Source organism: Cynocephalus volans, chromosome 5, assembly GCF_027409185.1.
Source record: "Cynocephalus volans isolate mCynVol1 chromosome 5, mCynVol1.pri, whole genome shotgun sequence".
Lineage (NCBI taxonomy): Eukaryota > Metazoa > Chordata > Mammalia > Dermoptera > Cynocephalidae > Cynocephalus > Cynocephalus volans.
This window is the reverse complement of record NC_084464.1, coordinates 117,547,537-117,669,432: the sequence shown is the minus strand read 5'-3', so window position 1 is coordinate 117,669,432 and position 121,896 is coordinate 117,547,537. Positions and strand designations below refer to the sequence as shown.

The 121,896-nt window shown below is 36.9% G+C and overlaps 1 protein-coding gene across 1 annotated transcript; it reads left to right on the top strand.

Moving 5' to 3' along the window:
• Nucleotides 1-950: 950 nt before the first annotated feature.
• FRK (fyn related Src family tyrosine kinase) lies at nucleotides 951-110,754 on the top strand. Its single transcript, XM_063098353.1, has 8 exons — nucleotides 951-1,321; nucleotides 61,561-61,682; nucleotides 95,409-95,572; nucleotides 96,428-96,596; nucleotides 101,000-101,158; nucleotides 108,737-108,918; nucleotides 109,993-110,158; nucleotides 110,549-110,754. Exons 1-8 carry the CDS (start codon nucleotides 951-953, stop codon nucleotides 110,752-110,754), a joined length of 1,539 nt encoding a protein of 512 aa, XP_062954423.1.
• Nucleotides 110,755-121,896: the final 11,142 nt, after the last annotated feature.

Genomic DNA, 121,896 nt, shown 5'->3' with positions numbered 1-121,896 from the left:
TGATGAAAAAAGGGAGGGACTCAATGGTTCTTTTCCAGTTGCACTGCATCTGTCAACAAATACCTGAACACTTTAATTTGCCTTTTTTATTTCCCCTAGTGGTGGCAAAACAATCCTACTTATGCATGTGAAGAAAAAAATCTCTGCCCTCAATTTCTGTGCTGGGAACTTAGCAAGACAAAAAGCTATCTGAGCTAGCCTGTTTCTCCAGAGTAAAATGAAAGGACTGTGGATTTTGGCAGCTGCTTTAACTGGCTCTCGGGTAAGGAGCTGGTTTATCTTGGGTGTAGGGGAAGGGAGGGGTAAAGAGGACGGGAATCCCATTTAGATCACGGACAGAAAGAAACCAGGAAGTAAGGAGAAATTATTACAGTCTGTACATAGCTCAGGATGTTAAAGGCAATAGCCTCCGCTGGTTGGTTATTCATTAGCAAAAAGGAAAGAGCAGTTGGAATCAGGACTGGTCAAACGACAGGAAACAACTTGAAGGAGGGAGAGGGCTCCAGGCAAAGGCAAGGCGTGGAGACTTTACCTGGAGTTAGTATCTTTCTCTTGCTAACTTTTTCTTGGGACAAAAGGCAAGATGGCACATTTCTGTTCTCAGAAATTTGTCTAAATAAAGCCCTCTTACTTTTATTTTATTTTTGTTGTGGGATTCTTAAGCAGACAAGAAGAAAAGGCATCTTTCCACTGAGCAGCTGCCTGGCTCCCACTCGGTTTTGCTCTGGGGCAGCAGGTATGGCCATAGAAAGCAAGCCGGTGAGTCTCTCCAGGTAGGGCTTGTTGTAACCATGTCTGCCGGACTGTTCTGAAACAGACTTTGCACACTCTCCAAGGTATGGTGAATTGGTGCTGATTTCAGAGTTGCCTGGTGGAGGAAGAGAAAGTGGATCTGCAGAGACTGAGGGGAGACGGAGAAACCCCTCTCCCCTTCTCCTCCTCAGGGCACCATGGGCAACGTCTGTCTGAGGCTCCGGGCGTACATGGAGCCCTGTCTTCCCTGCTTGTCCCAGGAGGCAGACAAGCCAGTGGTGATTGAGAATCCAGGGGCCCGTTCCTCCCCTGACACTCCCCGGTCACAGAGGCAGGAGCCAGAGACAAGCCAGGGCCGCTACTTTGTGGCTCTGTTCGATTATCAGGCTCGAACCGCAGAGGACCTGAGTTTCCGTGCAGGCGACAAACTCCAAGTCCTGGACACTTCCCATGAGGGCTGGTGGTTTGCCAGACGCTTGGAGAAAAGAGGAGATGGCTCCAGGCAGCAACTGCAGGGTTATATTCCTTCTAACTATGTGGCCGAGGACAGGAGCCTACAGGCAGAGCCGTGAGTAGTACAAACCCACACTTTATTTCTCAACTCTCTGAGGGCCAGTTAATGAGTTTTCCTTCCTACGTCTCTACAACCTCCTAATTTTCAAAGAGCTACCTAGAAAGTATGAGGAAGTACTGGCAAGAACCCACTAATTGAAACACACCTCCCCCTGCTAGTTGAGAGTGAAACTGGCAAGTAATTGTTTTTGAAATAACTTCAATTAGAGTATGTATACCCACAGAACCCGGGTGCATTTTCAAAAACAAACAAATGATGCATATTATATTTTACCTTCTCTTTGGCTGTAAAATAACTCATGCCTCACTTTAACAACAGAACTGCATCTCATTTGCAGGTAAATCATAAGAACTTCCCCAAATCATACTTTCAAATCTAAAGTTCAGCTCTTTCTCTCTCTCTCTTTAAGTACTAAAGCATTCCAGGGCAATACTTCAACTCTAGCTTTAACTCTAATCCTAATCCCTTTCATTCTGATAGGCACACAAATGGCTAACTGACAAAGAAGATAGCATTTAGAAAACATTAATTTTTTCAGTGGAATCATGACAGGTATACATTTTTTAAATTCCCAGATCTTGAGGTGTGCTACCCAAGTTATAATATCTTTTATTTTTTTATTATAGTTAGAAACTGACCAGCTACAGACATTTAGTAAGTTTTAACAAGAAAAATAATGACATTTCCCTGGAGGACAAGATAAAGATTTCATCCTGGTATTTGAATAAATCCTATGAACTATAGTGGAACAAAAGAGGAAAATTTTATGTACTTATTCGCTTCATCCGTCCATCATCCATCCATCCATCCATCCATCCATCCATCCATCCATCCATCCATCTATTCATTCATCCCAGTGCCAGGCACAGTAGTGGGCATGGTGAGCATGGGAGGGAAAGGTTATGCTAGTTATGGTTGAACATGAAGTGGATAAAGCACAGTGTTGATAATAAATGCTTGGGGTCTGGTGGGTGAGCAAGCAAATGGAGACCATTGTCGGCTCCAATCTTGTTGCTGCTTGGTTCCAATACTACCCAAGACTGGGAATGTATCTCAGGAAATGGACTCATTTTATAGAATGGTTCCTTAATAGAACCACTGGGGATTCATTCACATTCTCATGTAAGTGCTGCTTCTTTTTATGTGAGCCATAGCATCCCTTACTGGTCCAGGGAATAAAATGGTAAGGAACAGCCATGGAACATTGTTGCTGTTTTCCAAACACATACATCCAAATATGAAGGAAGATTGGTGATCTTTGAGATTCTTTCCAATACCAAGAGCCTATAAATGTTAAGAAGGGTCTTAATCTATGCCTAAATAGAAATGAATTAAAATTTAGACTTTTGATGAATGGAATCGATTAGTTGTCAAATGAGAAAATCACCTGTGTGAGCATTTGTTTTCTGTGATAATCTACAGGAATTATCTTTACTTATTCATTGAATGCTTACTTATGTGCATTTATGTGCATCACTACTATGTAATGTATGTCATTATGCACATTTTATATTTAGCGTAACATGTATATTATTAGAATAAGCACTACAATGTTAATATTTAGTGCCTCACATTCATAACCACCTAGTTTTAAATACTGTATATTCATTTAACTGCTAGGGCCTTTGTTTCCTTATCTGTAGGGTCTCTGGTATTGCCTAGACCTCTGGATTTCCTGATTATCTGGCAACACAAGCTCTTATGTTTCATATGTAGTAGTTCAGCTACATTCACACTTGACAGAATTATAAATGATGAAGAAAGCAGTGCACTAAAATAAGACAAGCAATCCAAACATGATCACATTTTGGGTAAAAGGCTTGAGCACAGTGTCCATACTAACTTAGATTCTCTTTGCTACAAACGCAGAATACGGCAACTAAAGTTGTAGCTGTACTTTGATTCTCAGGGGCTGTCTGTGGCTGAAAATACTTTTTTTCTCTGCACATAACTCCTGACCTTTCCTCCTGGAGTTGTTTCTCAGCAGTGTTCATACTTGTCACTACCATCTTAGATGTCTGTAGTAGTGAGCTTCCCTAGGGATCCTCACATCCACTGGAAAAAAATGTGATGCTCAGAAGATGCTGCCACACTGACTCCTGGTCAGGACAGGCTACTTGTTTCCTTTTACATGTACACCATGGGCTTCACCTGTGAACCCAGGTTACTTCCAAAGGTTCTTGCTGCCATATGACTAAATTGCTTCAATACTTGTAGTGCAAATAGCTGTAGCCTCTGAAATTCCACTCCATTTCAAACAGAAGTGATTTCAACCCAGCAGTCTTCTGAGTGGGAGTGTCCAAGCAGATCATACAGTGCTTTAATGAATGAATTAAATAAAACAACTTCTTTTAATATCTTTCCTTTAGTGAGTTTTTCAAACTTATACTTTATTTTTCTTTATGAATATTGTACATTTTATTTTATAGTAAGCTCAGTAAATAAAATTAAGTGAAGATTATTGTTTATATTCATGTGTGTGAGATGAGTAGGCAGTGCAAAAACAATGAAAGTTGTCATCGAATTCCTGATTAGACCAGTTTAATGCAATGTATATTAGTATTCATCTATTTATGTTTTTATTCTTGATTTTCATTAATAGGAAAACTGCGCAGATAATTCTGGAGTTATAAGTACCAGGGCAAGTCAGTTGAAGATTTTAGTTTTTGTCAGCATCACGCTCTCTCAAGTGAGCAAACCGGCCATCTCTATATAGGGATCTGAACCCGTGGCCATGGTGTCATCAGCACCACCCTCTCCCAAGTGAGCCACGGGCTGGCCCCAAGATTTTAGTTTTTGGTTGGTTTTTTTTTTCGTGACCGGCACTCAGCCAGTGAGTGCACCGGTCAGTCCTATATAGGATCCGAACCCGCGGCGGGAGCGTTGCCGCGCTCCCAGCGCAACTCTACCAAGTGCGCCACTGGCTCGGCCCTGGTTTGTTTTTTAATACTTGGAAATAGAGATGTTGAAGAAAGAACTAGAATATTGTTAAAAGAAACCAATTTGCTAATGAATGATTATTCCACTTAGAAATGCTTTACCTTTTCTGAATATCTTACATTAGGTTATGTAATAATCCAATTCTTAAAGATTTATTTTGTCTCTATGAAGTATCGTTATATTTATTTTATCTTTGATTTAAATTTATTCCTAGATCTTTTTATAGATGAGTGTTTTTCTTCAACATCATCAATATGAAATGCTTCAAAAACCTCACTCTTGGGGTCTTATTACTCAGACCTTCTTTAAAATATTTTATTCACAGTGTCTTTAAAGATATAGTTAAAGTTCATCCAGAAAATAATGGCATGGAAATTACATCCAAATATTGGAGCCAAGAATAATGGATTTAAATTCCATTGCTTTTATTGTAAAAAATTCAAGCATTACAATATATTGATGAAAATCAAATTATCAGCAATAGTATAATTTACATGTAGTACCATTTATCTACAAAGAGTTTAAAAAGTTGTTTGCCTAATTGTTTAAGTGTACGTTAGATATTGTCCACGTACTTTTATGTTAAATTGAACTAGGATCAGAGATGAGCTCGGTTCAGCCTCCTGGAGAGAGGACTGGTAGAAGGAGAGTAGGGTGGGTGTAACCACACAAGCCAGCAGCTGATGATTTCTGCTTCACCAATTTGACAACACAGGCTGAGGGTAGTAGTGGGAAAACTGATTTGTTTCCTCTTTGCATGTAGAAGATTCATAAGTTATGGTAACAACAATGAAATACACTTCTGAAATTCTGACTCCATAAGCTACTCAAAGGCATAAATTGAGGCTCCATTAAGAATAATCAGACCACTAAAATGATCTCTGAACTTTATTTTTTATTAAGCCCTGCAACTTTCTGTGTCATATTCTAGTGTATTTTTACTTGAGAACTGATAATTTTGTTCAGAGTCCATTCCATGAGTCTGGTATGGTGTTAGGTGAATGACTCAGCGAAGTCAGAGGAATTAGTATTTGCTTTGTTGCATGCATCATTTGCCCAGAAGGTGGGCGCTGTTGCTGCTGCTACCTCTCAGATGAGGAAAAACTGACTCGAAAGCCAAATAACCCCTCATGGAATTCAGATCAAAGTTTGAAGACTTCCTAGCTTTTCCTATGGACCTCAACACCAGGAAACACAAACTGCAAATTTAACAGGTCATTTTGTATCAAAAGGTCAATTATGAAGAGCCTAGAATTTTTCAATAATGCAAATATATCCTCCGGGTTGTGCTATGGCCCAGACAGTGTTAACTTTTTTTTCTATTGTGGGTTTGGTTTTTCCTCTCAGAAATTGGTTTTATTCGATGTATACAAGTCTTAACTTTCTAAATAAAGAGAAAAATCTCCATAAAAAATTATATATATATTATTTTAAGAAGCATCTCCACACTTATGTGTGAAACAATAAAGGCTATGAAGTTTCTCTGCCTCAGAAACTTGAGGATGGAATAGCTTTATGTACCGAGAGCTAGAGGAGCCACAGTGCTGACCTTACAATGGTGCCTTTGTATCTCTTGTTAGTGCCTTAGCAAGGGAAGAAGCAAAGTACTGTATTTTGTGGAAAGTTTTTCTTCTTCTCGTATTACCATGGAAAGGTAGATTATTTCCAATTCCTCACCTAATTCTTCATTTTAGAGGCTGCTTTGAAAAATATTTGTAAATATTTGTAACTTGTAATAAATATTCGTAACTTGTAATTTTGTTGGTAGTTTATGGTAATGGGATAAAAATGTTAAAATATTATTAAGTTTGAAGGTAATGGAATTTATCTCCATCTGTTTAGGGCATATTTTCATATTCATGCTCCTTTTTAATGCGTCAGACTAAAATCTTTCAAGATTTTATCTAATTTCAGATCACTGCCATTGTCTGGCTTGAAGAAAGTAGTGTGGTGAAATAAAGTGGTATATTCTTGGAGAGATTCTTCCATCACCATTCTAGAACAGAGTGAAGCTTCACTATTTAGTGATGTGACTACTGCTGAATTTAACGATTATTGAATACAAGTTGTACACAGTGTTTCTAGTCATTTTTAACCTAGATGTCAGTAAATTTCTTTCTCAGCTGGGATGTGAAGCCAGCTTTTAAATCTTAATTTCATTAAAGGTAGAGAAACAATGTGGTTTAAAAATTAAAATTACTATTAATAAATAAATAAAAGTCGTCAAACTATTCATAAACTAATCTGATGTAATAGATGTTATCTACTTTGAGAAGTTTAAATCACCAGGGAATCACCTATGGGCTATCAATCCCACAGTTGTTCTTTTTCCAGATTATTTATTTTTTCTCTTTGTGCACACCAAGTTTTCTTTCTTTTTTTTATTTTTTGGCAAAGCAAGTTTTCGAGGGAGACTAAATTCATGTGTTGAAATGAAAATAATGTGTTTTCAGTTTTTCTCCTTTAACACAAAGTATACTTAAATACTATAGTTTCAGAAACAAAGAAGAGGTTTACATGTATAAGTAAAATACAGTGTAAGTACACATATGGTTGTCAATCAAATCAAATGTTTTGCATAAGAATTTTAGGACAAATGATTCAAAGCAACCAAAACAATGTTTAGATGCCATGGGATTAGTTAGGAAAGTCTATTATTAAATGACTGCATTATCTTTAGAGCTATGATGTATTCTATTTTCCCCATTTTTTGAATTATTTGTCATTATATGTTATTTATCATGATGTAAAATAACAATATGAGAAATATGTTGTTAAAATAATTTATCGAAAACTTTCATCCCAAGTTAATATTATATAATTTTTCATGTTAGTATAACTGTAGTATATTTATGCTAATATAACTGTAGTTATCTCAGTTTGTTATATAATAAATTTTTACATACATTGTCACCACTTAAAAAAAAAACTTAAAGTAAATTTTTTAAGAATAATGGCAAAGTCACAGAAGTGAAGTAAAGAGGAACCAACTGAACTACATTAAAATCACAGCCAAAGTTTAATAGCAATTAAAAGTAGTTAATTAATAGCAGTAAAACTTGATTATGTGCATCTCAAATACCTTTGAGAAACAATGTAGTGACATAGTATACTATCATTAAAATAAGTCAGCAGTCATCTTTTCTAAGAAAAGTAATAAACTGGATAACAATGTGCAAGTTTCAATTGCAATGTGTCATTCAGAGACACTCTCTGTTTAGTAAAAACAATTTTTTCTTTTGAGGTTTTCAACAAATTATTAACAATGGAAAAAATTTAGGTGAGTGAAATAAGTCATAAACTATTGAGCTTCAATCTTAAAGATTAGAACCTAAGTTCCAACTTGATTGAATTAATTCATTTTTTAAAAAAAACAAGGTTCTATTGGGTTCAAATTGGTTTGTTTTTGTTCAGGCAAATTCATTTAAATTCTTGGTTTGTCTCTGTAGATATATCATAGTGTTCCTTTTTTATGAATGAAAGTCAAGCATCTCACCAAACTGATGTTGCCAAAGTAGACACAAGCTTTTAAACAATAAAGTAGGACTAACTTTTGTTAGTGACTACTATGTAAAAGTAGTACTACTGTGCACTTTAATTGATCTTGGGGCTTCCAAGAGGAAAAACAAATAAACGAACAATACTTTGCCTCAATTAACTCTGGTTGTCAGCTCAGAAAATTCCCTTCAGATTTCCAACTACTAATACCACAGTGAGAATCTATATAGTAAATATAAATCAGAGAAATCTTCGAGTTCATCTTCTGGATATTTCAACTAGGTCCAAACATGCTAAACAGTGGTACAGAGTTGCTATTGAAATATAACGCTGGTCACCCTTTTTGATCTAGCCTGTGGTATACATAAGGACACAGGGTATGGGCTCAGGTGATCTGGTTTTAATTTGGCTGTAGCATTACTTAGCTGTGTAACTTTAAGCAAACTACTTCACCCCCCTGCCTCAGTTTCTCATCTATAAAATAGGAATAATAATGGCACCTATCTCATAGGATTGTTATGTGATATAAATGAGACACTTTGTGTGGAAAGGGTGCACTGTAGAGAACCTGACATGTAGTAAGGGTTTAGTAAATATTATGTATTATTTAGTTGGCAGCTTCTCCTTAACTTCTGTGTAAATGGATCATACTTTGTCACAGCCTCACTCTTGTCTGAGCTCACAATATTCTTTCCCTATAACAGGACCCCTGCACGCTGAGCATCTTTCAGTCTTTGACAGTTCTGTACTGTTGCTCACCTGCAGGCTTGGTCTTCAGATGGGCTGTTCTCTGCCTGCAACCTTCTCTTTCCTCTTCTTTTCCTGACCAACTCTAACTTATCCTCAAGTCTCACCTTGTTTGTTCCTCCCAAAACCTTTCTGGACATTTTGGAATACCCTGGGTTTTCCTGCTTAGAGCATTCTGTCATTATTGCTAATTTATTTTCTGCAAGACTATAAGCTCTGAATGGGGTGGTGGAAAGTGAAGCTTAGTGTGACGCCTTTGTGTAATAACTGGTTGGGTAAATGAATTATCAAATGAAAAATCGCTTATGTACAAATTTTAGGTCTTTAAAAGAGCAACTGACAGAGCCCCCTCTTTTCTTCAACTGTTCCTCTCTGAGTTGCCTTTTTACCTACCAGGAAAGTCTTCTTTAAAGGTATAAATCATTTTGCATTCTTTTCTCAGTGACTTGTTCATGCCTTAATTTTTGGTTAGACTCATAGTCATAAAAGCGTAATTTCCAGGCTTCCAGAAATTAGTTGCTCTAATCCATCCCAGGAGAGAAATTCTTAGGGGGTCACAGACTGATTTGAATTATTTTTTGTAATGTAGAGTAAATATCAAGCCAGGAACAGATTGTAAATCTCATTGAAATGGCATCTAAAATCAAATATACACATATTAAACTGTACTATGGTTATATATAAAGTAGAGGAATTACTGGCCAGAGCTTTTAAATGGACAGCAAACTAAAACCCAGTATACAAAATTAATGTTGTGAGGCTAGACTTGTAATTTCAGTTTTTATGCTCAACATACATAATTTCTAATTATTATATATATGAAGTGTTTTCAGCTTACTATGCTAAAAGTTTGATTCTTTACTGAATATTAATAGATTTTCACTGTTACATTTAAAAAATTACCAAACAAAATAATTATGTCTTTTTCCTAGTTTTCTTACTAATTAACTGCTAATTTCTCTGCAGCATTCTCTGACTCCCATTTTTAATGGGGTTCCTTGGCACTTCTTAGCACTGAAAGGATTGGAACAGTTTCTCAAGGGAGGGTAGTTATGCAGATTAATAGCAGCTTTAATGGTATTTCAGGGCTCCTTACAGCTATTTTCCTGAAGCCTGAAACTTCAGTATTAGTTTATGTGGCTGTTTCTTTGAAGATTAATGTAACAGAAGAATTTTGTTATAATTCATAGATGCAAATGTAGATCACGTGATCTGTATTACTTCCCTTATTGCTTATTTGAATAAATTCAGGTACTTTAATGCACCATCCCTTGTGTAAGATCTTTTCTTGTTATGTCATCTTTTTCTATGAAGTTTTTTAGTTAGATGTTTTTCTATTTAAATATTGAGTTAATTTGCATGTCAAATTCTTTAATGTTTTCATTTATGTCTTTTTTTTTTAATTCATATGGCATACTTTAATGTGCCTTTAAGTTCAGGCTAAATTTCTTAAGAAATTTTTTTCAGAATTTCTGTTCCTTTTTGAGGGTAAAATAAAAAAGCAATTGAAGAAATGTGACTACTAGGAACTTTTGAACTTTATACTAGGTATCTAATTTGAAAGGCATTTAGAATCTTATATCAAAACAAATTATTTCCATTAACACGAATGTTGCATACCACATTAGAACATGATTTGGGTGATTCAGAAGAATCCCATGTGATTTTTCTGAAAGGTCAGAAATTAGGCCAGAAATTAGCCAGTATTCTTAATAGATTTAAAGTCACTCTAATGCTATTCTGATCTCTTATATATCTTTTTGCCATTTCTAAATATTAATCAATTATGACATACCAAGATACTGTCCTGCAAGCCCCAGCATTGTGCTGCCTGCAAAGTCACTGCCTGAGAATCATTTCTCAAGGGTGTCTGTTGCACTCCTATGAAGCAGGATTCAGGACACTTTGTCTGAAGTCTTTTATATATTTCTTGTTATTGAAGAAAATAGTTTCTACAGCATTCATGTATCTATTCAACAAATTTTGTGTGTGTGTTTACTCTATTAAAGGCACTGATTTTGTATTGTGGGAAATACAAAAATTAATGACAGTGCTGCTTCTCCAGAGAATTTTATAATCTCAGGAGGTGAGACTAATCAACCAAGAATGTTGTGTCAATGCTTTTCAGTAGGAACACATCTGTAGTGGTTTATAACCCATTGTAGGGAAGGAAAATACGTACCATAGAGAAGAGTGGAATCATTTCAGTAAGTGGGTGTCAGAAAGGACTCATTAGAAGATTGGAGGGCATGATTTTTTTTAATGCAATTTTTTTAAAAAAAATTATTGATTATATATATTCATGGGGCACAGAGCTGACCATCAACACCTGTGCCCAAAATGTGGTGATCAGATCAGTACTATCAGCATGTCCACCACCTCAAATTGCAATTATTCCCCGTGTTGGGGGGTATGATTTTGGAGAGCATGTAAGGCAGTAGGGCTGTAAGGCCCATTTTCTTATCACTATTGTTAGGGTTAGAAAATTGAAACTGAAATAAATTCAAGACCATTCTTATCTGGCAAATAGTAGAGGCAAAACTACAAATTATATGTAGGAGAAGAGAAAGAGACTGGAATAAATGATTTGGAACCAAGGGAAACATTAAGAGAAACATACATTTTATACAGTAATTTTTATTGGGGAGGGGGGATGGTTGAAGCAAAGAAGAAGATAATACATTCAGTTTTAGGTATGTCAATGAAAATGTCAAGGAAAAATTTAGAAACACAAAACTCAAATCAAAGATACAAGTCTTTTCTGTAAAGATGGATTATGAAGTAATTCACCCTGAGGTGTTATAGATGTCACAGTAATATAGGAATCGTAGAGTATTGCAGATGTCACAAGGATTATAAGAACCATATGGTGAGAATCTAAGAAACAGGAGAAAGGAAGCACAGATCAAATCTTTAGAAATGCTCCTAGTTTAGGTGACTAAGTGTGGTGTGTAGATTGCAGAAATTGTCCAATTTTTTCATGACTCCTTGCATCCATACTTTTTGGTACTCTCCTCCCACACTGACTCTCAGCTTGGACAGGTGATTTACTTTAACCAGTGGGACAGTAGCAAATGTGACAAAAGCAGAGACTTGAAAAGTACTTACACTTGGGGCTTGCTTTCTCACTGCTTTTGGAGATCTGCAAGTACCATGAAAAAATACAAGCAAACCTCCAGAGGGATGAGAGACCATGTGAAGAGAGACCCTACTAATCCCAGTGGACTCACTAGCCAACTGGAGACTGAAGGTCAGGCTCAGCGAAGTTCAGTGGAGCCCATTCTAAATTATCAACCTTTATTCCTGAGCTAACTAAATAGTTGTTATGAAGCAATACTTCATTAATACACAGAAAGAGAAGAGCCGCTGAAAGAAACAATGAAAAAGAATTTAGGAAAGAAGAAGAAAAACAAAGAGCATCTTTTTCAAAGCAAGAAGATAAAATGTTAAGAAGAAGTGTGGGGTCAAATGCTAAAGAAAGGTCAAGGTAATGAGAAAGAGATAAAGACCATTCGGTTTGCTGGAGGATTATTGGTGACGCTAAAATGCAGTTTTGTAAAGTAGTGATGTGTGATGGCATGCGGTAAAGAGGCAGAGTTATAAAGGGGAACTGCCTGTTCTGTCTGGGACTCTGCACTGGGAGGTTTAGCCATAGAAAAAGTATTGTATGGTAGGGCTCCACATATCGGACTTAGGTCTATCCTGAGAATCAGAGCAGAGGGCTTTAAGCAAAAGCAGAAAAGACAATGGAACCCAGCTGCCTCTGTCTCTGAGCAGAGTCTTAAGGGTCCTAAAGGTGCTATGTCTGTCTGGTTAGGATTTATAGATTTCACCCTTTCTAGGGCCGAAAACTTGGTGGACATTCAGTATTCTCTGGTAGGTTGGATATTTGGCAGTAGGAAGTTGGGGTAGAGTGAGAATGAGTTGAGGGTTCATCTTTAGCTCCATTGATTTGGTCTTCCCAAAATTGATAGAAAAATTCCCCCGATTTTTTTTTTTTTTTAACAAAAATTGTTAAAAATATTTCTCTTGTGTGCTATACTTTCAGATTTGGGAGTCATGTTGTTGGAAGTGAGCTCAGTCCTAGGTCCTAATATAGAGACAGCAAATACATGTAACCTTTAAGGAAGTTTGTAAAGGAAACTTCACAGTACAGATAGAGGACAGTAGATTAAAGAGGCATCTGGATCAGAACTTACTTGGAAATACTGTGTCAGGTTAACAGCTTCTTAAAAATACTTCAGTATTTAGTTGTATACCTTATATTTACACTTTTAATACTTTTTTTCTATAATATACTAGTAGCACTATTTTATGAAACAAAAAGAATGTACGAGACTCACCTATTCTGGTAATTTTTTATATACAAGAGCAATACATGGTCCTCTTTGCACTTCCTGGAAGACAGATGAATAATAGGTTAGGTAAGCCCTCGTTTTCTTCTCTGGTATACTGTAGTTATAGAGTACTTCTCTGTTCAGCGACAGGCTGTTATAATACAGTGAGGTTTCAGATAAAAACAATACAAAAGTGACTCAGTAACTTGTAGCTGTGTTACGCAATAGTTTATAGCAAAACAGGAAGATACTGGTTTTGATGCTTAATCACTTTGAACTTTGTGCTGTGTTTTATCAAAATTCTAAATTAGAGAAGCAGTAGTTTAGGAAAATGGAAAGTCATGCTGTTGATTTAGTTGGTCCTCATAAAATGATAGGAAGCAAAACAGTTACATGATAATTAGTAGAGACCGAATAACTCCAATAGATGATTTTTCACTCATGAAAATTTTGGTGCTTAACCAATTTCTACTATCTTTTAAAGCATGAATATCCGCTTACATTTTTAGTATTGCATACAAAGTATTCTAGTTTATCAATGATTTTTTAAACTTTTTATCTTCTAAAAATATATTTGATAAATACAAAAGAATATGTGTGATTTTCAGGTAAGTTTTAAAGCATAATAAGCATAGTAATGATTAATGAACATTCAGCTAGTCCAAGACTTAAACTGTTACTAATAATGAGTCTTTGAGTTCCTTTGATCCCTTCCTCACAATAAAACATTTTTTTTCCAGAAAATGTTGACAGCAATTCAATTTCTAATAGCAAAAGACTGGAATCAGGTCAAATGTCCACTAATGGGAGAGGGATGATTTATGGTTTATTTATTCAATGAAATGTTATGCAATAGTGAAAATAATGAATTGAGTGGCATGCAACAACATGGATGACATTTGGAAACATAATTTTCAGTGAAAAAAAAGTTTCAAGAGATTACATATAATATGATTCTATTTTTATAAAGTACAAGCATATAGGTTAGTAAGCTACAAAATAAAGTAGGGGAATGACAAGCAGATTGTTATTTGATTTACTCATCTGAGTATTGTATATTCTACTGCTGTAGACCATTTAAAGAAATTATTAAAAGTCACTTATGCCATGAAACATAAAGTGTAGTAAGTATGCTGCCATAAGGTCAAATATAGATATTATGATTGAGCATGTGTGGTTCACGACTCTACCTTCCTCACAAAATTTTCACTGAATTATCCTTTAATATTATGCTCCTAACATAAATAAGAAAGATATAAAAAGAGATGGCTTTTGCAGTTTTTGTTGTTATTATTCACTATGAATTTTAAGACCTCCCCTGCCTCCATTCTAATGAAAAGAATTCTTAACCTGTAGAACATGGATTCTTAGGGGTTCCAAAGATAGGCTTGAGACAGTCCATGAACCCTCGGTAAATGTATATACAATCTGTGTAATGTTTTTAGTATAAGAGGTTTTAGGTTTTATGATATTTTAAAAGGAATTATGTTAAAAAGTATAAGAAGGTGTGTTCTAAAATTAGTATGGGCAAAAGTTTAAGGTTTGTTTCTCTTAAAAAATTGATTTGCTTCCTTATAGCAGATAGTAAGAACTTATTACACATCACAGTGTTCTTTCTTCTTACCTAATAGGAAGTTCAGAGTCCACTTAAATGCTTATCAATAATAACCGTAGTTGACCTTAAGTCTGTCTTATTTTCTTCCTTCTCTTACTCTATTTCTTTTTTTGAATCCTTTTTTTAATTCCTGTTCTGTACAATGTACATCAAGCTTTTTAGGTGTCTGTTATTGTAACCTACTTTAATACATAAATAATAATCAGTCTAATTGTAAAACATTTCACATTTTAGAACTTTATGTATAAAAAGGGTATTATATCTTAATATAAATACTAATTAAAAAATACATTTTAAAAAAATTGTCTGTCAGCCTGGCTGGTTAGCTCAGTTGGTTAGAGCACAATGTTAGAACACCAAGGTCAAGGGTTTGGATTCCCGTACAAGTCATCCACCAAGGGAAAAAAAAATTGTCTTTATGAGTTTGGTTGGGAGACTGATTCTAAACCAAGCATGAAAGGCTGATAAAATTGCAGTTAATGACTTGGTCAAAAACCTACTCTAGACACCCCCCTCACCTGGCTCCCACTTTAATTTCCTGACTGTCATGACGGTTGGTGCTATCTTCCCTGCCTCTCAGCTTATTTCATTCCTTTCCAGTTTAAACTGGGTATATCTTTGTCTGCTGGAGAGTCTGACACAGGCGCCCTGTTCTTTCTTCTCATTTGTGTTTGTGCACATGTGTAGGACTCCATTCTGGTCATCTCTTGATCTGCAGAGCAAGGCAGGAAAGTGCCCTCTGTAGGGACTTCAACCCTGAGTGAGACTCACTTGCTTTGGAAGAGATATACAAGGTGTGGAGAAAACAATAGACACAAAGGGAAGGAAGGGACACAATGATTTAAAATGTGTGTGAAGAGGCAGATGAATTTTTAATATGCATCAGAAAAGGAGATGTAAGGAATAAACAGATGACTCCATAAGCAAAAACAAAAAGATAAGCTAACGTTTAAGGAAAATAAAGTGAGAGTATGTGAGAAACTAGAGAGAATAAGAAGGGGGACTGATGAGCAGAGATAATAGCATGCCCTGGTTGAGGAAAGACTAGACAAGGATAGTGGGCTAAGTATGGAAATAGGTCAGACAGGTATGGGTGTGCAGGAGAGTTCATGATTCTATGTCTATACTAACTGTATTTAAAACAAATTCTGGAACTTTTGCATTTGTGTTATGTAAGCATTTATATTATGAAGATTGTCACCAGATGCAATTTTTCAACTCATACTTTAATGTTGGGTATATTGTGAAGAAAATAAAATGTTAATCATTGTTAATGAAAGTGAATTAAGCCCATTTCTTCCCTCAATCTGCCTTCTTTATCATCCAAATCATCTATTACACTTTGATATTGGTTGTCTTTCACAATGTAAAACAAAACAGCATCCCACAAAAATACGGATGCCTGTAGTATAAACGGTGGAACCGAGTAAGAGACTTCAGGGACCTGAAAATGAATTGACCTCATATGCCATGGGCAAATTGGATTAAAGCAACTTAGTAGTGATATAAGAAATCTTTTACATGTGCTAATGGAAAATTGGCTATATAGGCAAGATGGTAAAACAAAAGACTTCTGTAGGGAATTAGAGTAAGTTAATAGTTTTGCTTGACTCCAAGTGATTCAGAAAGTCTCACAAATATGATATGTTTGGATGTGCCTGACATTCTCCATTAGGGCAAATCTGAAATATATGTTATTTGCTGATTTAATAGTTAAAGGAATACTATGTTAATGATAATAAAAAGCAACTTGTATTCTGCTGGCATATTCACATGTAGAGTATGAAACTGCTTTTTGAGGAGTTAAAGGAATAAATAGTTGAACATGGACCGGGGAAGGTTTACTTAAGCTTCTGCATAGTTCTAATGTTGACTTCTAGGACAGAGCTCACTAATTTCATTCAACCTATCTGTACATTTACATTTACAGTTAAGTATACTGATATTTATCTTGTAAATATATCTCACTTATTTAATACACAAAACACTTTTTTCTTTTAAAAAGGAATATTGTCAGTTTATTTGATTTTGAAAATAACTAAAGAAACTAATCTTCCTCAAATGCAAGGGAAAAACATCTCGCAGGAATCTTTGCTGAACAGTTCAAGGAAGATGGGATATTGCAAAAATCGTTTTGTTTTAACATATCTTACTGCATCATTGCATACTGATAGATTGATGAGAACACTTAGTGATTTAGTTTTGTGTAGGAGGTATTATGAGAAAAATGACCCTAACTTATTTTTCAAACCTAAGTTTTTAGTTACCCATTTGACATATTTTAGCAACTTTTGATTGCTATAATTTTGTGCCACAGTAGAGAAATAGGAGTATAAATAATGAATAGCTTAGTTTGATCCACCAGAAAGTACGTATATTTATGGAGGGCAACCCAAGTAATTGGTTTACTGCATTCGGGAAGCTTACCTTACCTAATGGATCTCAGCCACTGCTGAAAGAGCGGAGAGAACTGTCCCTGTTACTTGAGGATTTGTCATAAAAAGAGGCTTTGAGCAAAGAAGGAAACTTTTTTGAGCAAAGAAGGAAACTTTTTTGTTTCTTCTTAAATTGCTGATCTATTTTCAGAAACAAAGTATTTGCTCAAACTTATTAAACAAGAGAGCAGACAGCTTTCCCCCTATCCTTTCCTTTCCTGTCCAGACACTTTTCCTAGAATGGACAACTGAAATCAAATCATGTTAAATGGAACTGAGAGGTAATGGTGATTGAGAAAGAGAGCCAGATAAAAGAAAGAAAATAGAATGTCATTAACACATTTTTTTTCTTAACATGATGTAGATTAGGTTTCTTCATTTGCAACTGAAATAGCTCTAGTCAGTAAAGACTTCATGTTTCTTAAAAAAAATAGATGGAATGAGTGATGGAGGAGAATTATGACACGAATAAGGGAGGGGAAGGCAATACTTAAATTTCTATTGCAAGGGCAAGCTGCAAGTGCCGAACAATCGCTGTGAATGCTTTTCTCTACTGTAAATAGAAAACATAGAAACAGACATTCACCTGCTCACTATTTATTCGTGCATAGTTGTTGCAACACAAAAAACTCAGTACCTGTTAGTTTAACCACCAATATTGAAAAAAAAAAATCACTACAGTGAGAATTAAGGAAAACATTTAAGAGTAACTCTATTAAGAGGCTAATGAGTTGAAAGTTTGACTTTAAGGAGTAGCTGCATGACTTATATGACAATTTTTCTTGCTTCTTCCTTTTATTGATTCAAGCATTTGTTACATTTAATTTAAATTTACTAGCTATCATGCACTAATACTTTGCTAGTCAAATATATTAGCATATTATAACTTTGAAACAGAATTTTCAATCTATATTAAGGGGTAGGGTTTCTGAAAGTATGCTTTTGATGGATGGCTAGAAGTGAATAATGGTTGTGGCTATATTGGAAAAGAATAAAAATGTAAACAAGTTTAGAATGTGCATGATTCTTAAGCATTCTGTGGGCTCAACTGAAATTGGATATATGGGTATTGATGTCTTATAAAAATTCTTGACCTCTCTTTAGTTCACGACTGTAATTTAAATTCTGGTTAGTAAAGAATTAAATTATTTTTTAGAACCAATTTCCTCTTGGGAGGCTAACCAGCAGCAAACAAAATCAATATTCTTAATTATTAAAGACAAGTCTTGACTCCACTACCCCTCTGGCCATTGCACATGAATCTCCTCCGCCATATAGCAAAACTCTTTGAACAAGTTGCCTATACCAGGGGACCTATTTCTTTCTTCTGTCTATCTCTTTCTCATTTTAAATATTTTTATTATGGAAATTCTCAAACATTTACAAAAGTACAGAAGACAGTACCCCCATGTACCATCACTAAACTTCAACAATTAGCAACACATGGTAATCTTATCTCATCTTTATATTTTGTCTTCCCATCTTCACCCCCATCCTACTATTGTATTATTTTGAAGCAAATCCTGGACATCATATAATTCTACCTGTAAATTCTCTTGTAGGTATCTCTAAAAGACATGAAACACCCTTAATAAACAAATAAACATAATTACAATATAATGATTACTCCTGAAAAATAAAATAACCCTAATATCATCAAATATCCAGTCAGTGTGAAACATCTTGTTAAAAAAAAAAGTCTTATGGTTTGTTTTTTATGATTTGTTTATTTGAATCCAAATTTTTGTGGATTTATTTTGTGATTTGTTTGTAAATCCAAATAATGTCCATTCATTACAATTGATTTTTCTCTTTTAATTTCTTTTAATATGGATCCCCTGCTCTATGTCTTTTTCCTTGCAGTTTATTTTCTTTGCCTATAGAGTTTCCCACAATCTGAATTTTGCTAATTTATTCTCTCTTGAACTTTCTGCAATTAGACTTTTACTCTTACACTACTCCGGGAAGCTGCTTGCATCAAAGGTAACTCCATTGCAAAACCTGTTGGTCAGTTATTACTCCTCATTTTAGTTATCTTATCAATATTATTCAACACACTTGATAACTCCATCATCTTTATTATACTTCCTTTAATTGATCTCCAGGACAGTCACACACCTTGTTTCCTCCTATATCACTGGCTGAGACTTTTTTTTGCTGGTTCCTTTTTCTCTTTCTGACTGCTAAATGTGGGAGTTTCCCAGAGCTCTAACCTTGGTCCTCTCCTCTATCTGCCCTCACTTTCTTGGTCATCTCATTCAATTTCAGACATTTATATGGAACAATAAAAGACCACGAATAGCCAAAGCAATGCTCAGCAAAAAAAATAAAGCTGGAGGCATAACACTACCTGACTTTAAGCTATACTACAAAGCTATAATAACCAAAACAGTATGGTACTGGCATAAAAACAGACACACTGACCAATGGAATAGAATAGAGAATCCACAAATCAACCCACACACTTACTGCCATCTGATCTTTGACAAAGGCACCAAGCCTATTCACTGGGGAAGGGACTGCCTCTTCAGCAAGTGGTGCTGGGATAACTGGATATCGATATGCAGGAGAATGAATCTAGATCCATACCTCTCACCATATACTAAAATCAACTCAAAATGGATTAAGGATTTAAATATACACCCTGAAACAATAAAACTTCTTAAAGAAAACATAGGAGAAACACTTCAGGAAATAGGACTGGGCACAGACTTCATGAATACGACCCCAAAAGCACGGGCAACCAAAGGAAAAATAAACAAATGGGATTATATCAAACTAAAAAGCTTCTGCACAGCAAAAGAGACAATTAAAAGAGTTAAAAGACAACCAACAGAGTGGGAGAAAATATTTGCAAAATATACATCTGACAAAGGATTAATATCCAGAATATATAAGGAACTCAAACAACTTTACAAGAAGAAAAGAAGCAACCCAATTAAAAAATGGGCAAAAGAGCTAAGTAGGCATTTCTCTAAGGAAGATATCCAAATGGCCAACAGACATATGAAAAAATGCTCAACATCACTCAGCATCCGGGAAATGCAAATCAAAACCACGTTGAGATACCATCTAACCCCAGTTAGGATGGCTAAAATCCAAAAGACTCTGAACGATAAATGCTGGCGAGGCTGCGGAGAAAAAGGAACTCTCATACATTGTTGGTGGGACTGCAAAATGGTGCAGCCTCTATGGAAAATGGTATGGAGGTTCCTTAAACAATTGCAAATAGATCTACCATACGACCCAGCCATCCCACTGTTGGGAATATACCCAGAGGAATGGAAATCATCAAGTCGAAGGTATACCTGTTCCCCAATGTTCATCGCAGCACTCTTTACAATAGCCAAGAGTTGGAACCAGCCCAAATGCCCATCATCAGAGGAGTGGATACAGAAAATGTGGTACATCTACACAATGGAATACTACTCAGCTATAAAAACGAATGAAATACTGCCATTTGCAACAACATGGATGGACCTTGAGAGAATTATATTAAGTGAAACAAGTCAGGCACAGAAAGAGAAATACCACATGTTCTCACTTATTGGAGGGAGCTAAAAATTAATATATAAATTCACACACACACACACACACACACACACACAAACCGGGGGGGGGGAAGAAGATATAACAACCACAATTATTTGAAGTTGATACAACAAGCAAACAGAAAGGACATTGTTGGGGGGGAGGGGGGGAGGGAGAAGGGAGGGAGGTTTTGGTGATGGGGAGCAATAATCAGCTACAATGTATATCGACAAAATAAAATTTAAAAAAAAAAAAAAGACACACACAAAAAATAAAAAAAGTTGGAAAAAAAAAAAAAAAACAATTTGAGTCAAGTATACTCAGTGATCTACTTGACATTGTCATATCCAAATGGAGGCTTCCAAATTCCAGACCTTTCCAATGCTTCCAAAACTGAGCTCCTCCGTTGCTCCCACAAGCCTGTCTCACAAAGTCTTCCCCAGCTCTGTCAATAGCAAGTAGCTTTCCTATTCAGGACAAATATCTTGGAATCATTCTGACTCCTGTTTTCCTTTCATACTTCACTTCAGTCAATCAGCACATCGTTTTGCCTCTACTTAGTGAGAGAGAGAGTCTCCTGACTGGCTTCTCTGATTCAGTCTATGCTCAGTCCAGCAGGCAGAGTGATTGCATTAAAATGCTAATAAATTAAAATTACTTCTCTGTTCACAGTTCTCCAGCAGCTTCCTGTCTCACTCAGAGTTAATTCCTGAGTCTCCTTGCAGTGACGTACAAGGCTCTAATGATCCCCCATTTCCACCACTGCCTTTCTGACTTCATTCCTCATTTCTCTCCCCTTGGCTTCTTCCACTTCTGCCACAAGACTTTTTTTCAGGGACAAAGTGGAGGCCTAGTTGAAAAATCATTCTGTAAAATTTTGTTTAGAGCCTAGAATTTGAATTTTATTGCATTTGTAAGAAAAAGGGAGAAAAATATCAGTATTTTAGAAATTGTGTGTTTGTATATATGATGTAGAATTACATATATTTTTGTATGAATTATATATATATTGTGTGGGAATTGTGTATGTACTTGTATATATATGTATGTTTGTATAGTATTTTTTTTAAAGGAAGATGAAATCTATTACATGTACTATATGAACCTTTACCACATACTTGCACCAGAACTTAGTGTTATTTTTCTTTTCCACCTTTGCATTTCTATTAGGTGAAAAGTAGTATCATCAAATTAATTTGCATTTTTTAAAATTAGTAGAATCGAACATATTTAGTACATTAATTGATCATTTCAAATTTTCCTTTTGTGAATTGACATTCAAGTGCTCTGCCCTTTTTTCTCTTGAATGTCTATCTTTTCTTATTCATATGGAAAGAGAACATTATAAGGAAAGTAACCATTTTCCTTTCATATATCTTGCAAATAATGTTCTTTGGTTTTGGCTTGCCTTTTAAGTTTGATTATGATGGTTTTTGCTGCACAAAGTTTTAATTTTTTATATAACACAGTCTGTCAGTCTTTTACTTCATGATTTTTTACCTGTGTTGATTTACTCAGAAAAGAATTCATTATTGTCTGCCATGCCCTCAACATTGTGGGTGAGTGTGAGAAGTGACACATGGTTCCTGACCCCAACACTTAGAATTCAGTGAGGGATTCTTTTTACCAGGAAGGAACCTTATTTGGGGATTTCTCTATTACTTTCTCTTGTGCATATTTTGTTTATCAATTTAGTTATAATTTCAGAATTATGGTGAAGCTTTATTAGAATGGAGTAATCATGAATGATTGTCTGTAAATCTGGAAAGAATGGAAAGATTGGTAAGTTGGGGGGAGTTCAAGTTACTACTTTGTTTGACTGACATCTTTTTTTTTTTTTTTCAGTCTTTAATTTATTTATTTATTTTTTTAATTTTTTTTTTAAATTTTATTTTGTCGATATACATTGTAGCTGATTATTGCTCCCCATCACCAAAACCTCCCTCCCTTCTCCCTCCCCCCCTCCCCTCCAACAATGTCCTTTCTGTTTGCTTGTTGTATCAACTTCAAATAATTGTGGTTGTTATATCTTCTTCCTCCCCCCCCCCCGGTTTGTGTGTGTGTGTGTGTGTATGTGTGTGTGTGAATTTATATATTAATTTTTAGCTCCCTCCAATAAGTGAGAACATGTGGTATTTCTCTTTCTGTGCCTGACTTGTTTCACTTAATATAATTCTCTCAAGGTCCATCCATGTTGTTGCAAATGGCAGTATTTCATTCGTTTTTATAGCTGAGTAGTATTCCATTGTGTAGATGTACCACATTTTCTGTATCCACTCCTCTGATGATGGGCATTTGGGCTGGTTCCAACTCTTGGCTATTGTAAAGAGTGCTGCGATGAACATTGGGGAACAGGTATACCTTCGACTTGATGATTTCCATTCCTCTGGGTATATTCCCAACAGTGGGATGGCTGGGTCGTATGGTAGATCTATTTGCAATTGTTTAAGGAACCTCCATACCATTTTGAGACAATAAAACTTCTTAAAGAAAACATAGGAGAAACACTTCAGGAAATAGGACTGGGCACAGACTTCATGAATACGACCCCAAAAGCACGGGCAACCAAAGGAAAAATAAACAAATGGGATTATATCAAACTAAAAAGCTTCTGCACAGCAAAAGAAACAATTAAAAGAGTTAAAAGACAAACAACAGAGTGGGAGAAAATATTTGCAAAATATACCTCTGACAAAGGATTAATATCCAGAATATATAAGGAACTCAAACAACTTTACAAGAAGAAAACAAGCAACCCAATTAAAAAATGGGCAAAAGAGCTAAGTAGGCATTTCTCTAAGGAAGATATCCAAATGGCCAACAGACATATGAAAAAATGCTCAACATCACTCAGCATCCGGGAAATGCAAATCAAAACCACATTGAGATACCATCTAACCCCAGTTAGGATGGCTAAAATCCAAAAGACTATGAATGATAAATGCTGGCGAGGCTGCGGAGAAAAAGGAACTCTCATACAGTGCTGGTGGGACTGCAAAATGGTGCAGCCTCTATGACTGACATCTTTTATTAGTCTGTCAGAAGCCACAGTGATCATCTTTCAGGAACTTAAAATATCTTAGAGTTAGGGACATTTTTCATGTGACGATCATGTCATTTCTTAAAATGAATTTTATTCTCAATCTGTTGTATCATATTTTGTGCATAAATTGGTTAAAGATAATCATGGTGTATTTTTATGACAGTTTCATTCTTCAAGGAACAAACGGAAAGAAACCTAAACTGAATCTACTGCTCACTGATCTTAATGTTATTTTGATGATGGAGATAGAGGTGACTTTGTGGAAGTCCATGGACTCCAATTCTGATTGGCTTGGATGTACACAGATCCACTGAGTTGATTCCTTACTTCCCCAAATTGTGGTGCTGGGAGGTTGGAACAGAATTAAAAGTATTGTACTCAGTGTGATTTCCTTATTTCTCTGCCCTCCAAATTGTTAAAGTCCAGTTTAAATCCAACTTGCTACATTACATCTCCCCTCAACCACTACAGCTAGATGTGATTTTCCTCTTCTCTGAAATTCACTTAAGTATTTTTGGCACTTAATCATACGTTGTCTTATGATGACGTTTTTTAATATTACTGAAAACATTTTCCGTGTTATATATATAGCAAATTTAAAAATATCTCCTTAGTTTCCATGTGCATCTCTCCTATGTGAAACTGTACGTATTCTGCTTTTCTATTTTGCATTTTAAGGTACTACCCAGATTTCATATTAATTTTTCTAATTTCTATAATACTACTGTCAGTGAATGCATCATTATTTATTTAACTTTCTCTTAATAATTAACACTTAGGCTTTCTTCCACTTTTTAATTTTCTAATGTTTTGAATAGCATAGCAGCAAATTTCTTCCTACATAAAAATTTTTCCATATTTTGTATGATTTCTTTAGGATAGATTCCCAGAATATGAATTACTGAGCCAAAGGGATGAACAGTTTCAAGACTCTAATGCTTATTGCCAAATTTCTTTTAACAGGATTCCACCAATACAATATAGAGCAGTTATATTTTCACAAAACCCTGTCACTACTCAGCATCGTTATTATTTTTTCTAATAACAGGAAATCACAATTATTTTCTTAAAAATTTTTCTATACTAACAAATTTGATTGTTCCCCATATGTTTTTTTACTAAGTGCATTTTCTCTAAATTTTCAGTCTTTTGACCATTTGAAAATTGGATATTATTTTTTTCCTCTTAATATTGTGTATAGACTCTGTCAAAAGAAAACATTAATTCAGTGTATTAGTTTGCTAGGGCTAGTGGGATGAAGTACTGCAAATGGGGTGACTTACCAGAAATTTGTCATCTTACAATTCTGAAGTCACGTCGGCAAATTGGTTCCTTCTGAGGTCTGTGAGGGAGAATCTGTTCCATGCCTCTCTCCTAGGTTCTGATGGTTCGTCGATTACCTTTGGCATACCTTGGCTTGTAGACGCATCCCTCTGATCTCTGCATTTGCGTGCACATGGCATTCTCCCTGTGTGCATCTCCGAGTCTCCAAATTTCTTATAAAGTACACCAGTCACATTGGATTAGGGGCCCATCCCACTCCAGTGTGACCTCATCTTAACCAATTACATCTGCAATGATCCTGTTTCCAAATTAGGTCACAAATGGTTAGGACTTCCACATGTGAATTTTTAGGGGAATTTTGAATTTTGGATGAATTCAACTCAAACATTCAGTAATTCACTTTTCAATATATTTAGGCAGAGAACATTTACGTAGTGATTCCTACAGTTTTAAGCCTTATGCTAATCACAGGAAGTAGGGATGAAAGAGCCAGCTCCTGCCCTCTCAGAGCAGAAAGCTTAGATGTGTAACCTACACTCTCCCTTTTGCTCACTCTGCTGCAGCCGTGCCAGTCTCCTCCACGTTCCTGGGTGCGGGAGGCACACTCCTTCCTCAAGAACTTTGCACTTTCTCTTTCCTCTGCCTGGAATGCTCTTCCACTAGATTCTGTGGAGCTTGTTCCCTCCCGTCCTTTAGTTCTCTGCACAAATGTCACCACCTCTACGAGGCCTTCCCTGACTATCCCATGTGAAATGGTGACACCACTCATCTCACACTGCCTGTTTTTCTTTCCTGCTTTAATTTTCTCAAAATTACTTCTCACCTTCTCACCTTCAAATGTAGCTTATTGTGTGCCTCTCCACTAGAATACAAATTACTTGAGGACAGCAATTTTTTTGTCTGTTTTGTTCAATGCTGTATCCCCAGGACCTAAAACTATGCTCAATAAATATGTAATGAATGAATATATAGAGAATTATGATGCAATTGATTAAGTGCTGTGAAATTCTACAGTGTTAAGGTTTAAGTTCAATATTCCCTTATTTATTTTACAAATATTTGTTGGGCACCTATTTAGGTACTATGTATGTAATAGTGACTCATATGGAGTTCACTTTTATTTTTTTATTCTCTCTTTTGTTTTAAAGAATAAAAGCCTTCCATATCATGAATTTACCTCTGAATATTGTTTTTAGGGGTCTGGAAAGGGACATAATGTTTTATTGCATAAAGGTAAGAGCCAAGCCCTGTGTAAGTTATTTACATTAATTATTCATCTATTCTGCAGAATGACCCTATCTTATCTCCATTTTCCAGACAAGGAAACTGAGACATTAAAAGCCATTTCTGAGGTCACACAAATAGCAAGCCACAGGGCTAGAATGCAAATCCAGATGTTAGTCACCCCTCTACCTCTTCCATTTGGCATCATCTACCTAGAAATCAAAATACTCTGATATTATATTCTTAATTTCCTTTTTAAGCTGATTTTTCTTAAGAAAACCTTTATTTTCCAAACATCTTATAATTCTGTTGTTTGTTTTAGTTTAACTTTATTAATTCCAGGTCTTATTTTCTGGCCCTCTCAAAAAGTACTGTGTAAATTCTTACTCTTTTAAATTGATTGAGTTACTTAGTGGCCTATGATGAGCAGTTTTTATTTATGAACCACTAACCCTTCATAAGAAGGTATAATTCAGATTTGTGTGGTATAGAGTTGGCATATAGTGTTTTCCTGCCCTCATAGTAGTATAGAGTGTGTGAGATGATAATGAGCCAGCCACCCTACAGCTCAGCCCCTCTCAAAGAATTTCTCTTTGGTTTTAGGGTGGAGAAGGGGTAAGGGAGAGAGGATTGATCCTTCAGGTGTCCCACAAAATGCTATTTCTGTTGGCTTGATATGACTTGCCACTCTAAGTTAGTGACATCTTACTTCCAATTAATTCAAGAACTCAGCCAAAATCATTCCCCAGGAACTACTATTGGTGGATTCTGCTCATTCACAATATTTGTACCATTAATTTTTTTTCAAGCAACTTGTGGCTAGAATGGCTTTGTGCCCTAGAAGACGATCTTCTCATATTATGTTGCATAGTCCCTATCTTGGACACCATGATATTACGATATAATAAGAAATATATATTTGGTCTCTGCCCCCAGTCCCTGGCACAAAACTCTTAAAACCCCTATAATTTCCTGAGTGATAGTGGTGCTAAGTGCATCTTTTTTCTGATGTGTGGTCTTTGACCCTGGTTCTTAACACAGAACTCATAACCCCTTGGAATTTCTTGGGTGATAGGGACATCTTTTGTTCCAGTGAGGTATCTTTTGGTGGGCCCCTAGATGAGGGCTGGTCACCAGAAAAACCAAGCCATGATTAGATGTTTGAAACTGTCAGCCCCAAACCCTATTCTCTGGGAGGAGAGAGGAGCTGGAGACTGAGTTAATAAGTGATCGTGCCTACGTGTTGAAGTCTCCATAAAAATCCCCGAATGTGTATGGCGGGTAGTGCATTAGGAGAGGGCATGGAAGCTCTGTGTCCCTCACCCCACACTTTGCCCTATGCATCACTCCCATCTGGCTTTTCATCTATATCCTTGTCTAATAAACTGGTAAACATAAGTGTTTCCCTGAGTGTTAACTTGTGGAGTCTTCACTAACTCAGGTTAGCATCAGAGTTAAGTGAAATTGTAGGACACCCATTTGATGTCCACTGGAGAATTGCTTGGTGTGCGGGAAAAAGCCCCCACACATCTGGTGTCAGAAGTGAAGTAGTGTATTGTGATGAGTGTTGATTGTTTAGTAGAGAAAACAGTCAGTTTTTACCTACTACACAGATACTTATTGTAAATATGTTCATGAATTTCAGTTTTCTGTTCCTGTAGACACTGGCCGTCTTCCCCCTTGAGCCCTGACCCTGTCTGTAACAGTTCCTCACTTCCCTTTTGACCAACATCCCTACTTGTTCTGCCCACTCCTGTGCTTCAGCTTTTCTAAACTCACGGCTCCTGTTTCATTTTAAAGTTTTCTCCCAGTATCTTTTATCTTAACATTTTTAGTCAGATTCTTTTATTTAATTTAAGCCATTTAAAATTTTTGTTTATTGAGTCTGTTCTAGACCTTAGTACTGGGTTAAAAATCTGTCTTCCCTTTTAATTTCAAATAGTTCTTGCTTTATGTTGTTTTTAATTATCCTATTTTATATATATTAACATATATTAATTATTAATTTTGACTGATATCAATTATGACATCTTTATTTGATTTTTTAATAAAAACTCCAACTTCAATTTTTCTAATTTTATTTTATTTTTTAGTGTTTTTTTTCTTTAGTTAAATTGTAAGTATTTATCTAGCATTTACTTTGATCATATCTGTATCTTTTGATCTTTGGTGCCCTGATAAGAAATATATGCTTAGAACTGACTTTTTAAAACCAATCTTAAATTCTGTAAACTGATGGGGGAATTTAGGCCACTTATATTCATTAGTACTTGTATAAGTACTATCATCTTTCATCCTTTTATACACTTTAAAAAAATTATGCTCCTTGTCTCTTTTCTGTTGGGGCTCTTTATTGGGAACTGTGTTTTTGTTTTGCTCTATTAGTATGAGGAGAAGAAGTTATTTCATCTTAAAGAATAGCAGTGTTTGAACACTGCTAGATGATTTATGTATGTTCTCTCATTAGACCTTGCAATCACCATGTGAAGTAATTAATACTTATTATCTTCAACCCATCTAACAGTTTTCCAACACAGGTAACACATCTTTTTTTTTTTTAAGTTTATTAATATATATATTTTTTATATTCTATGATGTTGTTGTGGAGCAGTTGGGGGAGAGGGGGTGAAGAGAACAGGGAAGGAAATAGGGTGAGAGAAGGAGGAAGGAGGGGGATGGGGCTGAGGCCTGTGGCACCCCCCTCATTCCTGCAGGGGAGACCAGGGGGCTTCCAGCAGTGGCTTGGTCATTGCTGGGCTGGGTGCAGATGTCAGGGGTGTGGCTGAAGCCCTTGTCCCCCACCCTCGGGACTGGTTGTGGGTGTTGGGCAGCATGGCTGAGGGCCCCAGCCCTTTCCTCTCCCTGGCTCAGAGGACTTCCAGTCCTTCTAATTTTTATAGGTGTTCTTTGGTGATGTGAGACCTTTACTAGTTAATATAAAACTTTGTCTCTGGTCTGTGGGTATTTTGATTTTTCTTTCACTTCTGTGTTGGATTGTTTGCTGTTCCTACCACTTAAACTCTGCACTGGAACTAATCTGTTGTCCTTTGGTTACTTCTAAAATGGGGGAACTTCCTGTAGGGATGAGCATTTGAGCCCTGTGGTTGAGCTAAATTGCTGCTTTGCTGTTGATTCCCTGGAGAAGGCTTTTTGTGCAGTTCAGATTTTAATGGTTTACTTTATAGGTACTTCTGGGTCTTGTGAGATCTGGTACACCTGGGTTGTGTAGAAACTCTGGTCTGGGCCTGAGTCTTTTCAGCAAACTGCACCCCCTGCAGTTCTAGATTACTGATCAGTCTCCACTGAGTGGGCCTGCACTGATTGGGGGGCAGATCAGCTGTCCTTGCTGTGCCCCAGTGTTCCCCCGGTGGGCCCATCTCCCCCACTGCCTATGCTCCAAACACTTCCCATAGGATGGGCCATGCACTCGTCTCTTGGGGTGACTCGGTGGCCTCTGACCAGCTCCTTTTTTACATTTGTTGTGGCTCCTCGCTCCTATGTTGGTCCCTGTTAGTGGTCTTGCTGGCCTGAGGGCCACCAAGGCCCTCTTCTCCCCTGCTGCCTCCAAGCAACTCCATCTGAAGGGCACAGCTGCAGCTTTTGCTGGCTTCTGCTCCTAGTGCTCAGCAGCTCCAGCTTGGAAGTAGCCAGGGCTCGAAACAGTCAGAGTGTTTTTTTCTTTCTCTCATGTCAGCTTCTCCTGCCTTCATGCACTCCGTAGGTCTCTCCTCCTCTTCCCCTGAGCTCTAGCAGCCCCAGCTTGACTGTCATTGCTTTTTAATAGTTGTAAATTGGTTGAGTTGTGGGAGAGAGTGACAGTGGGGACCTTCTACTCCACCATCTTAACCACCTAACACATCATTCCCAACACATCTAACAGTTTAGGATGGTCCATAGTCAACTCTTTGTGGCCTGATCCTGTCCCTTGAGGAGCACACCAAGTTAGGCATAAAGCAAACATGGTGGCCAGTATCCAATATTTTGATATCTATTATGAACTTTTCATCATCTCTTCCCTACTTTATACCCTCATTTCTTTATACCCTCATTTTTTGCCCCACTTTGGCACATCTTTCTTTGCTATTCAGTCTGCCCAGTTTTGATATTCAGTTAATCGTTTCTCCAGGTCCCATGACCTGGCATCATTCACTTCCATCTGCATTTCCTCCCTTCTGGTAAATAATTGGTAGGACTATGCCTCTAATAAGTCATCTTTTGGCTTTCAGTATTCTTTTTTTCCTGATTGCTCTTGTGGACAGAGCAGCCAGCTCTCTCTAAGTTGGATCCCAAAGAACTTGGCTCCTCGAAGGACATTTTATCCACATTCCTGACACTTTTTCATCTGTAAAAACAAACCTAATAGTCTCTGTGTGTACGTATGTGTGTGTGTGTAGGAATGTGTGTGTGTATGTATGTATGTGTGTATGTATATTTCTTATATACATACATGTAGCTGATATTTGATCTACTTTGGTCCCTCTAATTGTCCCTATTATGCTCTGGTCATGGAAGTGGGGTCTAAAAAAAAAAAATCAGATTTCTGGACACCGTAACTCAATAATCACTCTAGGGTCATCTCTGCTTCAGTCACTTAGAATATCCTTAGTAATCAACATGTCTTGTTCACCATCTCACTGACTCCAAACATTTTACTGGAAAACTGGGGGCACAGAGATTGGTGCTCTGGGGCTTTTTCTTTGCCATCATCCTGGAGGTAAATGTTTATCTCTTCTTCATTCTTTTTTCCTTTTTTCACTTTATTAATATATGTTACTTTTGCTTGCTCATCAGATTCTGTTCCCTCAGGATAGTAGGAACTCAGTTACAACCAATGATTTGAATGCTTTTGAATACATGACGTGACACAATCAACATTTTGGAATCTTACACTACAGTAATCTGTAATTACTACAACCATTAATGTCTGCAGTGTAGATAAGATAAGCAATTTCTTCTTTCTCTTTTATTTCTCAGACAAAAAAGTGCATTAAAACATAAACAAGTGGGATAACTTTGGTTCCACTCTGATTTTTAAGAGAGGGGGTAATTTGTAGACATCAGTGTTCTTTTTTTTTAAATTAAACATTTTATTTTGAGATAATTGTAGATTCACATGCGGATGATAGAAATAATACAGGGAGATCTGGTGTACCCTTTATCTTGTTTTTCCTAATGGTAGCATCTTTCAAAATTATACTACAATATCACAGCCAGGATTTTGATATTGATACAGTCAAGATACAGACAGTTCCATCAGCACAAGGATCCTTCCTGTTGCTCATTTACAGCTAATGCTGCCCAGTTTCTGCTCCTTACCTCCATGTGCTCCCTACCCTCCTCCCCCGACACCTGCCTGCAGCCCCCAGCCCTGACCTCTGGCAATGACTAATGTTTGTTTCTTTAATTTTATTTCAAGAATATTAAATAAATGAAATTCTACAATTTGTGATTGGCTTTTTTTTTTTACTCAGTATAATTTCCTGGAAATTCATCCAGGTTGCATGCACCAATAGTTTGTTTCTTTTTGTTGCTGAGTAGTATTCCATGATATGGATGTACACAGTTCATTTAACACTGACCCATTAAAGGGCCTCTGTGTTGTTTCCAACTTTTGGCTATTATAAGTCAAAATCCTATGAACATTCTTTTACAGGTTTTTGAATATACATTTTTATTTCCCTGGGATGAAAGCCCAAGAGTGCAGTTGCTGGGCCATATGGTAGTTGTATGCTTAGTTTTATGAAAATCTTCAGAGCGGCTGTGCCATGTTATATTCCTACCAACAATGTATAAGTGGTCCAGTTCTTTCACATCTTCATCAGCATTTAGTATTGTCATTTAAAAAATTTTAGCCATTTTGGTAAGTGGTAATGAGGTCTTGTGATTTTAATTTGCCTTTTCTTAATAGCTAATAAATAATGTCAAACATTTTTTCATGTGCTTATTTACCCTCTGTATAGCATCTTCTGTGGATTTGTCATGAAAAGAAGAGAGCATGAAATGATAGGACCCCCCATTCTCTGTGCTTTATAGAGGTACTGGTAGATTACTAGAACGAAAGGTATCTAATACAAATGTCAAGGAGAGATGAAGGTATTGATATTTTCTCATTTAATTCTACTTTATTCTTTGCAATAAGCCTCTGCGGAATGTACTATTATTACCACTTTTTCTACAGATGAGGAAACTGAGGCCAGAGGTTATGCAATATGTGAAACATGCCCATTTACAGTGAGTAAATGGCAAATTTTGGATTTAAGCATAAACAGAGAACTGTAGCTTGTTCTTCTAATGCTATTTATTATCCTATGTTCTGAAACCAATGTAGATGACTCATATTATTAAGAGGATTATAACACACAAAGATGAGTAATAGGTCAGGACAATGTTGAGAAATAGACTGTAATGAAGAAAGAGATAACCATGTATGTTGAGTGTTTGGGTCTTCTAATAAATCTAGTCTTTTAAAAGGTCAAAATTATAGGGGTGTGGCTTCAAGTTTATTATTTCTACAAAGGACTCACTTTGAAAATATGTTTATGGTTAGGCATAGGTTCATGATGACTTCACCATTAGTGGTAGAAGTTTCCTGTTAGATCTGAAAGTCAATAGAATATTTTACAGTTAAATCCAAAGTAGATTCCATGTATATGTTTTAAGATACAGTTTTAGTCATTTCTCAAATAAAAGTGAAGGCAACCCATACATTTTTGTTTACTTCCCACTGTTAATATTTACTTTATGAAACCCCCAGCTAATCAGAAGTGTAAATTTTAATAACAAATATTGCAGATTATGTGTTTACTTTCTTGACTCCAGACTTTGAGCCCAGCTGGTCCTCTGGAAATTGTGAATATATCAATACCTTTATAAACAAAGAAGCAGTGGTGATTTGTGTGGTGTCATTTAACAAATGTTCTGTCATCTCACAATTTCTAGCTTTCATGGAGCCAGAAATCCTTGCTGTGCTTTCATTTAAAGCCCTTTCTCCAGAAGTCCTTTTTTAAAACAGATAAATATCATGCCAGGAAAACAGATATTATCCTCAAGCAACTCACATTTCCATACCCACCACTAAGCTGAGAACAGGACCTTAAGGAAGCATAAGCCAGGACATGGGTTAGTATTCACAGCATCCATATGGGTCAGTCTAATGGTGGCGGCGGGGCGGGGGGGTGTTTCAGGAGCCCATGGCAGCAGAAACACAAACTTTATGAAAAGGAGATTTCTAAAGTCAAACTTTCCAATTGAATATTTTTGTGAAAGCCAGCCTAGCTATTTTCAAGTCTAACTAGGAAAATATTACAATAACCACATAGTATAGATTTTAAAAATTAATTTTTCTGAAGTACAGTTTACATGCAGTAAAGTGCATAGATCTTAAGCTTACTTTTCCTTGAAGTTTGATAAATGTATGCACCCATATAAACAACAGAACAATTAAGATATTGGACATATTTCATCACCTCAGAAAATTTCCCCATGTCTTTTCCCAGATATGCCTTCTTACCCCTGCCCCTGGTCAAACACTGTTATGATTTCTATCACCATAGCTTTGTTTTGCCTACTCTGATACTTCATATAAATGCAATCATATTTTTACTTTTTTGTGTCTTGCTTCTTTGGCTCGACATAATGGTTTAGAGACTCAACCATATAGTTATATTTGTCATTAGTTTGTAGATTTTTAGTGCTCAGAACTAGTTTATTGTATGATTAACTATACCACAATGTATTTTTTTGTTCTCCAGTTGATGGACATTTAGTGTGCTTCCTATTTTTGCCCATTACAAGTAAAGCTCCTATCAACATTTTTGTGCAAGTATATTTGTGCAAAGGTTTTAATTTTTCTTAAGTAAATACCCAAAAATGGAATTGCTGTGTCATAGGGTAAATGTTTGTTTAACTTTATAAGATATTTCCTAATAGTTCTCCAGAGTATTTGTACTATTTTACATGTTACAACAACATACAAAAGATGCTCCACATCCTTGCCAATATTTGGTATTGTTAGTCTTATATGTTTTAGCCATTCCATTGGGTATTAAATGTTATCTCACTGCAGTTTTAATTTCCATTTTGTTAATGACTACTGATGTTGAGCACCTTTTCCTCTGCGTATTGGCCATTCTTGTTTCCTTTTGTGAAACGTCTGCTCAAATCTTTTGCCCATTTTAAAATTCAACAGTTAGTTTCGATTGACTGCTTTTATCCCCCTGAGTATGGGTTACACTTTTCTGTGTCTTTAATACAGAATGCTGCTGTAACTACTCTAGGTTCTGTCGCGCTCTTCTGGAAATTATTGGCTTCTTGTTTTAGTATATAGTTGAATTGCCTTGAATCAAACTGCAAACTTGGTCTCCATCAAGGTACAAAACTGCTTGTATCTCTGTTCTGTTCTTAGTTCACCTCTGAGCATGATAGCTGAAAGGTTTTTATTCCTGTTCTTTTTCAGATTGAGGAAGTTTTCGTCTACTCTAACTTCGTTGAGTGTTTTTGTTTCTAATCATGAATAGATGTTGAATCTCTCAAAAATATTTTTCTGCATCTGTTAAGATGATTATATAGTTTTTTTTCTCTCTAGTTCATTAACATCGCTAATTGCATCGATGATTTTCAAATATAAATCAACCTCTTCCTGGCAAAAACCCCACTTGGTTGTGATGTACTTTTTACATGTTCTTGGATTTGAATTACTAATATATTTTAAGAATTTTTGCATCAGTGCTCATGAGAGATATTTATCTGTAGTTTTTGTTTCTTATAATGTCTTTGGTTTTGGTATCAGGGTAATTCTGGCCTTATTAAATGAATTGGAAAATATTCTTTCATTCTGTATTTTCTGAAAGAGTTTCTGTGTAAGACTAATATTATTTCTTCCTTAAATTTTGGTAGAATTTACCTGTGAAGCTCTGAGGGCATTGAGTTCTCTTTATGGGAAGATTTAAAATTAGGAATACAATTTCTTTAACAAATGCTGGGTTGTTAAGATTTTCTATTTCTCCTTGCATTAGTTTTGGTAAAGTCTTCTCAGTTGTCAGACTTATTGGCATATAGATGTTAACAGTATTTCTTTATTATTTTTTTTAATGTCTGTGGGAATATGTAATGGTTCCCTCTTTAATTGCGGATATTGATAATTTGTTTTGATCACTGTCTTGAGCAATCTTGCTAGAGGCTTATGCTTTTTATTAATCTTTCCAAAAAACCAATTTTTGTCCTTGTGCATTCTTCCTATTGCTTGTTTTTTATTTGATCATTTTCCAATGTTGTCTTTATTATTTAATTCCTTCTATATCTCTAAGGTTTACTTTGTTCTTTTTTTCTATCCTTTTAAAGGGAATACCTGGTATGGTTTTGAGAATCCAATAGAAAGATTTGCATTAGGGAACGCTTAGAAAATTTATATTAAACAGATTTTGCAATCTTCTTAGCTTTGTCATCATGAAATTCTTTTTTTTTAGAGTATCATGACCATTGCTGTAAATTTAATTTTAAACAATTATATACAATGGGCATGAAGACTGCAGACAGCATAAAAAAATCATAAAGCAGAAAATCCTTGTTCCCTACTTGTCAAACCAAACTCTTAAAAATAGCTGTGTTAGTCCGTTTTGTGTTGCTGTGACAGAAATACCTGAGACTGGGTAATTTATAAAGAACAGAGGTTTATTTGGCTTACAATTCTGGGACAGTTGCATCTGGCACGGGCCTCAGGCTGCTTCTACCCATGGCAGAAAGCAGCAGGCAGCCGGCAGGTACAAGCAGATCACATGGTGAGAGAGAAGCAAGAGAGAGAAATGGAGGTGCCAGGGTCTTTTAAACAATCAGGTCTTGCAGGAACTAATAGAGCAAGAACTCACTCAATCCCCGCATCTAGGGAGAGCATTAATCCATTCATGAGAGATCTGCCCCCATGACCCAAACTGCCACACTGGGGATCAAATTTCCACATGAGTTTTGGTGGGGACAACACATCCAAACTCTATCAATAGCAGTTCAATTTGAAGGTGGAAGTATGGTAATATATTTCAGGTAATTGTGCTGCATAGGTCCTTTTTTTCATAGCCTCTGCCTTATTAGCCATTACACGTAAAGTTTTGTCTGCACCATTGACATATTGATCATACATGTCAATTATAAAGCATTTCTTCATAATATATTTCTCTTAAAATATATTTTTCCATTTGACATCAAAATGATGTATTGCATGGTTAGGTAGCTTATATTTTGTGACTTTTTTCTTTTTATATTGGTCTACATGAGTTTTTTCCAGCAATTATGTATATTTATAAGTGAGCATGGTCTTGTCTGTCTTTTTTTTTTCATTCTTTCACCTCATAGTAGGCCTCAATAAATATTTATTTATTTCAATATTTTTCTTTTACATGTTTTTCAACATTTAAAACATTTATAGGGCCGGCCCCATGGCTCCCTCGGGAGAGTGTGGTGCTGATAATACCAAGGCCACGGGTTCGGATCCTGTATAGGGATGGCCGGTTAGCTCACTGGGTGAGCTTGGTGCTGACAACACCAAGTCAAGGGTTAAGATCCCCTTACCGGTCATCTTTAAAAAAAAAAAGAAAAAAAAAAACATTTATAATGCATCTTTTAGTTTCTAAAGAATACAAAGAACCCCATTTTAAAAGTAAATTGATCATGAAAATATCAAACTTAAAAACTAAACTGAAATTTTATTGGTCATTTTTTTTTTCACTCCAATTTTCCAACCAAGTTTTAGAAACTTCAGGTCAATTAAAAAGTAAATCACAGAAATAAGATTAGAAAAATTATCATTGTTGAAGCTGGTGTAGAGTAAAAGTGGAAGGTATGCTATTCTCTCTGTTTTGGAATATGTTTGAAGTTTCCTCTAAAGCAAAGTTTAAAAATGTCTATTATTATAAACACATGTGTGGAAACTCATGGAGATGGAAAAATTGTCTTGTCATTAAGATTTTCTGTCTGCAAAAATATTTCTAAAATGGGCAAATCTAGTGGGCCTATAGCATTTACAATTTGTAGAGGGAGTTCTCTTTAAGAAAAAAAATACAAACTATGTTGTGTACAAAATTTGAGAAGAAAGAGAATATTTATCTATAATAAAAGAAGAGATCATCCCAAATTTTTAGATGCTGACAAGTGACAAACATTACAGCAATAATAAAATATTAATGAACCCTCTTCTAAAAATTTTTTCCTTATATTCTTTGACTTCATTCTCTTCAATTGGCTCTTTATTGGACAATGATTTTGTAGTACCATTTTCTAAAGAAAGAATAAATAATCATTTGGTTTTATTTTTGAAATATTTCATCAATTTTTTTGTTGTTGATAGTTTAGAAAAGTTTCTTTAAGCTTCATAATTCATTATGTGTAATATCACTCACAATTTTAGGATTGCTTATTTAAGTATTTATTTGAATCTCATTTTGTCTTTTATTTTCAAATTTTGATCCTTATGCAACCAAACAAACCTATAAACAACAAATAAAAGTTAAGTGTTAAAACTTCATAAAAGTGTATTCTGTTATTCTTCAGGAACATTTTTTGAATCTGAAGTTTTGCTCTTAATAGGTTATTAACTAATTATTGTTTCTGATCCACTCTGTACAGTGGTATTATGATTTGAGGACATGTCCATGTTTCTCACTCTATATTCTACACAATTTTAGGGAGGTCACATGTAACTGCTTTGCACATCTGCCAACACACTGGCCCTGCTTATTGTCTGCATGACAAATCATGCAATTTCTCTTGTCCCTAGCTCCCCTCTCTGCAAAATAAGGATATTGAAGCACCTGCTCTGGCCACCCCAAGATTTCCATGAGAATAAGTGCTATAATGTAGGTAATGACATGGTAAATTATAAAGTGGAATCTAAATGTTATTCTTTTTGTGATTATTATTATTATCACCTTCCTCATAGAATTGTGATGATCAGATTGGCTATGTGGTTACTCATGACTGGTAAAACCTGACTTGTGGTTTTGCTGGCTGTACTAAACCTTCAGATGGTTTTCTCTATATTCTTGTCTTATTTTTTGAAATTATTTGGGCTGCTTTAACTTTTATTTGTAAGACTCACATTCCTAAATACTCATATGCTCATTCACTCCTGTATTTATTCTATGTTATTGAGGGTGTATTTAATACCAGGTGTTGTGTGAGGCGCTAGGAATTGCAGTGATAAGCTAAAAGATAGGATTTATGTTGTCTTGGAGCTTACGAGTATAGTGGGAAAGTAGAAATCAATCAAATAATACCAAAAACAAATTAAATCAAGGAAAGGAGTGTGAAGGAAAGGAACCCAGTGCTCAGACTTACCTGGTTTGGAGAGAAAGGATTTCCTACCACCAGCCCTTTGAGTTGAAATCCAAGCTTTTACAACAAAATTCCCCCATGCTGTTGTATGCAAAGCAGAGAAGTTCTTCCCCAGCCTTGAGGATGAGCAGGAGTTAAGTGGGAGGGTAGCTCTCTTGTGTAATGAATCTGCCATCACTCACCTTTGCAGAAATCCGCTTCACAGGCCTTCTTGGGGTCCCAGGTCTAAGGCTTTAGGGTGTTCCTGTCCTGTGCCCTCATTCCAACAGCAGGTCTTTTCAAATCTATGATTTTAAAATCTCTCCTGGTTCACAACTGGAAGGTCAGAGTTTACTATACTCTGTGTATTTCACTGAGTTTTTTTTTTTTCTTTCAATGAATCCCAGACAAAGAGTTTAGCATGGTATTTTAGTACCTGGAAGAGTCTTTGTATAACCAAAATTATGGAATAATTTTTTATTTAATTACAATTTGCTAATTAGTAAGGCAGTCATTGAGGTGAGGCATATTTCAGTTTCTCAAAACATGTATTTGTATATAGATAATATTCTACTTACAAATAATATTTGCATTGTGTATCATTGGAGTGTATCTTCTCACAAAGACACTGTGAGAGAACAAACATGTTAACCTAGTTCAAGAAATGCATACTGTTAATAAACTGCATTATTTAAAACATAAATATAACTGGAAGGATCTCTTTTTTTCACCCTTATCCCAGGACATGAATTTGGTGTAGACTGTGAGAATATACATAATTCTGTTGCCATCTTCTGCTATGGACAATGGTGTGAGAGTTGCTGTACCAAATAAGGATTTGATGTGTTAAAGAAAATTCTGTTCTCAAAGTTCTGGCTGTTTGTGCTGCTGAGAATCCAGACCTGGAATAGATGGGCCTTTATTGAGCAGAACAATTTAATGAGTGTTATACACGGAAGGAGACCCAGAATCTGGTTTGAAGGGAAGGTTGGTGGAGAACTTCACTGCTTTGCATACAAAAGCATGGGGGAATTTTGTTGTGAATGCCTGGCAGAAAGGAAGAGGAAGAAGAGAAGGGACTTAGGAACCTGGCAGGGGGCCCTGGACCGAAGGGAAAATGTTTTGGGAAATTCCCTCTTCAGAGGAAAGGACATTAAATTCCTATGAACAGAGAGGTCTAGTATGTTTTTGAATTTATTTTCTAATTTGGATTGTATTTAAAGTTTTGCTCTTGGCAAACTTTGCACAACATTTGGATTAAATTTATAATGTTTTGGACGGGTTGAAAATAAAGGAATGGGGTCCAGTGTGAGGCATATGGGACAGACTGGACCAGAGAGAACAAAGGTTCAGGTGGGTTATACCAGGACGACTCAGGACTCAGGAGCAGACGTGAGAGAAAGTTCCTGCCTTCCAAAAACAGGGCTGTGCTTTACAAAATGGGGTTCCTGGGCTACCTGCCTCAGAATTCCCTGCTGTACTCGGGAACTTACAGCATCCTGAGCTCTACTTCTTATATTCTTGTAGTATTTGCCTTGCACATGCTCCTCCTGGGACATTCTTCAGAAACTGGAGTTTGAAAACAGAGGCCCTAGAGGAAGTTAATCCTTAGGTAGTGTTGGAGTGTGTTGTGGGTGAGCCACTTCTCTCAGGTTCCAGAGGAATTAAGTTGTAATGTATTTGTGCAACTGCCTTTTCCTCTGGATTCTATATAAAAACAAGCAGGAAACTAATTTTCAGATTTCAGAAAAATCGACCAGTACTGGCAGAGCCTTCCTTTTGTTTCCTGACAAATAACTTGTTGACACCAAAAACAAAAGGTGTATTTTCTGGCACAGCTTTTGGCTTTCCTTTTGTCAAGAACACGCTGCTTTGTGGACGTGTTCAACTTTTACCTTTTCAAAGTCCAATGGATAGCATTTACATGGGTTATCAACAACCATCAGTTATGAATGTTGATGTTATTATTGGTAATTATTAATGATAACAATGTTTAGTGAGTATCTGGGTGCACAGGGCCATATTATTAAAAAAAGAAAAAAAAGAGAATGTGTGTGCTCCTTCTAACCTTTAGTGGACTCTGTATCTCACACCTTGGCTGCCTGGGGGCACTTGCTTCATTTTTACCTCCAAAGAGCAGTGAAGCTAGTACACACATGTACATCTGTGATGGTAGCTGCAGCCACACACATACACACACACACACCCCTACATATATGTATGTGTGTCTCTGCGCCATGTATAAACTAAGATTAGACAGTTTTGCATTGCATGTTTGCCAATTCTGAAAGACAATTTTGTTGACACATTTTTATTTCTATATGGACTTGAGATTTCTATGAAAAAAATCCTACCTTAACTAGTCCATTATATTTGAAAACAGTATTTCTATTCTATGTAAAATTATTTTTCATAAAACATTCCTCTTCTCATTAAACAGATTCCTCCTTTTTCCTTGGCTAAAGAACCAAAGCCCCCAAGGAGATCCCTGCAAGGTACTTGTAGCGACTGTTGTTCTCCATTTCCATAAACATAAATGATAGATGCGAGTGAAGCTGATGGGCATTGTTTATTTCTTACTTAGAAACAAATTCTAATAGATCTTGGCCAAGTTGCAGCTGAGAAATCTGGGTATTGGCTTTAATTCTAGAGCAGATTATGATCCTCACTCATCTACTCCTCTCAAAAGATTTTATCCAATTTTTCTCCACAGCTCCATTTATCCTCCCGATTACGTTGACTTTAGGAACACACAAGAAAACCCTCTGGAATTTCACCACAAATACACAAATACGTTACCACAAATATATAATGCATCACCACTTAATTGCACAAATACACAAATTTTTTTGCACAAATATGTTACCACTTAATTCCTCTGGAACCTGAGAGAAGCAGCCCCAACCCCAACACACACCAGCACTACCTAAGGATTAACTTCCTCTAGGGTTCATTTTTCAAACTCCAGTTTCTGAAGAATGTCCCAGGAGGCACAGGTACAAGGCAAATACTACAATTTACTCATTTATTTTATTATCTGTCTTTCTCCATTGGTATGTGAACTAAACAAAGGCAGGAACTTTTTGTTTGTTTCATGTACCGCACTGCTTTATTTCTAACTAGAACTGTGCCTGGCGCATAGTATAAGTAATTGTTGAATGAAAAATAAGTGCTGGGTGAATTGTATGATGGTAAGGTTGTGGTTATGGCCTTGTCAGCAGCTCTTGTGTGAATCTGTAGAAAACACTTAGCCTTATTGAAGGAGATGATTAGTTTCTTTCACAGGCATCCATGAGAATTTAATAAAGCAATGGATTCTCTTTCCAGAAAAACGCATGTGTTCATTAAAACACATTTTCCCATGGATCCTCATAAAAATTTCTAGCTCTAAAGTTCTGATCAATTCGTCTTTTTGCTCCACCCCCCTGAAGAATTATTTCTTACTTCCACCCTCTACACTTCCACCTTTTGAATTTGTTCATTAAACAATTTTAAAAGAACGTCACATTATCCTGTCATTTTGCTGGTGAGCTCAGAAGTTAAAATTCTCTACTGTGTTAAATATTAAACAGAAGATCTTAACAGCCTCTTAATATACTTTTCAAATATTTCTGAAGATCTACTTCTTCCATGGAGTTAGTAGTTTGCACATGGAATTGCCTGTAAACATCAAAGACCTGTATTTCTTGCTTCTTCCTGCCCACCACTGCCCACCAAAGCAATCTGCCCACAGACACCTTGTTGGTTTCTTCACCTGTGCACATGCCCTTGTCCTTCATTTATTTGGATTTCCCATCACTTTGAAATCCTTTTCAAAGTGTATTATCTTTAAGAAGACTTCCTTCCTTGGTATAGCTAATATTTAATTTCTCTGACTACACACCCTTGACAATTAAATGCTCTTTTTGTTTTTGTTTTATCACTTTCTTTTTGATATGTTACTTAGTTAAAGTTGTCTTTTATCTCCCCCTTGATACTTTAAGATTCTCAAAAGAAAAGTAATATGCCCTTCTTGTGTTTTTCTATCTTTTCTCTATATAGTTAGGATGAAATTAATGTTACTGTTGTATTTCAGCATATAAAGTACCTAAAAAACTGTATAACTATTACCCTTAGGTCAATAAGAGGTTAAGATACCTTTAAGATGTTCACAATATTTTATTTGGAATAAAATATTTAATGAAGCTAAGTGGTGACATAGTGCATGACTTAATGTTAGATGTTACTATTATTTTAGATAGTACTGTGACTGAAACTTCAGCATAAGCCCTTAATTTTGCTGATATCTATTCTGATGGTGGGTGCATGTGCCGTATCAGTCATAAAATATTTTGAATATCACCTTAGTATAGGAAACAAGCAGACAGATGCCCCCCTTTTTTCTTTTTGTAAGAGAAACCTAGATCTAGGAAATGCAGAGTGGGCTGCTAAGTCCTAAGAGTGACATTATTAATCCATCTCAAATGCGTACACTCAGCAACGACTAGCTGGCTAAACCCAATATTTGGTCTTGTTTATTCCATGAAGGTAGTTCCTAAAGAACAAGTTATTTTGCACATCTTTAAAAAACACTCAGTGCCTTAAATAAGTGGGATGAGATAATTTTGTTCATGAAGCTGGGAATTAAAATTCATTAAAATTAAATGAATTATTTTTTTTTTCCTTCTTGGGGTGAGAAAGGAAATGGTTCATGAGAGGAGATAGCTATTTTTTTGGTTGGAGTAGGTAGAAAACTAAGTGGGGCTATCATTTCAGAAATTAGTGCTCCATACAGCCATTAAAAAGTATACTACTGTCCAAAAGCTTATTCGTGTAAAGGATAGGAATGAACGTTTGTGATGTTTTCTGAAATAAGGCATTTTCCCAGGCATTAGAAGATAAATTGCATTTACCTTCTTTGGAGGTGACAAAGATAGAAACTATTTAATGATTAATGCTTTCAGCTCTAAACCACATTCTTCTAGTTTCTGGGACAAACATTATCACAAAATATTGTACAAAAACAAAGCAGATGGATTAGAATTTACATTTTAATACCAAGCTTAATGGTTGCGAATGTCATTATATATGTACACATTTTGTTTTTTATTTCAAAAGCGAAATCAATGTTAGCTTCTGTTTCCTTTTACACAAATAGATGATGATTGTGAAACAGAAACAGTGCCTTGAGATTGAAAGCTTATCTGAACTTTGTTGTATTCTTTGTGAACTTTTTTCAAGGAATTGGAAATTTTTGATTGCTAGATTTAGGGAAGTGGGTTCAGGTATAACCAGATTCTTTTACAAACAGGCACCTCCCCCAGTGAGGAAAACACAAATTAGTTCACCTTACTTCCTCTTTAAAGAAGTTCCTTCAAAATTCCCCTTTTATGATGATTAACAACCGCAACAAAAAAGCTTTATCCTGGTTTCTATGTGACTGCAAGTCCTACCTCTGATACTGAATTGTCACTTTGTCACACATGTTTTACATGTGTGCAGCCCTGATGTACTTGTATTTTGAAGGACAGAAAAGTCAGTTTTATTTTTGATCTTTACATTCATATGTAAGTGTTTTCTTTGGGAGAAGAGAGAGAAGTGAGATTGGAATCTATGGCCTAAGGCCAATTAACATTAGAAGCTGGGCTGCAACTGGCCCATAGTAGATAAGACTTCTCTCTTTAGCACTTTACACTGCAAGCTATGTGGCAAGCACAAATAAAAGATTACATGAAAACACAGGCAGTCTATAAAAGTTCAATGTTCAGTATAAACCAAAAGACTATATAAAACACCCACACTGAAGTACATTGTGTTAATTGTTTCATCAACAAGTATTTATTTGAAGCTCCAAAGGGCATATGGCTGGTGCTTTGTGCCAGAAATATGTGGTGTTATCAGACTCTGTCCTTGTGCTGGGGAGTTTTGCAGCCTCAAGTGAACAAAGGAATAATCTAAAATATATAAATAAAAAGTGCAGCAGCAGCTTTTATATCTACATGCCAAACCAGAAGTGTAGGCACTGAATACTGAAGGAATCTGAGCAGACAAGTTTAAGTAATGCAGTTACAAGTAATGGTAGGAGTGGGAGTTTGCCTGGAGTAGAGTTTGATGTAGGTAAGATAAAACTGAAGAAATGGCCAGTGTCCAGACAGTGGAGGGCCTGAAATTCCACATTATTGGGGTTTTATTCCATAAGCAAAAAACCCTGAAAAACAAAAAACCCAAAACATCTTATTTATATGTATGTATTGGTAAGATGTATTGGGTCATATTTTCAGATGACAAATGTAGTGGTGGTGGTGTGAGCACGGGGAAGAGACTGAGATAATGTGTGTAAAACTTGCAGTTTAACAGTGCCTGGCTCCTTGCATGTGGTCGGTAAGTATAAGCTATTAGTATTAATGAGAACAGATAGTAAAATATTGCCATAATCCAAGTGGCAATGATGAATTGGGCATGGATTATGGTGGGGGAAATGGAAAGGAAGAAATGAATAACAAAATACATTTGAGCATCATTTTTTCCTTTGTCCTTTTCATGCCGTGTGAGAGAAAGAGTGGCAGGGCTAACTTATTGTGAGCCAAGGGGGATTTTGTAAAAGGGGGGGAACCTGATTGATTACGTGGACAGGAAGGAACTTTACAGAGGCTTTCCTGGAAAGGTTGCTGAAACAGGTAGATGAAAGTGAGTCACATAGAACCGCAATAGCTCAAGGGGACCATAAATCCAAGCCTTTCATTTAGATCTGATAAATGATTAACTGTGATCATGAGTGTGCGCTGTAAACTGCAGGTGTTTTGAAAATGTTAGTGCCATTGATACCTCTTAGCCATATTGCTGAGACAGCAGGTGGTTTTATCCATTATAGCATGTGTAACTGTAATGACAACAATAAAGACAGCCATAACCCTGAGTTCCCACAGGAGAGTTATCCCAGGTTGCCTTCTCCATGGGTGGTTATGCCAAGTTGATCCACCCACTTCCCTTTCTGCATTTTCTGGGAGGATACAAATTTTTTTCTGGGACTGGTTTTAGGTGCTTAGTTTTTCAGGATCTCAATACTGTAGTTGAAGGCCAACTGCCTTGGTTTTTAGGGAGACACAAGGAAAAGAAATGATATGTTAAATTTTGTAAACCTCAGCCAGCAGTTACGGGGGATGGGTTTTCTCCTAAAAAAAAAAAAAAGGAAAGTGAGGGAGCTGGGGGGCTGTAGCCCCCTCCACCCAGAAGCAGGCAAGAGAGAATGCTCAGGATCCTAGATAAGAAGCGAAGGGCTGCAGCCTTTTCAACCCAGAAGTAGGCAAGAGAGCACAGCCATGGTCCTAGGCAAGGAGCCGAGAGCCACAGCCCCTTCCGTCCAAAAGCAGGCAACACTTCCATGTGGGTGGCTCACCACAGCCATTGCCATAGCTATGGCTGCTGAAAAAGCAACTCAGTGCCATGACAGCAGTCACAACCACTGTGCAGTTGGCCCACTGGAGACTCAACTGTACTGACAAGGGGAGTCACCAGCAGAGACTGGTAACTGGAAAAAGAAGAGTACATCTCTCTCCTCAAAGCCCATTCCAGAGTAATAGAAGAAACATCTGCTCTACCAGATGGCCAGACATCAATGTAGAGATACTAGAAATATATAAACCAAAGAAAATATGACATCATTGAAAGAATACAGTAATTCTCAAATACCAGACCATATAGAGCAGGAAACACTTGAAATGACAGAGAAGGAATTCCAAGCAACAATCTTACAAAAACTTACCAAGATAAGAGAAGACTCAGACTACATAATTAAATGAGAAAAAAAATCCAGGATATGAAGGAGGAAATTTACAAAGAGATCAATACCTTAAAAAAGAATGTAGCAGAACTCATGGAACTGAAAGATTCATGCAGTAAAATAAAAAGTACAACCAAGAGCTTAAGCAGTAAGCTAGAATAAGTAGAAGAAAGAATATCTAATCTTGAAGATAGTCTTTTCAAAATAACCTAGGAGGAAAAAAAAAAAGTAAAAAATAATTTTTTAAAATTAAGGAAGTCTAAGAGAGATTGCAGACAAGCTTAAGCACACAAACATTTGGATCATGGGTGTTCTAAAAGAGGAGGAGAAAGGAAAAACCATGGAAACCTATTCAATGAAATAATACCATAAAACCACCCAGGTATAGGGAGAGACACACACCTTCAGATCTAGGAGGCTTAAAGATCCCCAAACAGATTCAACCCAACGAGATCCTTTCCAAGACACATTATAGTCAAACTGGCACAGCTTAAAGACAAAGAATCTTAAAAGAAGCAAGAGAAAAGCATCAAGTCAACTAAAAGGGAGCCCCTATCAGACTAATAGCAGACTTCTCAATAGAAACTCTACAGGCCAGAAGAAAATTGGATGATGTATTCAAAATACTAAAAGAAAAAAAACTGCCAGCCAAGAATACTATACCCAGCAAGGCTATCCTTCAGAAATGAGGGGAAAATAGTATATTTTCCAGACAAAAACTGCAGGAGTTCACCACACAACCAGCCCTGCAAGAACTCCTCAAGGCAGCCCTGTACCTGGAATCCAAAAAGTGATAATCAGGGGTTTTTTCAAGATGGCGGTGGCTGCGGTGGTTGGCGCGGAGTAGCTGAGGTGGAAAAGGCAGCCACTGGGCCTCAGGCAGCCAGGAAACTTGTGGACCTTCCTCTCGCCATCTCTTAAGGGAGGACCGCTGCTGCCGGCCGGTCGTGGGGGGTGACCGCCACTTTGCCCCCGGCAGGAGAGGCTGCCTCACTTACAGGCAACAGCTTTGAAGTGTGGAGCAGGAAAAGAACTATTTCTTAGCTGCAAAAGTGAGTCCTGAAACAGGGAACACGGCGCCAGGGCTGCTGTGGATGCAGACAGGATCCCGGAGGCCAGGGCCGCGCTGAAGGCGGCCAGCTGCCCTATTCAGGATTCGAGGTTTCATGCCGGCATTAAAGAAGACTCCTGGGAGTGCCCGAGCTGCGACTGAACAGCCCGAGGCAGCAGCGGCCGAGAGGGAAGGCAACAAACCCGAGACAGAGAGTGAACACCCGACCTGGCACAACCCTGTGAGTGACCCTTGGCCCAGTTCTGTTCGGGGGGTGGATGCCCACCCGGCTCCCGCCTGCACCACCAGGCCACTCACCGCCCCGGTGCTGCCTCCATTTTCCCAGGTGCGGGCAGCTCCGCCCGGCTCGGCCATCACTGAGCCTTCCCACTTGCTTGGCCCGGCGCGGGGCTTTCCGGAGCCTGCGGGCCGGCCTCCCCTCCCACTCCCTCCACGGTTCTCTGGCAGATTGGTGGCGTGGGGCGTCCCCGGCCAGTGTCGGGAGGGCAAGGAAGTACGGGAGGGCTGACTGTCACTCCACCGCACCCTGGACTCTGGCCCCCGGTAAACTTCCTGTTACTGGGAGGCAGATACCATCTCTGCGGCCACCAGTTCGGAAAAAAGCCTAACGAATTTCTGGTTGGGAATAGTGTGGTAGGAGAGTTCCCAGGTCCACTTGAACCTGCTGGAGAGCAGGCTGCAGGTGGGCGCTAGATTCGGTCTATGCCAGGGGGATACAAAGGTGAACAAGCCCCGAGAAAGATCTACACAGTGCTACAAAGGCACCCAGAGAGACCAGTCATCTGGCCTAGCAGAAACCTCGTAGACTTCCTGGGCGAGGAGGTGCCGAGCAGGGTCTTGAAGGCCCAGCTGATAGAAGAGGGACGCAGAAGACACGCCCCAGCCCAGCACAGTGTGCACAGAGTGGGGAGACGTGCGGCCAGGGAGGCGGAGACTCGACAGAAACCACACACCAGGTGGGGTCGCCACTGCACGATCTAACAGCCTGGGCCAGAGCACACGGAACGGGGAGAAGTCCTGCACAGAAAGTGAAAGCTCAACAGAGATCACACACCCTGTGGTACGTGATCCACCAGCCCAGCACAGTCCAAGCTGACCAGAAAGGTGGCTCCCTGGAGAAGCCCAAGACCCGAGGCATCCACACACACAAGGCACTAGAGGCCAACTGAGCAGTCACGGAGGGAGCCATACGAAATTGGCAACCATAGCAACATCCTAGTTAGTCATTAGTCTCAAACCGGTGGACTGTGAAACCCCCTGCCACAATGAATGAACACCAAAAAAAAGATACCAGAAATACAAAAAATCAAGAAAGTACACCACCAAAAGTTAATAAATCTCAAACTCTAGATCCTATAGAACAAGAAGCCCTTGAAATAACTGACCAGGAATTTCGAGTGATAATTCTAAGGAAACTGAATGAGATACAAGAAAACTCAGCTAGACATCATGATGAAATGAGGAAAAGTATACAGGATCTGAAAGAGGAAATGTACAAGGAAATCAATGTCCTGAAAAAAAATGTAGCAGAACTTGCTGAACTGAAGAAGTTATTCAGCGAAATAAAAAACACAACGGAGAGTTTAACCCGCAGGCTTGTTGAAGTTGAAGAGAGAACCTCTGAACTTGAAGATGGGCTGTTTGAAATAACACAAGCAGACAAAAAGAAAGAAGAAAGAATCAAGGACATGGAAGAAAATCTGAGAGAGATATCAGACAACCATAAGCGCTCAAATATCCGAGTCATGGGTATTCCAGAAGGGGAGGAAAATGGAGATTCCATTGAAAACATATTCAACAAAATAGTGGCAGAAAACTTCCCAGGTATAGGAAAAATCACAGATCTTCAGATCCAGGAAGCTCAACGATCTCCAAATGTATTCAACCCAAAAAGACCTTCTCCAAGACACGTCATAGTCAAATTGGCAAAACTCAGAGACAAAGAGAGAATCTTAAAAGCTGCAAGAGAGAAGCGTCAAATCACCTATAAGGGAGCCCCAATCAGGTTAACATCAGACTTTTCATCACAAACCCTAAAAGCTAGAAAGGAATGGGATGATATTTTCAAAATACTAAAAGACAAAGATTGCCAGCCAAGAATACTCTACCCTGCAAGGCTATCCTTCTGAAATGAGGGGCAAATAGTATATTTCTCAGACAAACAAAAACTGCGGGAGTTCACTACCACACGACCACCCTTACAAGAAATCCTCAAGGGAGTACGGGGTTTGGTTCCTGAAAAATAACTACCACTGCCATAAAAACCCAAGAAAAATTTAAACCCGCTAGTATAATAAAAATGGCATTCATGAAGAGAAAACAAGCTAACAAAAACACTATCTACAACCTAAGGAACCAACAAACAAAGAAAACAAACAGTAAATCAGAAAGCAAGGAACAAAAGACACCTAAGACAACCAAACAACCAATAAAATGCTAGGAATAAATCAACACCTTTCAATAACAACTCTTAATGTAAAAGGCTTAAATTCCCCAATTAAAAGACACAGACTGGCTGACTGGATCAAAAAGCAGGACCCAACTATATGCTGCCTACAAGAGACCCACCTCACCCATAAAGATTCACACAGACTAAGAGTGAAAGGATGGAAAAAGATTTACCATGCAAACAGAAAAGAAAAACAAGCTGGAGTAGCTATTCTTATATCTGACAAAATAGACTTTAAACTAAAAACCATAAAAAGAGACAATGAGGGACACTACTTAATGATAAAAGGACTGATCCATCAAGAAGACATAACAATCATAAATATGTACGCACCCAATGTTGGAGCAGCCAGATTTATAAAACAAATTCTATTAGACCTAAAGAAGGAAATAGACACTAATACCATAATAGCAGGGGACTTGAACACCCCACTATCAATATTAGACAGATCATCTAGGCAAAGAATCAGTAGAGAAACACAAGATCTAAACAAGACTCTAGACCAATTGTAATTGGCAGATATCTACAGAACATTCCACCCAACAACCTCAGAATATTTATTCTTCTCATCAGCACATGGATCATTCTCCAGGATAGATCACATATTAGGTCACAAATCAAGTCTCAATAAATTCAAAAAAATTGGAATTATCCCATGTATCTTCTCAGACCACAATGGATGAAAACTAGAAATTAATAACAAACGAAACTCTGGAAACTATACAAACACATGGAAATTAAACAGCATTCTACTTAATGACATATGGGTCCAAGAAGAAATCAAGCAGGAAATCAAAAAGTTTATTGAAACTAATGAAAACAATGATACATCATACCAAAACCTGTGGGATACTGCAAAAGCAGTATTGAGGGGGAAATTTATTGCATTAAGCGCTCACTTCAGAAGAATGGACAGATGGCAAGTGAACGACCTAACACTTCACCTTAAAGAACTAGAAAAACAAGAACAATCCAAACCTAAAGTTAGCAGACGGAAAGAAATCATTAAGATCAGAGCAGAACTGAATGAAATTGAAAACCAAAAAACAATTCAAAAGATCAACGAATCAAAAAGTTGGTTTTTTGAAAAGATAAATAAAATTGACAAACCATTAGCATGGCTAACAAAAAAAAGAAGAGAGAAGACTCAAATCACAAAAATTAGAAATGAAGAAGGTGATATTACAACGGATTCATCTGAAATACAAGGAATCATTCGAGACTACTATAAACAACTATACGCCAACAAATTTGAAAATCTGGAGGAAATGGATAAATTTCTGGACACACACAAGCTCCCAAAACTGAACCGTGAAGACATAGAAAATTTGAACAGACCAATAACAATGAAGGAGATTGAAGCTGTTATCAGAAGGCTCCCAAGAAAGAAAAGCCCAGGACCAGATGGATTCACAGCAGAATTTTACCAAACATTCAAAGAGGAATTGACACCAATTCTTCACAAACTATTCCAAAAGATTGAAACGGACGCAAATCTCCCAAACTCATTCTATGAAGCAAACATCATCCTGATACCAAAACCAGGTAAAGATATAACTAAAAAAGAAAACTACGGGCCAATATCCTTGATGAATATAGATGCAAAAATCCTCACTAAAATACTAGCAAACAGAATACAGCAACACATACGTAAAATTATTCATCACGATCAAGTGGGATTCATCCCAGGGATGCAAGGTTGGTTCAACATATGCAAATCAATAAATGTGATACACCATATTAATAAACTCAAACACAAGGACCATATGATCATCTCTATAGATGCTGAAAAAGCATTTGATAAAGTTCAGCACTCATTCATGACAAAGACCCTCTATAAGTTAGGTATAGAGGGAAAGTATCTCAGCATAATTAAAGCCATATATGCCAAACCCACTGCCAATATCATCCTGAATGGGGAACAGCTGAAAGCTTTTCCTTTAAGAACAGGAACTAGACAAGGATGCCCACTCTCACCACTCCTATTCAACATAGTGTTGGAAGTACTAGCCAGAGCAATCAGAGAAGAGAAGGAAATAAAGGGCATCCAGATTGGAAAAGATGAAGTCAAACTGTCCCTGTTTGCAGATGACATGATCCTATATATCCAACAGCCTAAAACCTCTACAAAAAAACTGTTGGAATTGATACATGATTTCAGCACAGTAGCAGGATACAAAATCAACACACAAAAATCAGTAGCATTTCTTTTCTCCAATAGTGAACATGCAGAACGAGAAATCAAGAAAGGCTGCCCATTTACAATAGCCACCAAAAAAATAAAATACTTAGGAATTGAGTTAACCAAGGAGTTGAAAAATCTCTATAATGAGAACTACAAACCACTGCTGAGAGAAGTTAGAGAGGATACAAGAAGATGGAAAGATATCCCATGCTCTTGGATTGGAAGAATCAACATAGTGAAAATGTCCATACTACCCAAAGTGATATACAAATTCAATGCAATCCCCATCAAAATTCCAAAGACATTTTTCTCAGAAATGGAAAAAACTATTCAGACATTTATATGGAACAATAAAAGACCACGCATAGCCAAAGCAATGCTGAGCAAAAAAAAATAAAGCTGGAGGCATAACACTACCTGACTTTAAGCTATACTATAAAGCTATAATAACCAAAACTGTATGGTACTGGCATAAAAACAGACACACTGACCAATGGACTAGAATAGAGAATCAGGAAATCAACCCACACACTTACTGCCATCTGATCTTTGACAAAGGCACCAAGCCTATTCACTGGGGAAGGGACTGCCTCTTCAGTAAATGGTGCTGGGATAACTGGATATCCACATGCAGGAGAATGAAACTAGATCCATACCTCTCACCGTATACTAAAATCAACTCAAAATGGATTATGGATTTAAATATACACCCTGAAACAGTAAAACTTCTTAAAGAAAACATAGGAGAAACACTTCAGGAAATAGGACTGGACACAGACTTCATGAATACGACCCCAAAAGCACGGGCAACCAAAGGAAAAATAAACAAATGGGATTATATCAAACTAAAAAGCTTCTGCACAGCAAAAGAAACAATTAACAGAGTTAAAAGACAACCAACAGAGTGGGAGAAAATATTTGCAAAATATACATCTGACAAAGGATTAATATCCAGAATATATAAGGAACTCAAACAACTTTACAAGAAGAAAAGAAGCAACCCAATTAAAAAATGGGCAAAAGAGCTAAGTAGGCATTTCTCTAAGGAAGATATCCAAATGGCCAACAGACATATGAAAAAATGCTCAACATCACTCAGCATCCGGGAAATGCAAATCAAAACCACATTGAGATACCATCTAACCCCTGTTAGGATGGCTAAAATCCAAAAAACTATGAACGATAAATGCTGGCGAGGCTGCGGAGAAAATGGAACTCTCATACATTGTTGGTGGGACTGCAAAATGGTGCAGCCTCTATGGAAAATGGTATGGAGGTTCCTCAAACAATTGCAGATAGATCTACCATACGACCCAGCTATCCCACTGTTGGGAATATACCCAGAGGAAATGAAATCATCAAGTCGAAGGTATACCTGTTCCCCAATGTTCATCGCAGCACTCTTTACAATAGCCAAGAGTTGGAACCAGCCCAAATGTCCATCATCAGATGAGTGGATATGGAAAATGTGGTACATCTACACAATGGAATACTACTCAGCTATAAAAACGAATGAAATACTGCCATTTGCAACAACATGGATGGACCTTGAGAGAATTATATTAAGTGAAACAAGTCAGGCACAGAAAGAGAAATACCACATGTTCTCACTTATTGGTGGGAGCTAAAAATTAATATATAAATTCATACACACACACACACACACACACACACACACACACACACACACACACACACACACACACACACACACACAAACCGGGAGGGGGTGAAGAAGATATAACAACCACAATTACTTGAAGTTGATACAACAAGCAAACAGAAAGGACATTATTGGGGGGGAGAGGGGGAGGGAGAAGGGAGGGAGGTTTTGGTGATGGGGAGCAATAATCAGCCACAATGTATATCAACAAAAAAAAAAAAAAAAAAAAACTGAAAAAAAACCCCCCAAAAAACCAAAAAGTGATAATCACTACAACGAATACACAAGAAAGAACAAAACCCACTCATAGAGCAAAAATGCAAACAAGCAAGAGAAAGAAACTAAATCTTACCACTTTAAAAAGCGATTGTGACAATGTAATAATGCCCTTACTTTATTTCTGATTTTAGTAATTTTGGTCTTCTCTCTTTTTTCATGGTCAATCTAGATAATAGTTTGTAAATTTTATTGATCCTTTTAAAGAATCAACTTTTGGTTTTGTTGATTTGTTTTTTTAAGTCCTTATTTCATATATTTCTGTTGTAATCTTTGTTAGTTCCTACTTATATTTGTTTTTGGTTTAGTTTGCTCTACTTTTTCTATTTTCTTAGGGCAGAAGTTTTAATTACTGATTTGAGATTTTTCTTATTTTTAATATAGGTGTTTACAAGTATAAATTTTCCTCTAAGCACTGTTTGTGCACTGATATGTTATGCTTTGATCTTTATCTCAAAATATTCTCTAATTTCCCTGTAATTTTTCTTTTTATTCATTGTTTATTTAGGAGAGTGATGTTTAATTTCCACACATTTGTGAGTTTTCTAAATTTCCGTCTCTTGTGTGGTCAGTGGATATATTTTCTACTGTCTTAGTCTTTTAAAAAAGAAAAGAAAAAGGAAAAATTTAAATAAACAAACAAAAAAAGTTCATGGAAAGATTTCCATTATCTTTCAATTCTATTTTGCCATGAACTTTTTGAAGTGCCCTTGTGTTTATATTCTGTTTTATTGATTTTTTTAGTGCCATTTATGTTGTTAAACTTAGCTATTTAATTTCTGTTCTTGATTTCTTTTTATAAAGTGGACTTGATTTGCTTAGAAATTAATTTGCCTTCAAAAAGTCTATTCATCTTCCTCTGTTGAAATTAATTTGATATTTGCATGCTTTTGGAAGTCTTTTGAGAGCTATTTCAAATAATTGTAGAGATTATAAAATGAAATATGTAAATATAAATAAATTTTACATAACCAATTTTTGTGAAAATTTGAAGCCCTACTTTCTACAGAGTATTTTGTTATTCATCTATTATTCAGTTTATGTATTTGTTATTTGAACAAATAAATGTGCATATCCTTAAAAAATATGTTGTTCAAAACTCTAAATATTATATAAATATGGATGGTAATAAAAAGCCCATTTAAATATAAAGAAGAAAATGTAGGAGGAAATTACCTCCATTTGATTGGAATTATGAGTGTCCTAGGTACCTACTTTATGCCAGTCACTGAGGTAGCAGATTGGACAGAATAAGACTCCGTGGATGAAATGACAAAACGTTAATGAGGATACCACATTTATTTTTATGTTGATTTCTCCTAATTTTTATTGATACCTATGTTATTTAAATGTTGATATTCATTAACACTGTATAAATTCTCTTGCAGTTTTTTAAAGTCTCACTTTGTCTTTTTGTAAAATAAGGAACCTCCAGTTTTATTCACACTACAGCTTTAGTAGTAGCTTTTTGGATTAGTAAAATGGCCTACTGCCACCTGGTGGCAGCGTGCCTAGTCAACGATGGCACGCAGGACAGAGAGTCCTTTGGGAGGAAACTTTTAACAAACACAGTTAGAGAAGTAGGATCATGTTCACATATGCACTCATATTCCATCATGATCTTAAATTCAGCGTTTAAGACCAAATTTATTATTTCTCCCTTAAATTAGTTCTCTTAAAATAGGTACTATTTATTGAGCATGAATATGCCCAGATGTCAAGCACTTTACTTATATTATTTTTCAAAATTTCAAAACAAGGCTACTAGGTAATTATTATTATTCCAACTTACAAAGGAAAAAATTGAGGCATAGAGAGGTTAAATAACTTTCTTAATGAGATGTTGTAGCTCTTAACCGTTATACTCTGCCTTCTAAGATGTTGCAGGGCATATTGTCCTTCAGTCATTCAGATTTGAAACCCTGGTGTCACATGGGATCTTCCATCTGTATACATCACTGCTCATCCATAATCACTCATCACATATTCCTTTGGGATTTTTCTTGTGTCTATCAGTTCTAGTCCAGACCTTTAAAACATGTAGGTTTTTGTAGCATATTCCTGATTGACTTCTTCTAATTTTTTATATTTAAATAAATTCTAAATTGATCTACAACTACATCTTATTGAAAACAGCCAAACTATATAGAAGAATGCAGAGTAAAAAGTGAAAGTTCTCTGTCATCACTCACCATCTCTCATTAATTTCCAGAGAAGAGAGCACATATTAATTTTTGGTTTGTTTGTTTTTAAAATATAAATAGATCTATAATATTCCTATTATTCTGCAATTTACCTTTTTAAATCAAACAATGTCTTACAGATCTTTCTATGTCAGTGCTATAGAATTTACACATAGTACACTTTTGATAAATGTTTGCAAAATAAATTTTAGACTTCAGTTACCTACTCCTTTCATCTAAAACAGGCATTGTATTTTTTGTTCTGTTATGGGTTGCCTGTCCTTTTTGGTTATTGTTAATCAAGATTTCTTCATGGCATGGTATGGTATAGCAATAAAGATTATTTTCACTAAATATCAATAAAATGTGTGTGTGTGTTTGTGTGGTGTCATTTTACTGAATAATTTTTCACATGTAAGTGCCAAACTCTAACTTATTCTCAGCTCTCTTATGTAAATTATTTTATTTTATTTTAACATTTACTTGTACATTTTTGTGGGGTACAGTGTGTTTTTACAAATAGATGCATACATTGCACATTGATTCACTTAGGGTAGATAGTATAGTTTTGTACCTGTTAGTCCACACACTTCTCCTCCCCCCCATTCCTCCCCTCTCTGCCTCTGAAAATCATTATCCCACTCTCTAATTCTATGAGAACCATTTTCTTTCTTTCTTTCTTTCTTTTTTTTTAGATTCCATGTGTGAGTGAGATCATGTGGTATTTGTCTTTCAGTGCCTGACTTACTTTACTTAATGTGACGGATTCCAGTTCCATCCATGTTGCTGCAAATAATAGGATATCATTTCTTTTTATAGCTGAATAGTACTCCGTTGGGTATATATACTACAGGTTTTTTCAATCCATTCATTCATTAATGGGCACTTAGGTTGATTCCATCCTTGGCTATTGTGAATAGCATTGCGATTAACATGGGAGTGCAGGTGTATTTTTGATATATTGATTTCATTTCCTTTGGGTATATACCTCGTAGTGGGATAGTTGAGTCATAAAGTAGATCTATTTTTAGTTCTCTGAGGAACCTCCATACTGTTTTCCATAATGGCTGTATCAAGTTGCATTCCCGCCAATAACGTAGGAGGAGGGTTCCCTTTTCTCCACATCCCTGTCAGCATTTGTTATTTTCTGTCTTTTTGATTATAGCCAGTCTAACCAGAGTGAGGTGGTATCTCAGTGTGGCTTTAATTTGCATTTCTCTGATGATGAGCATTTTTTCATGTACCTGTTGGCCATTTGTATGTCTTCTTTGAGAAATGTCTATTCAAGTCCTTTATCCATTTTTTAATTATGTTATTTGTTTTTTGCTCTTGAGTTGTTTGAGTTGCTTGTATATTCTGTGATATTAGCCCCTTGTCTGATGTGTAGTTCACAAACACCTTCTCCCATTCTGTAGGTTGTCTCTTCACTTTGTTGCTAGTGTTCCTTGCTGTGCAGAAGCTTTTCAGTTTGATGTAGTCCCATTAGATTATTTTTGCTTTAGTTGCCTGTGCCTTTGTAGTCTCCTTCAAAAAATCGCTGCCTACTCCCCTTTCGTGTACTATTTTCTGTTTTCTTCTAGTAGTTTCATAGTTTCAGGTCTTAAATTTAGGTCTTTAATTGATTTTGTGATGCTTAGTATATCTTAATCCCTTCTTCATGTACTGTTTACTTCACATGAGAACTGTAGCTCAGAGAGAAGGTTGAAAATGGGGCTGGCCCATGCTCACTTGGGAGAGCGTGGTGCTGATAACACCAAGGCCATGGGTTCGGATCCCCTATATAGAGATGGCCGGTTAGCTCACTTGGGAGAGTGTAGTGCTTGCTGATAATACCAAGTCAAGGGTTAAGATCCCCTTACTGGTCATCTTTTAAAAATAAAAAAAGTAAATAAAAAAAAAGAAAATGACTGTAGTCGACAACCCGACCTGAAGTGTGCGTGCCTTCCAGAATGGAGCCAACAGGGGCCCTAAAAGGCAGAAGTGAAGACTGCAACAATCCCGTGTATGGCTCAGACCTCAAATTAAGGAAGACTTTTCACCTGTGCAAAGGGTGGACAGAGCGCTTGTTTTCCCATTACTCCGTACAGCAGCACATGCTTTAGAGGTTGCATTCTGTAGCGGTTACCTCATCTTTGAGCATGAAGGGTGACATTATAATGCCACTTCATCCAGAAAACAATTTTTTATTTATATACTTCACTTCCTGATGGGAGTTCAGCCAAGCAAAATTTCAGGTATTAAGTGAGCTGATGCATCTAGTTAAATATTTATATCCATTTCATTGTTACTATGGATTTAATACTGTTGTGATTTGCCTTTTAAAGTGACTGTACCAATCTATTGTATAAAAATCCAAAATTGTTGAGACAGAAAAGGATTTTTAAAAATTTACTATAGGGTTCCTCTACTAATGTAGTAAAATTTTTTATCTTTATTTTTAATGATTCGATTTATGAAAACTGCTTGCTTCTTATCCATATATTGGGCAGAGAAAATAAATCATTTATAGACTTGATTATCCAAAATACAAATATAATGTATGCACATAAAACTTATATAATAGAGTATTTATTTTTAAGAATAATGAGATATAGAAGATATCATAACTCTAAGAATTTTTTTTCTAGATAAATTGTAATTCTTGTAAAAGTTTACATATTTATGTTTTGATCAAACATTTTAATGTTGATACATAATCAACGTATGTTGAATCAGGAAAACACATTGAGTTGATCAGTATATTTGATCCATCTTGCTTCTTTGCTTGAAGCAAATTTGATGTGTGAAGAAATTTGCCACTTCTGGAAATGAGGTTAAAAGAATGCCCAAGTATTTTAACCATCAACTTTCACTAAGCATACTTGTATCTATAAAAATATGTAGTTTTCTAAAAATGTGTTTGCTCAAACTTTATCTAAATGATATTACAGTGGTATATATCATTCCTCAACTTCCTTTTATCCTGGAACAATTAGTTTTACTTCTGTACAGTATTCCATTTTATATCCATATTGTTTATTCTCCTATAATGGACATTTAGGTTGTTTCCAATTTTTCAATGCTAGAGTTCTTCAGTGAATGTTCTTGTAGCATATCTTGAGCACATATAGCATATAGCCTAGAAGTGAAATTGAGTAGTATACAAATATTTAGCTTTACCACATAGTGGCAAATTGCTCTCTAAACTAGTTGTACCAAGTTACATTGCCACTAGTATTCTATAACAGTTCTTGTTTCACATTTTTCCAAGTGCCTGATAATGTGAGAGCTTTTAATTTTGACCAGCCAGAAAAGTGTGAATTGTATTCCATTGTGATTTTATATGTAATATTTCTAATATTCCTCATTATCAGCACAAATAGCTACTGTACTTCTTTTCTTATTTTTATTAATTACTTGGGTTTTTCTTTTCTGTGAACTCCCAATTATATTCTATGCCAATTTTTCTACTGTGTTGTCTTTTTCTTATTGATTATAGGTTTCAATGTAATCTGAATGCTAATTTTCTTCAGGTTTGTGGCTTGTATTTTAATTTTATTTCATGGTAATCTTGTTAGTGCAGAAGTTTTTAATGACAATGTAGTAAATATCATCAATATTTTCCCTTAAGGTTTGTATGTCTTCTTCTTTTTTGTCTTGTCTAAGAAAACTTCCCTAGTCCAATGTCCTCAGGAAGTTTTAAAGTTTGCCTTTTACATTATGTCTTTAATCTTTGTGGAATTATCATGTATGCTATAGGTAGCATTCATTTTTTTTCCCATATGGATTATTAATGGTACCAGCATGATTTATTGAATAATCCATCCTTTCATCACTCATTCATATGTTTGGGTTTCTTTTATTACTTTTTTTTTTTTTTTGGCAGCTGGCTGGTGCAGGGATTGAATCATGGACCTCGGTGTTATCAGCACCATGCTCTAACTAACAGCTAACTGGCCAGTGTGTTTGAGTTTTTTATTATGTTCTTATATTCTATTGACTTATTTCTGCAACAGTAGAAAACATCTATTTCTATTTTTCTATGAATTCATTACATGACCACTTCAGAATGTTTTGATGTCTTCTATGGTTTCAGTTGGACAAACAATAGTTTATGGACATGAGTTTGTCCCCTGATATTGAATCAGTGTGGTAGTCATTAGTGTAGTCTACCAAATGTTTCTGGAAAATGATGGGATTACACTTTCTGCTCTCTTTGCATTTAGGCATGACCATGTGACTTATTTGCCAATGGGTTAATTCCTGAGTAGAAGCTTTAAACAGAAGCTCAAGGCACAAGCCTTGATTTGCCACATTTTCCAATCCTGGCTCAGCAATCATGGAAGCATAGAGACAGAAACTATCCAAATAAGCTAGACATAGACCAGATCTCCAGAAGACTTTTTTTTTTTTTTTTTTTTAATTTTATTTTGTCAATATACATTGTGGCTGATTATTGCTCCCCATCTCCAGAAGACTTTTAATAGACATGCAACTGAGTGAAAAAATAACTCTTTGTTGTCTTAAACCACTGAGATTTTTAGAGTTGTTCATTACTCCAAGATGACTTGGCATTAACTGATATACTTAATGTGATATAATTTACAATTTGATAATTGGGAAAGTGGTAAGCAAATGCAAATACCTTGCATTTGTTAGGGGGTAATATTTATATTTTAATGTCTCTCTTTTCAATATCTTCCCCCCAACCTCCTTCCAATTGTGTCCCTCTTTGTGCACTCATATTCTGCAATACCCATGACCTGTCAATCAAGTTTGAGCTAATGTGATAGCCTTAATTTCCTCTCCCAGCCTGTCTTTCTTCCCTGAAGCCTGCATTTCCTCTCTTAGGGTGTTTAATTTTTAAAGCTGGTATCTGAAAATATCAATGTTTTACCTAAAATCTTTAATGATAATAATCTTTATGGCCTACCGTGAGGAGTCATTTGTGAAAAGCAGGCATTCTCAGCTTCCTATTATTAGATCACATGGGTTCTTACTGACTTGACACACATTTTAGACTGGCCCTGATATTAAAGATCCATAATTCTTTGTTGGGGTTGATCACATTCACAAACTTTTGTGTTCAGCATCTTACTCATATTTCTGGAATGGTAAAGATAAAAGGGTAAAGACAAGAACTGGAGATGGTACTAAGATACTTCCCAGGCTGAAGTATGTTTTTCACATTATCTCTATACCGATAAAAGTTTCCTTTGTATTAATAAATTCCTCCTAAACATGCAAAACTACCTCATATTATGGTGGAGTTGGATATTGATGGAGTTGGGAAAGAAAGGAATTAATGGCTGAAGAACTATATTTTTAATCATTTGCACATTAATGTGAAAAAAATGAATCCTTTGATTGGAATATTTGATTCCTAACACCTAGGTGTTAGGTGAGGCAGTGGACAGTTTGATGGTGATTATGAGTAATTTTAAAGCCTGGAATGCAGCTGGTGTGCGAAGGGATGTGGTAGGGGGTATCAGCCAGATTCCTGCTTTGTCATTGTTTTTGTGAATCCTGGTGTGGGTTGCAGATATCCTGAAATATCATCTCAAGTGTCAAAAGCTACCATTTTTATCCATTAACAGTTTCACTAAAGAATATCAAGTGTCTTTGATGTTAGAATACTTTTTTATCGAGCTTCTTAATCCTTAAAAAATGAATGTTGATTGGCTAATTAAAGTTTATATATCCCTCTTTTTAGGTGGTTCTTTGGAGCAATAAAAAGAGCAGATGCAGAAAGACAGCTCCTATATTCAGAAAATCAGACGGGTGCCTTCCTAATCAGAGAAAGTGAAAGCCAGAAAGGAGCTTTCTCCCTTTCAGGTACGGGCATTGTTTAGTGTGATTCAAGTATGGATTTGAGAATCTGCAGTCATGAACCTGTTGTGTGAACGTGGACATGTTAATTTAAAATTTGCCAGATTTCTTATCTTCGCAATAGCACTAAATTAAATTTACTTACCTACCTCAAGAGTAATATAAAAATTAGCAAAAAAATTATTATCTGTGGCTAGAAGTGTCTATAAACACTTACAAATATATGCACTCTAGATGTAAAATTTTTTTATCTAGCTGCATTTTCTTACTTTCGCATTATAGGATCCTTTTAGGAAAATGATAAGCAAAAAAGTAAAAACTATACTGTTGTCAAAATTGATCTTGCCACAAAACATTTTTTTTCTTTTGTATTTCACTTGTGTTTTGTTAATAGAAAGTGAATTGAAATGCTGAATGCAAATACATTTAATGAATTCAATGACATGTAAAATTTGGCCAAATGTAGTTTTTCAGCAGAGTCAAGTGCATGTGTACACTGTTCCATGAAAAAAGAAGCACAGGGGATCTGAGAAATATCTTTAGGTGTTACAGGTGCTTACATGTATGTCTTTGCTTTCAAATCTGTGTTTTTAGGTGTATGTTGCAATGCTGCAGAATGTTCTTTATTAAAGACTCTATGCTAGTCCACCTCTAAATGTGAGATCCTCTCCTTGCCCTATTCTGATTTCCATACTATTGAGGCCCATCATTTGTATCACCTGCTTTAAGCATGTATTCATGATGTGCCACTGACCTTTTAAATGTTGCTTATACCCAGGGTGATAATCAAAATATTCAATGACTGATATGGGATGGTTATTAGCCACTCAGATTAGATGCCCCACCAGGCTGGGACTTCACATTAGTGCACATCTGTATATACCCAGGTGATACAGTGAATATTTTATATAAGAACATTTTTCTGGTTATGAAAGAAATATAAAAATGTTTATAGAAACAGAATAGCTTAAAGAAGAATAATCTAGAATATCACTCTCTGAAGTGATATTTTTAATATTCAAATAACTTTTCTATCAGGCTTTTTCCTATACTTGAGTTTATTTAAGTGTGTTCCTAACTTAAGTTTATTTTAAGTGTGTTTATTACACATACATACATGCACATTCACACTCCATGCCCATAAAAAAAAATTGAGATCATCTTGTAAATAATAACATACATATATATATTTATGTGTGTATATATGAATGTATTCACACACATATTTGTGTGTGTATGAGTGTGTGTAATATGGATACAGGTTCCATTTTTCTGTCTTGCAGTATCCTGTGAACATTTTTCCATGTCCTTTAATATTCTTCTACACTGTTATCTTTAGAAGGCACATAAATAATGAATTCCCATACAATGGAAAGTTATTTGACCTATTTTGTATTTTGTACAATTTTATTATTTTCAGTTATTTTGCTGCTATAAAATATGATCTAGTGGACATCCTTGTAGATAAACACTTTAATATTTTAAGATTTCCATGAGAATATTATATTCAGAGGAAGAAATTGAATCTTTTTGAAATCTCTGTGCTTAATAAAATGAGCTATAAGAGAGTTCTTTGTTTAAATGCATCCATACTTGTTTATTTGCCTTTGCCAGTATTTATATTTCAAATTAGTAGGCAATTATTTAGTCCAAAGCTATATTAAATGTTTTAGATTAATGTTTTGAAAATATAGAAGAGAGATATTTCCATGAAGAAAACAAACTAAAGTAGAATTGCCTGAGTCATATCCTTGAATAATGCCCAGGCTACAGTGACTGTTCAGAATACTCTCTAAGTAGAATATTATGGAACAAAACAGCTTTATAGGCTTAGAACAAAATTACAAGGATATTAGCTGTTATGTGCTGTGAATACTCTAGAGCTTGCTTATGGATTTAGGAAGCTTTGTAGCCTTGCTTGGAGACTAGCATATCATTATAGATGCGTTTTCAACGAAGTCAAACAATTTAGAGTATTTCAAACAAATTATCTGATTGCTGTGTATTCACTGGGGGACAAAGTAAATGCATACCATTATATTCTACTGAAAGGAAAATTTTCTTATTAGTCAGAGGGAAGCCTATACAGGAGGAAAATGGAAACTTTTGGTTTTCAATGTATCTACATTAAAACAAACAAACAACTCAATTGCTGACTGTTGATTATCATTAAGGCTCTTCAGACATGCCACTCATGGATGTATTTCTTGGTATAGTTGTCTTCTCAATCAGTCAGAATTGATGGTCTTCAATTTTGCTGACTGTTGTGCTGCTCAAGGAAGAGAAATAATATCCCTTTTCTATCTCTGTCTTTCCTACATGAGCTTTCCTTAGAAGTATTGTCTTTATTCCTTGGGCAGCAGTGGTTCGCAGCTGTCAGAGGAGAGCTTCACGAGGAAGTAGGATTTATTGATGCTGGGGCAGGCTCTGAGAAGCAGCAGCCCAAGTTTGGGGTGGGTGCTAATTGGGCTGTTGTGATCCTTGCATGGCTGTTGGCTCTTGTGAGGTCTGAGTAGATCAGAAAAGAGATTTAGGGCCATGACACCTCTCATAATGGCAAGACACTAATTAGCTGTGAATTATAGCCGTGCTTTTGGATATTACATATTATATGTGGTAGCCAGAGAATCTGTCTTCATTAGATGCATGACAGGTAGTTTTATTGGCCCTACTATTATTTGTCATTGGTAGCGAATTGTTTTTCTGATGAAAAATATAAAATTCTGACTGCATGTCAATTGGTTTGTCTGTTTCTTGACTTCAATCTGTTACTTTGAAGGAAATTATTATTGTTATTACCACTAATATTAGTTTGATGTTTGATGTCCTATAAGCATTTATATTATTGTTTAAAGTACACTTTAAGGAAAATGCACTTTGGGGGCTAACACTGAGCTGCAGGTGAGTTTTTCAGAAGAGAATCTTCATCACACATTGTAATTTTACTTTAGGCGACTCTGCATATAAAAGCCTACAGAGTAGTAGAGGAACTTCCAGATTCATCCTCAGTGAAACCCTTTTAAGAGCAAATAATGATAGATTAATGATAGTCGAATAATGACTACATTGAGGACATAAGGCAAAAAGTGTTATTAACAGTATTCAGATTGATGCATCAAGGAGATGACATTATTTTATACATTTGTTTATTTCTTCAACAAATATGCAGAGTGCATACTATGTTCCAGGCCCTCAGCTAGGTGAAGAGCAACTAAGACCAGCAAGGCATACCTAGTCACAGTCCCTGAACTCAGCTGAGAGGAGGATTGTAATACAGTTGTCTTGCTGTGAGACAAGACTGGGCAGGGGCCAAGTCTCCGAAGGGGAGTCAGGGAAGGTTTTACCGAGGAGGGAGTATTTGTATTCTGTATCAATTTGTGTTATAGGTGGCAGTGTGGCAATGATTTTTTCTGGCAAAGACAAGTGCACAGAGTTGAGAGTATATCTGGTGTTTAGGGGAGTGGTGGGAAGGGTGGAGGATAGTGCAGGGGTGTGTGTGTGTGTGTGTGTGTGTGTGTATGACAGTGAGAAGTGGGGGATGGAGGGGGAAAGGGATGGCAGACAGTGAGTGTGGAAAGGAAAGTTGGAGCTACAGTGTTCAGGGCCTTGTATATCACGCTGAGGAATTTGGACCTTATTCTACAGAAGAAAATTTTAGGCAGGAAGTGATTGGTCTGATGTGTGTGTTACATAGTTACCGTTGATGCAGAGGAGAAATGAATAGACAATAGTTTGGAGAGAAGGAGAGGAGCAAACACAGTGGTGGCACTTCATGCTGTCTGAAGTTACAGGTGCAAGAGGAGCTGAGTCTGGCAGCATTCTGCAAAGGGGTGCAATGGGACCCCAACTCAGCTGGCTGCACTGTCTCTGCTCCAGCGCAGGGCATCCCCCAAAGTGACAGGGCCCCTTTGTTGCTCTCCTTTTTTATGGGGCAAGTGTGGGAGTGGCTGTAGGAGTAGGAATAAAAAGACTGCTTTGGGGCTGGCTTGTTAGCTCAGTTGGTCAGAGCATGGTGTTATAATACTAGGGTCGAGTTTGGATCCCCATACCAACCAGCTGCCAGAAAGAAAAAAAGAAAGAAAGACTGCTTTGGTGCTAAGCAGCCTGAGTTTAGATATCAACTGTGTGCAGGGCTCTTTGGAAAGCCCAGCACCTATGGGCTTCAGGTGTCATGGGAAACTGCAGCTCCTCTTGCTCAGAAGAGGAAACCATGGGGCCTGTGGGAAGTTGAGTTCAGGTGCAGCCCTCTTGTTAGGGGTGGTGGTGGTGGTGATACAGGCCTACTGGGTCCTTTGCTGTGTAAGCCAGAAAGAGCTCCCAGGGTTCTTTCCCACTCTGTCCCCTTAGTCTTCACACACATGACATCTCTGAACCAGGAAAGAATTATGAGAAATGAAGAGAAGGGAATGGAGGTGACATACTTCTACAAGATAGAACCAACAGAACTGGTGGCCAATCAGAAATGGGGTAAAATAAGGGTGACCGAAGAGTCTAGGATGGCTGTCAGATCTCTGACTTGAGTGGCTGAAAGACAGTAGTAGTTTAGCCAAATGAGGAATATAGGAGGAGGTGATCTGCAAGGAGAAAGGAGAGGAACCAAGGGAAATAATCTCAGAGATGTTTGAGGCACTTGCAGGTAGATGTACAAGTAGCCATTATCTCTTTCTTTGACCTGTTTTTACTGATTTTGAGCAAAGTACTTTCTATGATAAAATTTCCTGACAGTGAACATGTAGGTCCCACTGAATATGCAGGACATTTTTGGTTTTTATTTTATTTTTTTAGTATGCAGGACTTATAATAATAGTTTGTGATTTCCGTGAAGTCCCTTTTTGAGAATGTAAAATGTGTCTTTCTAGTGACATAACTTAATTTTAAAATAAATATTCTTGAACTTTTAGAACCAAATAAATCTTTTACCCTTCAAAGTAATTTATTACCATTCTCAAAGTATTGCACAAATGGTAGAACTGTCTTTATAGAAAGAATATCACCTTATGTGGTATTCATGTGACATCCGTTAGCTGGGGCAGTTATGTGTTCATCAAGGGCAGCTCTGATATTTGGAAGTGGACAGAGTTATCTGAAGAAACTTCATGAATAATATGGATGACTAACCTGAGTGATACCACAGACTTATAACTCTGTGAGTATTTCTACATGCTTTTAAAATTAATTCTGAAGGCAATTCAAAGAGTACTGAGCATAGCAGTGGCTTCCTTAGGAAAGATACTTATCCTCTCATGTTAACCTTTAACATGCTTCATGTTGAACTTACATATTGAAAGACTCATTTATATTTATGAATGACTCTTCCACTGTGCGCAAAAATGTGCTTCTGAAACTAGATTATAAACTCCTTGAGCAGAAGAAGCATTTTTATTGCTTCTGTTTCATGCTTCCTCTCTAGCTCCATAGTTTCTAGTACAGTTTTGTGAAGAGAATAGACACTCAAACACTCACCTTTATATATTGTAGTCTACAAGGGGCAAAGATAAGCAAGGCCATTGACACTTTCTTAAACCTCTGAAGTCTGGGCCATATAAGATCCCAAATAACCCTCCTGTGTTTCAGACTTATTTTCGAAAGATAACATCACACTTTGACAGGTCAGTTTTTTTCCAGGTAATAAGACTTTTGGAGAGAAGACAGAATTAGAAAAGGATATCACTTGTTAGTGTGACCCTTTATCTCTCTGCCAGGCACAGACTTCAGACTCAAATTCACTTAACACAGACCACTCAGCTACCATCATTTTAAGCTCCTAAACTTCCAAGATCTGCTGACTCATTCTAATCTCACTCTGGCCTGATGGCAAAAGCCTCTACGTTTCATTATCAGTCCCCTGAGCCATCCATTCATTCTTCATTTAAAATTAATGTAGACACCGTGGCCACTAGAGTTTGTAAAAGTCTAATATTATTAAACATGAATGGAAATACAATTGTATATCCTAAGCAAGGGTCAGTATTAAATGACTGAAAAAAAAAATTCTTCCCTGAATTTATTATGCAATGAAATTTCTAGGAATTCTGGGAGCATTTTGATATTGGTTAAAGATGTTTTGCTTTTTAAAAAGTGCACATGCTGCAGAAAGAAAATTTTATGTTAATAACTCCAGTATCTCATATAAAATGTATTAAATTTTAAACATGTTGGTGCCATCTTAGAAAATGCCTTTTAATTAAAGTCATAATTTAGTTGTGTTCAGCTTAATTGCAAATATCATTGACTATAATAGCAAGTGACTTTTTTTTTGTGAGTTATGGTATATGCCGCTTTTTCTTAACATTACTACTGGTAAGTTATATTTCAAGTGTTTTAAATACTCTATAAAATTAAATTAACACTTTACTATTCAGCACATATCTCTGTTTGTGTCACACATGCACACAGATGCACAGGCAAAGAACCTTTTTCTCTAGGGCACTGACTCAGGGAGAAATCTGATGTCTTATTGAAAATCCATGACTAGCATTCTAGAAGTATTCCTTATGAGCCTTGTATTCTGTTTTTTTTCTTTTACTTGTCTGTGAACCCCTCATATTGACTCACCTAATTCTTTCTTCTTGTTTTCCTACCTTGTTTTGCTTATTTAACAACTTTTAACACTTTGTGAAATTTACTTTCTCTCTCTGTCATTCATATATCTATATCTATATATGCCTATGTATAAATTGCAAATATCATGTCATTTTAACTCTAAAGAACTTTAGTATTACCATAGTATGTATGTCCTTGAATAAGGACACTTTCTTACATTACCACAATACCATTATTAAGCCCAGGAAATTTCACACTGATACAATAATATGATCTATAGAGTACATACTCAAATCTCTCCAAATGTCCTTTCTAACTCTTTGTTTATTTATTTGCTTTTTGATACACTAAAGGATTATGTATTGCATTTGGTTATCGTATCTCATTCTTCTCTTTTATCTAGAAGAGTTAAAAGTCTTGAGCAGTCCTGCTTTACAAACCACATAAATTTCTATTTACCTTGACATTTCAGCCTTTCATACGCTTGCTGAAACCAATTTCCAGTCTAATCTTTCATATTACCCTAAGTCAAACTGCTTTCTACAAGATGAACACCAGCTATTGCATGGTTAAGCCTTGCACTTCCTAACCTTTATTTTTACTTTCTTTGAGCAAGGTATTCAGGACTTAGCACAGTGTCTTACGTGTAGAAGCTTTTATTTTTTTTGCTTTTTGTTTTTGATAAATGTTTATGAAGGTTAAATTGTTTTAATAGCATGCTATTTATTTTTTTCCTTGTCTCACCTTGTCTTTGTATAGAAAAGAAATTTTCAAAAATATTAGAAAGAACATTTTGAACTATTTTTTAACCATTCATTTATTCATTGACTCATCCACTCACTCATTCATCATAGAACTTTCATTTGTGTTTATTATGTGGCATAATTATGTAAGCAACTAAATAACTCATGCTATGACAAGCAGAATAATCAAGTTATATGCAAAGTGCTTTAAGAACCCAGAAGAGAGAACGATTAATTTTCTGGAAGAGATTAATAAGGGAGGTGATTACAGGGGAGATGAGACAACAATCAACACTATTCCTAGTAATGAATGACAGTAAATAGAAAATAATGTGCACATAATTTATTTTTCTGTTCAGATAATATCCATTCTTAGGATCCTTTCTTACTTTGAAAAAAATCAGATGATGCCTCTTATATGGGGAATGGAAAATGATTTCTGTGATGCAATTTTGAACCCTTTAACAAATAAAATGGAGATCTGTAAGTTGTTCATCCACTTACCACCAATATTCTTGAATAACTAACAGATGTATTAGATTGTGTATATTATAATTGTGGTCATGATAAATTCAATATGGGTTATATTTTTGGATAGCAAGACAGTGCCAGAACTGAGATTGAGAAATGTCTCTGGTTCTTAAGCCCAGATAACGTATAAATTTAATAATCTCAAACTGGAAAAAAGGGGAAGGATTAAAGGAGTTGAGTAGTGAAAGGCAGAAGGAGGCAAAAAGAAGGAAGAGCATTTGAGAAGGCCTGGTGCTGAGTTTTGGACTGAACAGGAAAGTGACCTCTTGGCTGTGGAGATGAAAGCCGGTGGTCCAGAGAACTCCCAGTTCCTCCCTCTTTCCACTGGCCTTGAGCAATTTAGTCCAGTTTATATCTCAGGTAAATAAAAACTAAATAAATGTTTGCATCTCAAGGCTGCCTGATTCTTTATATTAAATAACGTATTTAAGAAATTTCTTTTTGTAACTCTAAAGTGGCAAAAATGTATTATTAAAAAAATACTGTGAAATTAAGCCTAACTAGTGTATTTCGTATGGTGTTGGTACAAACAGGGACATTTTCTACAATGCTGAATGCTACATGTGTACACTTTATTTTAAAACTAAAACACCATACCAGCTTCTACTTTTCTGCTCCTCGTCTTACAACTGTGGGCCATTGGAAGGCTTTCAGTCAAACATGTGCTCCCTCTTGTGGCACATCAGGAAATAACATGCCATTATGCAACAAAATACGGGAGGTTTTTGTTTTGTTTTGTTTTTAGTTTTCATGACCCATTAATTTATAGGAAGGGGAAAAAGATCTGATGTTAGTTGAAAACAAGTTTATACTTTAAAAAATTTCTAGCAACTTGGGCTATAAATGAAAACACGCCCAACTGGCAGCAGTTTTATATTAATGTCAAAAAATTGACTAAGGGTTAAATTTTCCTAATGATTCAGACATCTAGTTTCTATGTGGTGATAGCTACAAAAAATGTACTCATGATATAAAAAGTAAATGATATAAATATAGCCCAATAATAAATTAGTAGCTCTAATTTTAAACTATATATTTATGATCTATGCATATTAGCTACTTTATAACTATTTATAAGCATTCCATCAATTGTGAAGTCATTTATAATGCATTTTAGAAACATGCTTTGCATGAAGTTCTTAAAAACGTAGGCACAAGAGCTACAAACTGAGAAAGTATTCTGTTGTCTTAAAAGTCTATGCATGTTAGGGACTAAATTTATTTTCCTATTTGTTTCAACAGAGCAGGAACTTTCTTTCAATCCCCACACTCTGCAGAGCTATCTCCTTACCACCTGCAGTTGTTTGTAAAAATGTTTATAAAAAGTAAAATATGGAGAAAGCAAAAGCATAAAAGAAGGAGAAAAGAAAAATTATATTTCTATTTTTATGTATCGTGAGCATCATTTTCTGTATATCTATTACATGTATAAAAGAACTTGTGATTCATTTGCTCATTCATCAAATATTTATTTAGTGCATACTACGTGCTGGTAAGTATTCAGAGGGCTGGGCTACAGTGGCAAACAGGACAGTTTCTGCCTCACAAAGCACACATTCTCGTTGGCAGTAGAGGGGAGATGCCAACTAAATAGAAAAGACATACTCATATAGGAAAGATATCTATGAGGGTACTTCAAAAAGTTCATGGAAAAAAATTCAAGCCAGGCACAGAAAGACAAATACTGCATGTTCTCACTCATAGGTGGAATCTAAAAAAAATAAAATAAGAATGTGGTTCTCATAGAAGTAGAGAGTAGAATAATGGTTACCAGAGGCCAGGAGAGGAAGGGGTGTCGGGGGGGGGAGGGGAGTGGTGGATTAATGGGTACAAAACTATGCTATCTCTCCTAACTGAATCATTGTGCAGTATATGCATGTATTGAAGCAAAACACTGTGCCCCACAGATATGTACAAGTAAATGTTAAAATTAAAAAAAAAAAAAAGATAATGCAAATCTTTCCATGAACTTTTTGAAATACCCTCATATTTATTTGTTGTGATACTCTGGTTTTTACAGGAGTAAACAAATGGTCAAAATCAAGGAAAACACTTTTTTTCTGTACATAATAATAATGCGTTCAAATAGAAAGAGGATTGCTTATCTACATTGGGAATTTCAAAGAAATCTGAAAGCAGAATTTTATGCTAAGATTCTCTTGGTTGGAGACATAATTTCATGAGAGCTTCAACTGGATTCTCTTGTTATTGGAATTGCAGTTTGTGATAATGAACTCTGCAGCTTGCTTGGGTTTGGGTTCTTCCTCTTACTAGCAGTGTGGCTTTGGGCAAGTCACTTAAAACTGAGACTCTCCATGTATCAGTTTCCTTTTCAGTAAAATAGAGATTAAAAATAGTATCAACCTCTTACTAGGGGTGTTTGAATTAAATAATTTAATACATGAAAAGTGCTTAAAACATAGTCTAGCACAAAGTGAGCAATATAACTGTATGCTGTTGTCATTAGCACTCAAACCTGAGCAATAACGAGCCTTTACAGAGCTTGCCCCATGACTAGCTTAGTGTTTAGGGTGTAAGGAACTGTGAAGCTATGATAATTGTTACGTGGGATGCAAGGAAGATGACACTGGGTTTGTTCTTTTCTCTATGAAATCTGTGGTGTAGCTTTAGCCTTTGTTTGTTTGTTTGTTTTGGTAACTTAGATTGCAAAAAATGAGGAAAAGGCAAATTAATGGAGCTGCTGTCAGGGGTCGAAGGAATGCCCAGTGAACAGAGCAGAATCCCAGTGTCAACACATATTACACTATGTATAACCTAACACATTTCCTTGGATGTGCCTTTTTCACAATGATGAGTCTCCAGAATTTTCAGGTTTTGCTATGGGTTGAGTGTGTCTCACAAAGTTTCATGTATTAGAAACTTAATTCCCACTGTGTAAAGGGGGGGGTCATCTTATTATTGTAAATGAAATAGGGAGGCCTTAAAGAGGTGATTAGATTGTGAGTACTCTCATGAATGGATTGATGGCTTTAAAAGGAAAGCAGGTGAGGAGGTTAGCTCTCTCTTGCTCAGCCATTTGCCATGTCCTGATTGCCAGGAGACTGTGCAGGGAGTCCCACCTAGAAGAAAGCCCTTACTGGATGTGTTCCCTGGATTTTGGACTTCTCAGCCTCTGAACTATAACAAATATTGTTTTCTTATGAATTACCCAGTTTCAAGTATTCTGTTAGAAGCAAGACAAATATACTAATACAGGTTTCACCTAAATGTTTACATTTGTGTCTCAGTTTCCTCTTTCAAAAAAGACCACAGAGATCATAATTTCTTTTTATCACATCTGAATGTTACAATAACTATATTTCTGTAAAGCCACTTGCTAGAATATTAGAATTAGAGAACTTGAACTGGAGAGATCACTCAGTAAAAACATTCTTCTCATAACAGAAGGAATTGGAAGCCAGTTTGGGTAAATTACTTGTCTAAGGCAACACAACTAGGTGTGAGCATATGCTAGCTCTAAAATTGGATCTTTGACATCTTTTAAATATTATTCAGAAGCCACACTGCTTTCTTTAAAATGTCCTGTATTAATCGCTTTTTGCCTCTAAATTTCTGGTTTACTCAATTTACAGGAATGCCACTGGTTGGCTTGGTTGGGCTTTGTCTGGGGTAGGCAGGCCTAGGCTCATATCCATGTGTCTTTTATTCTGTGAGTTGTACCAAAGGAGCTGCCACTATCTAGGGCATGGCACCCTCATGGTAGAGAGCAGATTAGTGGCGAGAGCCAAACCATTCAAACCATTAACGCTTCTGCTAGGATGTACCACATGTCGTGGTTGCCCCACTCCATTAACCAAAGCAAGTCACGGGACCACTTCCTAAGTCAGCGAGATGGGGAAGGATATTCTATCTATGAGAAGTCATGTCAAAAGCCAAGAGAGAATGAGTTATTGACTGCATGTTTCATATAAATAATTCCAGACATAAATACCTACTCACAAAAAAGTAGCCTCAAATAATTTTTACCCCTACAAAAGTGAAACTTTACTATATTGAAAATTTGGCTATATAAAATACATGTTTGGTATAAGCATTTAACATTCTAGTAATAATGATTTTGTTGCTTCTTAGAAGATAGTATTGATACTTTCTTCTTTATCTTTATTTTTCTCTTTATCTCAATAATTTCACTCTATATTGGAAATCACAAACCCTGGGCATCTGCTGTGTGAACCTCAGTTTCATCACCTGTAAAACAGTTATGTCATCAGCCCTGTATACCTTATTGGCTGGTTAGAATAAGGGTACTATTCACTGGGTGCTTACTGTGTGCTAGGCATTGCCATGAACTTCTTTACATGTGTCAACATATTTAATTTTCACAGCACTGTCGAGTAGGTTCTATTATCACTACCAATTTACAGATGGAGAAATTGAGGCATGGAGAAGTTAAAGGAACTTGTCCAAGGTCACACAGCTAAAAGGAAAGAATCTGAGACTTACAGCCAGGCAATCCGATTCAGAGCTTGTGTGGACAGCCAGTCTACCATACAATAAAAAAGAGTATATGAAAATGCGTTATAACTCTAATAAAGAAATATAAGATAGAGGTATCATTTATTATTCTTTTAAAATATAAACATTGCAGCATCTGAATACTTAAAAGCATTACTAAAAACCTTAGTTGCAGTGTTTCATCTCTGCCCCTGTCTCTATCACTCTTATTAGAAAAGAGTGATATTATCTCTTCTATTCACTGAAAGGGAAGAGAAGCCACCCAAGGAGAGACCATGAAAGGGACAGGCTTAGTGGGGTCATCTGTGTGGGGTTTTGGAAGTAAGTAACAGTAGTTACCATGCCTGGAATATTGGCCCTGATTTAGGCATATTTATTATAATCTTTGCAATGACTCCACAGGGAATGTTTGTTCTGCTTTACAGATGAGGAAGAAGGCTTACAGACGATGAGTAAGTTGCTGTGCCAGTAAGTAGCTGAGCTTATTTCCAACCCAGCTCTCCCTGAGACCAAATACAGGCTCTTTCCCACCACACTGCCTCTCAAGGAAAAGGCTCAGGATGAACTCATTATAACCAAGTGGTGTTCCATCCATAGATCCTTAAGGGTTCGTTTATCAAAGCTTTCTTAAACTGTGATAGAAAAATATTCTGTGAGTTTCCAGGGAAGACCTCTAAAGTATGACCAGATTGGTACGTCAAAACAAATTTGTTTCAAAACGTAGGTAAAATATATTTATTGGGCTTAGCAAATTCATAGTAGGATTAGATGCTGGTCATGTGATTTAAAGTTTAATTTAGCAGCTGTTAGAGAGTTTTTATCTTGGACTTTGAGGGGGAACAGAGACACAGATATAGGGTCTTTCAATTGGAAATATAGGAAAAAACAAGAGGAGTAAACATCAGAACTCACAAGACAGACCATGTTCTGCTTGGGTCTTAATTCTGTAGATTTGTTATTCAGGCATTCATTTGTGCATCTACCTATTGATCAAACATGTGCCCAAAACCCTGTTTTCTCTTGTTGGGCCAATAGGTTGCAGAGTTTAAGACCTCAAGCCATCCAGATTTCAGTCTCAGGTCTGTCAATATCTGAGTGACCATGAACAAATTAGTTAAACCTTCTTAATTTCATTTTTCCACATCAGAGCTGCTGTGAGAACTCAGAGAGAATGTGCGTAAAGCTGTTGGCACCATGTTTGACCTAGAATGAAAGCTCAATAAATATAGAGTCACAAAGATGATGATGATGATGATAATGTGACAGTTTTGTATTAGGTACTAGGATAATAAAGAAATGTAGATATGGTCACCATAATCGAAGGGCTCAGAGTTCAGTAGGAGAGGTACAGTGTAAATATATAGGAGCAATACTGAGGAATGAATTCAATGACAGAGATAGACATACAGTGGGATACTAAGGACTGAGTGAGCTGCTCTGCTTGCTTAGAGGCTTAAGAAAGGAGATGCCTGAGCTGGGCCCTGAAAAATGAATTATTCTGTAATATATAAATAGTATGGCATTCTAGTTAGTGTTAACAGTTTGTGCAAATGTATAGAGACAGAAAACAGAATAGTACATTCAGGAAGCTACAAATAAGGGTTTAAACCTTGAGGATAGTGTGCAGCAGAGAACTCTGTAAAAGGACCTCAACTTTAGGCAGTGGGGAAGCACCTGAGGAGCTTTAAGGAAGAGCTTTAAGTAACAAGTTCCGATTTAGGTTTTAGAAAGACTACTCTGGTGACTGTGCAAGATGGATGGTGACGCTGGAGACAGGGAAAGCAGCATATGAGCGTACTGAGACACTCCAGGAAAGAGAAACCGAGGGGCCACTCAACAAGGTGGGGAGGTGCCGTTCACTGAGATAGAGAATTCAAGCTGGGGAGGAAACTTGGAGAATAAGACAATGCGGATTAAATTTTTGACTTGTTTCATTTGAGGTGCCTGCAGGGATCTGTAAGATACGAGTGAGGGTGGCATTGCAGAGGGACTGGAGAGTCATCACAAATTCCTTATAGCATTGGAAGGTGAACATCCACAACAATTCCAAGAATGGGTTGTGAGAGATTATATGAAGTCCCCAGTCAGAACCAATATTGAAGCAGATGGAGGGGGAGGAGCCTGAGAGGTCATAAGATGAAGAAAAGTGGAATCAAGATTAGCTGGAGTAAAATAATAAAAGGAAGGGAATGCTCAACCTACTATTTCCCTTTAGGAGGGTCAGTTGCAGAAATAGACTTTACCCACAGCATTATCATTATCTCATTATTAAGTTTACTTGCTCTTAGAGCCATGAGCAGCACTTTGTGATAGCTGCCTAAAAATACTGCTGGTCGACAACAGACGGAGATCATGTAGGGATTAAGAGTGTGGGCTTCAGAGTCTCACTGCCTGGTTTTGAACCATAGCACTGATATTTACCTTCTGTGTATCCTGTGACAAATTACTTAATTTTTCCATACATATTAATTTCCACCTCTGTAAAATGGTAAAAATAATGTTCACATCCCATAGGGTTGTTATAAGGATTAAATAAAATATTACATAGAAAAGCATTTAGGACAGGGCTTGCTTAAGATGACTGCTCAATAAAAATCCAATAGCTTTTATTATTATGCATAAAGAATGCTACCTTTTGTACAGAAAGATGGAGCTGTTGGCCCACCTTGCATTGGAATGTGGACTTTGAACTGTTTTTCTGGGCATAATGATGGATTGTACTGAGTAATTCACAGTTGTTCACCTGGTTCACCCCGGAATGGCTAAAAGTCATTATGAAGATTGTTGGCCAGCCTTTGAAGTGCAGGCTGTGACTGGGAGGTGGTTTGTCTTTATGTGAAGTGTTTACCTGAGTATGACCTGAACTGCATTTGCACCAAGCTATGACAAACAAAACTAAATCTAAACAGAGCTTGCCCTGTGAAACTGAATTAGTCACGTTTCTCCAGAGAAACAGAACTAATAAGTTTTACACACACACATAGACACACACACACAGGCACACAAGGTCACTTCATAAAATTCATGGTAAAATGAAATTAGAAGATAATACAAATCTTTCCATGAACTTTTTGAAGACCCCTTGTATGTGTGTGTGTACATGTATGAGATTTATTTTATTATGGGAATTGGCTCACATGATTATGGATGCTGAGTAGTCCCATGATATGACTTCTGCCAGGTGGAGACCCAGAAAAGCCGGTGGTGGTGTAATTATTCAGGCTGAGTCCAAAGGCCTTCAATCTAGGGGAGATGACAGTGTGAGTCCTGGAATCCAAAGGACTGAGAACCAAGATTTCTGGTGTTCAAGGGCAGGAGATGATGGATATCACAGCTCAAGGAAAAAGAGAGCAAATTCACCCACATAGATGAGGGCAGATCTTCTTTACTGTTTCTAATGCTAATTTCTTCTGGAAACACCCTCACAGACAGATCCAGAAGTAATGTTTTACCAGCTATATGATCATCTCTTAGCCTGGTCAAGTTGGTACATAAAATTAACTATTGTAGTAACTTTTGTCTAATACTTGCCCAAAATAAACAGCAGGAACGTCTGATATCACGTGTCCTCATTCAATAGGATGAAATTTCCAAGAGTAAGAGCTCTCTGCTTTTGGAAACAGTAATGAACAATTAGCAAATTACCAGTAGTTGTCTTGCATATATAAAAACAAGGTGAAAAAAATGGAAGGAGACAATATTCTGCTATGAAAATAAATTAGCTAATAGACAGAAACACTATTTTGTGCTTTCAAAGGAGATGAAAATTGACTTCAGGTATTTTAATTACCATACATTACATTTCTTCATGACTCTCTTGTTCACTCTGTTTTATGTGTCCACTAGTTACTGAGACTGGGTGGGGGAAAAAAAAGGAAAGGAGAAATTCAGGCCCAAGTGTTCCTTCATTATAAAGAAGGCTTTCTGAGAGTTTTGGGAGAGTTTTGAGAGGGAAGGGAAGGATGGCATTCAGAAAGCTTTGAAACATACAGCATCCTACACTGAAATTAAATTGTACCTTTTTGCTTTCAATCAGGAAACAGAAAATAAGTGGTTAATGGTTTCTGCTCTTCCTACTGTCATTCATGACACCCTAGATGGCTAGACTTGGATTCCAGCCCTGAAAAAACTGTTTATTTTAGTTGTAGGCTTTGTTTTTCCTCATCAGTAAAAGTAAAAGATGAGAAGCATTCTGATTTTAAGCATAAAGTTCAAAGACAAATGAGTTTATGGGGTCTTCAGATAAGAATACCACGTATCATACTAAACAGTGTCTTGAGCAAAATGTATTTAGGTGATTAATTTTTATATTCTCTAAAAAAGCTGGAAGCATTACATGTATATTCTTATTTTAAAGGCAGTATACCTTTATTACAGTTGGTTTGGAAAGCAGAGAGAGTAAAACATCCACAAATCTGTCAATCTGACACAATTATTTTCATGTTGGCAAATTTAATCATCTTTACCCATATGCAATTATGATTTCCACAAGGAAGCTCAGCTGGATTCCTTTAGCAGTAAAAGGCTCCAGGACACATGAGCTGCCAGAGGTATCCTCATGTTTGCAATTATGATATTCCCCTAATTTTGTGTCCCACTTATTTTACTTAATTCATTATATATATTTTTTCTTATTGCTAGAGAATTTTTACAGTCATACAGTTTTTACAATTAACTCAATTTTCAGCTTCACTACAATTTAATAGTCATTTAATCCTATGAAAATGCTGCAGTGAACATCCTTATGCATATTGCTTTTTCTCTTTTAGTTGATGAATTGTGTTGCTTTAGTTTCCCATACAAAAGCTTTTATTGAATTTCATGTTGGAAATTGGCCCACACTAATAGATATTTTAAGAACCAGTCTTTTGCAATATATTGATGTAAATAATAAGTAGATTATAGCTGCTTTTGTCACACAAAAAAGTGACTATGTAAGATAATAGTTAATGTTAATCTGCTTCACTATAGTAACCATTTTACTATCTTTATGTATCCCATAACATCATGTGGTAGACCTCAAATATACCCAATAACATTTATTTAAGAAAAGAGAGTGTTAATGATGATATCAATTATTACATTTTCTGTGTTTTCTTTAGGAGGACTTATGTGAGAAATGTCTCTCTTATTTTAATACCAGAAATAGTTGTGTGTGTGTGTGTATGTGTGCGCGTGTGTGTGCACGCAATGTGGGTCGGGGGGAGAAAGAGAGAAATGCTTTATAATATTTTCTTCAGGGAATCAGGTAACTGAATGTTGCCCTCTTTACTGTGAGCTGCTGGCTGCTGGACAGGCATGGAGCCAAAGCTTTGGCTCAAATTTCACGAACATGGATGGGCACCTGATGGTTCCTGCGTGAAGCATACTAGCCTTGTTCCTAGGCATTGTCCTTTCCTTTACCTTTTGCCCCAATTACTTCATCCACTTATTCTAAGTTTTATTTTATTTTGAGGTATTTTGTAATTTATGCAAGCTTTTGAACCTTTCTGGAATGAGTCAGGGATATAACTAAATAAATGTATGTAAATGTTTGGATTATTTCCTGAGGGTAAGTTTTGGAAAGTAGAAGCACTGGCTCTCATGTCACATTATATGTTAGCCCAGTGAAAGGTTTTTTTTTGCAGGAAACTGAGATAATATAATACAAGTATGTTAATTCCTGGTGATTTATTGCAGTTATAATGCCAAATGAGGAGTTAGAGTCCTGAGAGGAATAAAGAGCCAAGTTGTTTCTTGGAGCTTTTTTCTGCAATGTCAGATGCTGAAAGTGCTATTTTCATGTGAAATTGTGGTAGACAGTTTTCAATTAAATAAGGTGACAAAATATTGAATGTTACAATTATGTATTGTTAAAGAGGTACTCACTCATCTATTTGACATACCAGATATATAAATTATAAATTTGACATGCTGTTCTGAAGATTTAGAAGCCAGCTTGGATGGGGGAGGTTGACCTATTTCTGTAAGGGTTAGACTATAGGGGTCTTGAGAGTAAGAAAAACATTTTTCTAAAAACTGTGATAAGCATTTGAACAGATATATGGCTCAGGCTTGTGGTTTCTGTGTTATAGACTATGGAAAAGATGGTTGATTTTTGCTTGCAAGGGTTACTGATTGTTGCCTCTGACTATAAAGTAACATCAGTTGGATTGCTAGACAAGAGATGATCCTGAAAGACCCCAGGATGTACCCTCAAACAGCTTTTTTAGTAAGCTTTTTTTCGAGTCAACTAGCATAGATATTTTCCTAGAGGATCTTCACCTAACTTGGTCTACCAGTTTGATAGTAAACTGGCCAATGTCTACAGCACACTGAGTATTCTTGGCTGGGAGCCAGGTGCTGTTCAGGACCCACAAGCTGAGTTACGTGCATAAACAGAGTCAGTTCTGTTTGTTTCCTTTGGTCTTAGTGGATTTCTTTTTCCCAGAAAAGGAGAGAACAACTCTTCTACATGATGCCATTTCAATATTTTAAGACTGATATACATTCTCCTGTCAGAACTACTAATACTGGAATCCTACTCTATTAGTTATAGAACAGAAATGAGAGTAAAATGAGCATGTGTCTTGAATTCTGTTTTAATGGGGGATACAACATAATTTGATTAAATGTTACTCACTTATTGGTGTAGAACTACCTTCGTGTGATTTCTGAGGCAGTGGTAGAGGGTGAATCATCATGGTTGTCTTTGTAATAGTTGTGAAAAGTACAAACAGACCCTCCAAAGACAACCCATCAACAGGAGTTTACAAGGGCAGAAGTTCTGTCGTGCAGAATTAATAGCAATTTCTTCACTTAATATGTTTGGTAGCTACTCTGTTACATAGCCATTATTGCACAAAGAGTGGAAAATGTTACTCTGAAAGTGCCTCTCTTTTGTTGGCAATGCTATTTGATAATACTGATATTGTAATAAGGTACTCACACACCACACATTTTTATCATCCTTTGTGAACAATGACACTCGAGCTATCCCTGTGGGGGTATATAGATAAGATCATTATTCTCATTTTCTAGATAAGGAAACTGAAATGAAATTCCTTGCCTAAGGTCAAAGAACAAATCACTGGCAGAATAAGATTAGGGCAGTGAGTTCTTGATTTTCAATCCTTTGCTCAATCAACGAAGTCATATTGTTTTACTCAGTATGGGAACAGATTATTATCAGTCAGTAGGAATAAGGCTATGCCCAGATGACACCAGAAGACCAGCTGAAAAATGAAAATCTGCTCAATCAACCATTCGTTTGTCTATAAAATACTAAACTATTTGTTATACTGATATTCACTAAGCCGACTAGGTGTCTTTGTGTCTTGCAGACACAGCCTCTAAATTTATGTTTATGTTGTATTCAAAAGTTAGTTTCTGGAGGTTCTGTCTTTTCTAATTTTGAAATATCTTTGATTTCATAATTATTTATCATGTCTTAAATAATATGGTACCGGAATGATAGAGCTGGGACAGAGTTCTTTGAAAGTGCTTTATGATAAAACCACACCTTTACGTACCGGCAGACAAAGCCTTTCCTACCAGCTGAGATAACGTAAAGACTTGCTATTAGGAGAAAGCCGGGCTTCTATATCTGGCACCAACCATGTATAAATGCATTAGGACCTGACAAATAGCTTAAATCATCAAACCCCATTTGACCACATGGCTCTCCCCAGAATCAGATTCTTTGTGTCTGAAGGTGGCCAGATAGCCAGGTGACCTGTGGTATAGTCCAGATAGAAGTTAATGTGCAGAAACAGCTGAATTCTTTCAACTTTCAACAGACCTTTATTGTATTTCTCATACATTCTTACCTACATCTCTGCAATATATCCTAATTCTTGGACATGTTCTGGTAGATTAATCAGTTGACAGGTGAAACATTTCCCCCTAGGTCAAATAGCACAAATGAGAGTAAAGGTGTAAACTCTGGATCCCTAGTTTTTCAGCTCAATTCAATCATGATGCTACTGACTTTGTTGATGGATGATCCTATTATGTTTTATACTTAACCTTATATTTTTTGCAGCTGAACTACTAAAATGCTTAACTAATCTGCACTCATAGCAATTCACAGTAAGAATGGCACAAGCATTATCATTTGCTTATAGTCTGTAGGATTTGGAATAGGTTTGGTTCAATAATAAAGTTCACAAAAAAACAGAAAAGGAATAGAAAAGTCATTTCTCTCTAGTTCTAAGATCCTTGTATTCAATCTTCATTATGAATGGCAATTTGCAAGTGTGTGGACTCACTACTAACAAAATCAGTTTTAATAAACAGTTATGTATTTTGTGTTTGATTACTCATGAGTATATGTAATATTAAAAGTGCCTTCATCCTGACTACAGTGTGTTGAATTTCCCTGATGCAGATTCTGTGGTCTAGTTTCTAAATAACATATAACTTTCAGTCTTGTTCAGATTGAAAACTTGAATGAACCACATGTAAATGCCCCTGATCAGTTAGAGATGGAATAATTATTTCTGCTTTATGTTTCAAAAATTAAACAGCTAGATATTGACTTGAATGACTGTACTCCAATAGTACTTATATCCTGAGGCTAAGTTTGTTTTCTTCCCTTTTGAAATAAGATTCCAGGAAAGCCTTGTTACTCTTGAAAGTATTTGCATAATTACCTATTTAATTTTGCAGCAGACATTTCAGAAATTTATATCTCACTTCAAATCCAAGAGTTAATGGCACCATTTATTCATCCAGTAGATGTTTATGTTAGATGTGTTTCTGTGCCAAGTTCTGACTAGGTATTGGATCAATACAGCAGAGCCCCTGCCCTCACGGAAATGCCTCTACTGTTATAAATATCTACACAATTAAATAGGGTTACGTGACAGAAAGGAGGAATTGGTGTCGGTAGGGAAGGCTGGTCTGAGCATTTAAACTGAGACCTGGAGGAAGGGGTCAGCTTCTAGAAGATTCAGAGGAAAATCATTCAAGTGGGGTTCAAAGGCTCCAGGGTAAGAATTACTTAAGTTTTGTGAAAAGACTACAAAAGAGATCAGAATTCAGAGAGAGAAAGCAACACTCATCAGAAATGTTTGAACACTAACGTGGAATCAGTTTGAAATTTGGAGATTTTTTTAAAAGCCTACTCTTTTATTTTAATGATGAGGAAATTAAGGCTAGCAAGATTAACATGCTTTTGGTCATATACTAGTTAAACTGTAAACTAGGTCTCCCTTCTCCCAGTCTATTGCTTTTTCTATTAAGCAAAATTATTCCTATTGTGATTGAAAACTCCAGATATATTGGCAAGGATTGGTTTTTATAGTTGTGAGTTTAAACCTGTATGTACAAAGTTCTGGCAAACATTTATTTAGGCTTTCTTTATAATCAATAGCAATTGCCAAAGCCATATCAATCATTGTGATTGGCATCTCTTATTAAGAAAATCACAAGGAGTACTTTAACCATTCAGTCATCTATTGACTTTAGTCTCTGGCTTAGAAACCATTAGATCTTTTGTGACGCATTAAAAAGGAATTCACAAATTTGTCCTTAATTTGCACATTGTCTGCTTCAATTTGGAACCAGAAGATCACCCATCTTATTTTATTTAAAAGGGGGGATTTTTTTTATTGCTTCTCATCATTTCTAGTTACAGACTTATTGGCTTGCTAGACATCTCAGCTATAACTTATGCATTTTTCTTTTTGATAAATGGGAAGGCTTAAATTTTCAGGCCAATTATTTATATAAATTGTAGGTATATTTTATATTTAGCTACCCTTCTACTTCTAATATATTTATTATTTTGCAGAGAAAAGAATTGGGGCTAATGTGATATTGTTTACAGCTGTCTTCAATTTTTTGTTAGCCTTTTAATCCATATACAAGAATCTATTAAGAAGGTAAGCTCTAGATCTTAACAACAGCCCACTATTTGCTGATGATTATACAGGGCAATTAACATTGCTCCAAGATTCAGTCAGTGGGAATGGTAACTAGACATATCAGAGTACAAGGATGTATTCTAGATATTTAAAAAATTGTAATTTAGGAAACATATCGTTTTTGGAGGAGCTTAATGTACTCTCGCCCTCTGTATTTTAATGCAAAAAACTGAATGCAGATAAAATAATTTTATTGTCATGAACTGGAGGTATCTTATTAGAAAACTGTATCTATTATCTTAAACCTGCTGAGTTAGAGAGAATCTTAGAATCACAAGGCCCCAAGTTTGTATCCTGGTTGTACCACTTTCTCACTTTTATGTGTAACAAAATGGGCCTAATAACAATATGACTGTTGTGAGGATAAAATGAGATAATGTAAAACAGTTATTAGCATAAATAAATGTGGATATAAAATGTTAAAATGGAATTTTCAACTGAGTCCATCAAGATACAATAGGAGTAAAATTTCAAATCAAGATCCCCATACGCGGATTTTTCAAAGGAATTGGTCAAAGACAGGTATTGCTGCTCTTGGATCCCTCAGCTTGTTGATGATCAAAAAGGGTACAAGGAAGGGAAGGCAGGGAGAATTTGGTGAGGGTATTTTGCTTTTGGATGAAGCTGTTGAAACACTATGAGTCCCCCTTTCTTACTGGGGTGATGAGTACAGCCCCAAACCTAGTGAGAGGGAGCTTTAGGAAAGCCACTGGGAGGGTAGAGCACAGGGGCCTGACTCGGTCTGAGAGCGCTACCTGTGGCAGGAGGATGGAGCTGCCTCATGGCACTAGCCTCTCCCCCTAGTAATTGTCAGGGTGAGGAATGTGTGAATATTATTTCAGAACGATTAATGGACTTCCTACGTGTGTAAAAGTTCCAAGTGACTGTAGATAGATGTCGCTTGGCCCCTCATGGATTTGTCACCCCACTTCCCCTGGGTGACAGAGCCGCAAAGGATTACTCAAAGCCCATCTCTTCTGAGCAGTGAGAGACCCTGAAGTGCTTAATCTCCCACTGGACCCCTCAAGCGAGAGGCATCCCTTCCTTGGGAAATTAACCCCGAATTGGGGTTCTCTTCCTGCATTTATTTTCCAGACCAGGAAGTTACAGGAATAGAACATAGGTGGAGTTATAGTTTAAGAATATAGGCTGGTAACGTTCAGTGAAACAAGCCAGATGACATTCCAGTAAGGCAATTAAGTGGTCCTATCAACAAAAGCTTGATCTTAGCAAACACTCCTTCTCCCTCCAGCAATTTTCCAGTATCTTTACGTTTCAATCAGTAACTAGTCTGTCCTTGAGCCAGCAACCTTGCTGTGTTACAAATCTTTATCTTACACCAGAGACTTTATAGCCTAAGGAAAATTTCCAGTTCTCAGCAAGGTCAATATTTGAAACTGCAAGGCTTTGGAAACCCAGGCCCTGTGAAGTACATTTGCTTTAAGAATCCTCTACAGATAGATGGTGTGGAGGATTTTTGGGTTCTGCCCAAGAGGGCTTCTGTGAGAGGATAATGGGAGATCTATAGTGTGGTGGGTAAACTGCCAGAGAAACAAGCTGAGAGGTGATGGGGTGCAGGCAGCCTAGAAAGCACATGCGTCTTAGGAACTGCAAAGAGAGCCTGCAGAGATGGCAAAGCTCCAAAGGGCCTGTATGTCCCTGAAAGAAAGGTCGGCTTGAGCATCTGCCAGCAGAGCATGGGCTCAGAGCTGAAGCCCTCTGACATCAGGCAGATCTGAGTAGGACATTCCCGTCTTTTACCCTTCTCCTCTCTCTGCTCTTACCCAGGGTACTCAGAACCCAGCTGGCAAGGGAAGGGGAGAGATCTGCTCTAGACAGAGGCAGAGAGGAAGCTACCCATAGTACCTTTTCCACTTCTGCCTTTCAGCCTGGAGCAGGCCCGGGTGTGGAAGGGGAGAAGATTGGACCTTTAATCAAGTAATACAGTGTTTTGGCTAATTTCTTGGTCTGGGCATTCTAAGTTTGAGTTGATTTTAAATGAAACTAGGGCTGTCTGATACCTAAAAGCGAGCAGAAAACCTTTACTGGAGCTTTCATCTAGGGGTAGGGGAGTGTTATCCTCACTGAATACAAATCAAAAAGCATTGGGAAAAAAAAGAAAAGGTTATTATTAAATTATTAGTTGTGCTTGTCTGCTGTATTAGTTACATTATTGTTGTTGATGCTGTTATAGAAAAGCTACCTTCAAATTCAGTATTGTATACCTAAAATCTTCATTTTTCTTTGATATTCCCTATATTTTTCTGGCTTACCACAAATACCCCTATACCACCAGTCAACTCACTATTTAGGAGTATGTTTTTAACCAGGTTTCTCACACTGCTTACTAGAATGTTAATTTGCTTAAAGTTTATAGTTAATGTTCTCTAAGTACATTACTGAGAACTTTTATATCCAGGGTAAAAATTAGGTAGCATTTACCTTAATAAGTTTTAAATAATTCAGCATGCACCACCAGGAAATAGCAGTTTGGGGACTTGATCTTCCGTTTGTCTATGAACAGAAGCAGATAACTCTTTTTTAAAAAAAATTTTATTTGGTATCCTTTTTTGGCAGCTGACCAATATAGGGAACTGAACCCTTGACTTTGGTGTTATAACACTGACCTCTAACTGCACTAACTGGCCAACCCTTTTGTATTCTTTTAAATTGGTGTATGATACACTAATAAAAGAGTACAATCCACAGGCTTTAGTTTGATGCATACTCACAATACACCCTTGTAGCCAGCACCCAGTCCAGAGGTAGAATAGTGCTAATACCCCAGTCACTGTCTGACTCTGCATATCAATAGTTTTGTTTGCTTTAAAGCTTTTTAATAATAGTACCATCTTTTCGTGTTGGTGAGAGTCATGCATGTTGTGTATAGTTTTAGTTTGTTTACTTATGAATCTGTATAGTATTTCACGGGACAAATATACTGTTTATTAGCTGATGGACATTTGGATAGTTCTGTTGATTAGTTGATGGATATTTGGATTATTTACACGTTTAGACTCTTACAAATAATGCCACTAAAAGCCTTCTTATACATGTGTTTTGGTGAATATATTGTGCATTTTTGTTGATTTTATACTTGGGAGAGGGATCATAATATTATAGGTATGACTATATTCAAATTTAGTAGATAATGACAGTTTTCCAAAGTGGTAGTAAATATCACTCTTCCACTAACTGTGTATGAGATGTTACATCTTACTTGCCAATACTTGATATTGTTTGTCTTATTTTAGCTATTCCAGATTGTGCCAATTGTTTGCCGAGGAAAATCTTGTACTAGCCATTGGCATGGCCTCAGTAAACGTTCATGTGGGAATTGGGATGTCTTCTACACAGTCTTCCTTTCTTTCATGAGGGCATTGCTCCAACCTGACTGCTTATCAAAGCATAAAGTTCTGTATTTAGCAAGGAACTCAGAATAGCTGTACGCATGGTAAATGCTGCTCAATACTTACCAATAACTTTGCTAAGTGAAAAAATAGGTATGATGTGCATTTGTCAATATTTTGAATGCCAGTACAGGAAACCCAATTCAAACTAATGTAAGTAAAAAGCTAATTAATTGACTCTTGTAGTTGAAAAGCCAGGCTTGGCAGGCCCCAGGGGCTAAGCTTCACTTTCCATACCAAGACTGTTTTCCACTGGGCTCCCTCTCTTCTCAGGTAAGCTTGCTTCCTGCCTGGGGGAAAGGATTCTGCCAATAGCTACAAACTCCCAGCAGTAAAAACATAAACAAAAACAAACAACAACAAATCTCTTTTTGTCTTCCTGGAGCTCCCTAACACAAGTCCTGGAATTGAGGCTCTCTGGCTCTGACTGCTCTGATTGTATCTTCCTCAGCTCAGGGTGGCACAGGGTCCCTCTGGACCACACGCTCTTAGAGGAGCAAACATTCTCTGGGGAATATTGGCGTGCTGTTAACAGAGGAAGGGACAATGCTTGGTGGCAGGCAAAAGTAACAAAACATCCACTGCAAGTCAGACTATCCAAAAATGATGAAGTCTGTTTATTGCTACAGATCTGCATGACTTACCCTTGGATTAAGCAATACCTCTGCAAAGTTGCATATGTGGACTGCATCATTTTAGGCCCCGTGGAACTGCTTTTATTGGACTGTGCTGGGACATTCTGTTATCAGCCTGCATTGAGGGACAGTACAATGGACAGCATTGTGGGATTCTTTATAGTGTTGTAAGATAGTAGTGAAGACACTATGGATTTCCACATTATAGGATTTCATAGGAGAAATTTCTCCCTGGTCTCCATACCAGGAAGAGTTGAACTGTTTCTAAACACTTTTTGTGATTTTATCTTATGGTCACTGTGGTTCTTGAAACTGATGAGATTTTCTTCCTTGCATTGCTAGAATGATAGAGTCAATTTTATGGCTTGTTTTAATCAAGCATGCTAGGCCTCAAAGCATGGATTTTTGGGGGGCAGTTAACCTTGCTCCTTCATTGTTATTTTTATTTCCTTCAGTATGATTGCTCAATTCTTTTTCCTTTTTTTTTTTTATTATTTATTTATTTTTTTTAAATTTTATTTTGTCGATATACATTGTAGCTGATTATTGCTCCCCATCACCAAAACCTCCCTCCCTTCTCCCTCCCCCCCTCCCCCCAACAATGTCCTTTCTGTTTGCTTGTTGTATCAACTTCAAGTAATTGTGGTTGTTATATCTTCTCCCCCCCCCCCCGGTTTGTGTGTGTGTGTGTGTATGTGTGTGTGTGAATTTATATATTAATTTTTAGCTCCCACCAATAAGTGAGAACATGTGGTATTTTTCTTTCTGTGCCTGACTTGTTTCACTTAATATAATTCTCTCAAGGTCCATCCATGTTGTTGCAAATGGCAGTATTTCATTCGTTTTTATAGCTGAGTAGTATTCCATTGTGTAGATGTACCACATTTTCCGTATCCACTCATCTGATGATGGGCATTTGGGCTGGTTCCAACTCTTGGCTATTGTAAAGAGTGCTGCGATGAACATTGGGGAACAGGTATACCTTCGACTTGATGATTTCCATTCCTCTGGGTATATTCCCAACAGTGGGATGGCTGGGTCGTATGGTAGATCTATTTGCAATTGTTTAAGGAACCTCCATACCATTTTCCACAGAGGCTGCACCATTTTGCAGTCCCACCAACAATGTATGAGAGTTCCTTTTTCTCCGCAGCCTCGCCAGCATTTATCGTTCATAGTCTTTTGGATTTTAGCCATCCTAACTGGGGTTAGATGGTATCTCAATGTGGTTTTGATTTGCATTACCCGGATGCTGAGTGATGTTGAGTATTTTTTCATATGTCTGTTGGCCATTTGGATATCTTCCTTAGAGAAATGCCTACTTAGCTCTTTTGCCCATTTTTTAATTGGGTTGCTTGTTTTCTTCTTGTAAAGTTGTTTGAGTTCCTTATATATTCTGGATATTAATCCTTTGTCAGATGTATATTTTGCAAATATTTTCTCCCACTCTGTTGGTTGTCTTTTAACTCTTTTAATTGTTTCTTTTGCTGTGCAGAAGCTTTTTAGTTTGATATAATGCCATTTGTGTATTTTTCCTTTGGTTGCCCGTGCTTTTGGTGTCGTATTCATGAAGTCTGTGTCCAGTCCTATTTCCTGAAGTGTTTCTCCTATGTTTTCTTTAAGAAGTTTTATTGTCTCAGGGTGTATATTTAAATCCTTAATCGATTTTGAGTTGATTTTAGTATACGGTGAGAGGTATGGATCTAGTTTCATTCTCCTGCATATCGATATCCAGTTATCCCAGCACCACTTGCTGAAGAGGCAGTCCCTTCCCCAGTGAATAGGCTTGGTGCCTTTGTCAAAGATCAGATGGCAGTAAGTGTGTGGGTTGATTTCTGGATTCTCTATTCTATTCCATTGGTCAGTGTGTCTGTTTTTATGCCAGTACCATACTGTTTTGGTTATTATAGCTTTGTAGTATAGCTTAAAGTCAGGTAGTGTTATGCCTCCAGCTTTATTTTTTTTGCTCAGCATTGCTTTGAGTATTCGTGGTCTTTTATTGTTCCATATAAATGTCTGAATAGTTTTTTCCATTTCTGAGAAAAATGTCTTTGGAATTTTGATGGGGATTGCATTGAATTTGTATATCACTTTGGGTAGTATGGACATTTTCACTATGTTGATTCTTCCAATCCAAGAGCATGGAATATCTTTCCATCTTCTTGTATCCTCTCTAATTTCTCTCAGCAGTGGTTTGTAGTTCTCATTATAGAGATTTTTCACCTCCTTGGTTAACTCAATTCCTAAGTATTTTATTTTTTTGGTGGCTATTGTAAATGGGCAGGCTTTCTTGATTTCTCGTTCTGCATGTTCACTATTGGAGAAAAGAAATGCTCCTGATTTTTGTGTGTTGATTTTGTATCCTGCTACTGTGCTGAAATCATTTATCAATTCCAAGAGTTTTTTGGTAGAGGTTTTAGGCTGTTGGATATATAGGATCATGTCATCTGCAAACAGGGACAGTTTGACTTCATCTTTTCCAATCTGGATGCCCTTTATTTCCTTCTCTTCTCTGATTGCTCTGGCTAGTACTTCCAACACTATGTTGAATAGGAGTGGTGAGAGTGGGCATCCTTGTCTAGTGCCTGTTCTTAAAGGAAAAGCTTTCAGCTTTTCCCCATTCAGGATGATATTGGCTGTGGGTTTGGCATATATGGCTTTAATTATGTTGAGATACTTTCCCTCTATACCTAACTTACAGAGGGTCTTTGTCATGAATGAGTGCTGAACTTTATCAAATGCTTTTTCAGCATCTATAGAGATGATCATATGGTCCTTGTGTTTGAGTTTATTAATATGGTGTATCACATTTATTGATTTGCGTATGTTGAACCAACCTTGCATCCCTGGGATGAATCCCACTTGAACGTGATGAATAATTTTTCGTATGTGTTGCTGTATTCTGTTTGCTAGTATTTTAGTGAGGATTTTTGCATCTATATTCATCAAGGATATCGGCCTGTAGTTTTCTTTTTTGGTTATATCTTTACCTGGTTTTGGTATCAGGATGATGTTTGCTTCATAGAATGAGTTTGGGAGATTTGCGTCCGTTTCAATCTTTTGGAATAGTTTGTAAAGAATCGGTGTCAATTCCTCTTTGAATGTTTGGTAAAATTCTGCTGTGAATCCATCTGGTCCTGGGCTTTTCTTTCTTGGGAGCCTTCTGATAACAGCTTCAATCTCCTTTATTGTTATTGGTCTGTTCAAATTTTCTACGTCTTCACGGTTCAGTTTTGGGAGCTTGTGTGTGTCCAGAAATTTATCCATTTCCTCCAGATTTTCAAATTTGTTGGCGTATAGTTGTTTATAGTAGTCTCGAATGATTCCTTGTATTTCAGATGAATCAGTTGTAATATCGCCTTTTTCATTTCTAATTTTTGTTATTTGAGTCTTCTCTCTTCTTTTTTTTTGTTAGCCATGCTAATGGTTTGTCAATTTTATTTATCTTTTCAAAAAACCAACTTTTTGATTCGTTGATCTTTTGAATTGTTTTTTGGTTTTCAATTTCATTCAGTTCTGCTCTGATCTTAATGATTTCTTTCTGTCTGCTAACTTTAGGATTGGATTGTTCTTGTTTTTCTAGTTCTTTAAGGTGAAGTGTTAGTTTGTTCACTTGCCATCTTTCTATTCTTCTGAAGTGAGCATTTAATGCAATAAATTTTCCCCTCAATACTGCTTTTGCAGTATCCCACAGGTTTTGGTATGATGTATCATTGTTTTCATTAGTTTCAATAAACTTTTTGATTTCCTGCTTGATTTCTTCTTGGACCCATATGTCATTAAGTAGAATGCTGTTTAATTTCCATGTGTTTGTATAGTTTCCAGAGTTTTGTTTGTTATTAATTTCTAGTTTTAATCCATTGTGGTCTGAGAAGATACATGGGATAATTCCAATTTTTTTGAATTTATTGAGACTTGATTTGTGACCTAATATGTGATCTATCCTGGAGAATGATCCATGTGCTGATGAGAAGAATGAATATTCTGAGGTTGTTGGGTGGAATGTTCTGTAGATATCTGCCAATTCCAATTGGTCTAGAGTCTTGTTTAGATCTTGTGTTTCTCTACTGATTCTTTGCCTAGATGATCTGTCTAATATTGACAGTGGAGTGTTCAGGTCCCCTGCTATTATGGTATTAGTGTCTATTTCCTTCTTTAGGTCTAATAGAGTTTGTTTTATAAATCTGGCTGCTCCAACATTGGGTGCGTACATATTTATGATTGTTATGTCTTCTTGATGGATCAGTCCTTTTATCATTAAGTAGTGTCCCTCATTGTCTCTTTTTATGGTTTTTAGTTTAAAGTCTATTTTGTCAGATATAAGAATAGCCACTCCAGCTCGTTTTTCTTTTCTGTTTGCATGGTAAATCTTTTTCCATCCTTTCACTCTTAGTCTGTGTGAATCTTTATGGGTGAGGTGGGTCTCTTGTAGGCAGCATATAGTTGGGTTCTGCTTTTTGATCCAGTCAGCCAGTCTGTGTCTTTTAATTGGGGAATTTAAGCCTTTAACATTAAGAGTTGTTATTGAAAGGTGTTGATTTATTCCTAGCATTTTATTGGTTGTTTGGTTGTGTTAGGTGTCTTTTGTTCCTTGCTTTCTGATTTACTGTTTGTTTTCTTTGTTTGTTGGTTCCTTAGGTTGTAGATAGTGTTTTTGTTAGCTTGTTTTCTCTTCATGAATGCCATTTTTATTGTACTAGCGGGTTTAGATGTTTCTTAGGTTTTTATGGCAGTGGTAGTTATTTTTCAGGAACCAAACCCAGTACTCCCTTGAGGATTTCTTGTAAGGGTGGTCTTGTGGTAGTGAACTCCCGCAGTTTTTGTTTGTCTGAGAAATATACTATTTGCCCCTCATTTCGGAAGGATAGCCTTGCAGGGTAGAGTATTCTTGGCTGGCAATCTTTGTCTTTTAGTATTTTGAAAATATCATCCCATTCCTTTCTAGCTTTTAGGGTTTGTGATGAAAAGTCTGATGTTAACCTGATTGGGGCTCCCTTATAGGTGATTTGACGCTTCTCTCTTGCAGCTTTTAAGATTCTCTCTTTGTCTCTGAGTTTTGCCAATTTGACTATGACATGTCTTGGAGAAGGCCTTTTTGGGTTGAATACGTTTGGAGATCGTTGAGCTTCCTGGATCTGAAGATCTGTGATTTTTCCTATACCTGGGAAGTTTTCTGCCACTATTTTGTTGAATATGTTTTCAATGGAATCTCCATTTTCCTCCCCTTCTGGAATACCCATGACTCGGATATTTGAGCGCTTGAGGTTGTCTGATATCTCTCTCAGATTTTCTTCCATGTCCTTGATTCTTTCTTCTTTCTTTTTGTCTGCTTGTGTTATTTCAAACAGCCCATTTTCAAGTTCAGAGGTTCTCTCTTCAACTTCGACAAGCCTGCTGGTTAAACTCTCCGTTGTGTTTTTTATTTCGCTGAATAACTTCTTCAGTTCAGCAAGTTCTGCTACATTTTTTTTCAGGACATTGATTTCCTTGTATATTTCCTCTTTCAGATCCTGTATACTTTTCCTCATTCATCATGATGTCTAGCTGAGTTTTCTTGTATCTCATTCAGTTTCCTTAGAATTATCACTCGAAATTCCTTGTCAGTTATTTCAAGGGCTTCTTGTTCTATAGGATCTAGAGTATGAGATTTATTAACTTTTGGTGGTGTACTTTCTTGATTTTTTGTATTTCTGGTGTCTTTTTTTTGGTGTTTATTCATTGTGACAGGGGGTTTCACAGTCCACCGGTTTGAGACTAATGACTAACTAGGATGTTGCTGTGGTTGCCAATTTGGTATGGCTCCCGCCGTGACTGCTCAGTTGGCCTCTAGTGTCTTGTGTGTGTGGTTGCCTCGGGTCTTGGGCTTCTCTGGGGATCCACCTTTCTGGTCACCTTGTACTCTGCTGGGCTGGTGGATCACGTACCACAGGGTGTGTGATCTCTGTTGAGCTTTCACTTTCTGTACAGGACTTCTCCCCGTTCGGTGTGCTCTGGCCCAGGCTGTTAGATCGTGCAGTGGCGACCCCACCGGGTGTGTGGTTTCTGTCGAGTCTCCGCCTCCCTGGCCGCACGTCTCCCCCTTCTGTGCACACTGTGCTGGGCTGGGGTGTGTCTTCTGCACCCCTTGTCTATCAGCTGGGCCTTCAAGACCCTGCTCAGCACTGCCTCGCCCAGGAAGTCTACCAGGTTTCTGCTAGGCACAGACGACCGGTCTCTCTGGGTGCCTTTGTAGCACTGTGTAGATCTTTCTCGGGTCTTGTTCACCTTTGTATCCCCCTGGTATAAACCGAGTCTAGTGCCCGCCTGCAGCCTGCTCTCCGGCAGGTTCAAGCGACCTGGGAACTCTCCTACCAGACTATTCCCAACCAGAAATTCGTTAGGCTTTTTTCCAAACTGGTGGTCGCAGAGATGGTATCTGCCTCCCAGTAACAGGAAGTTTACCGGGGCCGGAGTCCAGGGTGTGGTGGAGTGACAGTCGGCCCTCCCGTACTTCCTAGCCCTCCCAACACTGGTCGGGACGCCCCACACCCCCAACCCCGCCAGAGAACCGCGGAGGGAGTGGGAGAGGAGGCCGGCCCGCAGGGTCCGGAAAGCCCCGCGCCAGGCCAAGCAAATGGGCTCAGTGATGGCCGAGCAGGGCGGAGCTGCCCGCACCTGGGAAAATGGAGGCAGCACCGGGGCAGTGAGTGGCCTGGTGGTGCAGGCGGGAGCCGCGTGGGCATCCACCCCCCGAACAGAGCTGTGCCAGGGATCACTCACAGTGCTGTGCCAGTTCGGGCGCTCGCTCTGTCTCTGGTTTGTTGCCTTCTGTGTTCTCGGCGCTGCCGCCTCGGGGCTGTTCAGTCGCGGCGCCGCTCGGGCGCTCCCAGGAATCTTCTTTAATGCCGGCCTGAAACCTCGAATCCTGAATAGGGCAGCTGGCCGCCTTCAGCGTGGCCCCGGCCTCCGGGATCCTGGCTGCATCCACCGCAGCCCTGGCGCCGTGTTCCCTGTTTCAAGACTCGCTTTTGCAGCTAAGAATCAGTTCTTTTTCTGCTCCACACTTCAAAGCTGTTGCCTGTAAATGAGGCAGCCTCTCCTGCCGGGGGCAAAGTGGCGTTGAGCCCCCACGACCGGCCAGCAGCAGCAGTCCTCCCTTAAGAGATGGCCAGAGGAAGGTCCACAAGTTTCCCGGCTGCCTGAGGCCCAGTGGCCACCTTTTCCACCTCAGCTACTCCGCGCCAGCCGCCGCAGCCGCCGCCATTTTTTCTCCTTTTTTTTTTTTTTTTTTGTATATATTGTTTGTAAACTTCCTTAAGTCTTTTCTGAGGCAAAGTTGAGAAATACACAGAATTTAATTAATTAATTAATTTTTTATTTTTATTTTTTGAAATACACAGAATTTTATGAAAATTTTGTTCTATGCATTGAAAATATCACCACAAACTAAATAAATCTGCTTGGCTTTGGCAAGAAATTTATTAACAGAACTTATTTTGGGCTCCAGTTTTAGATGAAGGAGTTGTGAAACACTACAGAATCAGACAACTGGATGAGGGGGGCTTTTTCCTTAGCCGGAGAAGAGCCTTTTCAACACTGAGTGAGTTTGTGAGCTACTACACCAGGACAAGTGATGGCCTATGTGTCAAGCTGGGAAAACCATGCTTAAAGGTGAAATATTTTCACACTGTGTTCATTCATTTTTGAAGTCAACTTTTTTTTTTCAGGTATTTGAGTATTTGCCATGTGATGTCAGCTCAGAAAAAAAATTGTAATTTGATTACCTAAGTCAGGGACAGGCAAACTGTGGTCCATGAAACAATACTGTCTCATGCTTGTTTTTGTAATTGTGTTTTATTACAACAGACATGCTGATTCATTTACTAATTGTCTCTGGCTGATTTTGTGCCACAAGAGAAGAGTTTAGTAGTTGCAACAGAGACAGTATGGCAGATGGTAAACCTGACTATGAGCTCTAGGAGGGCAGGGGCCTTGCCTGTTTTGTTTACAGAATGGCACCTAATTAATGCTTAAAAATATTTATTTACTAAATGAATGAACAAATTAAAAAATGGAGAAAAATGAGTTTGAAAAATGATTAAAAATTTAATTATTCAAAAATACATGATACCTGGAATAAATACTATAGCCAAAGCGTTTGGGGAGGATTTGTGGATAAGGTGGAACTTGGACTGGGCCTTGAAATTGGGAGGATTTTAACTAGGCAAAAAAGGTGGGGAGAAGTCATTCTAGACCTGTGGGAAGATGCTGTTGGGTGCAGGATGGGACAGATGAACAATGAGGTGCCTGACTCAGCAGGATTTGGGGAAAATCAACTTTATGAGTTAATGCAGATTCTCCACATTTTTTGTGTGTCTTAAAATAATTAGAATACCCTTAATAATATTTTGTTTTAAATAATGTTTCCTTTAAAAAGTACCTAGACTATTATTTTTAATTAAAAAAAAAAATACATCTACCGTTTTTTTTTTTTCTTACAAGTATTCTTATTATTCTGTGAAACAGGTACAGGTCCCAGCTCCTTTTGATTTGTCATATAAAACTGTGGACCAGTGGGAGATAGACCGCAACTCTGTACAGCTTCTGAAGCGATTGGGATCTGGTCAGTTTGGCGAAGTATGGGAAGGCCTGTGGAACAACACAACTCCAGTGGCGGTCAAAACATTAAAACCAGGTGTGAGAACATCAAAGATTAAATGGCATGTGTTGACGTTTGTGAGCTTAATTGTAAATGTCCAAGTGGTTACTGGATGGCCAATGTGGGAAGCAAGCAAGTGTTGGAATAATTCTCTCTAGCCCAGGTGACCATAACCTATAGACAAGGCTTTAAATATAAAGGCAAGAATGTGTGCCCTGGATCGGCTAGGTCTTAAAATATCCCCAATTCAAGATTCCAACAATGTTTTTCTTCTCTAGAGTTAGGATTCTGTCTTCCAATGTCCGTCTCTCCCCTTTTTCCCACTAGCCTTAGTTAAGAAATACTGATATAACTGAAAATACTCTTAAAAAATCTGATGGAAACTTGGTGCTACTCAGGGAACAACAATTTTATTAAATACTAATGTGTATGGTTAAAAGGTAAAATGGTCCATCTAAAAGACCACATATTTGAAAGCATAGGAACCATTTTTTTCTTTCATCTTCCTTTTCCCTGTGGTGGCAAGTAAAAGTATACCAAAATCAATAATTATTCAGCCAGGCTTTATTCCCTCCATTTTAAAGGTGGGGTAAGGTATTTTAGAGAGATTAAGTAACTTTCATAAGACTTACTAATCATATGATCTTGAGCAAATTTTTGAATTACTCTATGCCTCAGTCTTATCATTTGTAAAATAGAAATAATAATAAGGCCAACCTAGCAGGGTCACTATGAAGATCAAATTGGGTCATTAGTGGAAATGCTTTGCATGGTATCTGGTTCATAAGTGACCAATAAAATATTATTGTTACAAAGTCAGTAAATGGCAGAGCTGGGATTCGAACCCACATCTATCACTATTGCATCACACCCATGGAAGTGACTACAGAAGTGCAACATTTCTGTGGGAGCCTCATATCCCCCTCTAAAAAGACAGGTAAGAAGAGTAACCGTAGTCCAGACTATAGTTCTCTGGGGACCTCCATTATTTATTTAGGCCACAATTCTTAGAGGTTTGGAAAGCTTCCAGGTGGCAGAACTTGAGCACTTGGTTTTTGCAGACTAGTAGTGTAGTGTAACACCATGGTTCCCAAACTGAGTGCCAGGGCACATGGGGCACTACAGTGAGTTCACAGAAGCTCTGTGGATATTTAATTTTTTTGAGATAAACATCTTGAATCCTACACAAACTACTACCTTGAAGTATTTCGCAGTTTCAGCTTTATATTATGTAACATTCCTTTTGCTGACATCATATCTTTGTGAAGTTAGGTTTCTGATGGTCGCTGTGATCAAATGAAAGATTCACAAAAAAATCTGTGTGGACCAGGACATGAGGGTAGCAGTGTTCAATCTGATTTTAAAACTTGAGAAGTTATGTAGTGCCCAAGAGGTGCATATACTTCAAAATGTTTTTGGAAAAATAGAATTGAAAGATGATACTAATCTTTCTATGAACTTTTTGAAGACCCCTCAAACCACTTTAATTAGTAACTGTGATTAAGAATGAAATAAAAAAAAATATTTTTTTCCTTTCAATTTACCTGTATTACTTTTTCAAATGGCTACTGTTAGGACAAGTACTTCTAAAGTTCTTTGCGTCTAAGTAAGTAATTGAAAGAACTGTTAGGTATTCATTTTGGCTTAGGGGCATTTTTGCGAAAAAAGTTACTGGGACACTAAGGATGCCATGAACTGAAAATGTTGGAACCCTCTGGAATACCCATTAAGAGCATAAAGTTTGGGGTAAGATAAACCTGAATTCAAATTTGACTCTGCCCTCTGTAACTTTGGACCATCTATTAACCTTTCTGAATCTCTTCAGCTGGGAGTGGGAATTATAATTGTTCTGACTTTATAAGGTTTTACAAGGACAAATTGAGTCAATGTACATAAAGTGCATGCAGTTGAGTTCTTAATAGATGTTAGTTTCCATGGCGCTGCTGACAGATGCATCCACTGAGGTGCAAATTCACTAGGGCAGGAGTTCAGTTCAGGCATTTACAAGTGCCAGATGAAACAACACAGAGGCACTTTTAAGTACTTAAGGTGAGGGCATTCTATTCCAGCACTTGAGATTTTCACAATCACTGTGTGTATATGCTTTTAAATTCTAATTTTGTTGATAATTGAAACTAAACCTTATTGTCCAATCTAATCATTCTTTTCCAAAAAGAGGCAGCTAGCTGGTCTTTCTAACATTGCTCTTTAAGGACGGCCTTCTGGAGGTCAAAAGAGAACAAAGAATCAAACTTCTTATATTAAAAAAAAAAAAAAAAAAAAAAAAGCTGTGGTAGTTTTCTCTCCAACAGGAATAATTATTATTGATTTAGAGTGTAATAGCAGCAAACAGCTTTGGTGATTGGTTAAATGTCTTCACTTTGCTGGGGCCATTAATCAATCTTAGCAGCTCTTTATTGCTTTGCAGACTACCACGCAATAAAGATGAGCCTGAAATCAACTCTCACAGTAGCTTTGACAGGCAAAAATTAATATTTAATATTGCATTACTAGCTGAGTTGAGATTGGGTCTCCTTGCTTTGCAGCTGGTCGGCTGTAACCAGCATAGCCATGAAGGAGTGCTCTGAACAGCCTTCACTTGCAGTACAAGATTTCAGCTCTTGTGGAGTCGGAGTGGGGAAGGATTTGAGTGTCATGCATTCCATGAATCTGATGGCCACTCAGAGTATTAACGTCATAATATGTTGTATATATAAATTGTCTGAATGATGATCATAACTGCTGCTATCACTGGAAACTTCAAGAATTGGATTCTTTCTGGGCGGGATTGGGGGAGCTTACACTATATCCGTAGTTGACCATCAGCCAAACTAGTTATAACAACCAAGAACAAAGTCCTTTATTACGGTCTTTTATTCTCAGCTCCATTTTGCTACTATGATTCCAAGTTTTAATCCTGTTTAATTATGTGGAGTAAGTCAATGGTAGAGATGGAATTGAAGGAGCTCAGAAAAATGTGAGGGAAAAGAGATTAGGCCATATTTCCCTATTCTGCCTCTTTACATCCTTGTCCCTTCCCCTCCTCAACCTATGAAAAAATACTTACAGTTGGTCTGTTTGGTTACAAATAATGGTCAAGAGTCACTGAATGCATATGTGCCAGACATTGCTATTATCCTAATAATGATCTTTTGATGTCAGTAGGATTATTAGCCACGTTTTACAGATCAAGAAACTGACATTCAGAGAGGTTTGGTAATTTGCTCAAGATCACACTGGAAGCTAGTGGCAGAGCTGGGAATTGTCTAGAGTCTGGGTGTGGGTTCTAAACTTCTAGACTCTCAAAGGGTAGACAGCCTAAATGCTTTGTGTGACATGATCTGTAGGTCACACATAACTGTTCTTAACTTCACATTAATAGACAAGTCACAGTGTTACTGTAGAATGTCAAAGCTTATTCATTCCTTGGTTCAAATATCAGTTGTGAAGTCTGCAACAGGGAGAGTTTGATGAATGAAGTGGTCTATTTGGGCATCAGTGGAAATGATATTTACACTATCCATGGTGAATACTAAGATGTGAAATGACAGTATTCCTTCAATTATAGTAAAGTCTCTGAAACATCATATCTTAAAAGAAAAAAAAAATTACTGATGAAATGTAAACTCCAGGTATCCTTCCTCCTCTCAGGTTTTATTTGATGGTAACTACTTGGCACCTTGCATGGTGAGTCAGAATGAGCCATTTAAACACAATTTAATTGTAGATGAGTCTTCAAAATAGGCCCCCAAACTGTCTCTCTTATCATTTTCTCAAGCTATTAAGGCTCTGACAGAGGAAGCAGATAATACAGGAGAAAATGTTGAATATCAGTTTCAAGTTAAACATATAAAACTGGTGAAAACCCCCCCCCCCACTAACTTTTGGGGGTGGCCCTTGAATGTTTCCTGTTTAGCCTATACCCTGTGTTCCTACAGAATTAAGGACATAAATATGGGAGAATGTCATTGTCTCAGGCTTGTTATTCAGGTATTCCCACAGTGAATACCAAGGATAGGGCAGCTGTCAGTCTTCCCTGGATCCCGAAAGAAAAAGCTCTGGCTGCAGTAATTAAACACTCAGTGTCCTCCAGTGTTCATGTTAATAAAATGTTTTCTTTGTGTTCTTAAGATGCCTGCTTCATTTTATCAATTAAACTGTCAGTGTCTCCTTTTTCCTTCATTTTTCATAAGGCCTGAACAACCTCTGTTTACTTACAGATCGTAGCACGTAAACTGTGCACCCCTGATGCACCAACACACCCAGTTATTAGGTTTCCCGGGTTGAACTGATTGTGTTCTTTGATAACTCTGAGATTTGTGACACTGATGCTCTTACTTTACTGAGAGGCAGGCGGCAATCTTGGTGATTCCCACCAGGCTGCTGTGGGGATAGCATGCCTCAATAACATAAAGTGATTTCCCCTCTTCTTGTTTCAGGTTCAATGGATCCAAATGACTTCCTGAGGGAGGCACAGATAATGAAGAGCCTCAGACATCCAAAGCTTATCCAGCTTTATGCTGTTTGTACTTTAGAAGATCCAATTTATATTATTACGGAGTTGATGAGACATGGAAGTCTGCAAGAATATCTCCAAAGTAAGCTAAAGACTTAATAAAAAGGAAAAAAAAAAAAGAGGAATTTAGTTTAGCTAGTCCTATAAATGTCAATTTAGCAAGCCTTCTATAACCCAAAGGATATTTACTATTTGTAGATCAGTGAGAATAAGTGTCTTAACATTGAATGGCTCAACTACTATTTAATAGGATATATACTGTGTACTCAAAGGGAGAAAAAATATGTGGTGGAAGAGTAAATTGCTCACAATAGAACATATCAGAGTACTTAAATGTAATGTGGGAAATTGAAGAATGGATGTTTTGCATGATGCTTTATTTCCTATGCTAACTAATTGAACATTATCAGTCATGAACCAATATTTTCTATGGTACAGAATTTAGGGGCATGGAATACTTTTGGAAAAAAAGTGAGAGGGGTATCCTATTTTTTTTTCTTTGCCAATATTTGACAACATTGAACTTGGTGTTTAAAATACTTCCACTGCTAGGCAGCATTAGAATTTTCAGACTGAAAAGCAGAAATGTACTATTTTTTGTACATATATTTTGTGTAGTCAGAGAAGGCTTAAGGGCATTGTGAAATTTTGGTCTTTATTACAAATGAATAATTTAATAAACAACAATACAGTAAGCATTAAATTGAGATGTTCAAAGAAGTTACGACCAAGAACTGAGAGAATAATTAATGTTTGAAAAAGAGACTTTCTCTGTAATTTCTTGAAATGTCAGGATGGGATTGATAGAATGTGTAGAGGTAAAAGGAGGTGAGGATAATGGAACAAAGATTTTAGAAAGCTAAGAGTATTCTCTGATTTCTGGATGACTTATGAAGCTGGTAATATTAAATTGCAAAAAAGATAAGAAGAACAAAAAACATAATAAGTCCTGTTAAATGCTGTTAAAGACAAAAACATACCTAACTCCCTTGCATAAAGATATCAAATTTCGGGCCGACCCCGTGGCACACTCGGGAGAGTGCGGCACTGGGAGTGCAGCAGTGCTCCCACTGCGGGTTCGGATCCTATATAAGGATGGCCGGTGCGCTCACTGGCTGAGCGCAGTATGGCCGGTCACAAAAAGACAAAAAAAAAAAAAAAAAAAAAAGATATCAAATTTAACAGCATCAGAATATGTTACCCACTATAGAAAGATTAACCTGAGCCATTGACCCCTTTTGCCTTATCCCCAGGACAAAGTACAGATGTGATCCTGGGTCATATCCAACAAAAATGATTTATAAAGGTCATATAATATACATGTTATTAAATCTAATAGACAGTTCTCAGTCCTCAGACCTATAAGCAGCATTTAATTCAAAGGACATTCTCCTCCTGGAAAACTTTCTTCATTTGGCTTCCAGGACACGTCAGTTAGTGGCATTTCCTCCTTCCTTTCTTGCTTGCTCTTCTCAATCTATGTGATTTCCTACATCTCCTAGACCTCGATATCTTGGTGTTCTCCAGGACTCTTACAAAATCACCAGTTCCCTTGTTAATCTCATCTAATCCCATTGTTTATATATTGACAATTCCCTAAATTTTATTTCTCCCTTACTTCAGAATCATATAGCCAACTGCTTTCTTAACTTCTCCACTTGAATGTTGTATCAGTTTGGATATGTAGGTATGCTGCAGTAACAAACAGTCCCCAAATCCCAGAGGTGTAACACAAGCTTTTATTTCTTGTTCGTGCTATATGTGCAAAATAGATTGGCTGATGGCTCAGCTGTTTTGATCATGCTGGCAGGGGAAGGGGATGAGACTAATCTCACCCTGGCTCTTAAAGCTTCTGGCAGAGTTAACTTCTGTTCTCTTTTCATTTAGCCAAATCAAGCCAAAGAAGGTTAGGAAGTACGATCCTCTAAAGTGTTTTGAAAAGCCCTAGTTTCTACTACATATGTTCATTAGATGTCTCAAAATGACATGTCCCAAACTGATCTCTTTGTATTTTCCCCACTAATGTGCTATTCTTGTGGTCTTTCTTTCTTTGACAGTGTCTACACTCAGCCCTAATACCTTGGAGTCATCTCTACTTCTCATATCCCACATCTAACCAACCAGCAAATCTGATTGGCTTGCCATTAAAATATATCCAGGATTTTACTTCTCAGTGCTCCAACCCTGAACCAATCCTCTCCTGAATCTGCTCTCTCCTGGATTCTGCATTAGCCTCCTAATTTTGGTCTCCCTCCTTTGGTTTTTGCCCCCTTCAGTCTCTTCTATTTAATACAATAGCTGGAGAGACCCAGCTAAAATGTAAATCATAGCACGTCCTTCCTCAACTCAGAACTTTCAATGACTCCAATTGGTTCTTATCTGTATAATGACAAAGTCCTGCGTGATCTGGATGTCCATTACGTGTCTGACTTCATCTCTTACAACTTTCCCCTTATTCACTCTGTGTTGGCTACACTTTTTTGCTATTCCTGCTGCCCTTCAGGCATGCTTTTGTCCTGACTGTTTCCTCTGCCTGAACTCTATTATTTAGTCACATGCTCACTTATCATTTCCTGAAAGTCTTTACTCAGATGTTTCCATTTTGGTGGGTCCTTCACCAGTCATCCTCTAAATTCTAAAATTTAATTGCTTTCCACTCACTCTTTGTATTCCTCTCCCTGCTTTTTGTTTTCTCTCCTTAGCTATTAATCATTTCATATTTGCATGACTTGTTTATTTAGCTTATTTTTAGTATTTTCTAAATACAAACTCCATGAGGGCGGAGGTTTTTCTTCATTTTAGTGCTAGAACAATAGAAGGTTTGTGCTAATTGTGTGCTGACTGACTGTATGAATAGATTAAGTTGGGACCATCCTGAACCTAATAAGATTGGCACTTGGGGTCAAGTTTGTTTTGAGACTCTTGATGTTAGCTTGAAAAGATCCACTTACTGCAAGGCAAACTCCTTTGGCATTGAGAATTTCTGCAGCTTGTTGATGTGGTTTACTCAGGGTTGAGTGCAAACCTTGTCATCTTCTGGGTTAGCCATCAGAGTCAAGTTTACCAAAGCCTTCAGTTGTGAGGATACTTAGCAGCCAGGAAGAGTAATGAAGATATGCTCACCGCAGACAATCCCTTCCCAATCAAGAGGGTATAAATTTAATAGAGTGATGTTAAAACGAATCCACCACTCTTAAGCAGCCCAATATGTTAAATATTATTAAGCTGAAAGACTGTTGAGTAATGGAACATAATTGAAAATATTTTCTTGCTGCAGACGTAAATTGTCACAAATTTGTGAATCTTTACATCAGTTTTGATGAACGAATGGTGCTTGTATTAGAAGTGTGCTCTGAGATTTACTTAGGCAGTTCCTAGGCCACTGCACTCTTCAGGACAGAAAATGTGTATTACTCAATTTCCTCCAGTATTGTGCCTGCCAGTGGAAACCCTTTCATATCCACTGTAATAGGATTAGATGTTGTATTTGATAGCTGAAATAGCATACATATTTTTCTATATAACCATCTTTGTAATCTCTAAGCTTAGCTGAATATTTTCTTGTAATAGATTTCTCCAAAATGGTAGAGGCCTGTCAAAAAATGCTAGCACTGAGGGTAGTTGATGACAGGTATTTCTTAATTATATTAAAGAGGATAAATATCGGCATTATTTTTCTTTTTAGTTTAGTTGGACTTTTTTTCCAATAAATACTTATACACCACCTAATATATGTCAGGCATTTAAATACTTTTTAAAGAACAGCAAACATTTTCTATTTTTATAAGTCCTCTCATATTGTTCATCATTTTCATGGATAGTTCACTTAAGTGGACTGAAGTAGACAGGAATATTTTCACTGAGGATACCCTTTAACTGAATAGAACTACACAACTCTTTGCTGTTTGTATAGATGGAAGTCTCTCCATTATTCCTTGACTTTTGGGTGCTTAGGAGTCATGTGTAAGGCAAATTTTAGGGAGACAGTATAGAACAGTTCTTGAGAGAATGAGCACTTGGATTTGAATCTCTAAAGCTTGTTACCTATATCTCTGAGTAGCAGGAACTCCTGTGAAATGGGGAGAATAATAACATATTTACTTCATATAGTTGTTCTGAGTATTAAATTAGGTTCTTTACTGGAAATCAACCATATGGGATAGTGGTAGGAGAAAAACATATATACTTAATTTTTTTCTTTAAGAAAACATTGAATAGCACTTATTGTGTGACAGGCATTTTTTCTAAGTTCTTTACAAATATTAACTTAGTTCATTTCTCTAACTGCCTTGTGAGGTTAGTATTATTATTATCCCCATATTACAGTTTTTTAAAGAAATTGAGGTATGGAAAGGCTAAGTAACTTATCCAACATGGAAGTCTGGCTCCATAGTTCATGCTTTTAACCATATGCATAGCACTGATGTTATTTTCCTAACATCAACTTGTACAAGTATTCATTGTCTATTGCTGCTCAGTGTAATACCCCAAAACTTAGTGGCTTAAAAACAAAAAACATTTATTATCTCACAGTTTTTCTGTGACTGGGAATCCAGGTGCAGTTTAACTGGGTCTTCTAGTTAGGGTCTCTCATAAGGCTGCCATCAAGGTGTCAGCAGGTGCCCCAATCATCTGAAAGCTCTGGTGGAGGTGGAAACACATCTGAATTCATTTACATGACTGCTGGCAGAAGTTGGTTCCTCCTGTGCTGTTGGATTGAGGAAGTCAGTTCCTTGCTGGTTGTTGGCAGCAGGATGCCTGTGTTCCTTGCTACATGGACCTGTCCATAGAGTGGTTTTCAGCATGGCAGCTTGCTTCATTAAAATGAGCAAGCAAGAGAACAATGGGGTGGAGAGTGTCAGTAAGACGAAGTTAATCTTGGAAGGGGTGCCCCATCACTTTTGCCATATTCTATTTGTTAAACGTATTGCTAAGTCCAGACCACACTCAATGGAAGGGGGATTTACAGAGCATGAACGCCAGGAGGAAGGGATCACTGGGAACCATTTTAGGGTCCGTCTACCACATAGCTTGTGGTTAATCACCAGCTTGGCTTAATTTTCATATGTTTCTTTTCTTATTGAGTGAGTTTCATAGCAAAAGGCATAGCTATTTTGGCCATCACAACAGCAGTGCTTTGCCATTATGCTGCAGACTAAATTATATTTTATTTTCATGCTTACATCTTGTTTTAGACTGAATAATTAATGTTGGCTGCTATAACATACAATTCAAAACTCTCTATGACTTAAAACAAAAGAATAGATATTTTTTATATGGATCAGACTGCTCTTCCAGATGGCTTTCTCTAAGGAGTGACAGAGGGCTTTAAACTCTTTCCATCACGTGGCTCTACCATTTTGCAGTTCATCCTTTAGCAGCAAAGATGTGGGAGATTTTAAGGGCCAGGCCTATAAATAATGTGCATTGTTTCTACACAAATGGCATTGCCCAGAACTAGTTAACTGCAAAGCAAGATGGGAAATGTAGTCTTCTGTGTGTGCCAGGAAGAACAGAAAGGACAAAAGGGTAGGTGAACAGTTAGTTTTGCCTCACATTTTATTTAATATACTGCTTGCCAAAACCCCCCCGTATATATACATATACATATATGTATATATACACATACATACATATGATGTGCTTGTGTATTTCCCATTTGAAAATTACTTTGACTCCATTATTTCATTTTTTATTGAAAAAAAATAGCATATATGTAGAAAGTACATAAATCACATAGTTTAACATGTAATTGTAAAGCAAAAAAGTAGACAACTGTGCAGCCACTGCCCAAATCAAGAATTAGAACATGGCCATTACCCTGGAAAGCCTCTGAATACTTTATCAATAATAACCCCTGACAGTTCTGAATTTTACAATAATTGCTTCCCTTGACTTTACATTTACCTTGATTAGATCCTTCTTGACTAGGGTTTTGGAATTTGCCATCTCCTCTTGCTGTCTCCACGTCCTCAACTCCTTACTCTCTGTCCAGTGAAAGTGCTCATCCATCAGCAAATGACTCTCTAATTATTATATTTAACAAATATCTTTTGGTCCTTATCTTACTAGACTTACTTGTAGAATTTGACTATGATGGTGACTTTCTCTTTCTCAAAACTTTTTACTTTTTACAATGTTCTCTACTAGTTTTCTTCTCTTATTCTCCTGGCTGATTTTTCTCAGTTTTCTTGAGGGTTTATCTTTCTCTACCTAAATGTTTGTGTTTCTCATGTTTCTGTAACTTCCTAGCAATCTCACCCACTTCTAATGTTTTCACTCCCACTCATAAACTATGACTGTGAAATCTGTCTCTCCAGCTGTGTAGTCTCCCCTGAGCTCCAGACTCATGTGCTTATCTTCTTTCAGGTATTTCCACATGGGTAATCTACATGCATCTCTAGCTTAACAAGTCCCAAACTGTTTCATTTTGATTAGGTAGAAGCAATGATAATAATAACAGATAGGATCTGCTGAGTGCTTCCTGGGTGCCAAACACTGTTTAAAGTGCTTTGCATGTACCAACTCCTTTTAATTCTCATTTCAACAACTCATACATAAGGTGGTTACTATTATCACTATACAGATGAGGAAACTGAGGAGTGTTAAGCTGCTTGCCCAAGGTCACAAAGAAATATGGGGTATAGCCTTGATGTAAAGTCTGGCACTCTAGCTTCAAACCAGTTTTTCTAACCCCTGTACTATAGCTGTCTCTCAAGTCAGGGCCATTTCTAAGACTCTTACCATGGGTCCAATAGACTTTATGTAATGTATTCAGCTTATTCAGATAGGGATGATAATAGTTTGAATTTATGTGAGATGATCTTAATTCTCGAGAAACCTGACGACATCTGCCAATAGTATGACAGTTAAACACTACCCAGGGATGACTTATTCCATTTCAAAAAGTCACCACAAAATAGTCACCACTCTGATAATAATTGAACTGATCCTACTACATAAATTTCCTATACTTAGTTATACAGAATGTACAGTAGAAGAAACTGCCTATTAAAGGTTTGTCCACACCTGGATAGATGAGCAACCTGTTCTAAGAATAACAGATTAAGAAAGGGAAATAGAAATATATATCAATCATGATGGTACAAATGTAATAAGCACGTTTTGTAACTACTGATAGACCCTTCATTTTTGTTAGTAAGCTACTTTTACAAACAATATGATGAAACAATGAGAACTTGTTATTGGCTCAGCCATGCAATTAGGATTGTTTTATAGGCTCAATGGCAAAAACAAATTATGCAATATTTGAAAGAAATCCAGAAGCAACTATGTAACAATTTTCATGGAGAGATGAGTCAGTGATATATGGTATTGAAAAATGGCAATAACCAGACTTTTTCAGATAACTGAAGCATAGTTCGGGTCTTGTGATACTTTTGTTCCTTTCTCTGTGTAAAGATCAATCACAGAACAGAGGACCACAGTTTAGGAATATGTCTGGACTCTGAAAATTGTTGTCTTATTAATTTTTCACAGCAAATGAAATTGTATTGATTATATATTTTTTTGCTCAACAGATCAGTACTATTGCACTTAATCCCACTGATAGCTTATTCATGAAAATTTTCAGAATTTATGTCAATAGTTCAAATGTCCTCCAAAGTAAATCTCATATTTTCTCTTATTTAATGCTTAGATGATGCTGGGTCAAAAATCCATCTGACTCAACAGGTAGACATGGCGGCACAGGTTGCCTCTGGAATGGCCTATCTGGAGTCCCAGAACTACATCCACAGAGATCTGGCTGCCAGAAATGTCCTCGTTGGTGAACATAATATCTACAAAGTAGCAGATTTTGGACTTGCAAGAGTTTTTAAGGTGAATTTAGTTTTGTTTTAATAAGTATATGTAGTAGGTCAAAAGCCTAACAGACTAGTAGACTGATAGATTTACTGTTTTTCTTTAAAACAATGTTTCTCCAAGTTCTGTGGTCCTAAGACCACAGGTCTTAATAGCCTAAGACCTTACAGACAAACTACCTGTCCATTCCTATTTCCTCACCAAGGAGAAAAAAATAGAGAAAACAATGACCAACGAGATTGCAAAGTATATAATTAAGTTCGTAGTTAATGATCTATTTTTCATTTAGCACCAGTAACCTCTGTTTGTCTGCCTTTATCTCCTTTACAAAAAGCAGTACACTTGGTAGTCAGTTACCCTGTCCACCTTTGCTCACCTTATGCCAGACTAACTTGCACGCTGCCAGAATTCTTCAGCAATCATTGGCTTTTAGTTTTTTCCCCCATTTTGTGACATCAGTCCAAAATACACTGACATAGGAGATATAATATTAGATGTTTTTCTCTGATTTTAATTTCAGATTTCCATATTGTACACTGAAAATATGGATGTGGGTCATGAAACACAACAAATAAATGACTCCCTTTTAATCCCCACGGATTCATCATCTTTTCTTTTTGTAAATTAATTGGAACCCCAGTGAGCTGATATATTAATTTAAATCATTTGGATCCGACTTTTCAGTATTAGCAAATGGTTACATGGTAATTATCAAAGTCAGTGGCTCTTCAATACCAGCAGTAAATCAAAAAACAGACAGGCTTTGCTTCAATTTTTTTTTTTATTAAATTTGCTAAAGACCAGATGTGAAACCAGAATCACCATGTATTAATTCTCCCATATCTAGAAAAATGCCACTTCAAGTGCTATTCTTAGCATATGGTAGGCTCTCAAATAACATTTTATTAGTGGCTTCCTGCAGGTTTTTTCAGTCTTGTATGTCAGATTAAGAGTTTGCTACTGTAATTTGTCAATTGAACTCAGCTCATTTTGAATCTGTTCCCTGTAAATTTTAATGTGAAGTGGTTATAGATGAAAGAGTGTGGCAAAAAAATTACTTTAACTTGGTTTAATTCCTTCATGCATTAACAGGTAGATAATGAAGATATCTATGAATCTACACACGAAATAAGGCTACCAGTGAAGTGGACTGCACCTGAAGCCATTCGTACTAATAAATTCAGCATTAAGTCTGATGTATGGTCATTCGGAATCCTTCTTTACGAAATCATTACTTATGGCGAAATGCCTTATAGTGGTGAGTAATTAATTCTGAAGTGGGCCTTTCTGCTGCAGGTCACTTACTTAGGTGTGACAGTAACTGCTTTGCCCAGACTTAGAGGGCAGAGTTATGAGGCTGACCATACCGTGTGCTTGGGAGAGCTTGATAGATAAAATTTGATGATGATAATTTGCATTAATGAGCTGGTTTATTGCTTCCTTCTCTTTTACTCTTGAATTGCAGTCTTATAGACATTACTTGCCATGAGATTTAGTTTAATCTTTGCAACATGGGAAGGGGGGGTGGTAGACCTCATATCTTCACCAAGGAGTTGATTTGTTTTGTAACGTGGAGTATAAGTGTCTATGAATTTAAGACTCGGATCTTTAACTTGTTTTTTTGTTGGTTCTCTTTTATATATTTTAGGTAAGACAGGTGCTGAGGTAATCCAGTTGTTGGGTCAAAACTATAGACTCCCACAACCATCTAACTGTCCACAGAAATTCTACAGCATCATGTTGGAGTGCTGGAATGCAGAGCCTAAGGAACGACCAACATTTGAGACACTGCACTGGAAACTTGAGGACTATTTTGAAGCAGACTCTTTATATTCAGATACAAATAATTCATAAGATGAACACTAAATGAGCACACCAAATAATGAAGTAGCCAAAATACTGAATCATCGAGTCCAGAAGTACAACCTTATCAACCAACTGCAAAATCAATTTATTTTGACCTATTCAAGTGATAGGGTAAATTTGACCATGTCTTATAAAATAGATTATATGTGCATTTTATTGACTGGGCAATACTGCAGGACAGTCTAAGATGATATATCATTTTCTCACTGCCTGGTAAATCAAACACACAGAACAAAGTTATTTTTCTTTTTAAGAGATACTTAAATTTTTACTTATTGTTTGAAATGCCGATCAAGAGAATCAACAGATGATAGTCAATTTTTACTCAGTGACTGTGATAACATTTTCCTGTTTACTGATTAGGGTGGTTATTCATTATTCCCCGAATCGCTGAATTCCATCAGGCTCTTATTATGAAGGAATCTGATTGCTTTGCTGCACAGCAGGACCTGTGCTTTGAGATTTTTCTTTTTCTCTTTTAAAATATACTGTAACTACAATGATGGTAAAGCCATGTTAAATGACTTGATTGTACTTGGAGTAATTGCACATATTTTTTTCTTTGTATAAAAAAATGAAGCAGCTGCTGAGTAAAAGAATTAAAATCTCTCTCATTTTGTAGAAGGAAATGATGGAATTTTTCTATACCTCAGTATGTGTCATCAGAGAATCATCTACATTAGTTTTAATCTCTTAATGTGAAGAATCAGGTTTCAAAGCTGATGAGTTATTATCTACAAAAATATGTGAGAAACATCTAATAGCTCAAGTCAGAGAAATAGTTATCAAAATAGTTTAGGAAAATGAGAAGAGAGCAGTAAGACTGCTATGGCCTGGGACTTCTGAGTAATTAAAAAAAAATAAAAAGAAAGAAAGAAAGAAAAGAAATATCTTTTGGCATACAGACCACAGTTTTAAATTGACAACAAAACAGGTCAAGCTCTATTTCAGATCTAAAGGCTAGGAATAATGTCTGAACTTGGTTATGAAACTTTTTTTTTTTGTCTGGTAGAACAAGAGGGTTTTTACTCATCTTAAATTTAAATTAACGATTATAACAGTGTTACTGTCTTCTTAAGCAATGAGTGTTACCCAATTCCCTGCCTCGTTAGATGACTAAGGAGACTTCACAGTGGTTTCAAAATCAAATATATTCAAAGATCTTCTGGTGTAAAGCGATATGAATGAAACAACTAGGAGAAAGCAGGATATGTTGAGTATGTTCTCTTATCTTTCTTTAAAGGAGAAGAGCATATCTGAACAGTTACAAAAACACTAATTCTAAGTGAATTAAACAAAAAAAATCTGTAAACTCTTTCAGCTGGAAGATAGGACATAGGGAGGTCTCCAGGCACAATGTCAGTAGCAGTTCAATGATGTCAGCAATGACCCAACCCTTTCCAGCCCTCCCCTGTGCAGTCGGCATTGTCCTCTTTCTCATGGTCACAGATGGCTGCCAGTGGCAACTGGGGTTCCATGTTCTCTTATCTGCATCCAGCAGGAAAAAATGGGAAACCTCTCCCAAGCCTGAATAAATAACATTCTCATTTTACTGTTCTGTTAAACTTGAGTCATGCCCAGCACTGGACCAATAGGAGACTTAATGTGAATGCTATGTGCTGATTGGCCTAGAATATGCTCTAACACTGAAGCTGCGAGTGTGGTCACTTTCCCTGGAGACAAGTTGGGAGGCTGGCTTATCTGAACAAAATGAGAGAATATAAGATACCGAATAGGTGTCCATTAAGTAGAACAGCCCCTGAGATGAATTAACTGTTAGAATTTATCTGTCTGTGTGTTTGTCTGTCTATGTATCTGCCTGTCTGTCTACCATCATCATCTCATCGCCCCTCTTTTCTCTCTCTCTCAATCTCTCTCTCTGTCTCTATCTCTCTATGTATACCAGATAGGTGTGTGCATGCATATATACTCAAACTTTTCTGAAGACCTTAGACTAAAATGGGTCATATGGAGCTAAAGATTATAGAACCATTTGATTCCTTTATGAAGAGAAAATGTAAGATAAGGTCAACACTAATCTTTTTAATCAGTTGACTATGTATAGGACAACTTTACTTACTCAAAGTCATCAAGTCTAGTGTAATCAAGAACAAATTATAAATAATCAGTTAGCAGAAATTAAAAGAAAATAGCCCCTTTTCTTCAAATTCATTTCTTCAGGTTCAGTTCTGCTTGGGCATATATAGGAATGATTGGAAATATTCCCATCTCATCATGCAAATTCAACTACTTTATAATTTGTCTCTTTGTAGTAGCTAATAATAATGTTTTTTAGTAAGATCTGGTTTTGAAGTACAAAAAGAAGGTTATCTTTTCCAGTTCTAATACTACCTGAAATCTGTTTAACTTACTGCATTTGATTCTTGTGGACATTTATGTTCAAGGTTCTGTCAAAGCAATCTATTATTCTTGTTTTTACCTGATGGATCATAGAGAAAAATAATGGATTCAGTTATGAGAAGCAGTAATAGATTTTTTTTTAACTGACATAAATTTCTCTCCCTGTATAGAATAAAAGGATCTGGAAAAGATAAGTTGAATTTTCCTGCAATGAGCCAGCTCTTGTTAAATTTACCTTCCATAAATTGTAGCAAAGCACGATTTATTTAATGTTTTATTTATGTAATTCTGTTATTTGTAGGTGGTGGTGAGGTAGGTGAGTACATCATTTCATGTGATATTTCAAATCTCTTTTGGCAAAAATCCTAAGAACTTCTTCAGTAGGAAAAGTCCAAAAATTCCATTAAGCCTCCTTTAAGAAGGTAAGAAAGGAAATAGGTTTAACTTACCTGAGGTCAAAAGAGGCACAAGGTGGACACCTAATAATTGTGGAACCTGAATACTTTGTCATTAGAAACAAAGGTCAAGTCAAAGAGACCAGCAATGTGCAAACTGGGATCTGGGAATGGGGCCTTAAAAGGATACCAAAGAACAAGACTGTGGGGAAATATCAGGCTGGGCCCACTGTCAACTTCTACTCACAGTATGTGTCTGCATGGTGATCACATGGATCCAGTCTAAATTCTTTAGACTGTCTGGTGTCCTAAAGGATACCATTGCCCTTGGAAAGATGCCATACCATCACCCAGCTGGAGCTTCCTGGAGGAAGCAGGGCCCAGCTGGTTCTGCATGGCTTGTCAAGCATATGCCACACCTGCAATCACAGTTTTCATGGTCTCATTGAGCATATGGTTTCTCAACCAAACAGCCTCCTGATCATGTGTCAATGGTGACTTTTTAGACCCTTTAAAAAGAAATATTGTGTAAACTAGAATGTTGATCATTTGGGTACCTTATTCAAACTGCATCAATGCAATTGAGAAAGCCCACTCTTAAAAAAAAGTAAATGAGGTTTGTACACCTAGGTGTTGGAATTGCCAGTGGCTGATCTGGTAATGTTTGATTCTTGTATTCTCTGGCATCATTATAGAGAAGATTTGGTCTGTTATATACAACATCATGTAAAAATTCACTGTTATGAGATAAAAAAAACAAGCTGGTAAATTTGGTGGAGAATACCTACAAATTTTTAAGATTCATGACCCCAGCAATATCTTAACTTTCACAGCATCATCCTTTCACTGCCTACATCGGCCCATTAAATTCTTTCAGGTTTTTCTATTTGTATATTAAGGAAATGATGTTGGTAGATCTCTCAAGTTATTTATTGATTTTAGAAATAAACTGGAGAATAAAAATAGTATGTACACCCTGAATTTCAGAGCCTTTAACAAATTCCGTTCCAGTCTGCATTCAGATGACACTATCTACATAGAGGTTTTAAAATTGGGTCATAAACAAAGAGATGCCCAATTATTTCCTTTTATTTCTTCTTGCCTGGATAATTAAGTTATCCATTAACCATCTAAAGCAATAGACTTCAATGTGACATTGTTTTCACTCTCATGGAAAATTATCATCTCTTCCAGAAAAGTGTAACCAGTCTCAAACATGTCTTATGTATGCAGTTGAGTATCTTACTATGCAGTCATGTAACATAATAACCATGAAATCATATGTTAGGGGGAAATGCTTAAAAGCAACTAAAACTGCTCTGTTGGAAGAAGCTAAATATTGTCTTGCAATAATTTCTTGAGATTTTAGAATAGAAGCTTTAATTGTACTATTTGTGAATGATAAAAGTACTTGGTATTAACCAAGTTATATTTAGTTTTTATTGTCTACAAAATTTCAGAGTAAAAAGATATAGCTTTTAATTAATTTTCAAAATTTACATTTAATTATAGGTGTAGAAAGTGAGAAATAAAACTGATTAGCCAGATTAGTATACTTTAAAGGTACCACGGTGAGATTTTTGTCTCTTAAAGACATACCTATTTCTATACTGTTTTATATTATACAATTACATGTCAATGTATATTCACATGATTAATTTATATGTGTAACCAAAGAGATTTAACAAAACCTCTTTTAATTGTACCATTTGTTATGAAGATATTATTTACCTTGGTTCAAATGCAACTATTTAAATTTTTAAAAACTTTCTATTTCTGGATTCTTTAAAATATTAAGGCACAAACTTTTCTAAAAATGTATTTTACCCTAAGTGTTCTATTTTTATTCACAGTGTGTATTACGGTAATTACATCAAACTGATTATTTTTAACTGATGTTTAAAAATTTTGTTTCAGAAGTCAAATTGACTGTGAATCCACAACATAAATTTATTGTATTTTACAGCAAGTGAAATGTCTCCTCAGTTGACTATATTAAAAGGGTTTGCATTTGTATGATGGGGAAAGTAAGTCCGTGAATCTAGGGAATGTGATCTTGCCTATGCCACATCTCACTGCAGTTCATGACATGAAGCTGCTTCATGTCACCTTTCTCAGAAACCCAGGCAGATGGAAAAACCTGCAGCGTTATGTTGTTGGGTGCTCTGGCAATGGGCATGAGAGCTCCAGTGGATCTCGCGTTGGCAGTTATATCCTTGAGCCCAGAATATAGATAGGTTACTTTGGCTCATCATGTGGCCACAATCACGTGGCTTCACCCAGACACAAAGAGTGCTGTATATGCAATCCTACCACGTATCCAGACATAAAGCTCCAGAAATACTCAGTAAACAGCACTAAAGACTATCACATGACATTAAGACATTGAGTGATGCTGAGTGGTGAAAGGCCATGTATACTCATTTATCCATTACTTCTTCATAAATTATGTTATTCATTCACTCAACAAATATTATTCATTGCCTACTGAGTAGCAGACATTGGGCTATATGTTTGGATAAAATTGTAAACACCAGAAAAATGGACCTGTTTTCTCTATAAGTTTACAATCTATAAGTGGAGACAGAATGTGGTATGTGAATCTCAGCTCACAAACCAATATGCTCAATTTTTACCTTCTCGTTTACACCCTAAGAACTAAATTATTGTCTGTCAGCTGCTATCCCGTATTCATTCTCCTCTTCTTCCTTAATAGTGGAACTAGCTGAAAGATCACATTTTTCAGTCTCTTTTGCAGCTAGAGTTTGCCAAAGAGAAAGTTACTTGACAGGATTTCTAGGTAGACCTTTTCAGAGGGAACAGCAAGCTGGCATGAGCCTTTTATTGCCTTTTCCCCTTTGTTATGTTATGCGCCTGGAACTCAGCAACCACCTTAGATCATAAAGAAATTTTAAAGATGGAAATTATTGGGTCCTTACTGAGAGGGAAGCTGCCTTGCTATCCTTGAACTGCCCATCTCAGGAATTCTACTGTAGGAAAACAGAAATACTGTGCTACTTAAGCAACCATTAAACGTCCAGTTTGAGAGAAGTGTAGCAGCAAGGGGGAAAGGGCACAAGCTATGGCTGGAGGGGCGTGTACTGTCCTGATCACACAGGCTGCACAGTTCAGGTTAATAATTATGATCTTAACACCACTGGGAAGACACTAAAAACCTTTAAATCGGTAAATGACCTCATTTGGGCTTTTAAAATATTTTCACTAAAGTATGGTTAGACAAGGATAACAATGGGTATGGAGAGATAAGTTAGGAGGCATTTGGAGATGGAATCAGCAGAACCTGACAACTGTTTGGCCTGTGGGCCAGAAATAATTAGGTCTCAAGGATGAGCCCATGTGTCCTCCAGGAGCAACTGAGATGTCAGACAACAGAAAAGAAGCAGGTGGGGAGGGGTGGTCATGGGAGCTAGTTGGTGATTAGTTTAAGATGTCATGAAACACCCCTTTGAGATGTTAATTCAAAGATTGAACATTTTTGTACCCAGAGCTCAGAAGTGAAGTATGAAGCCAGCTGAAAATAAAAAGGAATTGGCATACAGGAAGTTTGTAAATTCACATCAGGGAATGAGAGAGAGAGAGAGAGAGAGAGAGGGAGGGAGGGAGGGAGGGAGGGAGAGACGGAGGGGGGGAGAGAGAGAGAGAGAGAGAGAGAGAGAGAGAGAGAGAGAGAGAGAGAGAGAGAGAGAGAGAGAAAGAAGAGAAGAGAAGAGAAGAGAAGAGAAGAGAAGAGAAGAGAGAGAGAACAAAGAGGGCCCATCATTGGTGCTTGCGGAGAGGGGACCTGTAAATTTGGGTCGGGAAGAAGAAGCCAGAGACACGGGTGTGAAATCAGGAAAATGGGATCACAGAACCCAAGAATTAAGAAGTGGCTGGTTGTACTGAAGGTTAGTGAGAAGTCAAGAGAGGTGGAAAGTGAAAGTTGCCATCAGCTCTTAGCAACATGGGGACTCTGAGGAACAGCATATTCACTGGAGAAGTGAGATCAAAAGTCAGACTGCAGCGGGCTGAGGCACGGATGAGAGGCAAAAGGTTGGGGACAACTGGCAGCTTTTCTTGATATGGGGCTATGAACATGAGAGACACAGATGGCAAATAACTGTGAAAGTGGAATTCAGAGGGGCGTGTGTGTGTGTGTGTGTGTGTGTGTGTGTGTGTGTGTTTCTACAAGTGGTAGAGAATAGATCTTGCTTGAAAGCTTTAAGGAAGGTTGTCAGAGGCTATTTCAGCAATAATAGAATACTACATAGTATAGTGTAGGAACATTTTGTAACTCAAATAAATCCAAAAGAATAACCAACTTGCTGTCTTGCTCATTGAATTTGTATAGATTCTATATTATAGGAATTCTTTGTTAAACTAAGTATCTCTGCCTAAGGGGAATTTAAGCCTGGATGGTAGTAAAACATATTTTGAACTGATACAGCTCTTACTCCAGGACCAACCACTTACTTTGTCCTAATGAAAGTTTCATGGTAAAATTTTCTTACCTGTTTCCCCAATATTGATCTATTTTACTAATATTCTGTTAGGAGGTAGGTTGCTTTTCTATGGAAATATAAATTTTATCTAGATTAGGGAAACAGAAAAAGAAAGGAAAATTTCAAGTAATTCCAAGTAGACTATCTATTCATTTTCCTTAAATATGGATGTCAGGTGTAATTGTTCAAAATGGAACAGTATGGCTCATTGCAGATAAATTATGAAATTCATTTAAGAGTATGTTAAGATAGTGTTGAGGAGGCGATAAAAAGTTTAAATTTTAATATTGCAGGGGGAAGACACTCGAAACACCCCAAAGGGAAAAAGAAAGGAAGATGAAAACAGAGAGAGGCAAGGATATTTTAAGAAAACACATCATCAAAATCTTAAGAGAAGAGTTTCTTCCTTTATCTTGTTAATAGGCTTACGAATAATGCAGAAATGTTCTTATTTGATTTTAAAATATCCTAAGTTCAAGCCCTAAGTGTTAGGAACTGAATCAGACATACGTAATTTTATAATAAAATCTTTCTTGAACGTTATCTTAATCAATCTATTGTCATAGAACTGCAGAACTTTAGAATTGATGGGAACTTTGGAGGTCATATGGTCAGGCTTACAGGAGCTCTTCCCTTATTTGGAATGAAACTAAGAAGCAAAAATAATAAAAAAGCAAGGGATATTTAATCATTTGAAGGATATTTTCCTTCAAATGAAACTGCTTCACAGATTTTTAAAGTCTTTGCAGAATTATTTGCAAATCTTCAGAAAAAGATATGGCATAAATGTTTGTCTCAAGTTGTCTTTTCCCTGTACTTTAAAGAAACTTATGACAATTTAGAGAACTGCAAAGATAAAATTCAAGATTTGATTTTGTGGTTGCACATTAAAAGTATTATTGTAAATCACGTAAGATATATAGCGTTGGCAAATGGGGACGGGTGCCAACACCAAGTAATAGCAAAATTCAAAGTAACAAATACATTATAATTTCATGAGTTCTCAAACTGACCAGCAGATGGGGGCCCAGATGCTGCCAAACAACTTATGATCAGAAGAAAAAAGAAGAGAACCTTAAAAATAACTAAAAACATAATATTCGGTTTGTGAAAAAATATAGTTAGCTCCCTTGATCTTAAGTATCTATGTTTAGAACTGCAATGAAAACATTGATTACAGATTACAACACTGTGCTCCATGGTTTAGAGAAATGAAAAATTACATAGTTCATGTCTCACCAAACTCTAATTATCACAATAATATTGAGTACTCCTCACCAAAATAGAGTTAATAGCACATAGCCCTCATGAATGTTCCTTTTTTGATATATAGATTCCAATATTTCAGCTCTTATTTTTGTATGTATTTTTATAATGCACATTGAATGTCTTCCCACATGCCCAATTATATTCCAAATGCATTGAAATGTCTTTTATTTATCTTCACTCTCTCTCTCTTTGCTTATTCATTCTCTTAACAAAAAAGTATGAATAGACTTCTGTGAAATTAATTTTAAAAAATTACGGGCACTTGAATTGTTATTAATACAAAAAGTAAAACATTTTTTTATACTGACTCATGAAACTGACAATCCCAGTTTATTTTTTCAATCATAGGAGAGTTAAAGTATTACTATACCAGTGAAAATTGTACCACTTTTCCCCCACTATGCTTTAAAACTTTTAGTTTAGGAAACAGTGAAAATGATATGTTGTTTGTGGCATTAACTCTACTTAGTTTGGAGACTTAGAATACTTTTATTTTCTTCCATTAAATCCTTAATGCATTTCAGCATATAATTTAAATATATTAATATGTCAAATATTGATTTTATGTTAACACTTTAAGGCTATCTAAATCACATTGAAACTGTTGGATCTGAAAACCAGTTGATCTGTACTTTATTATCTGCTCAGTATTATGATTATAAATCAATCTGTTGAATAAAGAATTATGTCCTTAGGTTCATTCTATCCTGATGAACAGATTTCTAATGATATGGACACTTAGAAAGATTCATGCACTTTTCAGGCATAAATGATATAATTATATTTTATTTTACATTTTTGACATTGCTTAGCAGTCTCATGTCCATGAGAACTCACTGTAAGAAGATTTTAAGAAAAGAAAGCACTAGTTGGTTAATGCTGGAAAAATGTCAACGGAAGATTGATTTTAAATCTTGTTGGTCGTATTGTTTCCAGGGAGAAAATGTATCAGAATATGTGGAATATTAGAATTCCAGTACAGTTTTGACAGGGCTCTGGGCTGGGAAAATTTTGCTTTTGGACTCATTTAAGAGAAAACTTGGTTTATCTAGAGAGCAAGGTTTCAGTAACATTTTTACAACTACTAAATAGTTGCAGGGAAAGATGAGGGTAGCGGAAAGGGAAAGTGTGGATGTTCTCTGAGGAATTTAGGAATTTCCTGCTTTCTAGCTTCCACAGGGCTTGTATCATTTTCTGTGCCTCATACTTCGTACGGCTGGTACAGGGTAGGAATGAGATCGCATGGAAAAGGAAAAGAAATGGAACCGAGAAGAAGAAAAAATAGCTAAGCAGAGAGATGGCAAGCCAGCGGGAGAAAACAAGTTCTTCCCTCCTGAGACTCCATGGTTAGATTTGTGGTATCTATTTTAGTCTTAGCCAAAGATTTACTGACAGATCTTTGCCAAATCATTTAATTTTATAAGCTTTTTTTTTTTTGATCTTGGTAAAATATTATTGTTTGTATTTATGAATTGCAATGAGGGTTTCATGAACATAAAACCACGAATATTTCATGAAAGTCTTGAGATATTTGGGTCTAAGTATATGTTTTCAAATATAGCCAACTCCCAAGTACCACTTAGTGGGTTATGTGTTGACAACTTAGTTCTGCAGTGATATACCCTTGCCACATAACATATTTCTGAGCTGTCTCCTTTCACAAGTTTGTCAGTGTGTAGTTAAGGAAAGCAATCTAGTTTAACTGAAGTCTGGGCAGTAAATCTCCTGCTGTGAAGGTTGAGAGAGAAGGAGGTGGGTAAGTGCTGATGGTGGAACTGCTTTAGGCTTTCATTCAATCCTCAGCCCAGCACTTATTGAGCATCTATTCTGTGCTAGAGACTGGGTTAGGGTGTGAGAATTAAAAAATAGGGATAATAGAAGAAGCCCATTGTGGTTAAGTGGTAAGGCTTTGGTGACAGATTTATTGGATTTGAATTCTAGATTTGAATTACGAGTTGTTAGCCTTGGGTATATTACTTAATCTCTTTTATTTATTTTCTTATCTGTAAAATGGGGATATTACTTAGATCACAGATTTGTTCTGAGAATTAAGTGAGCAAATCACAATGAGTAGTGTCTGGCACAGGACTGTGCACTCAATACCTGTTAGCTCTAAAGATCCAGTCTCTGGGCTCCAAGACTGTCATCTGTAGGGAATAGGTGATACAGTCATTGGATATAGCCCACTAGATATAGTCATGGTAAGTGCATTACCTAGACATGTGTGGGCCATTATGAGGGCTCAGGAGACACATTGAAATCAGACCAGAGGGTTGGTTCAAGTTGGAGAGGAAGCCAACACCAGGTTTCAAAGGGAGTTGCATGCTAAGCCAAGGACCTGGATTCTTGCCCCCTAAAATATTGGTACACAGGTGTAGGTTTCCAGTTTGAGTTGTAAGCTCAGGAGATTTTTGTCTGAGATACTCTAATTAGAGTTTTCAACCTGTGACAGCTCTCTTAGGACATGAAAGAACTTAGTTTTACATCTTTAAATCCTGATGCTTTTAGTTTGTCACAGATGAAGTTTAATTCTTATGAATCCCTTTATCTTATCAAATTTTAAAAGTCAGTTTTATGTTTAATCTATTTTTATCTGTCATTGGTCA

Bases quoted from the DNA above. Each gene is read 5' to 3' on its own strand.
- FRK (XM_063098353.1), top strand. From the start codon at position 951: ATGGGCAACGTCTGTCTGAGGCTCCGGGCGTACATGGAGCCCTGTCTT. The intron at 95,573-96,427 runs GTGAAATATTTT...TCTGTGAAACAG, and splicing joins TGGGAAAACCATGCTTAAAG to GTACAGGTCCCAGCTCCTTT. The intron at 101,159-108,736 runs GTAAGCTAAAGA...TTTAATGCTTAG, and splicing joins TCTGCAAGAATATCTCCAAA to ATGATGCTGGGTCAAAAATC.